The following is a 144,179-nucleotide window of genomic DNA, read 5'->3' on the forward strand; positions in this document are numbered from 1 at the left end:
GCCTTACTTCTAGTGGAGTAACCAAGAAATATGCCTTCATCACTTTTTGCATCAAATTTTCCATTTCTAGCATCTTTAAGGATAAAGCATTTGCAACCAAACAATTTAAAATGTTTTACATTGGGTGAATGACCATACCATAATTCAAAAGGTGTTGTATTTGTACCTTTCTTGACTTGTACTTGGTTCAGTGTATGAACAGCTACACTTACAGCTTCTCTCTAGTATTTTAAAGCAACAGTCTTTTCCATCATTAATGTTCTGGCACACTCAATCACAAATCTATTTCTTCTTTCAGCAATTCCATTCTGTGGGGGAGTTCTAGGAGTTGTCATTTGTCTTTTGATTCCTTTATCATTACAGAATATTTCAAATTCATTTGATGTGAATTCACCACCTCTATCTGATCTTAGGCATTTCAAGCTTTTTCCTGTTTCCTTTTCAACTCTAGCCACATACCACTTAAATGTTTGAAAAGCAACAGATTTTTGTTTTAAGAACATAACAGTCATCATCCTGGAATAGTCATCAACAAACAACATTATGTATTTATCTCCTCTATAGCTTTGTACTTTCATTGGACCACATAAGTCAGTATGAACTAACTCAAGTATCTCTTTAGATGTAGAGCTTTTGCTCTTGAAACTTGACTTTGTCATCTTTCCTAGTTGACATTATTTGCACATGATATTATCAGGCTTCTTCAATTTTGGTAAACCTCTGACTTTCTTCATTTTACTGATGTTGACCAAATTGTCAAAGTTGGCATGACATAATCTTCTATGCCACAACCATTCATCATCAAATTTTGCAATAAAAAAAGAAACATCATCCATATCAAGGTAAAACATATTACTCCTTGTTTGATCTCCTTTTCCTATCAATTTACCATCAGTATCATAGATTTTTGCAGTTTTGTTTCCAAATTCTACTTTGCATCCTATATTGCCTAATTGTGAGACACTTAGCAAATTGTAGTTTAATCCTTCAACATAGTATGCATTATCACATGAAATTTGTTCTGTGAGCTTAATGGAACCTTTTCCTTTGATTTGACATGGAGCATCATTACCAAATCTAACACTGTTTCCATCATGCTAAGTAAAGTTAACAAACTTACTTTTGTCTCCTATCATGTGATGTGAGCATCCACTATCTATGATCCACCTATCATTCTTGTTCATACATGTTACTAGTGTTGTGGGCTCTTCTTCATCAGATTAATCATTCATGGCTACATAAACAACTTCATCATCATTTTCATCAAAATTTTCTTCAACAATATAACACTTCTTACCTTTTTCTTTGTAATCTCTCTTGTCATCATCTCTTCTGAATTTTCTTTTGTTGCCTTCCTTGTAATCCTTTTCCTATGTACACCTGGCAGCAATATGACCTACTTCATTGCAATTGAAACAAATGATAGGCATCTTACCTTTGAATTTTTCTTTACCTCTATGAAATCTTCTAGCAAGCAATGCTTCCAATTGTTCCACATCTTCCTCATCAGTGCTACTGTCACTGGATACATACTTCATTTTTCTTCCTTTCTTTGATTTCACCTGTTCAGCATCTTTTAGTGATAACTTGGCCTTAAAAGTAGATTTAGCATTCTCTGGTCTGTAGTTGTCAAAATCAGATAACTCAAATGTAGTGAGTCTACCTATTATACCTTCAAAACATAGATTATTTCCTGGTATACATCATAGCTCTTGTATTGCTGATACTCTAATAGCATAGATAGGGAGCAAGGTTCTTAAGAACTTACTATTAATAGTATCTTCATCTAGTTGACCACTTAAGCATCTTATTGCACTTACCACTTCTTTTATTCTTGCACCATACTGAGCAGGATTCTCATTTTCCTCCATTTTCATATCATCAAACTTTCCTCTAAGACTTTCTCTTTTTGCTCTTTGTACATTCTAATCTCCTCCATAGATGTCTGATAGGGCTTTGTACATTTTGAATGCAGTATCACATCCTTTGATATCATCAAATTCAGCATAGTTGAGTGCAGAGGCAATTTCCAACATTGTCTGATTATGTTCCTACTTGTTTTTCATGTCTTCTACAATAAGAGTACCTGTTGGATCTACATGTTTAGTGACAATTGAATTTTGGGCATAATCTCCTATGGATCCAAGATGTAGCTTCATCAAGCTTTGACATGCAACAAAGTTGTCTTTGTTGAGCTTGGGGACTTCTATCTTAGGCATTTTGATCTTTTCCTCTTATAGTCCCTTTAAACTGAATCAACAATCTCACTCTGATACCAATTGTTAGAATTCTTTTAGAATAACTAAGAGGGCCCGGGGTGGGGGGTGAATCAGTTATTCAAGGTCCAATTGCCTTAATAATACTTTTTCACTACTTTTAATGAATCCATACACTTTTCATCCTTTCAAACTTTAAATCAACCATATTAGCAAGTTACAGTAAATCAACATGCAAAGATAAAACATGCAAGATCAACACATGACACAATGATTTACGTGGAAACCTAATTTTGGAAAAACCACCAGTAACATGCTACTTGATTCTCACTCTTCTAAAGTGATGCCCTTTTAAAAGCATGCCCTGTTAAAGACTTACAACACACTATTAAATGTGACCTTGTTAGAGGATTTCACCAAACTGTTAGGAATGGGCCTAGTTAAAGGACTTTAGAACATTCACTTGGAATGTCACCCTGTTAAAGGATTTATCTCATGGCTATCAAACCAACCTAAGTCCATAGGATTTAAACTAACTATTAAAATTGCTAGAAAGTAACGATAATGGCCTTTTGATCTGATATAACTTACAACATACTTTGCAGATTTCAGATCACACTTTCAGTTCAATCCTTATGCTTGGCTTCAATCACTTCAGCTCTGATTGCTTGTCTTATTATCAAGCTTTGTCTCCTTGAGTCTTCTTACTCATCATGCCAATGCATCCATATCTGGGGTCTTCTTATTGAAACAAAGTAACTATGCTCTCTTTCCTCCTTAGCACCTCCTTTAGCATTTTATGCTTTCATGCTTGATTGCCTCTCTCTCTCTTTTCTTCATGAACTTACGACTCCTTAAATAGAAATCTGATTTTACCTTTGCTGCTTAATTTTCCTTCTCCAATTTTAGTGTTTCAAAATGGATTAGGTAGGATACAATGTATCTACCTCATATCTTGTTCTCATCTAGAAACTTTGTCAATTGTATCCTTAAAAATGTTTTACATGGTGTTCTGTGGCACCAGCTCATCATTCTTATCTTCCATTTAATTTACAAACTTCTAGATAACAACCTTGTTGGCTTAGATCTGGTGAATCTTCGATTTTCAAAATAATGCAGAAACTCGGCATTATTGATTTTACTGATGCTCGACACCTTTGTGTTACTCGACACTTATATCTGCTCGACATTTGTATTTGCTCAACACTTGATATCACTCGGCACTTGTATTTGCTTGGAACTTGATATCACTCGACACTTGTATTTGCTCGGCACTTGATATCACTCGGCACTTGTATTTGCTCGGCATTTACTAGCTTGCTCGGCTCCTTCTCTCTAATGAACTTTAATTAGGCTTTATAGATGTCTTAGCTAAAACCTTACATCTTTGATATGTTTTAGTGTGCCCATTCTCTGTGTCTTATAGTATGTCATCAAATACACTTTTTCATCAATGGCTTAGCTGATCCTTGTACTTCATTACAACATCATAACTTCAACATTTCTCTAGGTGTACTAGTTACATGTTATTGATTGCCTCCTCCTTGTCAATCAACTAATTGATAGTATTTGGATCACTAAAGCAATTGTCATTCCTACAAGTAGCAAGTTTGACATCAATGACAAAACAATGATTGAGAACATTCTTTACAATTTCCATATATCATTCCAACAACTTTCCTCATGATCTTTTCAATCATTTCCAACAATTATTTGATACTTATATATATAATCACAAAGCGCTTATTACATGGGTATAATAATTCTTAGTGAATAAACATAACACAAGCATTGAAATATACAAAAAGGAAAAATTAAACTATAAGTCACGACTTTATAGATGTGACTCCCAAAAGGTATATAAATACCCATTATTAGGGTTAGGTCGAAAATAGCTAGTAGTGGAATACAATATATCAACCAAGTTATTAAGCAAGGGAAATAGTAATTGCACCACATATAATTCTTTGCTCGACGTATGAATACTTTCTCCCACCACTGATCACGCAACACTGTACCATGGACTGTCCATTGCCTACAAATTCATCATCAGGTACATCACCAGATTTTGATTACAATCTTTATTGGTTAAAAGAAAACATGGGTATCGAATATATTATTGTGAATATTGGTAATAGCCTCACGCATTATGATTTGGAGGCTTACATAAGGTTTAAGTATATATATAAGTTCCTTTCATATATCAATCTAAATCGATATACATAACATGATATTAGATCAATACAAATATTTAACATACATTATATATAGATATATGTATGTATGTATTTATGTATGTATGTTTACATATGCAATGATGAATATTTCATATAATAATGTGTGAACAACTATGATAATAAAGAAATATGGTTACATTATAATTAACAATAATCTTAAAGATGACCATTAAAAATATAGCTCAAGAAACCTTTTTCTCATCTAAACTATGACATCTTCAGATAGGGGGTGGGTGGAGGGAGAGGCAGAGTAAATTCAAGCACTTGACGGTGTCCTCTAAGGAGCCACTTGTAGCTTGTTTCATGCACCCTTTGCACCGTCAATCTACCGTCTCTAGATAGTCATAATCTTGAGAGAATAGCTTGCCTAGTGCTATAGAGTGAAACTTTATAAATCAATTAAATTAATTAATTATATTCCTCAATCTCTCCATTTTTTATAATAATAAGGATCTAAGGCATGTTAACTAGAATGACTTCCTAAAATAATACTAAATTGTGAAATATAGGTCAAAGAATTAAAAAGGGGTCATTACAATTGGTATCAGAGCCTGATCTTGCCATCCTGAAAAAATAGTAAATGACAAGAGGAAAAAAGATGAGTGAGCAATTATCAAATGAAATTATAAATTTCATGGAACAAAAAAACCAAACCTTAGCAAAACAAATAGAAAGATCAAATCAAGCACTTCTTCAAGCCTTGCAAAATATGGAAAATTCCATAAACAATCTCAAAAACCATAATTCTAGTGGAAGAGACGTAAGCTCAAACCATTCAGAAAATAACAAAGCTTCACCATCTCAAGTACCCAAACCCCCTTTTTTATCAAGGGAAGGCCCTCCCAGGGAAGAAGAAGGTCAGGCAACCAATACTGCTATTGAAAATGCTAGAGCTTATGACAACCTTAAACCAAAAATTAGAGAGTTAATATCATTCAGAGAATTTTGTGAAGCCAACAGACATGAAACACATAAGAGAGACAGAAGCCTTCAAAACCAAGACTTTAGAAGTAAAGTAAATAAATTAACACTTCCAAATTTTGATGGGATAGAAAAATTCACTGCACGTGCCTGGTTACAAAAATTAAATACCTATTTGACCCTTAGTTCAATGACAGAAGAAGATGCACTCTAATTTGCAATCCTCCACCTAGAAGGAATAGCACATGATTGGTGGCACGACGGTCTTATTACTCAAGGGCACCAAAATATTACCTCCTATGAAGAATTCTCTCAAAAACTCATTAAGAGATTTGATAGAAAGCATCCTCAAGAATTCTTTAAGAAATTAACTCAAATAAGATAGCAAGGAACAGTAGAGGATTATATTAAGGAATTCCAAAAGATCTCGGTCCAAGTCACAGGAGTAGATGATGAATGCTCTACTTTCTTGTTCATAGAAGGATTGAGAGATTCACTAAAAGGTCTAGTAAGTGCCTTGAAACCTTCATCTCTAGATGATGCCTTTGAAATAGCACTCAGATTGGAAGTTTCAAATACAAATAACAAATCATGGAATAAGCCCACTATTAAAAATCACAAAAAAGATAAATCCTACAAAAATTTCATTCCGTCTAAGGAACAAGATGAATTAAAGAAAAAGAATTTATGCTTTAAATGCCAAGAACCATGGGAGCCAGGCCATAGCTGCAAAAAGAACACTTGTAGAAATTATGGAATAGACTAGGTGCCCGAACACAGATGTGGGAAGAAAGGCCGCATCCAAAGAATGGAAGAGGATGATGAGGAAGAAAGGGTGAGAAAAAAGAAAAATGTGACAAAGTCAATGAGGAAGAAGTAGAGGGGGAAGAATACAGAGTAATAGCCACTATGACTCAACCCTCAAAAAATAGGGTCTTAAGAATTAGATGCACCCTTAATGGACAGAAAGTCATTGCATTGGTGGATAGTGGAGCATTCCATAACTACATTAATGAAAGATTGGTTAAAAAAATGAAATTAAAAACTGAGAAGTTCAAGGGTTTTACTATTGTTCAAGCCACAGGATCATTGGCGCATTGCACAAAAGTGATTCCACAACAAGAAATCACCTTAGGAAGAAAGCACACCATCCGAGAAGACCTACATGTGGTTCCACTAGACTTAGATATAATTTTGGGCAGCCCATGGATATTTTCTCTAGGATATTTTAGGTTTGACCTTCTAAACCTAAAAATCCATTTTGAGCACAATGGGGAAGAAATAACATTGGAAGGAATACCTGATGATTCCGTGAAATTGGTTTCTTGCAAAAGAATAGAAAGAATACTATGCCATGATTAGGGAGAATGGATTGCACAATTTTTAGTATTAAATAAATCAACTCCACAAGAATCTTTCATCCATAATGACATTGAACCTATCATTAAGAAACATCAGAGAGTGTTTGAAGAGATTCCCCCAGGATTACCTCCCAAAAGAGGATTTGAACACATTATAGAATTGGAAAAGGATGCTAAACCAGTGATCACCACCCCTTACCGACATCCTCAAAAGTATAAGGATGAAATTGAAAAGGCCATTTAAGAAATCTTAGCAATGGGACACATTCAACCCAACTCCAGTCCCTTTGCATCACTAGTACTACTTGTAAAAAAGAAAGATGGGACAATGAGGATGTGTATAGATTATCAAGCCCTAAATAAGAAGATTATAAAAAATTGCTATCCCATTTCTAGGGTGGATGAACTCATAGATAAACTTCATGGAGTAGTATATTTCTCAAAAATTGATTTACATTCAGGATACCATCAAATCAGAATGAGGAAGGAGGATGTTCCCAAGATGGCATTTAGATGTCATTACGGGCATTTTGAGTTTCTAGTTCTACCCTTTGGCCTAACTAATGCTCCAAAAATCTTCCAATCATGTATGAATCATATATTCTAAAAAAAACTCAGGAAATTATCTTCTTATTTTCTTTGATGAACTCCTTATCTATAGCAAAACTTGGGCAGAACATCTCCAACACATTGATGAAGTCCTGAGTATATTGGAATCTGAATCTCTATTTACAAAAGCATCAAAGTGTGAATTTGGATTAGAAGAAATTCTATATCTCGGTCATAAAATTAGTGCCAAAGGTGTAAGCATGGATGAGGAAAAGATTAAAGCAATAAGAAAATGGCCAAAACCCAAAACTCTAACTCAACTCAGAGGGTTCTTGGGCCTATGCAGCTACTATAGACAGTTTGTGAAGAATTTTTCAAAATTAGCATTTCCTTTGACAAACCTGACCAAAAAGGGAAATTTTGGATGGAATGAAGCGGCACAAGAAGCTTTTGAAAAGTTAAAAGAAACAATGAGTTTGTGCCCAGTCTTAGCTATCCCAGATTTTACACAACCTTTTGAATTACAATGTGATGCTTCTGGTGAAGGAATTGGGGCTATTCTTATGCAAAAAAAATACCCTATTTCTTTCAAAAGCCAAAAAATTTCTAAGATAGGAAGACACTACTCAATTTATGATAAGGAAATGTTGGCTATAATGCATGCATTGGCAAAATTCAGGCAATAGCTAGTGTGTGGAAGATTCAATATTAAAATAGACCACAATAGGCTAAGATTCTTCATGGGTGAAAAGGATCTTAATGATCGCCACCAAAAATGGATAAGTAAAATCCAAGCTTATAATTTCAATATTTAGTATATCAAAGGAACCCATAACGTGGTAGCTGATGCTTTATCCAGGCAATGACAATTGAATACCCTTACTAGCATCACAAATAATTGGAAAAATGAAATTGTTGTAGAATATGCTAAAGATCCAAGAACCAATGAGATCATGGAAGGAAACATAACCAATGATGAAATCAAAATTGTGGAGGACCTCATACTATTTAAAGGAAGAATATTGCTAGCAGCCAATTCCAGAGTTAAAAGAAAAATTATGAAGGAGTATCATGACAACCCTCTAGCTGGTCATAATGGATTTTACAAAACTTACAAGAAGATAAGAGAAAGATACTCCTAGAAAGGTCTGAAGAAGGACATCATTAAGCATGTCCAGGAATGTATAACATGTCAGAAAAATAAATCTAAATAGAATTACCTGGTTGGTTTATTACAACCATCACCTATTCCAAATAAAAAATGGGAGATCATTTCTATGGATTTCATTATAGGTTTACCTGAGGTGCAAGAAAAGGACTCCATCCTGGTAGTAGTGGATAGGCTAACAAAATATGCACATTTCTTTCCCATATCCATACATTACAAAGCACCCCAGATAGCAGAATTATTCTTCAAAGAGATTTTTAAGCTACACGAATTGCCAAGCAATATTATAAGTGATAGGGATAGCAAATTCCTTAGCCTATTCTGGAAAGAACTCTTTAGGTTAGCAAGGACTAAATTAAACCCCAACACTAGTTATCATCCCCAAACAGATGGACAAACCGAAATTGTCAATAAGTGGATAGAAGGTTACCTCAGAAATTATGTGACAAGACAAAAAAATACATGGGTCAAATGGTTGTACTTGGGAGAATATTGTTATAATAATACCCATCATATGTCAATAGGGATGAGTCCATTCAAGGAATTATATGGATATGAAGCTACTACATTTGGAGATTTAATTATCCAAGAAAGCAAGGTACTAGGAGCTAAGGACTTCATTCAACAAAGCACTGATATTATGGAAGTTCTCAAAGATAATCTTCACCATGCTCAAAACCAATAGAAGATTTATGCTGACCAGAGATGAGTGGAAAGGTCATTCCAAGTTGGAGATCTAGTATTCCTAAGATTGCAACCCTACAAACAAAGCTCACTCAAGATCAGTGGAGTAGAGAAATTAAAACCCCATTTCTATGGGCCATACCAAATCCTAAGAAGGATAGGAGAAGTGGCATATGAGATAGAGCTACCTAAAAATAGTAAAATTGACAACACATTCCATGTATCCAGGTTGAAAAGGGTTCTCAAAAAGAATATAAACCCCTGTGTTGATCTACCACCACTAGACAATGAAGGAAAGCTTGTTCTAGAGCCTGAGACTATTCTTGAAAAGTGAGATAGGAGATTAAGGAGTAGGACTATTCCAAAATACTTGGTAAAATGGAAAAATCTTCCCAAAGAGGATGCTTCCTAGGTTGGAGAAGGAGTCCTGTCTAATATAGCATTGCTTGGGGACAAGCAAAATCAGGAAGGGGGGATTGTAATAGACCTGGATTAATGTGTTTTGTTTTATCAAAAATATTATGTACCAAATTCAAATATTTATTTAATCAATTTTACTTCTATGATAGCACTACTTTGATTTGTTTCAATCCAAATAACATACTAGTTGTGATAAATATTAACTTCACATTTTCCAAGTCCCATGCAAACATTCACATTATAAATATATAATATGAACATTTATATTAAAGTATACTATTACATATTTAACTCTTAATATATAGGTCTGTTATTACAAATATTATCTATGTTTAATCAATATAATTATTATTAACATTCTTTGAAAAGAAAAAGAAAACCCTAATCAACTAAGTGTTATTATTTGATACTTATATATATAATCATAAAGCGCTTATTACATGGGTATAATAATTTTTAGTGAATAAACATAACACAAGCATTGAAATATACAAAAAGGAAAAATTAAACTATAAGTCACAACTTTACAGACGTGACTCCCAAAAGGTATATAAATACGCATTATTAGGGTTAGGTCAAAAATAAGTAGCAGCGGAATACAATATATCAACCAAGTTATTAAGCAAGGGAAATAGTAATTGCACCACATATAATTTTGTGCTTGACGTACGAATACTTTCTCCCTACACTGATCACGCAGCACTGTACTGTGGACTGTCCACCGCCTGCAAATTCATCATTAGGTACATCGCCGAATTTTGATTACAATCTTTATTGGTTAAAAGAAAACATGAGTATCAAATATATTATTGTGAATATTGTTAATAGCCTCATGCATTACGAGTTGTAGGCTTACATAAGGCTTAAGTATATATTTAAGTTCCTTCCATATATCCATCTAAATCGATATACATAACATGATATTAGATCAATACAAATATTTAACATACATTATATATATATATATATATATATACATATATATATGTATATATATATATACATATATATATGTATATATATATACATATATTTATGTAAATATATATACATATATTTATGTATATATATATATATACATAAATATATGTATATATATATATACATAAATATATGTATATATATATATATATACATAAATATATGTATATATATATATACATAAATATATGTATATATATATATATACATAAATATATGTATATATATATACATAAATATATGTATATATATATACATATATATACATATATGTAGATATATATATGTATAATATATATACATATATAGATGTATATGTATATGTATATATATGTATATACACATATATACATATATACATGTACATATATATATGTACATGTATATATGTATATATATGTATATACATATATATACATATACATAAACATCTATATATGTATATATGTGTATATACATATATATACATATACATATACATCTATATATGTATATATATATACATATGTACATATATACATATCTACATATATACATATATAGATGTATATGTATATGTATATATATGTATATACATATATATACATATACATATACATATATATGTTGTAGTGCCTACCCTCGTTCGCATTTTTTTTTCTGGACATATTGTTGCTATCATTATCAAACTATGATAGACTAGCTTTATGTTGATGGATTAGTGGTTTCAGACTATCTGACATTATGGCATGGATTCAGTTGATATATGATGAGATCATTTAGACTTTACATTTCATGTATGTATGATGATCATTACATTATTTTCAGTTATTAATGATGATTAGTTAGATGGTTTATTATCTCATGTGTTTTATTATGGTTACTTACCCCATACTTGCATGTGTATGGTGTGCGTATTTTCTTATTGTATGGAATTTCTGATATGGTTAAGGAAGGGAGTCGTAGTCACCTGCTTAGTTGAGATCTACATGATGCACCACTTCCTGCCATTGCCTGTTTAGCTTAGCACTATATATATATTGGATGTACATGCATGGATTTTTTGTAGGTTGCAAGTTCTAGGTATCGACTTCCCTAAATTTCCAGGATGAGCGTACCCTATTATACTATCTCAATGATAAGAGAAGGGAGATAAATTCTCAAGTCCAAATCCCAAACCCTAAAACCATTTTTCCTAGTGAGTTAGGAAAAGTATCAGAGTTGAGTACCCACCGAATGTGTCGGATGACATAATTCGTGATTTTTAACCCTTTAGACTGATTTTGTATGATTTGTTCTATGATGGGTTTTCATATTTTATCTTGGAGGTCTATGGTGAATTTTCTATTAATTAAGTCTTAATAAATAAATTTAATTAATAAATTAATTATTTTGGAGAAAACTAATAAAATCTCATGATCTTTGATATTTTGATTATAATTAATTAAATGAGAATTAATTGAGAGAAAAGAATTAAACAAAAGAAAATTAGAAATTAAAATTAATAATAATTATAAAATAATAATAAAGTAATAAATAAATAATAATAATAATAAAAGTTATAAAAATTAAAATAAAAGTTATAAAAATTTAAATAGAAATTATATAAAAAGTAAATTGGAGTTATAAGCTTGCATGGGAATTAATGCACTTTCCTATTTCTCATGTGTCAACAACACGGGGGTTAGTGCATTAATTAAGCACATGGTGTCTACAACCCTATGGCTCATCAAAAAGGTTGGAAAAGACCCATGCTTAGTTGGTGACACCTTCTATCTGTTTCTAGAAACATTCTAGAGGTTTCCTGAGAGCTCTTTATATTCAGGCATCCCTAGAAGCTTAGAGATAGCATTTGGAGTGTAATTGGAGCATTGGAGGATTCGAGAATTCTGAAGAAGGGAGCTTGCTCTGCGGGTTTTCTGAGAAAGAGCGAATTAGCATCAGAATCCAGGTAGATTCTTGTGATTTTACTTATGCTATTTCCGCATCTTGCATTCCCTGTCTTCTTTGTGTCTTCCATATGTCTTCTGAGGAATTTCATATTTTTATTGTATGCATTCTCAATATGGGCAATTGAATTTATTTGGGAATCTTTATATGCATAGATCTGAAAGAAAACAGGGCTAGGGTTTAAAATTCATAGCCAAACCCATTAGATTATTTATTGGATAAATTTGAAGATCAAAGGTTTAAAGGAAAATTTTGAAAATTAGAATTTCTATGTAAACTGTGTATATTCTTGAATCTGCATACACATATACGTATATATCATTATATAAATATATATGTATGTGTTGTGATGGTGATAAACTCTGCATGTATACACACACACACACACACATATATATATACATATATATACTCATATATATATATATATACATACATATGTATATATATACATATATATATATATTTATTTATTTAATAATCAAATGTCAAATCGTGATAGAGTTTCATGTTAATAGTATTTCATATCGCATGGGAATGTTTTTATAAAAAAATGTTATTGAAAATCGCATTGAATATATATATATATATATATATATATATATATATATATATATATATATATATATGATGTTGGGCAGGTATTATATACCCCACCCACCGCAGGCCTGCGAGATCGCAGGGTACCTACGATCGCAGTGTACCTGTGGTGCGGATGTATTGGGCTGCGCAATTTTAAATCGCATTGTGATTTGAGTTGGTTTTAAATTATATAAAGTTTTATTTGCAATGTTATTTCATATGAGATTTGGATATGAATCTCGATTTTTTTGCAATGTCATTAATTATTATATATATATATATATACATATATATACATATATATATATATATATATATTTATATATTTATGTATGTATACATATATATATATATATATATATATATATATATATATATATATATATATATATATATATATATATATATATATATATATATATATATATATATATATATATATATATATATATATATATATATATATATATATATATATATATATTATGTATGTATATAAGTATATATGTATATATAATTAATTATAAATGAATATTATAAAGTTCTAAATTAATGGATCACTCTTTTAATGATTTAAAATATTGATATTGAGCTTGTCAATTATGAAGAGATATCAATAATTAATTTAATTAAACCCAGTTTAATTAAAATTAGTTATTAGAATATATAATCAAAGTTTTGATTCATTGAGAATGTCAATTTTCAAACAATGTTATATAAACAAAATATTATTAGATCAATTAGAAAATTGAGTCTATTAGTTTTGGGGAGAAACTTTTATCTATCAAACAAATACATGGGTTAGGAAAAACATGAAAATTTCTCCACTTGATATTAATTTGGAAAAACATAAACTAAGACTTTTACATTCAATTTGTGAACTTAGCAAAACCAAAAACATGTGTTTACATTGTGTATTCTTTATGCTATTGTTTTGAGTTTTGGGTTGACTAGTGTTGACCAGTTGTAGGGCATCTACCAGAGGCTTGGGAGTTATGTGATTGTGATGTCATGATGATGTTTTAATCTTGATCTTTATAACCCAACCATGGTTATGTGATGGAATTCTCTATGTATTGGTTGTAATTACTGATTGTTATAGTTGAGATTCTTATGTATGAGATACTTGACTTAACCATTATTTTTGTTCATCGATCAGTTATCCTTGGTTATTTTCTAGTCGCCATGATGGGACTGAGATGTGGATTTATTCTTAATGATGTCATGTTGTGACATGTTTGACTCAACCATTTTGGAGTCTTCGATCAGTATGATTTGAGATATATTTTGGTAATTAAGAACCATTGGGTACTTTGATTATCAATGATACTTCAGTTGCCAATAGAGAGCTGTTGTGTTCATGATTTTCTATGGATGCTTGCTCATGGAGATTTGATGCTTTTATGCATATTTGATGATTTTATTATGGATTATTTTTTTGATTTTGAGATTTATGATTCCATGAGCATTAGGGTAGGATATCTACATGTAGTGTCAAGAAGTGGCTTGCAATGGGGGCCGGGGCCCTAAGAGGCTGCCAGGGTAACTCATTGTAAGTTGGATTAATAAGTGATAACATTCACACCTAATACGAACTAAATGAACCTAAAAAGATAAGTGTTTTGTTCTCGCCCATGCCTTGAGTGCTTGTATAGGCTAGGATGGGAGTAGTGAGAATGCATGGTTGCGACCTTGCATTCCATAGTATGCCTTGTCAGTATGAGAGGATACTAGTGGCTACATGAGATCAGTATGGACCCGTGGAGTTTAGCTAACTGCCAGGGTAACTTGTACGTGATAAATGTGATGACACTTTCCCGCTTGCATAGTAGGTTCCTACATGTCATTGTGTGCCTCTGGGAAGTAGATGTCAGTTTTGTGATTGGACCACTTTGGTACCACGCGGTCGGGTGGTAGTGTATTTTCCACTCTTATCATTTGAGATTCATTGAGACATCGTGGCTAATGCGTCCTTCGTGATGGTGGATATGTATCCTTTCATTGATGATTAGCATATGTTAGATGATGTTATCTTATGCTTATATTTGCATGTTAGATTACTTTCTACATATGATGTTGTATATGTTAGGAGTGACATTCCTACTATGTTAATACCGATGATCTCTTCGGTGATTTGGGATGTTACGCACGGAGGGATGGCTAGGATCCACGATGGTCTAATGATGCTATTAACAGTTGGGAGGAACCATGCACTTAGTTTATTATGTTTGATTTTTATGATGGATGTATATCTTCTATGATGATGTATCATGTGATTGTCTTTACTTTGATGTATCATGGATTAGAATAGGATGATGTACCTTATTTCACATATGTATATTCTTTTAAGCCTTCATACCCTGTGACATGTACAATGGATGATTGTGCATTCTGGAATGTAATTCAGAAAGGACATTTATATATTGGATGTATCATTATTATTTCATGTGGATGTTGTATTAGATGGATTCATGTATGTTAGTTGACTTAGATGTAATTCACATTAAGGGATCCTTAAAGAATGTAATCTGTTATGTATGTTATGTTTACTTTCAGATGGACATTGCTATTGCTTTGGTTATTGTGCATAAGTTATATGTGGTATTTACTTTCATGAAAAAAAAAAAAATCTATCAAACTTAGTGAAATTCTAGGTTAATTCTTTGGATCCCTTGGTGGGGAATTACATATGTGTATATATACACATATATATACATATATATGTATATATATATGTACATATATACATACATATATATATGTATGTATATGTATATATATGTACATATATACATATATATATATGTATATATGTAAATATTTACATATATATATATGTATATATGTAAATATATACATATGTATATATGTACATTTATACATATATATATACATATATGTATATATACATACATATATACATATACATACATACATATATACATATACATACATACATATATACATATACATATATACATACATATATATATATATATATATATATATATATATATATATATATATATATATATATATATATATATATATATATGTATGTATGTATGTTTACATATACAATGATGAATATTTCATATAATAATAATGTGTGAACAACTATGATAATAAAGAAATATGGTTACATTATAATTAACAATAAGCTTAAAGATGACCATTAAAAATATATTTCAAACTATAGCTCAGGAAACCTTGTTCTCATCTGAACTATGACATCTTCAAATAGTGAGTGGGTGGAGGGAGAGACGGAGTACATTCGAGCACCTGATGGTGTCTTCTAGGGAGCCGTTTGTAGCTTTTTTCACGCGCCCTTTGCACCGTCAATCTATCGTCACTAGATAATCATAATCCTGAGAGAATAGCTTGCCTGGTGCTATAGAGTTAAACTTTATAAATCAATTAAATTAATTAATTATATTGCTCAATCCCTCCATTTCGAATAATAATAAGGATCTAAGGCATGTTAACTTGAATGGCTTCCTAAAATTATACTAAATTGTGAAGTACAAGTCGAAGAATTAAAAAGGGGTCATTACATAACCACTTGATTGTTGTTTGTCCTTTTAAGCTTTTTTATGTTGTATATTGGGTTCTTACTAAAAGTACTCTAGTACACTTCTAATTCTTTTTCAATGTAATCTTGATGTCAAAAGAGTCCCTTCTTGATAGTTGATCAAAGATTAATTAATTTTGGACAACAACATCTAGGTGATAGCTTTTGGCCGTTCATAAGCAATGTTAGAGGCTATATTATAAGTGTAGATTTAACTAGGTCTAGTGCCTCCTTTCTTATTAGATCCATGTTTTTTTACAAACATCTATAATTAATCTAAGTACTTTAGGATTGGAACCCCTTATACAATTTTTTTATTATTGTAGTTTTTTTTCTTTTGTTATATAGATGTTGTCTCGTACCTATTTGTAGAGTGGTTGTGCTTATTTCTAACTTTTCACAGGTTTATAGGATTCCTCTTACTTGTATTATTTCCACCCATTTATTGAGACTTTTGAATATTTTAGTATTCTAGAAATCACGTTACCTAGGTAGTGTATCATGGCTTTCCTCCAAGGTAAACTTTAAGAAAGCCACCTCCAAAAAATATATATAAAATATTGGCGAATCTTTCATTATTTTGAAAAAATGAAATTATTTCTTTTGGCAAATCTCTCAAATTTTTATTCTAAATATGATAAATATTGGTGATTATTTTCCAATCATAAATTTTCTATATAAAATATTAATGAATCTCAGTAATAATAGGAAGTTCATTAACCACCATGGAATATTACAAATCAAAATTGAACATTTTTTTACCTCGTAGAATATTATAAGGATTGTTACATATACTTTACAGCAATAGTGAAACCTAAATATTGGTAATATATCCTTAAGTAACTAATAACTATGATAATTATTAGTTAGTTCAATTTAATTTTTCCAATAATTTATAATATTTAGGTGACTCAAATATAATCATGTATCGAATATTGTGGCAAATATTTGAGTTAAAAAATTTCAATAAAAAATGTTATTAAGTGATTTTGAATATTCTAGAACTAAATTTTATAAAAATATGGTAATTTAGGTTGTATGAAATCTTAAATTATTAGCCAAAAAATTCTAAAATTAGCCAATTTGTGAATATTAGCCAATAAAAAATAGCTTGCTTTCCTCATGCTTGCAGTCCTTATAGTGTCATTGCATTAGGCACTAGCATTTTAGGTCTGAATATAGTCACACACTTCTCACACTTCTTAAGCTATAAGGGTAACCCATGAACCTCAATTATTTTCCAGTTACTATTTTATGTGCTTCCTGTCCTTTAGCATTAAGTATTCACCATCCATTAATCCTAATTTAAGGATTGACTTTCCTTTAAGTCTCAACATTTCCATGTTTTAGATTTTTTCTTACTTGCTTCCCTTTTTCTACTTCTCTTATTACTTCATCTTTTTTGAATTTGGAATTGGAGGATTAGTTATAACATCATAGTTTGAAGTTATAATGTACTTAATAAAAGTAATAAATAATATTTGAATATTCTTCTAACTTATTTCCATTGATCTTTTTCTTCTACGATTAGGCATCCCACATTATTTATGCCTAATCCATTTCTCTTAAGTCAAAGAATTTTAGTGTTTGATATTTTCCTTTATCCAATTCTATACTCCTAATCCATAATCCATTGGCTTTAACTTTTTTTTCAATATTATTTAGTGGCCTGATATTTCTCCAAACCCTAATCTTACTCTTCCTTCTTTAGTATTGATTTATTTCATTATTATTGTGTATTAAATATACTATTATTATAACAATAATTCTTTTCATGTCATGTCTTCTTACAATGCACACTTAGTATGCTTCCCCTTTTAAATGGTTTCTCGTCGAGGGATTTTTTTCCTTCTAGGTAATAATCTATGTGGTTTGTGTGCTCTTAGGCTTGATATTTTTCTTATCTTTATCACTAGAAAACTTATAGTCCTTTGCAACAATGTCATGGGATTTTAAAGACTTTAAAAAAACAATTACAATAAGCTTATCTTATTCCCAAGCGAGTTACTTAGAGAAATCCTGAAAGGAAGGGATATCAAACTTACCCCCAAAGGCACATTTGTACCATATAAAATAGAGACAAACACTAAATGTTATGTCCTAGATTTGAAATAATATGCAATTTTATTGTGTGTAGATTAATTTTTCAATTATAAACTCCTTCAATTGTGTCCTAGTGACTCGAATTTGGTGATGATGTTTTATATGCTATCAAATTTTTATGGATTGAGACTGACAAGGTTTTCATTTATATTTCAAGTGTGTATATTTTTTAGAGTTTTGAGAGTTTTTTTATACTCAGGGATTTATTATATATATTCTCTTTCTCTAAATATCCCACTTCATTTATTTTCGTCAAACTCTAGACCTATCTCTCTGTATCACTCTTCCTCTACCCTCTTTATCTTTGAGAGAGAGAGAGAGGGAGTAGTTTTATGTTTTTATGTTTTTATATTTTTATAATCATAAACCTAAGCCATATACCCTATATCCTATACTTAGATGGGTAGAGAGTGAGAATATAGATTGAGTGAGATAGAGAGGTGGTGCAAGAGAGAGGGAAGATCAAGATGATGCGAGAGAAAGGTGACAAACTAGACAATGGAGAGAGCAATAAAGAGTAAGTGGTTAAGGGAGAAAGATGAGGGTAAGGAGGGAAGGGGTGATATATAAAGAGAGAGGTGGGTAATTAGATATAGATGGAGATCCCAATGAGGATAAATCTAGAAAGGGAAAAGAGAGAGAGAGAGTGGGAGGAAAATGTAATGACCTTGAAAATGGAGGTAGATAATGAGAGTTGGTGGAAAGGGTAGAGAGGGGGGGGAGAGAGAGAGAGAGAGGGAGAAGTTAAAGAGGTGAGAAAAGATAGAAGATGATATTCTTAAATGGGTAGAAAAAATCTACATGAACCCATAAGTAACCCACTAAACAAAAAATATAAACAACATATAAGATCACATAAAATAATTTTCTTTTACATGTAGAGAATCATGATTCCTTTAGGTACACTAACATACATGCACACTTAGCTCCCTGAATATACAAAAAATCCCAATCTTGATCTCTTCTTATTCATATAAAAATACTACACATACACAACCATTAGACTTCACGCATTACATGCAACTTCCATTGGCATATTTCCTACACACATATAGATATCGTCTTGATATTGGAGTATTTTAGTAACATATCCTAAGAGAATATTATAAAAGTAAGGAATAAAAAATAGTTAAAGGGGAATATGCTAAATGGTGGTAAGGAATTATAAATAAATATTTTAAAAAGAAAAGGAGAGGATATTATTATGATATGTTTCATAGAGAACTAGATCTACTAACTACAATATATTAGAAATTTTGGAAGAATAAGAAGATAAAGTTCATGGGTTGGATAGGATGAAGTTGGATAGTTTGGTTATTGGAAAGAAACTCATAAAAAAATAAATTAAGGGTTCTTCTCACTTGATCCAATTAGGTTAAGCTTGTGAACAACAAGAGATAATAATTTTAGATAAGGATGAAAGTTAATACAGTTTCAATTAGTTTACAAAATTACGAGAAAGTTATTGTTGGTCTTTTAATTCTTAGAATTATTCTTTTCTTGAGAAGAGGATACATGACTATATTAGTAGAGGCATTACATCTCAATAAGGAGATGACCTTAGATTTATCTATCACCTTTGCATTATTATATAAGTTGTACAAAGTGATAAAAGTGGGATAATTATATGAGATTTTATAATTGTGAAGAACTGGAGGAAAATACCTAATAAATACCTTCTCAATATTAGATTCAAGAAGAAGATAGGAGATATATGAAATAATTCATTAATAATAGAATATAAAATAAATTGTATAAATGCTACTATTGGTCACTCAAATTATATATTATAACATCCATTCAACTCCTTACAGTCATTGGTCACCCATATAATATCATTTTTTAGAACATAATGAAGATATTGATCACTAGACACAAATTTCAACAAGTAATTCAACCTATATAAAGGTAGTAAATTTTGTAAAATATTAATAACTATTGAACTCTAAATGCATAAAAATTCCCATAGGTCTAACATAATATGCATAATGAATTATTTTGATTTGACAAAATATTGCATCTTAGAACTCACAATCATCAAATCTTAGCATCCAATAAACTAATCCAAGAACACAAGCATCCAATCCAATGTCATAACAGAAACTCAAAGTTATTTCCATGAGGTATAAGCTTAACATGATTGAGAACAACATCCAACGCATGTGCCAATACATCCAAACATTTGTATCTTTAAGGTCAATAATATCAGTAAATACATACCAATATTATTCAACAATGTCTAATAATGCAATACATCAATAATCTGAAACATCAACTGTATGTCGAATAATGTCATACATGAAATATATGTTGAATATGTTATATATCAAATATACATCAACTTATGTATGTCCTATATATTTTTAAAATAACATACATCAAAAACAATATACAAAATGTAAGTCCAATAATGGCATATAGGTGTAAAATTTGCATCCCTGTATATCTTGCTCCTTCTTGCTAGGGGAAGGAAAAAAATCCCTAGTTGTCTTTGATCATTGTGAAGAGGGAGATGTAGCAGATAAGGAGATCTTCCTAATACGTTGGCTAGTAAATCAGTCTAGAATCTTCTATAACTCAACCTATTACAATCCAAATATATGTGAATCGATAACTATTATACCTCAAAAATAAAATATACATGTATACATAAAACATAATATTTTCTTACCACTACTTGACAATCCCTCTCTACATCCACCTTAGGGGCACATGGACGATCAAGAGTAATAAGAGCCTACAACAATGATCAAAACTATCACTCTATAATACATATGAATATCATATCTAATTTTAATACTAACTAAATTGTAAACAACAAATAAAATTGTGCAAACTCTTTCATACTCTATTAGTGGCTTAGAATTAGCAATGACATAAACGACTCCCTGATCAATAGGCTGACGAAGATGTGGAAGAGTCACTGATGTGAATAGTTGAAAATCATAAAACACGATAATCAAATCTGATTATGAAGAATACATATTTTATTATACCACATCATCAATAAATTGATTTGGGTAACTCTGTAAATGTAGCACTATGTCCTTCATTGTGTGGTGTCAATGCCAAAGGTGCAACATTTACCTTTTGCACATATATGTAAATCTATTATAAATCACAATCTCATGAAAAATAATCTACTATAGACATAAAAATTAAGATAAATTAGTACATGTATATACCTATGGGGAAATGAAGGCATCTAATAGCCAGGTGACCTCAAATTAACATTACCATGACAACTCTGACTTTGCATATGATCATGTAATAAGCCAAACTAGTTAATTATTCATTCATTTCTTAAATAAATATATTTTGTTGAATACAATTAGCATGCAAACAAATATACCTCTAGATGAGTGGTATCAGACCCATGCACAGAGTCCAATTTGAAAGTCAATGGTTCGCCATAGAACTAATGCATGTGGATACATTTTTTGAGTCGATCTTTCATATGATTACATTATAAATAGATGTATTATTTTAATGAATACATTGGTACATGTATATATGGAGTCATCGACATGGCATAAAATTGGACTGGGGGATTAGTACTAGTGACAACAACACTCTGGCCCTAAATTTTGAACCTCGTGAAGACATACTAATTTATTAGTCATTCATATACATATGAGATATGAGAAAAATAGTTTAAAATATAATTATTAATATTTATCTTTGTATCAATGCCAAATGTGGCATTGAGGAAGTCATCTGTCGTCATCCCATTATCATCATCCTCTCTGTCAGAAGTGCCAAATGTGTACAAAGATCCACATGATGAATATATATGACTAGTAGACTAATGAGGCTCATCTACAATCAAAGTAGTGTCACACTAAATGAGGCTCTGAGTCAAAGCTCTAATAATGTGTACTGTGTCAGCCCTTACATGTTCCTTCACAATAGATGGAACAATAATATGCTCGCCCTGTGGCTTGCCAATAGGTTCCCTAACAACATTAGGGTCATGAAGTTCCCCTAAGATATCGAATGATGATCCTCTAGCTCTACCCTAAGAAAGAATAATGTCAAAATAATTGGGGATCTCCCCAAGGACAAACCCACAATACAATTTCATCAACATGACCAACTCATAATACAATTTCATCAACAAATACCTTGGAACATGCTGATTGTTATGAGGGGCATCAAACACCATCCACCATTTGTCCCAAAATTTTGAAGTGTTAATGAAAGAATGAAGAGGAAGAAAAATGCATGGATATGTTCATATGAGGGTTCCTATAAAAGATAAGTATGAGGAAATATTAGTGAAATCGTATAAAAAAATAAGAACATAAATGATTTACTCCTCTATACCATAATAGTGTTAAAGGTAATAGTGTAGTAAATGGACATTAAATTAATTGTAATAAATTCTATATGTTGTGACTACAACAATGTTTATGTTTACTCAAAAATGTAATTTTGTTGAATGTGATCAAATTAAAAAAAAATTGAAGTAAAATTAATTAATTGTAGATATTATAATGAAATCTCGTTGGTTAGAAAGAAAAAATAATTTTAAGGATGAAGAAATGAATAAATAATGAAGTTTAAGATTCATATCAAGCTCACTATAAGTATAGGCAACTTACATAATTAAAAGTAGAAATTTATATTCCAAACATTTATTTTGAGATTCAATTGGTGATGCATCATAAATGGGTTTACATAAGATATCACAAACTAATTAGATTGTTTAATTTGTCTTAAGAAATTTTTTTAATCTAAATAAAATTTAATTAGAAAATGATATCAAAATAAAAAATAATTTATTGATAAACAATTAAATTTAGAAATAACAATATTATTTGAAGAGATTTAAAAGACAATAAGAATGAAAAATCAAACCTTGGTAAACTAATAAATGGAAAATAATTGAAAGAATACATTGAATACATTGTAATAAGGTCTATTGGAGCAGTTGCAATTACAAGAAATGACCAAATTGCTTTCACGGTTGTTGAAAAGGTGTTCCAAAACCTCCATTTTGCTGGCAAACATTGCAAACTCTAGCTATATATGGGGTGATTGTATTTTTCTTGAAATATCCCAAGGCCTTTCTAACAAATCAATTTTATCAATAATCTACAATCCAGGCATTCCATTAGCAAATGGTTCATCAAGAGAAAACTTTAAACTGTTCACATGCCTGGTCCATGCTTCCACTCTGTGCATATCATTGCGTTCCATGAAATAAAATCTATAAAATCTCTTTAAGGCATTCTGTGAAATAGTCAAAGACTTTTCTTGTGCTTCCACATTTTGCAAGCAAAAATACGAGATCGTTTTCAACTATAAAATCTAAAGGGAAAACAACCCCATTCTACAAAGCTTTAGTGGATGCCACACTCATATCAAGATCTATTGTGCTGATGGTGGAAGTGAAGGTGCTGGCAAAAATTGTAGAATATGGCTTTACACCTATCAATAGCATTTGCTAGAAAAAACTTGAAGCTATTTCAAGAAATCTATTTTGTTGTGTTTGACCTAATTGATCACAATGCCATTATTAGAAGCTCCAAACTGATACAGTTGTAAACCTATTCATTGCATATGTTGAAATAGTGAGAGTGCACCTTGTAAAGTAATATGGAGCGGGAAAAGTAGATGCATTTCAATTTGATTTATCTATGTGCGGTAAAAGGACTACTCACGAAAACGTAAAATAGAGACAATCGTAGAAAATTGAATGGATCCCACAAGATCCACGTAAGCAATCAAATGTGTTGAAATAAATTAATTATCTTAGATATGGTCAGCATAGACCAGCTGCCCAATATAGACCATAGACAATTTTATGCACACATTCAATCCTCTACCATCCACTCTAACCACCTTTCATTAATATTCCAGCTAACTCCTACTACATTGTAAATGGTATTTAATGTGTATTTCTCTATAAATATAATAAATTGGCCTGTGATCAGCGGAGCCCATTTTTTGGGTTTCTCCATGGCTTTTCCTCTCAATGGTTTTTTTTTTCTCTTGTTTGCTTAATTCTAATTTTCTACATGGTATCAGAGCCAATGGGAGCGAATTCTCTACAGGCTGTTTGAAGCATAGATTAAGAAGGTTTAAATGGTTCAATGAAGTGGTGAGATTGCTGGAGATTGTTGATAAATAGCAGAAACTATTAATGTGTGGAGCAGAGAGGCAAAAGAGTGTTGAAGTGTGGAGTTGTGAAATGCTGCTGTTATTTGAGGAAGTTTTTGTGATCGTGACTAAGGACTGTTGTATCCTATTTGGTAGAGTGAGCTAAATGTGACAGTAATATGCATGTTGTTTATCAAATCAGCAAATGAAGAATGGTGATTTGAATGGTGATCTTTAAGTCAAGTAGTGATGAATGTTGCAGTGAACATAATACAATTATACTGGTGTGAAAAGTGGTCTAAGCTGAAGTACTCTTCAGAGAGGTTGTTGCTAGAGAGATGCCCAATATAAAGGAGAAGACATGATAGCTAATTATTTTTTGAGAAAAGAAATTTCTATGAAGCAGATTGACAAAGATGAAATTGTTGTGTGGTTTATGAAAGGAGTTGTTTCTGAAGAAAGAAGAAAATTTGCAGTAAGTTAAAGATCTTGTATGCTAAGTTCACTAGTAGTCACTAGAAGAGTTCATATTGCTGTTGAGATCAAAGAAGGTCATTTGGCTTGTGATGTGTGCAACATGGACATCTATTGTGATGTTGAAATGTTTAGGCAAATGTAGAGCATTGTATGAAGATGGCAATCAAAGATTAGTAGTTTGTGGAGCAACTTTGTGCAAGCGGGAGAGCCAAAGATTGCATACATATTTCTAATGTGAAAAGAAAATATCAAGGGAGTGCTATGAGAAAGAGAGAAGCCATGAAAAGAAGGAAGCTAAAATTGAAGGTGAAAGCTAATTTTGTTATTACTAATAGTACTTTATTTTGAAATATGTGTGGAGTATTATAAATCAGTTGTAGGAGTTAGCATTCATTAGGAAAAGAGATGGCATGCTAGAGTTTGTTGTCATGGTGCAAAGGTCTATGTGTGTGCTGATTGGATAAAAGTGTTGAGATTGGAAGTGAGAATTTGTCTTTCTAATTATGAAAGATACGATGTTCTTGATAGTGGTCGTGTAACATAATTTGGTTGCATTGATATCCCCCAATCAAGTGATGAAAATTGAATTAGTAATGATTGTTAATGGGCTATGTGAATGTATGGGGTGCATTTTCGGTTGTGCCTGACACCCCAAAAATTTTTGGTTTGACATATTGATGAACCATGTATGTGAAAAGGATTCCTATAGAACTAGGGAGTATAGCGGCTAGGCATCCATGTATCTCGGTAGATGGATTTCTTTTTATATGGACTCAATAATCAGTTTGATGCGAGTACAAAAGAGAAAGGCCCAAAGTGATGATAGTTTCCCCATAGTGATGATTCGTGGTCATTAGAACCAGTGAATGCTTGGTTTGTAAACCATTTGAATGCAATGTTTATGGTGATCTTGAAACCATTTGTGCAATGTTTGAGAAGTTTGTGGTGAACTTAAAACCACTTTGATATTGCATCGGTTATGGGTAATCTGTACAAAACCTAGAGTGATTATGATCGGAGAAACAAGAAGAGTGAAAGCATTTGATAATTGATTGTAAATGGGTACCTAACAAGCCTTAAGGCCAGGACCCATTGTTTCTAGATTATGGGAGGATACTTGAAACCTTTTGATAATTAATCTAGGGGGGATGTTGAAATAAATAAATAATCTTAGATATGGTCGGCATAGACTAGCTGCCCAACATAGACCATAGACAATTTTATGCACACGTTCAATCCTCTACCATCCACTCTAACCACCTTTCATTAATATTCCAGCTAACTCCTACTACAGTGTAAATGGCATTTAATGTGTATTTCTCTATAAATATAATAAACTGGCCTATGATCAGCAGAGCCCATTTTTTGGGTTTCTCCATGGCTTCTCCTCTCAATGGTTTTGTTTTTTCTCTTGTTTGCTTAATTCTAATTTTCTACAAAATGCTTAGTGTGTGATCTTTAAGCTAGGCCTACTCTGGACACAGTGAAATTGACAAAAACTTTTCCTTTATACTAAGGTCGTTAGAATATTACTTATTAAAATGAATTTTTGAAATTCTATTTCTCTTTTTCATTGGTGCATGCAATTTTTCTCAGTAGTATTTTACATTTCCTCACTCAAAAAATTAGCCTGGAAAAAGTGTTGTTAACGTGTCTATGGCAAAATTCTAGTGACACTATGCATGTTGGACATGTGTTTTTTGTTTATTGTGTGTTGTGCGGTTCCACAACTATTCCATTCTCAATAAGCTCCATTCCAAAGTTGTAATTTTTTAGCCGATTAGACTACTTCTCTGGGGATCCTTGTCGGGAAGTGTCCAGTTCAGGCCGGAAAACGGTTCAATCTAGGTCGGCAAAATCAACAAAGCTTTTAATCTAGAGAGTAAGAGGGACTCAGTTACTTGCTAAGACAATAAAAAAGGAGTAAATGTGGACACCGAACAGTTTTTGTGGCAGGCTTATTAGAGCTTTAGATGAACAATTGAATCTAGAAATCACGATTGCACAACCGGCTACTGCATGTATTCTTAACGGAAACAGGAGATTGACCATCGGTGATGATGGGGATTAAATGATTTCCCAACAACTTGAAACTACTCATGATCTTGTCCCATGTCGAGCCTTTCAAATTTACTTTTGTACCTCTCCTAGCCAAGCAATCTCACAGTGCTTGTAGAATGTCCACTCCATGATTCAGTCCTCCTGTATTTCTCGTGGCTCTTGTGATTAACAACAACTTTGTAAATGTAAGGAAACTAATTAATAATTTCAGTTTTCCACAATCTATAATCATGACTATTGTGTTTAGTTTATACTTTACGCTATCTAAAATTTTAATGGAAAAAACATTTTCACAAATGAAACAATCCATATCTTTGAAATGCTGACATACACTGTCCATAATTCATGTTTTTACAAACATGTCTACAGTGCAAAGCCGATGCAAAATCAGAGCATTGTCGCCATCTCATTCCCTTTATTTATGAAGTGACCTAGATTGTGCAGTTTATTTTTTATTCTTTTAAAAATTATTTTCGATATTATGGTTGCTGGCCAATTGTCTACAGGTTAATTTTTTCAATTATATGTCAACAAAGCTATTTGAATATGAGTACAATATCTCTTAAAGATACCAATTTTTTTAATCATAGCCAGGTCTTAATCACAATCTTGAAATAGATATGATGAATTTGGAAGCTTGTTACTCGTCACATTATATCCTGTTTGTGCAAATGGTTAGATTTTATAATTAATCTTGAAATAGATATGATGGATTTAGAAGCTTGTTAATAATTGCATTATATTTTTCTAATCATCACATTATATCTTGTTTGAGCACATGGTTAGATTTTCTAATTATAAAGTAACATATAATGTGTAGTGTTTTTATCTTTTTGTTTTAGATTATTTTTTAAATTATCTGTTACCTTGAGTATCATGACTGTTATCCAATTTTTACTAACTTTGTTTCAATTATGTTTGTAAAAAGCAATAGTGAATATAGATGTGCACATGAAAGTAACATCCCTCAACACTTGAACTATGAATACAAATTTCCATGAACCAACAAAATACTAAGAACATTTTGTCTAATTCATTTACTCGATTTAAGTCATTTTTTCTATTTAGTAAGAAGGGAATCAAACTATTAAGAAAATTTCCTTTTAACTACTTATTTCTTTAAAAACTTTTTGAACAAATTCTTCAGATTTCCCATATGCATGCAATATATGATAGAAGTTCTATATTTGAAAAATACTTTTAGGGAGGATTCAAAGAGTAGAATGAGTCAATGAAATTTTGTTCACATGGAGAAAGTTTACACTTAAAAAACTTGTGTGTAAACAACCAGTAATGTTACTACAATAAGCCCACACTTTGTTGAAGACCTTTGTGGCTCTCATAAATAATTTACTAGCAGTTATAACACGGTTAACCGAGCTATTGAAAATGATTTATACAAATATTTATATGGATAAACAAAGCAGATATGAAATTACATGGAGAAGAGACATGGAAATTGGGTACAATTTTCTACATACCCATCTAGTTGTAATCTTACTTTCTTTCATCTTTTTAACACCTATCTTGGATTATTGCCCTACCTAATTGACAAGATGTGAAAAAAACTACATTGTGAAATAGAAAATATAGTGACTTTGTTTCATTCCTTGTGAGTTGTTTCAAGGTAGATCTAGCGTTTGGGATTAATGGAATCACATAGTGTGGTTGTCGGAGGCTCAATGCATAAGCGTTGAGGTTGTGGAGATTGGATTTTGCAAAGTGGGCAATCCAAGAAGTCATCTTCTCTATGAAGAAGCCCTTTTACTGGTACACATTGTTTAGCTTATTCTTGTAGGGTTCAATATCTTTATTTGCCTAGTTATAGAATTTTATAAAATTACTTTTACTAAACTTAAAGAATGTAATCGGCTAACCTTTGGACCTATCATGTACAAGTGCTAGTGTTTAATAGAATTGCAGAATGGTGCAACCTTAGCTTTCTATTTCAGATCTATTATTTGTTGGTTGAACTATCCAAAGATTAAAGTTTGTTACAGATATGTACCTCATACGTAAATTCTTTTATTTTAAATGTAAGGTGTGAAATGAATATAGTAGATGAAGAATGAAGGGCTTCCAAGTGCACTTCTAGAAGCTCTCCTCTAGCTTTTTGCTATGGCAATGGTCACAATATTTATTTTGTCTCTCTTCTTATTTGTTTCTATATGATGAGTTGGTTTTAGCATGTAATTATATTATACTAAATTCATAATTTGGTACACAGTGTATCTTGATCTGATATTTCTCATTTTGTTTGTTTTAACCCTATTTGTGTCTCTCAATTATTACATTGACTTGAATTACTATTTTCATACCTTTAATAACCAATTTTTATACTCTATGGCAATTCACTGATTAAGAAATGTGCCCTAATTTAAGGAAAGAACATTCACCGAATCATAAGACATGAATTTTTTTAGATGTCATTTTTAAAGAGACAAAATGGTACAAGTCAAAAGAAAGCACTACACAGAAACAAAATAATTGTGATAATAATAAGTGAATCATTCCTACATTCTATAGGGATGACGTAGAGACTGAAATTAAAATAGTAATAAAATCAAATAGGTAGTTGCACAATTTTTCATTGAGAAGACAAAACATGAATATCTAATAGCATAAAAGTATATTTATTTTGGGACTCGTGCTTTAATGTAAACATAATGCAAATCGATTGAAAAGGTAAAGACATTTGTCAAGAATAATGATGGTGTATTTGGCCAAGTATTATGGTTGAAACATGCTCGTACATAAGCAAGTAAAATATTGGAGCATAGACAATGCATATGATATGTTAGACAAATTACTTCAAAGATATATTTCATCTCATGTAATGCACTGACTATCCAAATATCCAATATTTGGATTAATATGCGGACATAGGGATTTCTTTTATTATTTGAATTCATAAATTAAAAATATATATATCGATAGCAATTTTTATTGGTACCAACCAGTCTCTATAAAGAAAATTCTAGATTGAAACTATATTAGCTGAATATTTTCAATATTGACATTGTTTTATTGTTTTATCTAGTGTTAAATAGTTTTGGGATCATTGACGTAGAACATTTAAAATCCCATCTGTGGGTGGAGCATTTTACATTCTCATCTAAATCTAATATCTCAACATAAGATTTATCGTAATATGATTATTTAGAACTACTAAAAATTACTTGGACTAATTTGAAATTCTATTTTTATTTTAATATACTATTTTTCAAAATTATATTAGATTCAAATCTTCAAAGTAATATTTAATATATGACAAACATTTTGATCAAGCTATATATTTTAAATTATTAATACAAATAATTAATATACATATTTTAACATTGATTTTATAATTTTGGTCTTCCTTCATACCTATTAAACTTCAATACATATGGATACTAAGGTAACATATTATATGGAAATTAAAAAAAAGAAAGATCATTTGTTTTCTATTAAGATATCATTTGATTTTGTATAGCAATTTATGAAGAATGAAGTCAGATTTAATAGTTTGGTTGAATCACTTAGTCTTATTATAATAAATTGAAATATATTTCTTAGTATTAATAGTTTTATAAATGTAAATGTAAATTTATAGTTTTCTACTCTATAAAGTATTATTTGATTGATTTGGTAGATGTCATAATGGATGTCATAATAAAGATTTTAACATTTGTCTTATTGTATTCGCTAGAGGCACATACTATTGCAATCACTTGTGCATAACGAGTGATATATTTTTTCTACTCCAACCAATGAAATGTAAGTATTTTTATAAATAATTTAATCCTTTGATTTTTTTCTCATGTTTATATGTCAAATCTTAATTTCTAAAATAATGAAAAATACTTAACTTTAGTTTGATTGGCTTATATTATTTGAGTCTTATAGGAGCGGATTTCCAAGAACCAATACCCCTATATTTAAGGATGAAATATATATAAAATATGAAACACATAAGACAAAAATATAAATTCAAAAATATTTTCATGTTAGAAATATATGTAGTTAGAATGATAATTATTTCTAATCTTAATAATTTAAAGAGAATACGTGAATTCTAACATTACAATTATATGATAATTTTTTTAGAAATTATTATTCTTCAAATATTTAAATATGTATGAAGATAGTTTTTTTTTTAATATTAAACAAATATTGATTAGATTATATTAAATTAACATCACTACAAGTGGCTATTAAATTTGTATTCTTAAACTATTATAACTCATCTCAACTCACAATTTTCTAACTATTAAATTTTTAATCTTAAACTACTACAAATTTTGGAAAATACAAGCCAAGATTATCAATTTCCAATCTTAAACTAAGATTTTGATATACTAAAAGTTTTAAACATCATATACTAAGATTTTGATATACTAAAAGTTTTAGATAGTCAAGATTGGTTTAGTTTTCCAATCTTAATTTCTTCCTCATGTGCAATGTTTTAGAGTGGCCGTTTGACTTGATTATATATTCTATATAAAGTTTGACTATATTAGTTACTTGCATAGACTATAGAACTATAGGCAACTAGTGTGTTTTAGCTTGTTATTAATAAATATTTTTGAAACTAATTAGATGCTAAAATCTATTTGAAATTTTTCGTACTATAAAAGCATTTAGCCTATCTAAAGTAGATATGTAATTTATTTGAAAAATATATTAAAAAATAATAATAATTTCATTAGCTAATAAATTTTTAGATAAGAGATATTTTAGAGAAGAAACAAGAAAGCAATGTATATATTTTTCACAAAAGAAATCATTGGCTAAAAGTTTGTGCTTGCAATTTTTACCCAAATCTTTCTTATTTCAGGTTGTTCTTATTATTTTTTCTAGTTTATTGAATTCAAGCTAGCTATCTATGGAGACTCCTTTGTTTTTAGCACTATGTTCAATGGCCAAGTTGTGTGCTTATGTGGATTTTTGTTCTCATTCTTGTGGACTACGTTTTCAACATGCTAAGAAATTGCTCACAAATCAAGCTTATCATACTTTGTTATTCTTTGAAATTGTGAAATGAAAATTAGAAGGTATAAAAGGCTTGTGATCAAAATAATTAATAGTTCACAAGACCTCATACTATTAGTGTTAAATAGGTGATCCTAATAATTTTCAGTTTAAAGTAAGATCATTTAAATTGTAGAAATAGTTAAGGTCAAAATATTCTAATTTAACTATATATTCTCAAAAAAATTAATAACTTTTCAAATTATTATGAATACTAGTAAAGGTCATCATCAATGTTGACGAAGTGGATTTCTCCCTCCAAATTTAGGGACCTGTCTATCAAATTCAACCCCCCCACCTTCCCCCCCACCCCAAACCCAAAAAACAAAAAAAAAAAAAAAATTCAAGAGGCCTTCTTGTGACTGACATTTCATTCTACCTTTTTCTATTGCTCGTACATTTTACTCTATCCACAAGCTCGATTTATGGTGTCCAAATCCATAAGAAATGGCCAGAGTAAGGTGGTGGTCTTTGAGGGTCTAGGTTCGAGAGTCTCTAGGGAAATCACCACTATGAATTCTGCCTTGATTAAGGGTGTTCCAAAATCTACCATTCATTCTAGGTTTTATTTTGATGAAAGCCAAATTGCAGAGGTAAGGAACAACTGAAGATTTTGGATATTTCCTCCAATGGACCTTCGGCTTCATTAAGGTCATTTAAAAAAGAATCTTTTCAGGAGAAATTTATGCCAGATAGAGAATAATTCCTTCTCAACTACATCAAGGTCATTAACAATCAAACCCAAGGAATAGTTAGATGTAAGGTTCCCACTCTCCTAGAGTTGGTTATTAAACCTAATACCCAATTCCTAAGGTGGAAGAGAAGACTGGGCTTATAGATTATGCAATATTCTTTTCTATTCAAGGTGTTTCTGAAATACCTTCAAGGATTTTCTTAAATGATTGGTTATACGGAGTTTGGGAGAAAAAAAATTGTTTAAACATTACCCATTTTCATTTCTTTGAAAACCCAATTTCATTAGAGGAGATTGTTAATTAAATATTTTAAAATATTTGTTCCTCTATTATTTTTGTGATCCCTTGGTTAATAGAAGAAACCCAAAGCTAGATTCTCACGTTGTCTTATCCTCAATTGTTAACTATTGGTGTGTGTCACTAATAACAAACTTGACTGATATATCAATAGTGGCTATATATTCAACCTCTGTAGTAGAAAGTGTAGTAGATTCTTTCTTCTTACTATGCCAACACACTAGCCTGCTACCCAAGAAAAATGATGCTCCTAAAGTAATTTTTCTTTCATCTTGATAACCTACCCAATTTGAGTTAGTATAAGCAACAAATCTGAAATTATCATGTTTAGGATACCAAATCCCATAATCCAAAGTACCTTGAATATATCTAAAAATTCTTTTAACTACCATAACATGAGACTCTTTAGGTGAATATTGAAATCTAACAACCAAGCATACAACATGCATGATATCAGGCCTTGAAGCTACGAGATATAGTAAATTACCAATAATGGATCTATAAGTAGTTTGATCAACATTAGGAGAATCGTCATTTTTAGTAAGTTTACATCCTATTATCATTGGTGTTCCCATAGGCTTACAATCTTCCATATGAAATTTCTTTAACATTTCTTTTGCATACTTAGTTTGGGATAAGAATATACCATTTTCCAACTGAGAATTTTGCAACCCAAGAAAATAAGATAGTTCCCCAAGCATGGACATTTCAAATTTAGATTGAATAAGCTTTGAAAAACCTTGACTTAATGCATCATCATTGGATCCAAATAGTACATCATCAACATAAACAATAGCATTGAGAACATCATCACATGTACCATATATGTACAAATTTCTAGTAACACCACCTCTTCTAAAGCCATTTTTGATAAGATACTAATCCAACCTAGAATACCAAGCCCTCAAAGCTTGTTTCAAACCATAAAGAGCCCTTTTTTAACCTATAGAAATGATTAGGATAGTCTTTGTTTTCAAATCCTTTAGGTTGATCCATATAAGCCTCTTCATCAAGATAACCATTAAAAAATCTTGACATCGGTCAAGTTTATTATTAGTGACACACACTTATTTAAATTATATATAGCTACTAAGCTTATTGTACTGCTAATAATGTTTGCCAAGTATTTCAGTTGCTGTCAAGTTCTATAGTTGCTACTAAGTCCTTTGGACAAATCCTAGTTTTACTTTCTATTTGGAAGGTTTCTAGGTCACCAAATCTTTATGTCACAGTATTATGAATACTTTCATGTTTTTAGTTTCTTATGCATGCAATTAGATCGAATTATATGTGATGGATTAAATGCTAATTGGATTGTTGAATTAAGAGTTGAAATTGTAAAAGTTTTAGAAGTTACTGATTCACCTCTCCCCTCTTAGTAACTTAGCATAATCTATAATATTTCCAAAAATTGGTATCAGAGCTTTGTAGTTCTCAGGAGAAAGTTTAAGAACCTAAGCAAAGATCAAGGCCATGGAGATATTCAGACTTGACAAAGCTATTGACAATGAAAAGCTAGATTTGGAAATGGCTATTGCGCAACTCAAGAAAGCAAAGGAGCAACTCTCTCAATCCCTGAAAAGAAGAAAAGAACTTTCAATTCAAATGAATGATCATTTCTACATTGAAGAAAGAATTGAAGACCTTCATTCAAGAAATTCAAATGAAGCCAATGAAGCAATCAAAGAAATCCTAGAAAAGAATGGTTCCCTACAAGAAGTAAGGAAATTAAGAAGAGAACAAGAAATTCAGTTAGTAAGGCTATGTGAAGTCATGGAGCAGAAGAACAAGATAAAAGAGGAGACGGATGCAAGGAACAATGAAATTCAGAAACAATCCCTTCAAAAAGCTAACCTTATTGATCAGCTCTCCAATGCAAATGAGGAAATCATGAGTCTAAGATTTGACAATGAAAGAATAATAAATTATCTAAATTCTAAAAGGAAAATCAATGAAAGATTATAGAATGATCTAAACTCTAAAAGACAAATCAATGAAAGAATGATGAAATCCCAAGTAGACATAAATCAATTGAATGAGAAAAATATCTATAGACAAAAAGGAAAAGTAGTAAATGGATATAAAAAAGAAGGAGAATCATCCAAGAAAGGAGCTCAAAAGAATCAAAAACCTACTTGCAATCACTATGGTAAGATAAGTCATACTTTAAACAAATAATGGAGCAATGAAAAAAAATTCAATGAAAAGTGCTACAATTGCAATCAGCATAGTCATAAGGCTAATGAATGCAAAGAGAAATAAAAATTTGAAGGAAAATGTCACAAATATAAGAAACATGGACACAAGTCATCAGAATGCAAAACCAAGATATTGAATCTAGCAGAGAAAATTGTGAAAGCAATACTTGGTTGGGACTATAACACCTGGTGCAGATGTCATTATTGTGGAGAATTTGGACACATTGGTATGAACTATATACAACATCATTTGAGAAAAAGAGATACTACTAAAAGATGTTTTATTTGTATAGAACTTGGTCATCTTGCCAAGAACTGCATGAATACTGGTAAATTGAAGATGAGAAAAAGGAAAACATTGATAACATCTAAAATAAGATGAGGTAGCAATGGGTTCCAAAGTCTATTGAGGATACAAGTCCAAGTAATGATGAATGAGTCACTCAAGAATTGGGTGACTCCACCATTTCTACTTAAGCTCTCAGGAGAGAACTAGAACTAGGCTATCAAAGAAGATGTTCAAAACAGCTCTAGATTTTATTTTCTTAAATGATGCAAATCTATATTCAAGATACAAAGGGATTAGTGTCTACTAAGTTACCTTCTCTACTGAGTGAGGTTGGGTCACAGACTTTACTGAGCAAGGTTGGGAGTAATGCAGATGCATATGGTTACCAAGTCACAAAGACTTTGCCGAGTGTTCAATGCAAAGTAGTGAATGACAGTCTGTTAACATGATGTTAGTCAATCTACCTTTCATACTGAGAATTTATGGAAAATTTTTGATAAAGTGCATGGAATCAAAGTCATTTTTACCATGAAAATTCTTAGAGCTATTGCAAAGTGGGATCTTTAGAGCATCCAAGCGATTTGAGTGAATTGATAGCAAAAGTTTTTGAATTCTCTCAAACCCTACCAAGTGAAGATGACATCTAGCAATAGCAAGGTTAACTAAGGATCTTTCATGTTGGTTCATGGAGTGGAATGGAAAGAATTGGATTTCAAGGTCACTCCTATGATCACTAAAACCCTAGATCTAAGTGGAGCACGGTCAAAAATCCCTCCAAAGGTACTTTTGATCAATGAAATTCAAACTCATTTCAAATGTGTTGTTCAAGAGATTGGTACATTAGAAATGGATGATGCCCTAGATAAGCTATGTGTGAATAGAGTTTTAAAACTTGAGCACCAACACCTGGAAATTATAGGGTTAACTCACATCCCTCACATGCCCCACAAATTACAAGCTAAATAGATTAGGTTTATCCTCAGTCAAGTGTATAATGGACAATTGTGGTTGGAGCAACCAATATTGATCACAAAGAAGATGATTCATCGAATCACTGGTCTCCCAATGCTAGCCAAAGCCAAAATAACAAAAACCCTAAGTCAGGAAAAACTTGAAAAGAAAACCCTAACAAAATGGGATGAAAGAGGAATGAAGATTAGCAGTGTTTCAGATATGGAGTTGAAATTCGGTGTCCACATTATTGCACATAAGATTTATAGCTCTACCAAGTTGAAGAATGTGTCATGTGAAGCTATGGACTTGGCATACAATGTAGTAAAGAACAACTTATCTTTTGACCTTGTCGAGTTACTATTGAGATAGTTCAATAAGAATATGGAAAGCATAAGGACATCCAAGAATAACTTTTTTAAGTTTGGTTCCCAATTAACCTATCTATTCTTTTATGTTCAAAAATTCTTCCCTTCAAAAGGCACTATTGTTTGGAGAAAAGATGTGCCTATGCTATATCAGATAAATTAGTAAATTGCTAAAATGGGTGAAAACTATAATAGCATTATGGACAACTATTTTGATGTTTTCAAGGAGAAAATGAACAATAGATATTGAATCCCCAAGAAAATTGTTGAAGATTATAAGGATGATGTATGTTTCATGGTGCATAGTGACAAAGTTTACATTTAGGTAGTAAAGCCTAGAATTGCATGGGTAAAACCTCTTGGATAAGAGGTTAACATTGATGAAACCAAAGATATCATTGAAGAACTTGTCAATGAGCCAGTTGATCCTAAGGCTACGTATTTTGGAACATATGATAAAGTAAAAGCCAGGATTTAACTTGAAATAAAGCTCACTTAGGTGATTAACAAAGGAAAGAAAAGAATTGCAAAATTGAAAACTAGTTCAACCCTTTTGTTGACCAAAGGAAAAGGTGAGGATGAGGAAGAAAAGGATGCAAAAGAATCTGAGGAAGAAGAGCCATTAAGGAAGAAGGGAAAGCTGATTATCACCAAGCCACAGAAGACATCCACTGCAGTATTCACCAGAAGATCTTCTAGGAAGAAATCTAACAAGGAAGGAGGAGACATTATATTCAGAAAACATCCACCCACCTTCCAAGATAGATTGAAAGATCTGGAAGTAGGAGCTGGTATAACAAACTTCAAATCATTAAAGTATGAAATTAGGATAGTAGAGGAGCAGAAGTAGATTGAAGATTTGTTGATGGACAAGATGGGAAAATAGCAATACTCACCAAACTAGATTTCTTCTCAAATTCCTAATGATTTACTAGAAAAAATCAAGCCAAGATGGGAATTTGCCATGAAAACTATCAAAGACATATATGGGCAAACTTTGAGGCAATTAATATCAAGCATATTAGATGTAGAGGTAAAAGAGTCACTGAAGAAAAATAAAGAAAATTTGATTCTAAAATTTAATACTTGCCTAATTTTGATGAAAGATATTGAACATGTTGTAAGGAATGCAAAAAATACTTGGAAAAATATCTATCTATTACATACACCATGTGATTTTTCATTTGATGTTAAAGATGATGATGATGAGGATAAGGAGAAAGATGAAGAGGAAAATGTTGAAGAAGCAACTCATTTTGACAACAAGGAAGATGTAGATGAACAAGGACAAGAGGCTACCAAGGAAGAAAAACAAGATGATGAGGAAACTAATCAATTTAAGATAGCTACAATAGTCATTGCCTCACTTCCTCACTCTCCAAGAAAACTAGTAACAACATCAACCATGGAGACAACCCTAACAAGTTTTATTGTGACCACTAGTGCTAATATAAATGTCCAATCTATCTTTGATCCTACTCAACTTAGCACATCATTTACAGAAGTGACCTCCACTTCATCTACTAGACTGCAAAACCTTCCCTCTTCAACCAAGTTGCCTACTTCAATTTTGAGCACATCAATTTTGGATTCTTCAGTTATTTCTATTAATATTCCTTTGGTAAGTGTAGTATCAATTTTTACTGCAAGTCCTAGCATGTCTACTATTATTTCTATTCTAGGTAAAAAAGAAATAAGTGTAAGGATAGTTGAGCCCAAGGTTCAACTGAGCACAAAATTTTTGGGTAAAGGAAAAGAGATGGAGGAACAAATTGATTTAGATGAGGAAATTGCAATCCCTAATTGGGACATTTCCAAGCTTACTCTAGACCAAATGTAGCCATTTGGTAAACTCCTCTAGAAGAAGGATAAACAAAAAAGACTAAGAGAGGAGAGAGATAAGGAATTCAAGATTATAGAGGATGCAAAGAACATTTTGGCAGAGGCCATAGGCATTGAGGTTGATTCTTCACAACCAATTTTGCATCAACTAGCAGAGGCAGTACAAAAGTTTAATGAAGATACTAATGGATAGGATAAGCTTGTACAAAAGGTAGAAAAGAAGTTTGATAATAAAGTTCTAGAGCACATTGCTCAACAAATAGCTATATATCAAGTAGAACTTTCTACAATTTTGGGTTCTTTGGAAGCATCTTGTACAAATGTATCATCAATTTTTGGAAAGATATGTAATGTTTCTAAGTTTACCAAGGAAATAAAGGACAAATTATCCAAAATAGATGAAGATCTAAAGTCAAGTGCTCAGTAGTTGCAACTTGACCCTAGTTCAATAAGCCTTGCACACTTCCAAAAGATAAGATTTTTGATAGATATGCAAGTAGAATTTCTTAAAGAAGAAGCAAGGATATACAAAATATGATTCTTCCCAACAAGGATGCACTATAAAAACATATTACACATTCAGAAACTCTCATCCATGATAATAACTTTTCCATTGCAGACCATTTGATAGAATTGTTAGCAAAAGTCCAAATTGCACTTCACACATGTAAGGTCCTGCAAGACAATTGGGATAAAACTTTGGAAATCATTCTAAAGGTAAATTTAGATTTTTTATCTCATTTTGGCATTACTATGTAAATACAATAAATTTTTGGATTTAATGTCAAAAAGGGGGAGAAAGATATAAGTTATGGGGGAGAAAATGTAATAAGTTGTAAAATCAATGGGGGAGAAAGATATGTATAGAGGTTTATGTTGCACATAGAAAGAAGATGTATAGTATACTATATGAAAGAACTCTACCATGTATAGATATATATTTTACAAAATCAATTTTGAAAAATCTCAAAAATAGTATACTCTACCGAGCTAGTATCACAAGGTGATGGATAAAATGTATTCAAGAAACCTTTTGAATCAAGTTTTGGCTGATAAGTATTTTTGAAACTAATGCCAAAGGGGGATATTTTTGACATATTAGTTATGTTTTTTATTAGTGACACACACTTATTCATATTATATATAGCTACTAAGCTTATTGTACAAGTAACAGTGTTTGCGAAGTATTATAGTTGTTATCGAGTTCTACAGTTGCTACTGAGTCCTTTGGACAAATCCCAATTTTACTTTCTATTTGGAAGGTTTCTAGGTCACCAAATCTTTGTGTCATAGTGTTACAAATGCTTTCATATTTTTAGTTTCTTATGCATGCAATTAGATCAGATTATATTTGATTGATTAAATGCTAATTAGATTGTTGGATTAAGAGTTGAAATTGTAAAAGTTTTAGAAGTTACTTATTCACCACTCCCTCTCAATAACTTAGCATAGTATAGAATATTTCCAACAAGAAATTTCATTTTAACATACATTTGGTACATTCTAAAGCCCTTGAAAGCTAAATATGCAAGATAGATTCTAATTGCTTCAATTCTAGCCATTGGTGAAAAACTTTCATCAAAGTCCACACCTTCTATTTGTGCATAACCCTTACAAACCAATCTAGCCTTGTTCCCTAATATCTTTCCATTTTCATCAAGTTTATTTCTAAATACCCATTTAGCACCTATTACATTTTAATCTTTAGGTCTAGGCACTAATTCCCAAGTTTTATTTTTTTCAATTTGACTAAGTTCCTCTTTCATAGCATTAACCCAAAACTCATCCATACTAGCTTCTTTATAAGATTTAGTTCAATTTGAGATAAAAAATAGAGATTAGCACATTCACTAGATGTATTTCATGTTCTCATTTGAATACTTGCATGTTTATCCCCTATAATCTATTCTTGAGGATGATACTTCTTCAGTATTGTTCTTATAGCCTTTGTACCTGTGGGTTTTGGTGTTTCTATTTGATCTTTTATCTCTCATTTAGCTTCAACAACTGTATTATCTACTTCTTTCTAGTCTTTATCATTATCTTGTAGGAAAGTATTATCCATTCTTATTTATTTTTATCTTGCACAACTTCATCCACTTTCACATGTATAGTTTCAACAAGTTTATTCAACCTTTTATTAAAAAATTTGTAAGCTTTACTTTGAGAAGAATATCCTAAAAAGATTCCTTCATTCTCATCTTGAATCAAAGCTTCCTATTTTATCATCAAAATTCTTAATGGAGCATCCACTTCCAAAAATTATAACATTCTTAACCGATGTAGGATGTCCATACCATAACTCATGAGTGTACTTAGTTTTTACCCTTAGTCGTTCCCTATTTAAAATATATACTACTGTTTGAACTATTTCTTTCTAGTACCTATTTGGTACTTTAGATTCATCTAACATAGTCTTTGTCATTTCTTTCATTGTTCGGTTCTTTCTCTCATCAACTCTATTTTGTCGAGGTGTCCTAGATGTTGCATATTATCTTTTTAGGCCATGTTTTTCATAATAATCAACAAATTCATTTGAAGTAAACTCACCACCTTTATTTGATCATAAGCATTTAATCTTCATGTTTGACTCATTTTCAACCATTTTCCTAAAAATATTAAACTTGTTAAATGCCTCTGGTTTATGTTTTAAGAATGTTACCCATGTCATTCTTGTATAATCATCTATAAAAAGCATGAAATACTTCTCACCATTTAATGACATTGTCCTTGTAGGACCACATAAATCAGTATGTACTAATTGCAATGGTTTAGAAGAAAAATATTATTTTGAAGGAAAAGATGCCTTTATTTGTTTACCATGTTGACACCCTTCACAAATAACATTCTCTAGCTTACTTATACATGGCATACCTCTTACTTTCTAATGCTTACTAACTTTTACCAAGTTGTCGAAATTCAAGTGCCCAAGCCTTTTGTGCCATAACCAAATTTCATTCACCTATCCCATAAGACAAACATCTTCATGATTGTTAGTATTTGTGATATCTTTTAAATTGTATACATTCCCTTTAGATCTTTAACCTAATGCAACCAACTATCCAAATTTTAATTTAATTTGGCAACCATGGTCATTAAAAACAACTTCATATGCATGATCACAAATTTGACTAACACTTCAAAGATTGTATCTTAATCCATCAACACAATACACATCATGAATGGACATTTTGTCACTAAGCATCAAAGAACCCAAACCTTTAATTTTCCTTGAAGAATCATCCCCAAAACTAACATTGCCACCTTTGTAGTTAATCAATTTGTCAAACTTTGTTCTATCTCCTATCATGTGTCTAGAACAACCATTATCAATTATCCAAAAGACCTTTTCTTTAGAATTTAGATCCATTTAAACAAACATAGACTTATTAATCTTAGGCCTCGATATCTTAGTCACTTTTATCAAATTCTTTATCAACTTGTAGACTAGCATAAGATTGATCATTCTAAATTGACTTAGTTTTGTAATTACTCATAACATGAGTAAACATATTATATTTGTAACATCTTAGACTATTCATTTTAGGAAAGGAATAACCAAAAGGAAACTTTGAATACCTTCTTGACATGTATCTACAATTACTTATTCTATGTCCATGTTCATGACACATGAAGAAATACCCATCAAAGAAAGAAGTGAACCTATTTGAGTATCTTTTACCCATGAATGAAATGCTTGATATTACCTATTATTTATCATTAGAAATCTGATTAAAATCTGCATTTTTACCTTCATTTGAATTGGTAGCATTCTGATTTGTATCTTTACTTTCAGATTTAAATATCTCGAATAAAAATTTATCTTTCTTGTCACTAGAACATTGTCCAAGTTCAAAACCAATTCTTGTTAGATCATTAGTTCTTCTTTGTTTCCTTAACATATCATCCAAAGTAGTGTTCTTGTATTTTTCTATCTTTCTTCTATATGATACTACTTCGTTCATTAGCCTTGTACATTCCTAATCTTTAGAACTTAACAAAGACAATTCTCTTTTGTTCCTCAACTTGTAATTTAAATTCTATAACTTGTTGATTTAAGTCATTAGTTTCTTTTTCAAAGTTCTCTTTTTCTTTTGAGAATTGATTTTCTTGAACACTTAAATTCCTTTTTAATTCCTTGATCTTTTTAAGTGCATAAAGAAATTCACATTCTAAATCAACCTCAACAAGTTCAACATCATCATCACTATCTGATTCTTGACAAGTAGTTTCTATAGCCATGAATGAAACTTCATTTTCATCACATTCAAAACTAGTAGAGTCACTATTTGATACATCAAAAATCAAACTCTTCTTCTTCTTAAAGAACTTTTTGTTATAGAATTTCTTTTTTCTTGATTTCTCTTTCTCATCATCTATTCATCATGACTATTATAAGGACATTTACATGCAAAGTGTCCCATTTTACAACAATTAAAGTATTTGAAAGGAAGTTTACCTTTGTATTTACCTTCTCCTTTATTTAATTTCCTTGATAAATGTGCTTCAATAACATCAAGATCTTCTAATTTTGAAGAGACTTGATTCACTTTCTTTTCCACCTTGAATGCTACTTCTTTGCTTGTGGATTCTTGTTTGCCAAACTTTCTCATTTCATAAGCTACAAGTGCACCATGAATATATTCCACTGTATACTTATTAATATCTCTAATTTCTTCTATAGAACATATCTAAGAATCAAATTGATTAGGAAGAGATCTCAAAACTTTCTTTACAAAATCAATATTATCAATTTTTTTCACCAAGTCCTCTTATGTGATTTACAGTTTCATCTATCTTAAGGAGATAGTCTTCTACCTTTTCATCATTACCCATCTTAAAGTCTTCAAATATTGATTTCAAATGTTTTATCTTGGCTTATTTAATTCTATGATTGCCATGATATGTGTTTTTCAATTTGTCCCATACTTGTTTAGAAGAACTGCAATGCATTACCTTAACAAAAACATCTTTAGATAAACTGTTAATTATAGCAAATTTAGCTTTCATATCAGTTTCATACTTCCACTTTTCATCAGGATCTATAGGTAAAGTATTAAGAAATTTATAACCATTAAAAAATGAAGCCCAAACATCAACATTAATAGATAACAAATATGTTTGCATCATTACTTCCCAAAAAGCATAATTTGATCCATCAAAAATAGGGATCTTTGAAGAACTATCTTGAGCCATAAAAGATAAGTATTCCACTCAACCAAAATCTAACCAAAGTTGTTAAACTTGATATAGGGAAACTTTCTTTGATACCACTTGTTGGAATACAAACACCACTGGGGGGTGAATTATTGGCTTAAGATACTTTTAAAAACTTGAAACAATTACAAGTTATAAAAATCTAACACATGACAAAGAAAGATTTTCTTTTTTGATTGGTAAATGACCAAAGCATAGATTAATTATTATTTGTTGAAATAAATTATTATTATATGTTAAACAAAGGTAAATTTGAACCTAAGACCTCCTACATGAGGGGCTGACAAGTTACTGTTGCATTGTAGGCTTTTACCTACATGAGAAAGATAGTTAATTAATAACAAATTAACACAATATTTTAACATGGAAAATCCCTTAGGGTAAAAAACCACTTTGAATCTGAAACTTTATTGGCCTCTTAGGAAAATCTTTTAGAACTACAACTTTGAGAAGCACCAACACCCAGTTTTAGAAACATCGATTTCAAGAAACACCAATCCCTTACACTTGAAGCACCAAATTCAAAAATGAACAAGTGAGATATAAAATTAGAGGATCATCTTTGTTACAATACAAATCATGAATCACTAGTTTCAACTTCTTGTTGAAAACACAATGCAAGATTTAATTCTATTCTCCTCAAAACATCCAATATCCAAATATATTTTTTTTCTCCATTAAAAGATCTGATCAAATACTAATATGAATGAATGAAGAAGAAATATATAAACCTTATTCTACCTTTTATAAAAAATTTCAATGAAAATCAAATCGCAAATATGAAATAAGAAACATAAAGCATTACCCTCTTCATTGTTGTTAAAAATTTACTAGCAAACTATTCAGTCTACAATGAATTCCACATCAATTCTACAACTTTTATCAAAACCACCTATTGAATGTTTTAGAGGAATGTATCCTCTACTTATAAACCAAGAAATTTTAAATTTTGGAGGCAAGTATATACCACAAAATTTCATTAGACCAAAACCACTCAAAACTGCTAAAGCTGTCATAACAATTTGGTAACTATTTCTAATAAATAGACTTTTTCTCTTTCCATACATCTTTTTATTCAAAAATTAAGAAATGTATATTTTAGCTAACTCTGAGACCTTTCCAAAAATATATGATAGTTGGGTTCTATCTAATAAAAAATCTTGTCAACTTTCTAATAGACCAAAACTATTTTTTTATCCATTTTCAAAACCAATGTGAACATTAAGTGTTAATTGTATAACACTTAAGTATTTGTAAGTATTTTTTCTTGAATATGTTTTGAACAATATTGAAGGACATCAACTAAGATAATTATATGATGATAGCCATACCACATGCTCATTATTGTTATCAATGACAATAATCAAAGACCAAATACCAAGGGTTCAACAAAAAGAAATGATGAGAACAGGTATGCTCAGGATGATCAATGCAAGAGTAAACTAAGAAAGGTGAGATAAAGAGTGTTATATGAATCAAGAACTAGGTGGAAGAGATCAACTACCTTAATGAAGATTGGGAGAACACCAATCGAGCCTAGCTCCTCTTTTCTATTATTTTGGCACTTTTTTAGTTCTTTGGTGGTTACTTGTTTAATTTGTGTTTTTTAAATTATGTTACTATATCCTCGATGCTGTTGAGTTGGTTTCTCATCATTGATAACTCTAATAATCCCCATTATTATTGGGGTAGTAAGACTTTTTTTTTGGTTAGAAACTTTAGTAGTTTAAAGTTTAGACTTATGTTAGTTTTAGGTATGGATGGTTTAAACTATTCAAAGAACAAGGTGCATTTTGATTATTTTGATGTTCTATAAGTTCTACTCTAACCACTAGGGTTAGAGTTTTCTATCTGGGTTCATAACTGTCTTCCTTCCTTTTTTAATCAAAACTCTTAGCTTCTTGGTTTATGGAAAATGATTCACTAGGTATATCTCATGAGATGGTTAAAACCCAAGGAGCGATGGGTACCAAGTCTTTCAAAGAGGTCATGATGGATACAAAAATAATACCTAAAGGTAGCAAGTTCATGGTAGCTCAATAGGCACATGCAAATTTTTGTGTAGAAGATGGAGGAAGAGAAGGAAAGTCCCTATTTGATCCATCATTCATTATCAAACCTAATTTTCAAATGAAAAATTCTGTTGTAGTAAACAAATAGACATAAACAAATTGTCACTTTTCTTGTTTCTCAACACCATAGCAAAATCCCCTCACAATAATTTATGAACAACTAATTGTGCAGGGAAAGAAAATGGATTTCCCTTTTTCCTTTAATAGATTGGTCCAAAAGTGTTTGTTAATTATTATTTTCAATATCCCTTCAAGAGTTAAAATGAGGAGATTAGTTTTATTTTTGATATGCACACTATAGAAGGTAAATAGATAGAAATGTAGGTGGTGTGCTAAATGCTAGGGTTTTGGGGTGTGTACTTCTTTTCTAAAGTAATCTTTGCATATCCATGTGTCATAATACTCCAATTATAGGGTTGAAAGAGGTTTTTATTATGGCTCTATCCAACTTGTGCCCAACAGTTATTTCTAGTGTTGGAATTCTTGCCATGGATGCTCATGACACCTTCCCCAAATAAACACCCTTACAAGTTTGTGCCAAAAGTGTTTCATAAGGTATGCCCTCCATTAATGTTGTTCTTAATGTCCCTGATTTTGATAATGCTTGTGATTGAATTAAAAAAATGCTTAAATAGGATTTTTTTGGATGTCTCTCCTTCTAAAAGCATGATAAAAGAAAGGGTAGCAAAGGATTGGACTCTTTAAGAGTTTAGCTTTCTAGTGTTCAAAACCTTACCAAGGGATTTTTAAACACCAATACCTTATGCAAGTGGTTATTCAAAGCTAAATAATTAAGATATTTGGAGAAAGTCATGAATAACATTGGAGAAGATCTTCCCATTTCCAGACCATGTCACTATGATTTTCTCCTTGATATGTTGGTTAATTTGTCCCACTTTATCCTATCCTCTCTACTATGGACCTAATAAGATTGTTAGAATGACTCCCCATTTTAAAAAAAAAAAGAAAGAAAGAAATTTCTATGTAACTTCCTACATGTATGTATTCCATTACATGGTGACTTGATTGATAGATTTGTCACATTAGATAGAGTAGATTCTTGGGAAAGTGAATCAGTAGTTAACTTGGATGTCTTGGGCCCCTCAATCAAGGGAAAATAAAGATGAATATGAACCTCTATCCCCTCATTTTATGCAAGTGGACTAATGTCAATCCCTATAGTATTACTGAGTTTTAATACTAATGATGTGAATCTCTCATGAGAATGAATGGAACACTTAGCACTCATTGGATCTAGGTGATGCTCATAGAGGTGAAGCACTATGAATTCCTAAAAGGTCACCAATCCAAGTACTACTCTAGCTTGATCTTGTAGGAAAAAAAACCATGAGGCTTACTTAACTAAAAAAATCTTTTCCAAATTTATATTCTTGGTATGAATAGAACATATAGTCTAGACGAGTAGGAGCTTTAGTAGGAAAAGAAGACTAAAAGAAGTCAAGAGTAGCACAATGTTGACATATAGAAGGATGATAAAGACTATGAATGATCATCTTAATCTCACCATCATAAGGAAATCTAATACACTGATGAAAAGGAGAAAAATTATCTTGTATGTTAGTTAACCAAGGTAAGTCAAGCTTCACTTGATACTGATTAGAAGTGGGAATGACCACAAAGGTTTTATTCACCACTTTACCATAGAGCTCAATAGGAAAATGCAAAGAACCTTCAGGAGGATATAAGAAACCATTACAAGTTTGAATCCAAGTATCAATTAAGTCATAAAAGTCACATTGTTTCCCTCTATTACAAAGATGTTCCTTTGTGATGATGCTAACCATAGATGTAGGATCAACACAAAACCCATAAGAAGGTTTTATCAATCTAAGTAGCAATATAGAGAGGACCATCTAGAGCCTTAAACTTGTTATCATTGGTGAATTACATTTCTATTTAGGCTGATCATTAGATAAAGAGGGAATTTCTTCTTTAGGTAGAGGTGAAGGTTGAATGAAACATTCCACAATATTAATAGTATTATCATTTTGTTATCCTAAAGTATTATAAGAAACATTCACTTTAGGAGGAATAGAAGAAGAAGAATGTTGAACAATATTTTTTGTAATATTCCAAGGTAAAGGATTTGTATAAATCTAAATTTTTTGATTAGGAGGTGCCATAGATTTATTCCCACTATCTTGATCCTTCATAGATAAAGCATTAATATCAATCAAATCCTAACTATTATGTTTCAAGATTAATGTAAGCTTTAGTATCATGTCTAGGCTAGTGATGAAATTGACAAAAAAACTCAAGGATTGAAATGTGGACTTGATTTATTAGAAAGAAGTGGTTTAACAGGAGGAAGCGTAATCATATAAGCACTAAGCAACCTAGTCATAATGGAATTTAGAGACTTAGGGAGAGGAATAAACTTATGGTAATCTAAAAAATAGAGGAAGAAGTATTGGTACTCAAAGAGGAAGAAACTACATGATCATCTACTATATTTATGGTTTTCACAATCTTGACAAAGTTGTTAGGCTTGTTGAATTTTTTAGGATTAGGTGCGACATCACTCTTATCAATGAGTACAACTTTTCTAGATATTCAACAAAATAATATTCTTTCTTCATACATCCAAAAAAATTTCATGCAAAGCATCTATCATTGAACTCTATTGTAGGTTTCTCAATTTTATTAACTACTTTCTTGTCATGATCTGACATTTAAGTAGGTGCTTGAGAAAGTGAATAAGTAATAAACTTGGAACTCCTAGACCCCTCCACCTTGAGGTTTGAACTAGGGGAAAATCAAGATGAAGATGAATCGTGTCCCCTCATTTCATTATACTTGACTGATGTCAATCCCTCTAGTATTATTTAGTACTAATATTGAAGATCTAATTAATTCAACATTTTTCTTTATAGAGAAGATCTAGAACCAATTTATGTTTCTTTTATATGTACATCTTGGTTCTTACTCCCATATTGATTTTATAAGGGGAAAAATTTATGATGAATGTTCTCAATGTTTTTATGGGATGGGAGATAGATGGATATTTTCTTATGAATAATTAATGTGGTGTGACAAAATTATGTGTTAACCTTCTAATGTAGAAAAAAATATTATATAACAACTCATACATAACATTCTTTATCCATCTATGGTTTAACTCCTCATTATTTGATTTTGTGACTTATCTCTAACAAATAGCTTGGAAATAAATTTGTTATAGCTCATGTGTAGATTTACTAGAATACATTAGGTTGTAAGCTCAAGGATATATATGCTCCATGTGAAAATATGAATGACATTTGAAGTCTTCTCTTTCAATGGTTATAATATCTTTGGATTACAATTATTTATATTGAATGCATGTAGAATACTTTCTCATGGGATGGGGACTTCCCCTACTTGAGAAAAAAAAATTTTAAAAAATTCATAAATTTATCAAAGGACTTAGTCATTTATTCATCAAAAAAATGTTAGCTACAATTGTTTATAATTCCTTTTAATTGATAAACACTGATACAATAAAAATAGCATTCCATAAGGAATGACAAATAGAGAAAGAAAAGAAATTACATAATACAAAAATATATAATGAATCTATGCAACCTTACATATTCTTAGATATACATAACATAATATATATGTCACAACTTTGCAACCTTGAAACATCAAGTAGTAGTAGCAAAAAGAATTAAGTTGTTACATTTTTTAAATGAACTTCAAGAACTTGTACAACTATCTTGAGCATAACATATCCCCTACTTTCAATGTGATTTTGACCAACTAGTTGTTATAGGCAACCAATTTTCCATCTAAGAGCACATAAATATAAATTATAACATGACATCATAGTAAAACTAGGACATTTCTACTCCCTAGGGAGGTATATGGCTAGAAACAAATAGCTAGACATCAACCTTTCTAGCTATTGAACAAAAACATCTTCTTTCTTCATGTGTCCAAATTTGTTACATACAAAACATTTTCCATTGAACTATCTTCTAGATTTGTCAATTTTATTAACTACTTACTTGTCTTGATGTGATTTTTGAGTAGTTTGTTATTCCATTTCACACTTAATTGTGATATTTGATTTCTTTGATGGTTCTCCTTCAATGTAACCAGTCCTTATCATATCTCCTACAACCTTTTGTGCCATAATTTTTTCATCAAGTTTCTTTTTAATTGTGTACAACTTCTCAAGATTTTTCTTTGTTTGTACAAGTTCTCCTTTTACTCTGCATTTATACTTCTCAAGTTCAACATATTACAATTTAGAATTCTCAAGATAAGATGTTACCTTTTATAACTATGATATTAGATTTACATTCTTTGTCCTTAGATATGCTTGTTCTTTTTTATCACCTGATATCAAACTTATCTTTGGCCTTGTGATCTCAAGTTCCTACTTGAATAAATCATTTTCCTTTTTAAGTTCAATAACTGATTCCAAGTCTTTGGTCTAGTCAACCAGTTCCTTTCTCTTGTATCTTGTGTTCTATATCTAGTCTTTCAATTTCTAAATAAAATCATGTTCATCTCCAAGTTTTATTTTTATCCTTTCTCTTTCTCCATCAGCCCAATCTAGTTCTTCAAGAGATGATTCAAGGTTCTTCTATAAATGTACAATATCCATAGAAATCTCTCTCAAGCTATTAGGCTCCTCCTGAGAAATAATGCTCTAATACCAATTGTTAGAAATAGGGAATACTAAGGGGCTGAATTAGTATTCCACAACTTTTTTCCAAAATATGAATATCAAATAATAACCTTAAACTTGCATGGATAATTGAAATGAAAAGAAATAATAATCATACCACAAGAAAACTCCTAACAACATATTTTGTTAGCTAGGGAAATGACCAAGGGAAAACCCTAGTGGGGATGGTACCCACAAAACGATCCATTAATCAAAAGTATCTTGCAAAATGTGCCATGTTAGGATTCTATTACATACATATAGCATTTATGTCCTTGTTAGAGGACCAGACCTTGTTAGAGGTCTCAACCCTATTAGTAGTTGGATTACAAAAATGGGTGATCTCACTGCTCTTTACAATCATATAAAACTTTACAAGTAGTATAGACAAATAAAAAAAACTTGATTGTGCAATTATCTTCAATCTCTAATCAATATTTTTTAGTTCCTTGCATTGAATCATACATACAAGATCTTTCTCTTCCTCAAATATTGGATTTGAATCCAACCAACATAAATTAAGTGCACATATAACAATCATAACATTTCTATACAATTGGTAACTTTTCTAAACATAATCCCTTTCTTTGTGTTGATTTCTTTAATTCGATGACCTTGCACTTAACCCTATGTATTAACCAAAACTAAATATATTATTCTTCTAGTTGAGAGTTAACATCTAGTATTTTGTGTCTACCTTGTCAAGTTCTTGATTTGACAAGTCAAATCAATTCCTTAACCAATCTACCAATACTCTTCTATATACTCAATTTTTGTGATATCAAAAATGACCTTAGCATTTTCTTTCAAAACTTATGCAAATAAAGTCTTGTTAAGTGGCCTTAACCATGACATCTACATTATCAATACTATCTTCTCTCCAAATTTTAGCCTTCTATCTACTCCCTTTCAAGCTTACTGAAACAAATTATCAGCTTGTGCATTGTTATCATGCTTAGTACTTAGACAATTTTCTTGAACATTAAATATCAAACTAAACTTTTTTTTTTAGAGGCTTTATCCTACATAATGTTTCCATTAATGATAACTCCCATAAACTTTCGACAACCAAATTTCCAATAGTAGGTCCAAATTATTTTATTCTTCTGCAATAGGTCATGCATTGACACTTCCATTTGTGTTTATCAGGTCTACATTAGGAGGTGAATCTTGGTTTTACCCCTTCATTTAAACGTAGGGTGGTTGATTCCATTTCCCCCTACACACATTGGTCATTTTTCATTTTTTCATAAGTATAAAATATAAAAAAATGGTATCATCATTAATTTTTCTTAGCTTTATAGAATTCTCATTGAGTTAGAATAGGCTTCCCTACGAATAGAATTATTAGTCTTCAATTGAGTTATCTAGGTGGTTGAAAAATAACGTAAATGAACCTTGGATACAATTCTACTATCCTTTCAAGAGAGGAATTTATACCAAATTCATGTCATTTTCATTGTGTAATAACGATTCTCAATAATATGTCAAATAAATTGCCAAATCCTTACAAGGACATGAAGCCTAAAAAATTCTTATCAAGAATTATATCAATACTAAGTGTCTTTGGTAAGTCAACCTAGAAAGAGAGATTTAAGAACTCTCTTCACCATGTGAAAACTTATCTATATTTAAACTATTTTCACTATCAAAATTATATTGAAATCTTATGAATCTATTAAGGCTTCAATTTTTTGTATAGAAAATATTTTTTATATTGACTTCTCTATCTTTCCACATTCTATTTATTCATCTCTAATTTCCTCTCTTATCTTGAGATCATCCTGTAGCTAGGTACTTTAGATTGATGCCGTGCCATTCTTAATATTGACATTAAGGTGTTTATGTACTTCAATCATTATGCTCCCAAATATTTATTTCTCCATGTCAAATTTCAAAATAAAATGCAAGCTCGTTAATTGAGATTAGTAAACTTTTTAGAGTATTGTTGATGTCATCCATGTGATGATTTATAAAATTTCCCATTAAGATCTTTTAATCCATGGTAAAGGGATTAGAAATGGTATCTTAATGTACCATTTTTATATTACAAACCTTGTAAAGGCTATATGTGGCTTTGATATCATTTTCTTAAGGTTAATCAATAGCATCATTGTTGGAAATTTAATCAATAATTCTAATGCTTCATGGTAGTGTCATTTCTAGCATTTTGTATAAATTCTTCTTAATATATGTTGGATCATTTTTCTCGTGCGTTCTTTATTAAGGTCTCCATATTGGTACCCATTTAGCCATGTTAGTTGTTCTCAATCCTTGTTATCCATTCGGCAATTCAAGAATCTCAAAAGTCTTTCTAATTTATTTTTCTAGAGCTCAAGAGGAGTGGCATTGGATACATTCTTCTTTTCAAGCTTTTTCAATCTACTTTATTTTCCTGGAAGATGGATTTACATGGAGATTGACTGCGTCTTCTATTTAAGTATACCTAAATACAGCATGCTTTTAGGGAGAAGATTTTTAAGCATTTAATATGATTGAAATGTAGCTATTATTATAGGTTGTTCCATAGACCACTATTTTTCTTTGTGTAATAAGGCTTTGATATGTTATGGTATTCACATATATAGGTTTAGATTTAAAATTATTAAAATACTCTCAAAGTTGCAAATCTTTAAGAATTGATGGATCATTAATGAAAAATTCCTTAAATTATTGCTACAGTCCTTAACCCTTCATTTCATTGAGGGCATATGCATTGCTATAGCCAATCCTCTTAATGTTGTAGAGAAATCTAGTCTTGCCAGTCTCAATGCTTGGATTATAGAGACACTACAACCCATGGAGGATGATATTAGTCTTCTTCAAAACCTTCTTCCTCTTCTTTTAAATATAGTACTAAATGGATTATATCTATCAAGGTTCCTCACCTTAATCTATCTATCTTCCTAATTCATATGTAGCTAGAAGATTGCCATGAAGAAGAGATTGTTGTCATTAATTGGAAGCTTAATGATATTTTGTCAATATAGTTATCTCCCTATAATAGTAAGATTATTTTAGTTATTTAATATTGTCTAGACTTGACCTTCATTATTTGTTTATCCTATTTCTTTTTAACTCTAATCCATTTAAATATTAAGAAAATATTTTTTCATTGACCATCATTTTTTTACGTAGATATTTTTATCTTTTACAATTAATAAACCATTATATAATTTGTTTCATCTTTTAATGGGGGAAAAACAATAATAAATATAAATCTTATTTAAAAACTATTAAATACAATAAAAAAGCTTCACTATTACTATTCAAGGAATGCATACTATTTCTAGAATTGGAATATCTCATGTAAGCCTAAAAGAGTGCTCTAAAAATATCAAAGAATGAGACATGATGATTTAATCCTCCCATGTTAAATATAAATCTCCAAGTGTTAGTGATGGGGCAAGAATCTATGATTCATATAAAGAAATAAATATGAAGTTGACTAAAGCGAATCTTAAAAGAAACAGTTTTTTACTTACACAGTTAGACGAGTTGCATGCTGACAGGTCTATTGAAAATCATTCCAAGAATAAAATAATACATGTTTTTAAGAACTTTTTTCTACAAGAATATTATAAGAATGCAAAATAATGATAAGACCATCTTTAACTACAAAAAAAAGTGCTAAATTCAGAAGATTCATTTTACCTTAACTTTTTTATTTATACCTTAATTTAACAAGAGTAATTTCAAATAAACCTCTCCCAAATAAAATCCTTCCCTCTTTAGAAATTTGAAGATTGAATAAGTATCACAATTTGTTAACATACAAATTTTTATTTATAAATTAATAAACTTAAATATTTTTTAATCATATGATCAAGTATCAGTTGATTAGAGATAAAAATTCAATACAATAGCTTCAATGAAATAGAGATCTATGATACTTGTTATAGCTAAAAATTAAAAGATCACATGCATAATCATCTAAAAACCTAAAATCAAATAATGTATTTTTTCTAAACAAATGTTGTTCTCATGTAGAAAAAATCATACAACTAAACACATGCAAAATGGGGAGAAATTAATTATTCCAACAAAATCTATATACATTGGCATGTTTAAGAACATGCTACTTAAAGTAAAACCTAGCAACAACATCTAGACATATTCCAAAAAGGGAGTTATAGGCCACTCAATAGTGAGTGGTGATATGAGATTTAGTTTCATCAAACCCATTTGTGATTGCCTTGTTATCCATGCATGTATGACAAGCTGAATAACCAATTTCTTCTTTATATTAATAAATAATTCTATTTCTGGAGTTTTAGTATGGTGACCATTGAAAGAAACCTACTTCTTTGATGAAAAATATTAGTACATACATAAACTAGATGTCATTCTTCATCATATCCAAGTTTTCTATCTAGATTCTGGATCTTTCACTAAAAGTTGAGAACATGATGGAAAATTTACCCCATTTCAAAGTAATAAAGTTGATCTTTACCAAACATTAACAATGAAACTACCAGATGGCTTAAACACCACACACTAAGGCTTGATTCCTAAGTGTTAAACATTCAAAGTTGACTTATTTTTCCAAGCACTGAAAAATTTAACATCTAACATGTAGTGTATCACATATGTATATAAGTTGTTGTACATGCAACCAAAGAGCATAAACAAAAAAAATATTTGCCCCGCTTTCCTCTAGATGTAGTCAAATTGGTGAACCATATGAATTTAGTATTCTATGTGTTTATTAATTATTATATCTTACATATGATAATTCTAACATCTTAATTATTTTAGTACTCTTTACCATCAACATTTCATGGGCCAATTGGTTTCAACAATGGTGATATTTGAAGTAATGCATCTATCCCCTAAATCTCATGCCATGCAACTTTGTAAGTACCAATATAAAAAAAACATGTTTGAAACAACATTCATACAATTTTTCTTTGTACATACAGATAAAAGTAGCTTAGAACAGATGTTCAAAGTGAAATTAGCATGTCTTCTTCTCTTTTTTTCTCTTTTGTAATCATAAAAGATGGTTCAATTAAGTTGAAAGAAAATTTCTTTTGTTCCAAGGATATCTCTACTAATGAAGAAGATAGTAATTGCTTAGCCCAAGGAAAAAGATGAAATGGCCAAACAAATATAAAGGTGGATATTTTTGTCGTATGCTTGTTGCATGTTGTGTTTCTTTTAATTATATCATTTTTTATATTTAATGTTTAAGATTAATGCATGTATTTTTATTTATTATATGTTAGTCACATATTGTGTTTCTATAATTCTATTTTCTTCATTTTTTGAAATTAATTTCTACTCTAAAAAATTATTAAAATATTTTCAAATTCTTTTTTTAACTATAAAGAATTGTATTTTTAAGTTAAAAATATGGACTTCAAAAATCGAAAAATGATTTTTTTCTTAACAAATTTTTCTTTCAATTAGATTTTACTTTAAAAAAAATTAAATTCTGTTTAATTTTCTTATATATTCTAGTCATAAATAATTTTTATTTTATTTTAATAAACATATGGTTTTAAAAAAAAAAATTATTTAATATTACAAAAATATTATACAAATAGAATAATTATGTGATTATATTTTTAAATAAAAATGATTATTAAATATAAATTTATTAGAATATCAATATTTTTTAAAAAAAAATTATATCTAATTAATTTGTTGCAAGTCTAATGATTTATGAAATTCTTATTTTGGAATAATTATGTCATTAAATAATACTAATAATCATTAAATAAAAGTTTATTTACAAATTTTCTTTATAAAAAATATATACAATGATTCATTTCTAAAATAACTTTATAGGATACCCAAGAGATCATGACATTAACTATTGGCTTCTCACTCTATGAGAAATGAGTCATTGGGTATATCTCATGAGATTGTTGAAACCTATTGAAACACAAGGAGAAATGGATAACAATCTTTCAAGGAGGTCATGGTGGATACAAATAATAGCTAAAGATACCAAGTTTCTGGCAGTTCAATAAGCACATGCAAAATTTTGTGTAGAGGATAGAGGAAGAGAAGGTAAGTCCCCATTTGATCCATCATTCATTATGAAACCTAATTTTCAAACAAAAAATTCTACTGTAGTAAAAAAATAGACTTAAAAAACATTACCACTTTTCTTGCTGCTCAGCACCCTAGCAAAATCCTATCACACAACTTTATGAACAACTAGTTACAAATTATGTAGGGAAAAAAATGGATTTCACTTTTTCTTTTGTAGATTGGTCCAAAAGGGTTTGTGAGTCAAAAGGAGGAGGTTAATTTTTTGGTTTTGAAATGCCTACTGTAGAAGGCAAAGAGATAGAAATGCAAGTGTTGTGCTTTGCTAAGGTTTTGGGTTGTGTACTACTTTTTTGAAATACTATTTGTATATTTGTGTGTCATATCACATCTATTAGTATTGTAGGATTAGAAGGGTTTTTTAATATAATTTTGACTAGCTTTGGTACAATAGTTGTTGTTGCTAGTGCTAGAGTTATTGCAATGGATGCTCATGACACCTTCCCTAATGTTGTGCTTAATGTCCAGGATTTTGATAATGCTTGTGATTGACTTGAAAAAAATATTTTGATATGATATATTGTAGTTAGGACTTCTCAAAGCATGATAAAAGAATGGGCATCCATGGCCTAGACTCCTCAAGGACTTTAATTTGACGGCATTCAACACCTTACCAAAGAAGTTTTTAAGCACTAATACATTATGCAGAAAACTATTTAGAGCTAAATAAAGAGGATTTGGAGGTCATGGCTAACATTAGAGAGGATCTTTCCATTTCCAAACCATGTCACTATGATTTTCTTCAATATGGTAGTCAATTTGTCTTGCTTTAGTTTATCATCTCTGCTATGGACCCAATAAGGTTGTTAGAATGTATCCCCATCATTCAAAGAAATGTTAACTTCATGTTTAACATCTTGTACATGTATGTATTCCATTACATGGCAACCAAATTGATAGACATGTCATAGAAAATAAAGTAGGTGCTTGGAAAAGTCAATCAGTAATTAACTTGGAAGTCTTAGTCACCTCCACCTCTAGTGTTGAACGAGGGAAAAATCACAATGAAGATGAACCATTATCCCCTCATTTCATGCAAGTGGAATAATTTCAATCCCTATGGTATTATTTCATATTAATACTAAAGATCTAATGAAATCAACCTTTTTCTTAATACAGAAGATCTAACCAATTTTTGTTTTCTTTAAATGTACTTCTTGTATCTTATTCCCATATTGATATAATACAAAGGGAAAAATTTATAATTAATACTTTCAATGTTTTTACAGGTTGGAAGATAGATGAATTTTTATTATGAATCATTAATGTAGTGTGGTAAAATTATATGTTAACCTTCTAATGTAGACAAGAATATAATGTAATGAATCATATATGACATTATTTATCCATCCATGGTTTGACTCCTCATTGTTGTATTTTATGAGTTATCTCTAAAAAATAGCTTGCAAATCAATTTTTTATAGCTCATGTGTAGATTCAATAGAACATATAAGGTTGTAAGTCAAGGAAACAGATTCTCATTGTGAAAGTATGAAGGATATTTGAAGTCTTCTCTTTCATTGCTTATATATCTTTGGATTAGAATTGTTTATAGAACACATGTATGACACTTTCTCATAGGATAGGGAATTACCCTACCAAAGAAAAAAAAAGTTGTGTCAATTATTTTCATGAATCTATTAACGGATTTAGTCTTTTATTTACCAAAAAAAAATGTAGAAAATTAATGACTAGTTATAAACAATGACTAGTTGTAGATATGTCTCTCATATTTAGTTAGAAGTCAAGTCCATGTGTGTGTTTTCAATCATCAAGTAGCTTGTTTTCAATCTATTTAGCAGTAATTTAGGAATATTTGTGATTCAATTTATTGTATAAATATGCATCTATTATTCAAGAATAACGAGTTGTCTAGAATAGGATATTATTTCTTTGTTCTACCTTCTTTGATTATGTTGTTCTATTTTTCTAATATGGTATCAGAGACAAGTCTAAGATTCATTTAGTGGTGTTTTCAAAATTCTTTGGAGTGCCAAAGATGCAATAGTTTTGCAAAAGAAGGATTTTTTGCAAGTTATATCAGCTAGTGTGTTAATATCATTGAAGTTATTTGGGAAGAGTACTCATTGTGATAGTAATCTAAAGTGTAAGAAATTGTTTTAAAAATTCTTGTTAGTTTTCTCTTATTTTGTGATGGAAAATCTTGTAGATTCTTATCTAACTAAATCATATAAGTTAGATGGTATCAATTATGTTAATTTGAAGTTAAAGATGAAGACTCTAATGGAGGGGCATAATGTTTGGGCCACTATAAATGAAAAAGAGGCCAAGCCTACATAACCTAAAATACCATCAACTCTTGTATAAGATTGGGAGAAAAGAGAATCGAAAGCCAAGATTCTCTTGCACATGTTAGTAAAAGACTTAGATATCCTACATAAGAGACATTACTACTTTTAGTAGTATAGGGTCAACTTTGAAAGGTTTGTGTGAGATTATAGGATGGGGTATGTATAACAACCAAATAAACAAAGAATAGAAAAGGTATCATGACGGGGAAGCATTGAAATCAAATGTAAATAAAAATAAAAATTATAATTATTGTGGAGAACTTGGTCATTATGCATATGAATGTTAAAAAAAGAATAATAATGACTCAAAAAAATAACAATTATGAGGGTAATTTTTTGAATAGTGATAACCTGTATGATTTAAAGTTTGCCCTTGGTTATGCTCTTTCAACTAAATCAAGTGATTGTAATGATTGGTTTGTAGATTTAGGGGCATCAATCCATATGCAATGTCATAGAAATTGGTTTAAGAATTTTCAAGACAAAGATGATGGTAGAAAGATCTATTTAAGAGATAATAGGTCACATGATGTAAAGAATGTGGTGATATAAGTCTACAACTACCTAATGGTCATGTAAAGAAACTTTCTAATGTTATGCATGTCCCAAGAATTAAGAATAATTTAATTTCAATTTCAGTAACTATTGATTAGGGTCTAGAAGTTGAATTCTTGAAGATGGGTTGTCAAATTAAAGATATGGAAAATTAGAATAATGTGATTTTTGAAGGAATCGGGAAGGGAAGTTTGTGTAAAATTGATGTCAAAATGGATTTCATCATGTATAGTCTGCTACATGTGTATCTACTAAAGAGTTATGGCATAAGAGGTATGCTCATTTAAATTTAAAAGATTTGAATTCTCTACAAATAAAAGAGATGGTACAACTATGTATTTGTTAACTAGAAAAACTACCATGTATCTTCCAAATAAAACTCCTTATCAAGCTCTTCTTGGAATATAACCAGTTGTTAGGCATTTGAGAATTTTTGGAAGTAAGGCATATTGTCATATTCCAAAAAGGAATAGAAGAAAACTTGATGCAACGTTATTCAAATGTATATTTTTTTGTTATTGTGTTGATTGCAAGGCCTAGAAGATGAATAATCCTACTGCTCATAAGGTATTTTCTAGTAGAGATGTTGTATTTCATGAATTTGCAAATGATGTTCAAGAAGAAGAAAAGGTGGAAAAAAATATTTCATTGAAACTACTTGAAGAATAAAATGTAATTTTAGATATTTTAGATCAACAAACACATGATCAAAGTGGGCATGAGACAAGTCAAGTTAGGGCCAATCCATCCAATAATGAAGTAGTAAGAATATCTACAAGGAAAATCAAGGCACTAACCAAGTATAATGATTATGGTTTAATGACTCAAGTAATGAGTGTAGATGAACCTCAAAATATTGAAGAAGCTAAGAATCATAAAGAATGGATGAATGCAATGCATAATGAAACTTGGAAATTAACTGAACTATGAGCAAGTAAAACTACAATATGTTGTAAATCGTTGTTCAAAATAGAGTTTAATCTTGATGGTACTATTGATAAATTTGAAGCTAGATTAGTAGCAAAAGGGTACTCACAAAAGGAAGGAATTGATTATGAAGATACTTTTGCACCAATAGCTAAAATAAATACTATTCGACTAATGATTGCTCTTTCTGCTAAATTTGATTGGGTTCTTCATAAAATGGATGTTAAATTAGAATTTTTAAATGGTAATTTAAGAAAAGACAAAATCTTTTTCAACCTGTAGGTTTTGTAAAATAGGGAAAAGAGCATTTGGTATATAAGTTTAAAAAAGAATTATATGGTCTCAAAAAAGCACCAAGATCATGGTATAAGAAAATTGATAGATCCTTCTTTCAACAAGGATATATCAAGGGTGAAAATTATCCAAATTTGTACATAAAAAATGATGAAAATGGAAATCTTATTAACAAAAAGCTCTATAGAATTGATTTATGTAATCAAGGCAACTCTATCACATGTATTTGAAATGAAGGATTTTAAAAAAATGCATTATTGATTAGGTATTGAAGTATGGAAACAAAATGTTAGGACTTTGATTAATAAAGTAAGTATGCAAAGATGTTAATCCAAAAGTTTAATATGAAATATTATAAAGCAACATGTACCCCATTGGAACAAAATTTCAAGTTCTCTTGTGATAGTAATTGATGCAAAGTTAAAACTCAGCGGAAGAAAAAACAAAGGAACCAGCACCATAAAGAGATAGATAATAGTATTCTTCTAATTAATTCATCAAATGAATAGTATATATACTAGCTCTCTTATAGATTTCTTCTTCCCGTAATTTCATATCCAAAAACTTGACCTAAACCTAAACCTAAAAACTCTATTTATACTTGTTAGGATGGTCTATGGAATATTCTAGATTATTACAAAATAGGAAGAATGACTTACAAAATAATCTATATCAATATAGAATAGGGAGAAGAATGACCCCACAATAGTTTGAACAAATTCGACGAAAAGATCTTATCCTAATTATGAAATTGGGATAAATTCCTCAAGTCGGCTCGTATAGAAATCACGTCCAAAATATTTTATGTAAGTGCTCCTGCACCATACTCCTAGGGACAATAGAATCCAAGTCCCTTGGATTGGCCTTCCTCTTTCATGCCTTCTAATTCTTTGGTATTTTCTATTTGTACTATTGACTAGTATCCAAATCAATTATCATATGTGCATAAAATTTTTGTCATATTTAGATAGAACTCCTACAAACCTACAATGAATAGATTAGATGGAACCTCATTAAATATGACTTCACCAATTTGGGTTATTGTAGGTACTACTACATCCTTCGTTATGATGTCTTTCTGCTACAATATATCCATGCTTGGAAACAAATTCATCACTATTGGAGTCTCCTCTATCCTCTTAGCTTCATCACAAGTCTTCTTTCTTACTATCCTTTTAATAGGCTAGAACACCTTCTTTCTTAACTTCAAATTCCATTTCTTGGTTGCATTAAGGACCATCACATCCAACTCTTTATGAACAATTTCATCCCAATGCTCATCAACCATTTCAACCTCTTTTCTATCTTCAAGAACTTCTATATCATAAGTTTCATCAAAAACATGTTGTTGCTCACCTTGTATATCTACATCACTATGTTCATTTGGTATGTCAGCATCGATCTATTCATCTAGTATATATCAGCATCAATGTGATCAAGTTGTTCTTTCAACTGACAACTCTTCTCTTCCAATGTCTTAGTATAGGCTTCTGTAATCTAAATTGGTTGATGCTCTAGATCTGTATTTTCTTTTTCCATATTTTTCTACAATTCCTCTTTTAGTTGCACTAAATTTTCTTCATGCTTTCTTAGTTCATGTATTAGGAATTCCATTTGTTCTTTTATCTCTTGATCTATTATGGCTTCCTCTTCTCTTTTCTTCCTTTTCTCTTATGCTCTTTTCCTTGCTTCTTCCTTCTTCTTTTTGTGAAAATCTCAATATGAAACCCATGCATCAAATAGTATCTTCTGATCATGAGAGAAATCTCCTCTTCTGACCATTGTTTCTTAGCTAGGTTCTCCCCACTCAACCTAGTCTTTTGGCCACACTTACAAGTTCTTTTCTCAACTTGTTACAAAATCCAATTCACCTTAGAAGCTAAAAGCTTTCCCCAAGCTTTTCCCAAACTTTTCCCAAGTGCCTTAGGAGCTTTCCCCAAGCTCTAATACCAAAATTGATGTAGAAATAAACTCAATGGAAGCAAAACCAAAAGGAACTAGCACCAAAAAAAGATAGATAATAATATTCTTCTAATTAATTCATCAAATGAATAGTATATACACTTTCTCTCTTACAGATTTCTTCTTCTTTTAATTTCATATCCAAAAACTTGACCTAAACCTAAACCTAAAAAATTTATTTATACTTGCTAGGATAGTCGATGGAATATTCTAGATTATTACAAAATAGGAAGAACAACTTACAGAATACTCTAGATCAATATAGAATAGGGAGAAGAATGACCCCACAATGGTCTAAATGAATCCCAAGAAAAGATCTTATCCTGATGATGAAATCAAGATAAATTCTTCAAGTTGGCTCATGTAGAAATCATGTCCAAAATATTTTATGTGGGTGCTCCTGTACTAGTAATACTTCAGAAGTCAATGGAACAATGTATAGGCAAATGGTGGGAAGTCTAAACTACTTGACCACTACAAGACCTAATATTTCATATTCTATTAGTATACTTAGCCAATTCATTGATAATCCTCTTGAGGTTCATTGGAATGTGGAAAAAATAGTCATTCAATATCTACAAGGAAACATATCTTTTGGCATTGAATATACTAACTATTTGAATGTTGAGTTGATAGGTTATTTTGATTTTGATTGGGTAGGAGATCTAGATGATAATAAATCAACAATTGGTTATGCATTCAACATAGGATCATGTGTTGTCTCTTAGAGCATCAAGAAACAACCAACTATTTCTCTTTCATATACTAAAGATGAGTAAAAAGAATTATGCATTGCTACCTATGAAATAATTTGATTGAGTATTCTTGAAGATTTGAGAAAAAAGTAAGAAGGGCATACTTCAATCAAGTGTGAAAATAAAAGTACAATCAAACTTTCAATTAATCTTATTTATAATGCAAGATAAAAGCATATTGAAACACAAGATCATTTTGTTAGAGAGAAAATTTAGTCTCAAGAGATAGAAATGAGCTATTGTAATACTAATGACAATGTAGCTGATATATATGCTAAGTCCTTAGGTAAAATAAATTTTTTAATCTTTAGAGATATGTTAGGAGTAAAAGGAAATCATATTATTCCTTAAGGGGGAGTGTTATAATAATGAATAATCTCAATTGCATATATGGAAACTCAAGTTTGAGTCATTGGCAAAAAGAGTCCAGTTTAATTGTAATGGTATCATAGAGTTCTAGTTTGAATAAATGACTAATTGTAGATATATCCCTTAGATCCAATTAGCTTTCTATAGTAGTCCACTTGTCTATTACTCTTCTTGTGTTGTCAAATCCTCTTACTATGTTGTCAAACTCTTAACAGTTTGTTGTCAATCTCTTTTGCAATATTTTAGCAATGTAGGTTGTTCATTTAGCTATATAAATAGGTTCCCATTGATATCAAGTTTCTTATTCTTCTTCTCTTATCTATGTTCTTCTTGTATATTACAAATCTATTTTCAGTATGGTATTAGAGCCACATTCCTGTTAAATTGTATGTTTTAGAGAAGAAGCTATGAAGAAGATGAGGCTTAGTGAAGAACCACTAGATTTTGATTATGATTTCATTGAAGAGGAAGAACTTATTTTATTTTGAAGAGAGAAATGCTCTGAAAATAGGAAAGAATGTAGTAGAGGCTAGATAGATGCTCAACATTATGAGTTGTTAAAGGATAATAGAAACTATACCTCATAGCGGTTATGAGATACACATGTGTGAATTGGTGTCCAATAGTTCAAGGAGATCTAAAAATATGGAATCTTGGCATCATACCTTTATGAGGTTTATGAGCTATTTCATGTGCAAATGTTGTCCAATGGTGTTTTGAAGCTGGATGCTAGTTGCGTGATTATATCAGTAGTTGGGATCAACTTGAGGAAGTCTTACTAGTCTATTAACCATCTTTCAAAGAATAAGTTGCTACATAATTTTTTTTTAATTGTCACATTAAGTGGGGGTGTTGGAGTTAATTTTCTACCTGTAGTGATTAAATCACATCTGATTATGTGTGTTGCATATGTGGCAAAGAGTTTGAGTTGTAAATAGTGACTAGTTGTAGATGTGTCTCTCATATTTAGTTAGGTGTCAAGTCCATGTGTGTGCTGTCAATCATGAAGTATCTTGTTGTCAATCTATTCTATAAATATGCATCTATTATTTAAGAATAAAAACTTGTCCAAAATAGCATATTATTTCTTTGCTTCTATTCTTCAATTTTATTATATAAATTAAAGAAATTATTTACACACATACATAGATATGTGTATATATACATATTTATTTATATATTTATATATACATATATATGTTTGTATATACACACACAAATATATATGTTTATATATAGATATGTATATGTTTACACACACACACACACATATATATCATTTGTAAAACTTTTAGCTAGATACTTTTTAATCATAAAACAATATCTTAACTTTTAATTATAATATCAGAAAATTGAAAAACCTATCCAAATTTAATATAAATCTTCTTTAAAAAATGTAAAATATATATTTAATTTATGCAAAAGATTATTTTGGATTTAGATCTCCAAATTCCAAATAATTTTTTTATGCAATAATCTAATTGTTCTATAAATTCTACTATTTTTTTGATGTAAGAATTTTAGTCACAAAATCCTATTTCATATAGGAGCACCAATCAACTTAACTTATAGCCTATTGAGATCAATATACAAAACTATTCTTGCTCTAAACTAAAAAGGCAGTGGAACAATTGTTATCATAGAAGTCTGAGTCAAACTCCAATTATGTTGTCACCACCATATTTTAGACTCCTATTTTTCAGCATGATTTATCAACATTATTTGACGCCTTTGACTTTGTCAAATGTCTTCTAAATCAAGTCATTGTGGTTAGTTAGTACACACATACACATACACACACATACAGACATATATGTATCTATGTATATATATGTATATATACATATACATATATATAGATATATGCACATATATACATATATACATATGTACACATATATACATATACATATATGTTTGTATGTGTGTGTATATATATATGTGTCTGTGTGTGTGTGTATGTGTGTGTGTGTGTGTGTGTGTGTGTGTGTGTGTGTGTGTGTGTGTGTGTGTGTGTGTGTGTGTGTGTGTGTGTGTGTGTGTGTGTGTATAGTTGGAAATATTATAGAAAACTAAGTTACTGAGAGGGGAGGGGTGGATCAGTAAATTATAAAACTTTTATCCCAATTAGCAATTAATCCTTTATATGAATTCTGAACTAACTTCACGCATGAGAAATTGAAAAACATGAAAGCATACATAGCACTTTAACACAAGATTTGGTGACCTAGAAACCTTCCAAATAGATGGTAAAACTGGGGTGGGGATGATAACCACAAGCTTTAGTACTGTAGTATAAAGTTGGCCTATTAAGGTTTACAATGATCACTTCTAATGATCTACCTTGATAGGAGAAATAAGGACTGCTAGGTCCACCTTGTGAAAGGATTTACAAACATACAATGAAATGTGCACTTAGTAAAGAGATTTACATAAGAGTGTTAGGTCTACCTTGTTAAAGGATTTGACTGATCCACCTGTTAGGATGAAATAGTAGGTGATCTCTGATCTACAACTTGGTTTGCTAAATGAGATTCCTCTGAGTGTACAAATCACCTTGCTATGATAGATGAATAATTTCTACTCCTTATACTGCTATAGCCTTTGTAATTTTCTCTTATGCTCTTATATGATGATTACTTTACTTCCTTATCTAATTCCATACATTTATTGGATGTGATACAATATAATACATATATATCAATCCAATTACATAATTATAAATTTGGCCATAATACAAGTTTACACAAATATTGCAAAGTTAGCCAAAGTGTAGAAACTTGGGCTTTGAAGATTGATTCAGTGAGGTTCTGATACTCAACATCCACTATCAATGTTCGACATTGTCATGCACTATGTAGACATAGAAGCTTGGTCTATAATAATCACTTCCAAGTAGTCTTGAACTCGGTCTACACTGGTGACTCAGCAAATACTATGAGACTTGGCATATAAACTAAATCACTTGTTTCACACTGCATACCTTAGTAAACACTATCATCTTGAGCTCAATATAAATTGAGTCTCTTGGTTAACTTTACGTAGCTCGGTCAACACTGGACTCACATCACATCAATTGCAAACTCATTAAATGTTGCACAGCTTAGTATACATTGGTAAAATTGGCATACACTAAAATGCTTGGTTTACATTGTTGATCTTCAACTCTATAGTAACTGCTTAGTTCAAACTGAAATCTATTCATAGGACTTGATAGCAACTATAGAACTCTGCAGCAACTATAATGCTATTAACTCTACAATATGCTCAGTATGAACTCACAATCTAAATAAGTGTATGTCACTAATAAAAAACATGACTAGAATGTCAAAAATCTCCCCCTTTGGCATTAGTGACAAAAACAATTATTAGTCAAAACTGAATTATCCATCACCTTATATCTCCAACTCGCTAGAGTATATTGTTTTTGATATTTTTCAAAGTTTATTTTGTAAAGGATATATTTTTTTACATGGTTATACTTCCTCCAAAGTATATAGTATATTATACATACAATATACATTTTCTCCCCCTATTTTTTTACATCTTTCTCCTTATGACTTCTAGAGTTTCTTCTCCTTTATATCATCTTATATCTTATATCTTCTTTCCCTTTTTGACATTAATGCCAAAGAGTTATACTATATGTATTTACATAGTAATGCCAAAATGAGACAAGAAGTCTAAATGTACCTTTACTATGATTGCCAAAGTCTTGTCCCAGTTCTCTTGCAAGACCTTGCATGTGTGCAATGCCACCTACACTTATGTTAATAGTTCAATCATATGGTCTGCAATAGAGAAATTATTATCATGGATGATAGTTTTTGAATAAGCAATATGATTTTTTAGTGCATCCATGTTAGGGAGTATCATGTTTTGAATATCTACCAATGTAGATCTGATTCTGGCTTCTTCTTTGAGCAATTCTACCTGTATATCTATCAAAAATCTGATCCTTTTGAAATGGGCAAAGCTTGAACTTGGGTCAAGCTACAATTATTAAGCACTCTCCTCAAGGTCTTCATCAATCTTAAACTATTTATCTTTTATTTCCTTTGTAAAACTTGGAATATCACATAATTTACCAAAAAGTAAAGTTACATTACTACAAGAAGTTTCAAGAGAACCCAAAATAGTAGATAACTCTACTTGGTAAATGGAAAACTTTTGAGCAATAAGTTCTAAGACCTTATTCTCAAAAAATTTCTTTGCTTTCTATAATAATTTATCTTGTCCATCTAGATCTTCATTATACTTGTGGACTACTTCTACCAACTAATAAAAAAATGGTCAAGAAGAATCAACCTCTATACCTATAGCCTCTACCAAAATATTATTGTCATCCTTAATGATTTTAAATTCTTTATCTCTTTTGTTTAGCCTCTGCTGCTTGGCTTTCTTTTGGAGTAATTCACTAAAGGTTTGCATTTGATTAGGATTGAGTTTTGAAAAATCCCAATTAGGAATCACAATTTCCTTATCAAGATCTACATCCTCCTCCTTTTCTTTTCCTTTGCCCAAAAATTTTGTGCTTGGTTGACACTTGGTCTCAACTTTCCTTGCACTTATTGCTTGTGAACTTGGAATGGAAACAATAGTTGAAATAGTGGGGCTTGCTACAAAAATTTATACTATAGTTATTGTAGAAATATTAGTAGAAGTACCCGTTGAAGCAAAAATTGATGTATCCAAAACTTCTAAAGATGGAAGAGTTTGTAGCTTGGTAGATAAAGTAGTTGGTACTTCAGTCAATGATGTGTTGAGTTGTACTGATGCAAAGATTGATTAGATGCTTGTACTTGTAGTGCTAGTCACAATTGATCCTACTAAGGCTATCTCCATGCTTGATGTTGTTGCTATTTTACTTGGAGAGTGATGAATTGAGGCAATAAATATTGTAGCAATCTTAACTAGGTTAGTTTCCTCAACCTCTTGAGTTCCTTCCTCAGTAGCCTCTTGCTCTTGTTCCTCTTCATCATCAACATTATCAAAATGTCTTACTTCTTCATCATCTCTTTCTTCATCCTTTTCTTGCTCATCTTCATCATCTTTCTCACTTATGCTAACTGGAAAATCACTTGGTTTGTGAAGAAGATAGATATTCCTCCATGTATTTGTTGCATTCTTCAAAACATGCTTTATTTCTTTTAACAAAATTGGACAAGTATTGAATCTTAAAGTCAATTTTTCTTTCTTTTTTTTTAAAGATTCTTCAATTTCCTTGTCAATTAGATTTGGCATTAGTTGCCGCGGGGTTTTCTCATGAATTTCCTTTGTAGTTTGCATTGTATGTTCCCATCTTGGCTTGATTTTATTCATTAAAGCATCTAGAATTTGTTGAGTGAGCTAGTCAGGTGAGTATTTCCATTTTTCCATTTTAGATATCAAAATATCTTCAATCTATTTTTTCTCATTAGTTGTTCTAGTTTCATATTATAATGCTTTGAAATTTGTTATTGTAGAATCTGATTCCAATTCCTTCATCCTCTCTTCAAATGTGGGTGGAGACCTCTTGAAAATTATATCTCTACCTTCTTTATCTATTTTCTTCCTAGAGGATCTCCTTGTGAACACTATAATGGATATCTTGGAAGGATTAGTAATGATTACCTTTCCCTTTTTCTTTAGTGGTTCCTCTTCCTCTAATTATTCATCCTCTGCTTCTTCATCTTCACCTTTTCCATCGGTTAATAGGAGATTAGATTTTTTTTTCAACTTGGCAATCCTTTTCTTGCCTTTGTTAATTGCATGAGCAAGCTTGATCTCCAATTCTATCTGAGCCTTAGCCTCATCACATGTTCCAAAATATGCAGCCTTGGGGTCAACTAGCTCATTTATCAATGCCTCAATAATATCTTTTGTTTCATAAATATTTACCTCATATCCTAGGGGTTTCACCCATGCAATTATAGGCCTAACTGCCTAAATGTATATCTTATCACTATCCACCATAAAACATACATCATCCTTATAATCTTCAACTAGTTTCGTGGGGATTCAAAATCTATTATTCATTTTCTCCTTGAATGTATCAAAATAGTTATCCATAATACTAGTGTAATTTTCTCCCATCTTAGCAATATACATACATACATACGTATGTATGTATGTATGTATGTATGTATATAGATGTATATATATGTGTGTGTGTGTGTGTGTGTGTGTGTGTGTGTGTGTGTGTGTGTATGTATTATATGTATATATATGTATATATACATATATATACATACATCTATATACATACATATATATACATATACATACATATATACATATACATATATATACATATATGTATATATATGTATATATATGTATATATGTATGTATATGTATATATGTATGTGTATATAGATGTATGTATGTGTGTGTGTGTATATATATATATATATATATATATACACATACATATATATATATATACACATACATATATATATATATACACACATACATATATATATATATATATATATATATATATATATATATATATGATAGAGTATTGGCACATCTTTCCTCCAAACAATAGTGCCTTTTAATAGAAAGAATTTCTAAACATAAAAGAGTAAACATGTCAATAGAGAGCCAAACTTACATGGGTTATTCTATGATGTCCTAATGCTATCCATGTTCTTGTTGAATTGATTCAACTGTAGCTTGACAAGGTCAAGAGGAAGGTTGTTCCTGACTACTTTTTATGCCAGGTCAACTACTTCACATGACACACTATTCAACTTTCTCAAACTATAGATTTTGTGTGCAATGACATGAATGCTAAACTTCAACTCAATGTCAATGACATTGCTAATCTTCATTCCCCTACCATCCCACATAGCTAGGATTTTCTTCTCTAGTTTGACCCAACCTAGGGTTTTAGTCATTTTCACTTTGGCCAACATAGGGATACTAGTGATCATGTGGATCATCTTCTTGGTAATCAAAATAGGTTGTTCCAACCATAACTATCCATTGTCCACATGGTTGAGAATATATCTAATCCATTTTATTTGGAAATCACGAGGCATGTGAGGAATATGGGTTAAACCTTTGGCTTTGAGATTTTGGTGCTCAAGTTTCAAAACACCATCAACATATAACTCTTTTAAACATTCATCCATTTCTAGGGTGCCAATATCTTGAATCACACATTTAAAATGAAAATGAATGTAATTTATTAACAGTACGTTATGAGGGATTTGTGATTGTGCTCCACTCGAATCTAGGGTTTTAGTGACTATAGTAGTGAGCTTAAAATTTGGTGCCTTCCATTCTACATCACGAACTAACATGTCTGGCCCTCACTTTGCTTTGCTTCTAGTAGCTACCATCTTCACTTGGTAGGGTTTGAGAGAATTAAAAAAATTTAATAACAATTCACTCAAATCGCTTGATTTCTCCTGAAGATCACTCTACACAATTTGCTCTCAAACATTCACAAAAAAATGGCTTTTATTTCTTTCCTTTTATCAAAATTTTCCATAAATGCATGGTACAAAAGTTAGATGAATTTGATAGGTTGTTAACCACTTTGCTCGCATTGATTACTCGATAGAGTCTTCTATCATTCAGTAGCCACATAAGATTTAGTTACTCCCAACCTCGCTTGGTAGAGTCTATGACCTTAAGGAAGGTAACTTGGTAGTAACTGGTACCTTTTACTTAATGAGCCCTTTTCATCTTGAATGCCAATATGGATCTTTTGTCATGTCAACTAGAACTTATTTAGATGTCTTCTTTGGTAGCCTAGTTCCAATTCTCCTTTGAGAAATCAAATTTAAATGGTGGAGTCACCCAATTCTTGAGTGACTTGATCATCATTGGTTGGACATTCATTCTCGGTAGACTTTGGAACCCATTTTTGTCTCATTTTTTTCTAATGTTATTAGCTTTTGCCTTCTTTTCATCTTCTATTCTTCTAGTATTCATACAGTTCTTGGAAAGGTGACCAAGTTCTATACTGATAAAACATCTTTTGGTAGTATCTCTCTTCCTCATGTGATGTTTTACACAATTTATTCTAATGTGTCCAAATTCTCCATAGTAATGACATCTATGCTAGGTGTTATAGTCCCAACCAAATATAGCTTTCACCATTTGTTATGCTGGATTCAATATCTTGGTTTTGCATTCTGATGACTTATGCCCATGCTTCTTACATTTGTGACATTTTCCTTCAAATCTTGGTTTCTCTTTGCATTCATTTGCTCTATGACCATGTTGATTGCAATTGTAGCATTTTCCATTGAATTTCACTTTCCCATTGCTCCAACATTTGTTTGAAGAATGACCTATCTTACCATAGTGACTGCAAGTGGGCTTGGATGATTCTTATTCTTCTTTATATCAAATTCTTGCTTTTCCTTTTTGTCTAAAGTGATTCTACTCATTCAACAGATTCATGTCTGCTTGGGATTTCAACATTCTGTCATTGGTTTTTCTTTCAATGTTTAAATCATTCTACAATCTTTCATTCTCTAATCTCAAGTTCATGATTTCTTCATTTACATTAGTGAGTTGATCAATGAAGTCTACCTGCTAAAGGGATAGGTGTTGAATTTCATTATTCTTTTCTTCTATCTCTTCTCTTATTTTATTTTCTCTTCCATGACTTCACACAATCTCACTGACTAAATTTATTGCTCTCTTCTTAGCTTTCTTACTTCTTGAAGAGTATTATTCTTTTCTAGTAGTTCTTTGATTGCTTCATCAACTTCATCTGAATTTCTTGAATGGATGTCTTCAATTCTTTCTTCAATGTAGAGTGAATCATTCATCTAGATTACAAGATCTTTTCTTCTTTTCAAGGATTGGGAGAGTTGCTCTTTTTCTTTCTTGAGTTGTCCAATGGCCAATTCCAAACCTAGCTTTTCATTTTCAATAGCTTTTTCAAGTCTGAATACCTCCATTTACTTTGATCTTTGCTCAAGTTATTAAAATTTCCACTGAGAACCATAATGCTCTGATACCAATTTTTAGAAATATTATGACAAGCTAAATTACTGAGAGGTGAGGGGTGAATCAGTAACTTCTAAAAAAATTATCCCAATTAGCAATCAATCCATTATATCAATTTTGATCTAACTTCATGTATGAGAAACTGAAAAAAATGAAAGCATGCATAACACTATAACACAAGATTTGGTGGTTCAAAAATCTTCCAAATAGAAAGTAAAACTAAGGTGGGGATGATATCCACAAGCTTTAGTACTATAGTATAAAGTTGGCCTGTTAAGGCTTATAATGATTGCTTATGATGATCTTCCCTATTAGGAGACATAAGGACTACTAGGTCCACCTTGTGAAAGGATTTGCAAACATACAATGAAGTATGCACTCAATAAATAGATTTACATAAGACTATTAGGTCTACCTTGTTAAAAGATTTGACTGATCCACCTGTTAGGATGAAATAGTAGCTGATCTCTAATCTACAACTTGGTTTGTTGAATGAGATTTCTCTGAGTGTACAAATCACCTTGTTGTGATAGATAAATATTTGTTGTTCCTTATACTATTGTAGCCTTTGTAATTTTCTCTTCTACTCTTCTATGATGATTGCATTAATTCCTTATTTGATTCCATACATTTATTGGATGTGATACAATACATTACATATATATCAATCCAACTACATAATTACAAAGTCAACCATAATACAAGTTTACACAAATATTACAAAGTCGACCAATGTGTAGAAACTCAGGCTCTGAAGACTGAATCAATGAGGTTTTGATACTCAGCAACCACTATCAATGTTCAACATTGTCATACACTTGGTAGATAGAGAAGGTCAGTCCATACTGATCACTTCCAAGTAATCTTGAACTTTGTCTACACTGGTGACTCAATCAATACTATGAAACTTGGCATATAAACTAAATCATTTGATTCACACTGCATAGCTTGGTAAACACTATTAGCTTGAGCTTAGTATAAACTAAGTCTCTTGATTAATACTAAGTAGCTTGGTTAACACTAGACTCGCATCACATCAATTGTGAACTTGGTAAACATTTCACAACTTAGTTTACACTAGTAAACTTGGCATACACTGAAATGCTCAGTTTACACTATTGATCTTCAACTCTGTAGTAACTACTTAGTCCAAATTGAAATCTGTTCATAGGACTTGGTAGCAACTATAGAACTCAGTAGCATTTGAAATGCTTGGTTAACACTATTAACTATACAATATGATCGGTATGAACTCACAATCTAAATAAGTGTATGTCACTAATAACAAACATGACTAGAATATCAAATATATATATATATATATGTGAGAAAATATCATGTGTAAAATAGATAGGATGTTAATATATATGTTCCATTATTTTAGATATGAATTGAAAAGAAAATGAAAGATATTTAATTTAGAAATCGATGTCTTTTCAATTAGATTATGGTTTTTTGATTACTAACCCACTGATGACAAATTGAGTTTTTTTGAAATAACAAATAGGAATATGAAGATGGGGTGTGATTGAGGTAGGGATGGGATTGGAATTATATGATCATGCACACACCACAAATATTACTTATGATTGCATATAATCTGTCAATTTGGAAATTATTATGATTATGATTGCAATAAGTGTAAATGTTAGAAAACCTAAGAGAATTGTTTAATTTTTACTCCAATTATCTTTAACTTATTTTAGCCAATGAATGTTTTCCAAAGATAGTTTACTTAGTTAAGTTAGATGCATTTTAATTATGAAATACAATAGGCAATTTAATGAGTACATTCTATGTTTAATAAAATGACTAGGTTAAAATAGAAATAATGTTGATCAATACAAATAAATAGTTAAAAATATTATTAATAATAAAATAAAAACATGCAATGACATTCTTATTTACATTATTTTTAAAAATAATAATATATTAAACATCAGATGCATTGAATACTAGTGGAAAATATCTTTAAGAGGGAGATTCATATTGAACTGCATAAAGAAAGGCAGTTAAACTATGAAAGTGGGGAATTAACAACAAAAAATTAAATTTATGATTTGTGACTTTGCATCCTAGAATTATAGCAAGAAACTCTAAATCTGTGGTTACAAGGAGGGATTAAGAAAAAAATTATGATACAAGCTAAACAGGGGAGAAATCAAAATTATGAAAAGGGAAGGAAAAGACTATTTTATATTTAAGCCAATAGGCTAATTATTGTGAAACTTGTTGTCGAAATGTTATGTACTCCGGCGGTGTCAGACGCCATTTATTCAAATATGACCACCAATGATCCTAGCCTTGCCTCACACTAATATTTCTTTTTTGGTTTACAATGTGATAGGGTGATTTAGTTTTTTTTTGTTTCAATGGAACATTTTATTGTTTCTCATTTATTGAAACCTATTTCTATTCTAAGACAGTGCATTTAACCAATATTTCACATTATTAAAGTGAGCACCAACCTTACAAATTGCTTGTAATGATGACTATTGTTAATAGTTCTAATTATTTAGAATTTATAAATCTCTACAACATTGATAGTGAAAAGATGAAACTAAATTATTATCTTATTTTATGTTAGCCTTGCCTCACACTCATATTTACCAAACTTGTTCACTGGTTTGGTTTTTTCGAATGGAACATTTTATTGTTTCTCATTTATAGAAATCTATATATTGTCTAAGGCTATGTGTTCCACCAATTTGGAAAACAAAGAAAATCTGCACTCATTAGTATTATATCACAACATAACAAATTCAACGAACATATTAGGATTTTATTATTAAAAAAATATAGAAAAAAAATTCTCTGGTAAAAGCATATCATTCAGCAGCATAGCTATCCAAGCTTTATATAAGGCAAAAATAATAATAATAATTAAACATTATTACCAACAAAACCTTATCACCAGCATGTTATTTTTACTCAAACTAGATTGGGCTGAACCAACATCAAATGAGAAAATGAGAACAATTAATTTCCCCCCATGGGGAGCAACTTAATAATACTATTTAACTTTAATGAGCAACCATCATAACATATGTGGCATTTTAGAATTGAATTCTAGCTTAAGTGTCTTTTTTCTTACTCATCAATTGATAAGTAGGAGATGATATTCACATCACAATTTTTTCTTACTATTTATTTTCTTCCCTTAAGCATATGTTGATTGTTTTTTAGAAATTTATATTATGTAACATTTCTTTTATTTTAATAGAGAATTTGTTTCCAGTTGTTCTTTTTTATGTTTTAGTGTTCAAATACATATCTAAATAATTATTAGTTAGAGAATTAAAGTGATTTTTTTTAATTGATGAATTTTAATTAACATGGTAAAGAAAAATGTTAATATATTTAAAATTAATATAAATAAAATAATCTATTAATAATTGAACAAATTTTAATTTTAATAAAATAAGAACGATAAAAGAAAATTTTAAAATATTATATATTATTTACAAATAAGATTATTTATAATTAATTTTGGAGTGATAGGAATGGATAAGAGAAGACAAGCTGGGGGAATTGAAAATTTTCATATTCATAAGAAGCAAAAATTAGCAAGAGAAGGTGTGCATTTATGAGGGAGATAAACAATATAGAAAAAGGAAAAGGAGAGAGGAGAGCAGAAAGATGGAGAGATAGAGAAACAAAAGTATAAAATATAGATAGTGAGAAGTGAGTTGTAAAGAAAGGGGTAATATAAGTTAAAGGGGAGTGTATGTGTGTAAGAAATATGTAAAAAGAAAGGATATGGAGTTAGATAGGGAGAATGTGCAAATTACATAGAGACATGTGGATATAAAAATAGATAAATAAATAAATATATAGTAAAATGGAGAGAAAATGATAGAGATGATGATATAGAAAATATAAATAGGTTGTCCATTTTATATAGGAATTATCAGAGAAATAGATAATTATAATAAGAAATAAGAAGAGAAGTGAGGGGGGTGGAGGGAAAGTGAGTAACATGAATAATGTAATGAAAAAAGAGAGGTGGATAGGTAAGAAGATTGGTAAAGATAAAAATAGATAGGGAAGCATACAAAGAGTCGATGTATATATAAATAGATAAATTAAAATAAAATATCAAAGTGGAGAATAGCTATAAAGAGAGAGACAAAGAGAAGGGGAGTGGGAGGGAGAGTAATAAAGAGAGAGAATGATATAGATATATGAGGTGACATATGTATAGTGGGTAGATAGACAGTTAAAGTACATACATGGAATGAATCAAAGAAAAAAGAAAAAAGAAAATATATGTAGATACATAAAGAATGAATAGTAAAGAGGATAAGATAAAATAGAGATAGGGATGGGGATAGGATTTTCCATGTGTGAACAAGAGAAATATAAAGGTTGGGGTAAGGAAGTGGGCAGAGAGAGTTTATTAATAACTATTCAAGAACATCATCAAAAGTATATAAAACTTATTAATAACTATTCAAGAACAAAAGTATAGAAGACTATCGGCTTAACCCTTGCACCCTTCAAAGATGCAAGTGCTAATGTTATTACTTTGCTCTTATTTTGAGAATCCATGCTATCTTGCTATAAATCCAATCTATTTCTTTTCTGGAAAGCTATAATATGCAAGGGAAATAGTTTTGTGTTGGAAATTTTGATTGTGTTTTTTATCTATGGAAGAATAAAAAGTTTATTTTTGTTATATTGATGAGTACTTCTCAGTAAACAACTACACTTTAAGAAGCCCTTTTTAGTGACTTGATTATGGGATAACCAATTATTAATACTCTAGTGCCTCTCTATTAGGACTAATAATTTAGTAAATGGAATTCCTAATTGAATTCTCTTTACAACTATTTAATAAATTTCAAAATTATAATATTAGATCAAAGTCAAAAATTTCATGAAATTCTATGGAGTTTGGTAACTTCAACTCATTGAAATTTTAATTTTGTAACTCTTTAGATGAATCTTCAGTCCGAAGAGATATTTTATCAACTGAAGTTGTCTAGTTTATGCTTGACCACACCTAGTTAGAAATGTGTAGTCAAAATAATTTCTTTCTATAATTAATAAACTTAAATACAAACATTCAAGCTTTAACTTGAGATCTACTTCTTTTGAGTGTATGCCTATTTGGGAAAGAAAAACAAATAGAAATACAAAGTCCTTATTTTTCTTATTATTAATTATATTTATGTCTCTTTATGAACCCCCAATTTTCTTTTTCCACTCTTAAACAAGCACTTAAGTTAGATCCTCTTATGGGCTGCTATAGCTATTCTGTAATTAAACAATAGGATTGAAAAAAAAATTTAAATAGATTTAATTTGACTCTAGATCATCACAACTGGACTCTCTAGAAATTTGATATGTCATTGGAATGTTTAAAAATACAATAACTTTGTATGGATTTATGGACATAAGTGATTTTCTTATTTAATTGCTAACAAGCTAATATCTATTAAGTGCAGTGCTGTTTATGTTAAAACACTAAGAAGAATTTAGTAGGGACTTATAACATAATGACTTAGGCTCTATGGTTTTTCTTAAAGTAAAAACAAAACATTCTTTATGGTATTAGAATAAAATTATCTCTTTGCTTATTTTATTGCTGGGAAAAATTTCACATCATAGTGGGAAAAAAAAAAAATCTTTTAATTCAATTTATGGCTGAAATTTTATTGAGAATTTCTATTATTGAGAATTTCCGTAGTTTTTTTCTACATTATGAATTTAAGTTTCTAAAAATGAGGGTTAAGGATAAATAAATCTTGTAATTCAATTTATGGCTGATATTTTATTGATAACTTCCATAGTTTTTTTCTACATTATGAATTTAAGTTTAGAAAAATTAGTGTTAGGGATACACTTAAGTATTTTCTTGTGAATTTTCTTTTCAAGAGTATATAGATAAATATTTAATATAAAAAAAATGAGTTAGTACATGTGCTTATTTTGAAAAGAATTGGGTATAATGTGGAAGACAAAGAAGGGTAAATAGGATAAATATATTTACCTACTAGTTAAAAACTTTGAAATTTAAGATTCTTTGGCCAAAGATTAATTTGCATATGGTTGTTTAAATATGCTAGGTTATATGTGTGTATTCTCTTTGCCACCCTGTGTATATGATTTATGCTTAGATTAAAGAATGTTTAGTAGATAGGTGCATAGTTTCACCATGTTCTTCCAACTCATCAATGCCAAGTTTCTAGGCTTCTTGAGCAAGGGTCAGTGCACTTTTCATTTTAGGAAGAGCCCTAGGGGAGCTAACCACTATGTGGCTAGGTGGTAAAAGTGTCTGGGTCACACTCTCATCTCAAGATTTGGAGGTGGACGTAACATTTGGAGGATTAGGAGATAGGGTTGAAGTTTCAATGTGGTGCCTAGATGACTAGACTAGGTCTTATTTGGATGTATTTTGATTATACATGAAATATTGAGTTCTTATGTATTAAACCATTGGATGTATTATATGTTCAACAAATAGTGGACATTTTCTTTTTTTAGATTTATCATTGTGTATATTTTGTTAATTTGACTCATACTCACATGTATATATTGAAAAACTTGATATGTAAACTTGGAACATTCTTATTTTGGCAATCTATGGTCTAAATTTTGTACTTTTCAAATTATTATGTGAAAATTTAACTTTGACTAGACTTGGGTCTATCGACTATGTTTACATGTCTTTGACTTACAATATTTTTACTACATTGATGAAATGGGAAGGGTTTTAGGAAAATTGGTCTTTACATGTGGTATTAGAGTTGTGTTAAAACATTAGGACCGTGGTCTACTTTTGCTAAGTTGCATAATTTTGTTGGTATAGGAAACACTTTTCAAGTATGAATATTAGAAATAGTAATGAAGTTGGAACATGCAATAATGATGACCCTAACATGAATCCAAGGTTAGAGAAAATTTTGACACTCCTGACTCAATAGGGAAATCTATTTCAGCAACAAGGTGAATGCATGGATCACATTGAATAGGATCTGAGGGGTAGCCAAAATCAAGAACAAGAAGATGAGGCTCAAAGGAAAGTTGTAGAGGACATTAATGATGAAGCTTAGTGAAAATAGGAATAGGATCAGAGGCTAGAAGCTCTTTGGAAGGATGAAGAGGATAGGAGAAATGAGAAACAACTAAAAAGGAATGTTGATGTCAATATTGGAGATCTCAATAATGAGTAGATAGCAAAAGAGTTGAGTAGATAACTCAAAAAGGTTGTACCACCTAACTTTGATGGTAAGACTATAGGAGATGATGCGGATGCATGGGTTATCTCAATGGAGAAGTATTTTCATGTCCATAACCTATCTAGATAATCTAGAGCTTTATAAGGAGCATTTCAGCTGATTAGTGAAGTAGCCACATATAATAATGAGATGGCTAAGAGGAAGCTGCAAACAAGACAAATTACATGGAAAGACTTCTTAACTATTTTTAGGAAGCGATGGTTTCCTCAACTATTCTATGATAGGAAAACATCCAATTTTTAGAACCTGATTTAGGGGGTAATGACTATAACCAAGTATCATGAGTGATTTTTCCACTTGGTGAAATATGTTCCACAGTATCTACAGGATGAGTGTTTCAAAATACATAATTTTATATTGGGACTTCAACTTGAGATTGGATCTGAGGTGGAGATGTATGAACCAGAGACTATGGAATTTTCTAAGAGAGGAGAAGTCAGGCATCATAAAAGAAGAGGATGTTATCATGGGTGAGAAAAGCCAATAGAGAGAATTCATAGTAGAGTCTTTGCATGCAATTATCATTCAAACATTGCAAAGAGACTTTGTTCCATTCAACTTCAACACCTTATCCATAATCAAATGTCTGGTAAATAGTTTTGATGACACCACAACCCAAAGCATCTTTATAATGACCACACATGTAACTTAGATTCATTTCCTCAAATGCCTCACTCTTCCCTTCACTGCTATCATTTTTTACACTCCCCATGTCTTCTTTTCTTTTTTCACTCTTTTGTAATAAAAAAAGATGGTTTAATTAACCCAAAATAAAATTTCTTTTGTTCCAAGAGCATAGTAATTTGTTGAGCTTGAGGGAAAAAAATGATATGGTTAACCAAATATAAATCCATGTACTTTTGTCATATTCTTGTTGCATGTTGTGTTTATTGTAATTATATCTTTTTATTTTTAATGTTTAAGCATGTATTTTTGGTGTACTATCATTGCACGTTGTGTTTCCTGTAAATATATATTTTTAATTTTCTATTATTAATTTTTCTAATTAAAATTAAAATAGTTTCAATTTATTTCTTTATTTTTTTAATTATAAATAATTATATTATTTAACAAAAAAAATTGATTCTTAAATTTCTAAAATAATTTTTAATTAAAAATATAAGTATTTTTAAAATTATTTTCTATTAATTATTACTACATATGCACAATACAATGATAAATTGCAAGCATCTTATCTAGGAGGTCTTGCGTTCGAGTCTAGTGGCTAGTACTTGTATATTATATTAGAGATAATACAATTATAAATAACATATTAATATTTAATTTTAATTTTTAAATATAAATAGTTAAATATATTTGAGTAATAATTATATTTTTATTGATAAAAAAAATTAATTAAAGTATTAATTTTATATGTAAATCTAATTATAACACTGATAAAATATTAACTATTATTTTCTTTTGATCTTATTATAAAATTTTGTTAAATATAATTTAATTAATTATAAAATAAATAACTATATTTTTACAATTTATAATTACAATAAAATAGCAAAATAAAAAAATTTATATGTGATTTATTTTAAGACACACTTCTTACATATTTGTGTGTGTGTGTGTGTGTGTGTGTGTGTGTGTGTGTGTGTGTGTGTGTGTGTGTGTGTGTGTGTGTGTGTGTGTGTGTGTGTGTGTGTGTGTGTGTGTGATCAATGATATCATATACCTTATAACATAATAACTTTTATATTATATAAATTATAATTATCATATAATAAATATTTTTAAATATATCACAATATAAATATAATATTTTAAAAATCTATAAAGAAAATTTCATACAAAAATTTAATTTAAAATAATTGTTAGAAATGTTTAGATCTAAAGAGTGGATACCATCAAATTTGCATCATAGAAGGTGATGAGTGGAATACTTCTTTCTAGACAAGGGAATGATTGTATGAGTGATTAGTCGTGTCTTTTGGGCTAACCAATGCACCAAGCACTTTCATGTGGCTCATAAATGAGGTACAAAAGGACTTTCTAGGTAAGTTTGGCATTGTTTACCTAGATGATATTGTGATCTTTAGTAACATGTTAGAGGAGAATTTGATGCATATTTGAAAGGTGTTTGATAAGTTGAAGGAAGAAAAGTTGCTGATAAACCTAAAGAATTGCATTTTTGTAAAACTTGGTGTACCCAGGATTTGTAGTTTTAGTAAAAGGTTTGAAAATGCACCTATAGAAAGTGAAGGTTATGCTTGAATGACATACTCCAAAGAGTGTTATAGAGGTGAGATCTTTCAATTGACTAGATAGTTTTAACAAAAAGTTCACAATAGGTTTTAGTAGTATTTGTGGACCCTTGGTTGAAACAATGAGAGGGAATAGAAAATAATTTAAGTGGATTGTAGGAGTACATAATAGTTTTCATCTGCTCAAACAAAAAGTTATAGAGCAACCTATTTAGCAATTCTAGATTTTACAAAGGTGTTTCAAGTAGATTGTGATGCTAGTGGTATTGCAATAGGGGCTATTTTGAGGCAAGAAGGTAGAATTGTTTCTAATTTTACTGAGAAGTTGAATGATGCCAAAAGAAAATATTTTTTTTATGATGAGGAATATTATGCTATAGTTTAGGCATTAAAGAAGTGGAGACACTATCTTCTTCTTAAGAAATTTGATTTGTATATAGATTATCAAGCTTTGCAATATTTGAATGGTCAAGGAAAATTAAACAAAAGACATTTGAAGTGGGTTGAGTTTTTTTTGAGTTATACATTTTTTTGAAGTACAAGTGCAGGAAGTCTAACAAAGTTACATATGCTCTTAGTAGAAGACAACTTTTGCTAAAAGAGATGCAGATTGAGTTGGTTGGCTTCAAGGAATTGAGTAATTTATCTCTAGAGGATCCTAATTTTGGTGAAGCATAGAAGGCTTTGATAGAACTTGTTACACTAACATGAAAAGGTGGTTGGATTTTATAATCTGATGCCATGATATTTTAAGGAAGTCAATTTTTCATTCTCAAAAGTTCTATGAGAGAGAACCTCATCAAGGACAAGCATTGTGGAGGATTGGTTGGACATTTTGGAAGAGATAAGACCTTTGCTTTGGTTGTTGAGAATTATTATTGTCCATAGTTGCAACATGATGTGAAGAATTTTTTGTAGAGTATGTCTAATGGAAAAAGGAGTGAAGCAAAATATGAGGTTGTATCAGCCATTACCTTTACCAAAGAAGTCATGGGAGGATGTCAGCATAGATTTTTTTTTTGGATTATCAAGGACTCATTGAGGGCATAATTCTATTTTTTTGGTGGTTGATAGGTTTTCAAATATGGCATATCTCATTCCCTGTAAGAAGGATATTGATGATGTTCATGTGGTAGAGTTATTTTTTAGAGAAGTGGTGAGACTATGTATGGTTTGCCAAAGAGTATAATTTTAGATTGAGATACCAAATTTACTGGGTATTTCTAGCATACATCATGGAAGAAATTGAAATTATATTTTAAGTTCAGTTCATCACATCATCCATAGAATAATGGAGAAACAAAGGTGGTGAATAACAGTTTGGGAAATTTTCTTAGATGTTTGGTTGGAGACAAGCCAAAGGGCTAGGGTCTAATTTTACGACAGGAAAAATTTTCATATAATAACTCTTTCAATGGAAGTACTAGTAAATCACCATTCCAAATTATATATTGGAGGAGTCCTAAAAATAATTTTGAATTGACATAATTGGATAAAGGAGAAATACATAGTGTTGAAGTAGAATAATTTTTTAAACATTTGCAGAATATCCATGAAGGGGTGAGGAAGCACATTATTAAGATGAATGCATAGAATAAACCTAAGGTAGATGTGAGAAGGAGGTATAAGGAATTCCATATTGGAGATGAAGTCATGGTTCATTTGAGAAAGGAGTAGTTTCCAATGGGTACATATAATAAGATGAAAATGAAGAAGTTTGGACTGTGAAAGATAGTGAAAAGGCATGATTCTAGAAATGCCTATGAAGTGGAGTTTCCTACTGAATTCAATATTTCACTAGTCTTTGACATTTTAGATTTGAGAGAGTATTATGAAGGAGGTGATGGAGATGAAGTTGCAGAAGCACAATGGAGTACTCCAACAAGTAGTTCTGCTACAAAGGAGATTGAGGAAATACTGGATAACCATGTTGGAAAAAGTACAAGGAAGATAACTTATGAAGAATACCTAGTCAAATGGAAAGAGAGGCTAGTATAAAATTCATCATGGCTAGCAAGGGAGGAGGCTAATTGTCTTGGTTTTCCTCTGAACAACTAAGACATGATAAGGTCACTTCTCAAATTACCCCAAGTGTCTGATGTAGGAGCATCTTGGGTGTAAGAGAAATCTTGCATCACCCAAAAATATTTCATTTTTTTTTTCTTGAATAAGGATTGTCTCAATGTAGATTTGTTGTTTTTGGAGGCTTTCTACTCAGTAAGTTAGTCATACAAGCTCAAAATGTCCTAATTTAGAGGTGGATACTCATCTTGGATATTTAAGCCTGCCATTTGAGGTTGAATACCATTTCTTGAGTATTCATAGATTTATTGTAGATTGGTGTGAAATTTTTGTATAGAAACTTTAGGCTCACCATTGAAAGCCTAAATGTACCCGAATGAGATCTAAAAACTTTACAGATGGGTGCTTGTGATAATCCTAGCTTGTAGATCAAAAGCTAAGGATTCTAAAAAGTGTTATAATATCCAATTAGAGAAATGGTTTGAAAGTTATGAATTTTTGAAGTTGGACTAACCAAAAATTCCAAAATAAATGTCAAAAATGTATTTGGCCAACTTTACATATATTTTTTAGGGTTTTTCGGTCCTAGGTATTAATTAAGTTTGAGTGTCTAAAACCTTCCTAGGTGGCATAAAATTGCCTATTTATGAAATTCTTGTACATTTTCTAGGATAGCTTGGAGTGATAGCTTGCAACTTTATCTTGCAAATTACTATAATGAATGTGTCCATGTCTATTAGAACATTGTAATTTTGAATTTTGTAATTCCACATTTGCAGTGATAATAAGAAGCCTATATTTTTGTTCTCAGAACATTGTAATTTTGAATTTTGTAATTCCACATTTGCAGTGATAATAAGAAGCCTATATTTTTGTTCTCACAAATTGTCATTGTTTCTTTATTTCTATTATGTGTTTATGGTATTAACGAGAGAACCCTTCATCATCAGTGGTCTTTCCCCTAAAGCTTTTAGGATAGTAGGTCCTTTGGCCTTCTACAACTCCTAATAGGGTTGGTACAACTCCTATCAGGCTTGGAATCTCCTAACAAGGATTCATGGTCTCCTAATAGGGACTAATACGTACTAAATGTATTTCATTGGCTCCTAATAGAGTCCATCCTCTTACAAGGAACTTTTATATTAGTAGATCATTTTGTGGGTACCATCCCCACCAAGGTTTTCCCTCTGATCAAGGGTTTTCCTAGTTAACATATCTAGTTTTATTATGTATAAGTATCTTCTTATGGTTACCAACATAATACCCCAAAATTGGTTCATTACCATCTCAACCAATTCTAGCCTATTTTGGTCAACCCTAAAGTCATATTTCATTAGGCAATTCTCATTCTAATTTTTGCTACTTGACTTAATTGTCAAATGTAGAAAACTCTAATCTGCATTAATCATGCTATTTATTTAATTCCTAAAGTATTGACTTGGTGTAGCTACATTAAACCTATTGATTGAGATTTGATTTAATTTGAAGTGTTTATACTTTAATTAAATTAAATTATCTCCTAAGGCTAATGTACTAAGGAATTAAATTTATTTATTTTAATAATGCTCTCATTTTAATTATTGAATGTAATTATTCAATTAATGGGTATATGCATGTATGAGGTCATATCTCATTTTTTTAAAATTAAATAACCTTCCAATTTCATCTTTGAAGTTCAAGAATGGGAATTCCAAGTGATCTACCTCTTGAATTGGAATTGGCTTAATCCATTTATCCTCACACTTGGGTGAATTCTAGTTATCATTTTATTACACTTAGGATCTGAGTTAGTTAACCTCACCTACACTGGGAATTTTCCATCCTTATTGGACCTCTGCTTCAATCCTGACCATTGATTGGAGTTGATTTCAACCATTGATTGATTTTAGGAATTCTATTTAAGAGGCTTCTAATTCCTCGTTTGAGGGGTCAGAATTTGAATTTCATTCAATTTTTGTCAAAGTGATTACTCATTTAAGTTCTAGCTTTCATACTTGGCTTAGCATTTGATATCATTTTAGATTAAAAATGCATCCATCTAGTTTAATTCTCTTTTACTTGTTATTAGATTAAAATTGCACATCATCTAGCTTAAATACACTTTCATATTGTTGCATAAAATCCTTCATTCTAGAAAGATCTGGTTGCTTGCTTCTTGTTCTCAGAGAAAATTAGAAAAATTCTTCCAGTTAGAAGGCAATAGGTCACTCTGTTAGACCTCTTGGATAAACAACTCAATGTTTATTCTAGGATGATTCCATAAGCAAGGACCGTGTTGAAGTGTATGTGAAGATTCGAGGTCACATTTTTGCATATACATTTATGGTCTTGTTTAAAACCAAATGTTGTGTAACAACTTGAAAGCAAACCTTTCTATCTATTTGAAATCTGCTGAATCAACCAACAATTTGTCCAGAATACTTCGAAACCTTCAAAGTTTCTTCATAATCTAGTTTTTGTTGTTCACCTAGCCTCTATTTCTATGCCCAATTTTTCAAAATTTGGTGTAAGAATATTTTTGTTCCGCACTTCCTCACATAGCTTTGCACAAGTCTTTGCATGAACCCACAAGACTTCATGTGAGATATTGCTAACCTTTTCCTTTTACATCCTATCATTATAGCATTTCCTTGCATGATCCTATACAGGTCTTCACATGAGAACTCTAGTCCAAACTTGTTTTAAATATTCGCCTAGCCTTTTACACTTTCTCATGCTTGTCTCTAAGAATCTTCGCATGGCATCTTACACCCAAACTATCAAAATTATCTATTTGAACTACCTACACCCTCAATCTAGTCTATTCCCTACAACAATTTACCTCTTTCCTAGCTACAAATAGTCTACAATAGTGGCATCCTACTTAGTTGATGACTTGTGATCCATGTTTCAACTATTCTTGTCTCTCAATTATCTTGTTCTTGTCCTTTAGTTTCGGTTGTTATTTGTGTCATTATAGTCATAATATTTGGCTATTATAGCCCTTACTTAGACTACTCACACCTTAGTATACTGCACTCTTATCTCACCTTTTTGAGACTACATTCTAATGTGGTCCTTGTCTAGGTTTTTGCTTGTTCTCCTTGTCTATGACTATGGAAACAAGAAGTGGAAATGTGTTTTATCCCCTTAGACTTAGAAGAGGTAGAGCTAGGTGTCATAATCATATCAAAGGTCACATTCTAGTTTTTACATGGTCTATGCCTGGCTTGTCCAACAGGGAGTCTTCATGATCTCCATCACTTGTTAGATTACCTTGCATCTAGAAAACATTCTCTATAAACTTACAAAAAATGAGGAACCCCTTGTATCAAGAGGATCTTGAAACTAGAAAAGGTCCTACATCCACAAAAAACACAGCTGAATTCTTACTCAGAGGACCTATCCAATCGAAACATACTAAAACCATTCACATTCCTACAATGGCTGATCATGAACTTGAACATGGTGAACACAACTTAAACCAAGACAATCCTAGGAATGACAAAGAAAAGGACCATTACACTAATGAGGAGTAAGAAGAGGTGGAAATACTTCCTCAACACATAGCAAAGTGTCAAAAAGATAAAAACTTTCAAAAGGTCATGGAAATATTTCTCAATGAAGAGAAAGAAAAATACTTTCTCAAACTTTCCCAAGAGGGAGCTACCCCATCATTTCAATGTGGAAACTATCATCATGCCTGAAGAGTAAACTAAAACTTCAAAAATCCAAAAACAACTAAAAATATGCAAGACCAACTAGCTCAGATGATGTGTGATAAAGACAAATGCATGAAAACATATACCTTAGATGCTCTTTGTCCATTTCCATTTGACAAAAGCATAGACATGCCTCCTTTTCCAAGAGAAGTAGAGTTACCTAAGTATGATAAATACTTTGGAACTACTGATCCCCAAGATCATTTGTAGGAATTTAGTGCCTTGTTTATGGAATTTATGCATAATCAGACATATCTCATGCATTTATTCCCAAGAAGTCTAGGTGGTTAGGCTATGGAGTGGTTTTCACACTTGCCTCTTGGTATCAAAACATTTGATGAAATTTCCAACTCATTTTGTCCAACAATATTCTCATAACATTCAACACCCTGTTAACATCTAAGATTTGTGTAATCTTAAATAGAAGGTTGGGGAATGTTTCCTCACATTCCTTCAGAGGTGGAGACAAATTTATACTAAATATTCATGCAAGATTCCTGAAATGGAAAATCTTGACATCTTCACTAATAATCTCCTACCCAATTTTGGGTATAGAGTCCAACTACAAGGTCCACACACCTTTGAGGACATGGTCACACAAGCTATCCACATAGAGGAATTCATGGTCAAGAAGGGTGAACTTACCCTTTAGAAGGACATAAAAAAAGGATCCACCTCTAACAAGGACAAACCCAAGTATGTCAACAAGAACTGAGAAATTATACATGATGGGGTTGTTGACAACATCACTCCTAAATAGCCTTTAATCTCACAGATAGTCTAAATGTAGTCAAGAATGTTGAGAAACCTCCTCCTGACAACAAGACATCTAGAAATAAACCAAGAAACTCATGGGCTAGCCCTAAATGAGAGTATACACCTCTAGGTGAACCTTTGCACGTGTTGTACAAGACCTTGCTACAAAACAAGCTCTTTCACCATTGGACAACTCTTGCCCTTATGACCCAAAACCATGCCCACCATGGTGGAACAAAACCACATTCTGCAAGTACCACCAAAATAAAGGACACAAAACTAGCAACTACATAAACTTACATCACAAAGTCTTGGACATGATTAATGATGGTGACAATGTGGTAGACAGACATAACAAGAACTTGAATTGCAAGGCTTTCAAGGAGCCCTTCCCATCTTATGAAAAAGGAGAGAGCTCAAAACCAAAATCTAACAACAAGGTCAACTATACATACTCTAATGAAAACAATGTGATCAACATTAGTGAACCTATAGATTTTGAGTACTGTGACGTTATTACCATCAAGGGCAAACAAGATAACAATAAATGCAAGACACCATTTGTCTTGAGGGGCCCTACTTCTTGCACAACTGAAAATAAATCTTTGCAATACTATGCTAATGTTGTTGCACATTCTCACACCAAGTTGGTACTCAAAAGCCCTATTCTTTCTACTCCTGATCTTGAATAGGCCAAAGATAAAACCCTTGTTGGTCCATCTGGCGAAGGTGCAAAACTTGTAACAAATTTAGCAACCACTAGCTACAATGTTCTTGATCAATTAAAATGAACTAATACTCAAATCACAATCTTTGAGCTACTTAAAATTTCACCTACCCATAGGCAAATTCTTGACAAAGGCCTCACCGAGGAAAATGTTCCACAAGATTTGGATCTTGAGCAATTTCAATCTATGGTAGGTCATTTGACCTCGCCTTATTATATGTCCTTCTCTAAGGAGGATGATAATTCATTCAGTCACCCAAACAATCAACCTCTACACATTGTGGTCATGATACATCAAACATGTGTCCATCAAGTACTCATTGATAATGGAGTTTGGTTTAACATTGTCTCCACTACTTTGCTTAGAGAATTAGACTATTCTAAGGACTCTATTGACCCTAATCATAAGATCACTATCAAAGCATATGACAAAGTTGAGCAAAAGTCCCTAGGTCTTGTGGTGTTGCCCCTCCATGCCATTGCTATAGAAAGGGATGTCTCTTGTCAGGTCCTAAATATTCCCTTGGCTTACAATATTATGCTAAGAAGGCCATGGATACATGAGATGCACATTGTGCCATCCACATACCATCAATGCATAAAATTCCCATTTCATGGCTTTGAAGTCACTATCCTTGCATGTACTAGTTATACCTACAATATGCTAAAAGTTGTTAAGAATTGTGTACCCACTAATAGGGAATCTATTGATTATCATGATAACAAGCTAAAGAAAATTGAGCAGTCATTCAAGCTGAAAGAAGCTAGCATGGGTGAATACCACATCAAACTAATGCTATCATTAACATCTCTTCCTAAATCTCCCCATCATTATGGGAGACCATCTGAGGCAAAGAAGCCATTTGTGTTGACACCTCAAACCAAGTATAATGGTACTTTTATCAAGGCTACAATCCCCTTATAGGATGAAAGTAAAAGCAGAGCCATTGCTATGTGGCTTTATAAAGAGGAGACTCTAGTTGACCTCATAGAACAAGCTCATGAGATCACTCCTAAGAAATATGGCCCTAGTCTTAGACTCATGAAACACTTTAGCTATAATGGAACTAGTCCTATTGGATGCAACAACAATGGTCTTATCAATCCTATTAAAGCAATAGCTTGAAGAAATAGAGATGCTTCTAGTCTAGTTTTCAAGAAAGTTCCCTTCCATTTAGCGATTAACAAATTCATACTAGAACCTGAGAGTTCATCTGGAAATGAGTCACAAGCTAGGTTTGATACTCAAGAAGATAATATTGATGATGAGGATCCTTATCTTATCCTATTCCTCATGATCTAGCTAAATTCTTTGTTGAACTTGATGACTTTGTGTCATGTGTTAGCACTATGGATGGTACTAGTGATTCTTCTAAGGACAATACTAATCCATACCATGCCCATTCAAAATAGGGAGAGTCTATTTAGGCATTACACATTGAGTACCTATGCAAAAATCTAGATGATGAAGGAGAGTATGTCCCTATCACTATTAAGGAATTCTATAGTCTATTACCAAGTAGCACTGATTCTAAGGAATATGAATTTGACTTCCTCTCAGAAGCAACAATAGATAAAGACATTGACCAAGTTCATGTCTTTGAAAACCAACTCAAAGTAGGTGAAGCATCTAGGGTTAGGTCAAACAAGTCTTATCCAACTAGTGTCCTTAAGTCTTGGTTGATGGTCTTTGTACTCAAAGGCATTCAAACAGTCTTGTGGACAATGCTACTCTAGGTCTTGAATTGCTGGTCCAAACATTTAATGATTATACTATGAATGCAATCAAACCTACCACTACTCTTTCACTCACATATCCCAAGCTTGTATACTAGAATTCTAATACATCTAGTGAAGTCCTCACAATTTAGAATGACTATGCTCTTGTCTGCTACTTAAACATTGTCAAACAAGTAATGTCTTCCACCAGCAAACAAAGTATCAACATGACTAAAGCTAACATCAAATATCTCAATCATACAATACAAAATAGAAAAAATAGAAGGTCCAATGGTGAAAACTACATTGTAGTAGTGTCAAAACCTAAGAAGGTAAAAATAAAAGACTTATCCAAGGGTGAAAACATCTCTAAAGTGCCTATGGATGAGATATTTGATGCACTTCCTAGTTATTTTCAAGAAAGATCATCAGTGTTGATAGAGCTAACACAACCAATCAACTTGGGCATAGAAAAGCATCCTCACATGATACATCTGGCACAATCACTATCCTCAAAAGAAAAAGAGGAATTTGTTGCCTTCTTCCAAGAGAAGAAGATAAAATTTGCGTGGACATATTATGACATGCTAGGACTAGATCATGATCTCATTATGCATCATTTGACCATCACACCAAGCATTAAACCCATTAAACAAAAACTTCAAAAAATGCATCCCCACGTTGCATTTCTAGTCAAAGCTAAATTGGAGATGCTTCTGAAAGCTGGTTTCATCTATGCTATTGATTACATTGAATGGATATCCAACATTTTCCAATCTCCAAGCACAAAAAATCTATTATAGTTTGTAGTGACTTCTATGATCTCATCTTAGCATGTCATAAGAATGATTTTCCACTTCCCAACATTGATATGATAGTGGACATGATAGCAAGATATGATATGTGCTCACTCATGGACAGATTTTTTGGTTATAATCAAATCAAAATTATACAAGAACATTAGGAAAAGACTACTTTTACATGTGCATGGGGAAACTTCTATTGGAATGTGATGCCATTTAGCTTGAAATTAAAATGCTGGTGCTACATATCAGAGAGAAGTCACCACAAATTTCCATGATATGATGCATAAGACCATGGAGGTCTATGTACATGATACCTTGGTCAAGAGCACAAAACATAATACTCATCTACAAGATTTGGGACCTATCCTCGATCGCATGGAAAAATTTAGTCTCAGGCTTGATCCTAAGAAATGTGCATTTGGCATCACACCAAGGAAACTACTAGGATACATTGTGTCTGCAAAGGGAATTGAGGTGGATCCAAAGAAAGTCTAAGAAATTATGGATATGCCACCACCCCGTAATATCAGTTAGATGAGAGGCTTACAAGGAAGACTTCAATCTATTTGTAGATTCATCTCACAGCTGGCAAATAGATCACAACCTTTTACTAAGACTCTACATAAAGGTGTGAAATATAATTGGAGTCAAGATTGTGAGAAAAACTTGACACAGATAAAACAATATATTGTTAATCCACCGATCTTGATGCCTCCTATCTATGGGAAGCCTTTGATTTTGTATATCTCAGCAATAGAGACATCTCTAGGTATCTTATTAGCTCAAGAAGACCATAATAACAAGTAAAGGGCTATCTACTCTCAAATCCATACATTAATCTCTTATGAGATGAATTACAGTATCATTGAGAAAGCTTTCTTGGTAGTTGTATTTGCTTCCAAAAAGTTGAGACACTACATGCTTGCTCACACTACATGGCTGGTTGCTAAAATTGATCCACTGAAGTACTTACTCAATAAGGCAGATCTAATAGGGAGATTAGCTAAGTGGGTCATGATACTAAGTGAGTTTGACATTCAATATGTTGAACAAAAATCAATCAAGGGACAAGTGATTGTAGATAAGCTAGCAGATGCACCTATTCAGAGTATTCTCCCGATGAACATTGGTTTTCCTAATGAATCAATTCTGACACTCACACACCAAATGTGGGTGATGTTCTTCAATGGGTCCTTCACAAAATAGGGTTCTAGTGTAGGGTTACTCTTCATAACACCACAAAGGTATTTTCTCCCAAAGGTGTATAAGATTATGTTTCCTTGTACAAACAAAATTGTAGAGTAGGAGGCTCTAATTAATGGAATGAAGATTGTAGCTGAATGGAGAGTGGATCAGTTGAACATCTTTGGGGACTCTTAGCTCATAATCAACCAAGTTAATGATGTGTATTAGAAAAAGGATAAGAAATTAATCCCTTACAAATGCATGGTTGATGATATGAAGAAATACTTTGCTCATATCACTTTTCAACAAATTCCTCGAGTAGACAACAAAGTGGCTGACACCATGGCTACTTTGGCTTCCTTGCTAAAAATGCCAAAAATGATCTCCGGCATGAGTTCCTAGTGGAAAAATTACTCTACCCTTCCTATGATACCTTTAAATCTAGGATGATCTATTCAATTGTATCACAAGACTCATCTCACTACCACCACATCTACTCCTATCTCCATGACCAAACTATTCCAGATAATCTAACCTAGAATGAAAAATGTCACCTTATCCATAATGCTTCACAATATGTCATTATTACTGATGATTTTTTTAGGAGAGGTCTTGATGCAACACTCCTTAGGTTTCTAGAACCTAAAGAGTCCAAGCATGCATTAATTGATGTTCACGAGGGCATTTGTAGGTCTTACTCAAATAGCTTGACACTAGCTTGTAAACTTATTAGAGCTAGTTACTACTGGTCGAATATGGAGCAACAGGCAATCAAGTATGCCAAGTAGTGACAACTCCATAGAATCTAATTCATGCTCTAGCTAGGATGTTGATTTCATCTACCACACTATGGTCATTTCAACAATGGGCCTTTGATCTTGTGGGTTAGATTCACCCATCTTCTTCTAACGGACATAAGTTCATCAATATGGCTACAAACTACTTCACAAAATGGGTAGAGGTAGTACCTCTCACAATAGAAAATGGAAAAATTGTAGCTCTTTTAATCACAAACTAAATCATATGAAGGTATAGTGTACTATCCTTCATTATTATTGACAATGGAGGACAGTTTAAAAATAAAGACCTCAAGGAGTTATGCAAAAAGTTTAGAATAATGCAACACTAGTCTTCTATCTATTACCCCCAAGGTAATGGTCAAGTAGAGGCATCCAAAAAGATGATACTCATGATGTTGCATCACACAGTTAGTAAATCTAGGAGAGATCGGCACCTCCAAATTAACCTAGCCTTATGGGCATACAAAATAAGTATCAGGACTCCAACAGGTACAATGCCCTTTGCTTTAGTCTATGGAGTAGATGTTGTGCTTCCAATTGAGGTTGAGATCCCCATTTTGAGAATCTCTATGAAGGGCCTCATTACTGATGAATATTATAGAATATCTCAACTTCAAGAGCTAGTGTTACTAGATGAAAGTTAGCAAGTGGCATACAATCATCTTTGAGCTTATCAACAGCATATGTCTAGAAGTTACAATAAGAAAGTTAAGCCACGTGACTTCTAGTTGGGTGATCTTGTTTTGAGAGAAAATGGTGCAGGAGCATGTCTGCAATAGGAAGACAACCTAAAATATAACTAAAATGCAGGGCACAAAGAAAATATCAAAAAAATTTGAGTTTAAAATCTGAAATTTGAAATATTTGTGTGTGAGTTTAGAGTTTTATGTTTTAAAATAAATGTCCTTTTTTTTGTGGTGGAAATGTTTAGGTGGCATTCTTATAAGCCTACCCAACATTATCCACTTAGGAATTAGTATGAGTTTATTTTAGATTATTTTGGGTGTGTTAAAGGTTTCTAATTTTTGAAAATATTTATGGGAAAAATCAAAAGGAAGAAAATGATGAATATTCCTAAAGCACCATGTGTAGGCATTCAAAATGTAACCGCTCCAAGAAAGCTATGATGGATTTTTGGGAGTTACATTAGAAGGTGAATATTCCTAAAGCACCATGTGTAGGCATTCAAAATGTAACTGCCACAAGAAATCTATGATGGATTTTTGGGAGTTACATTAGAAGGTTTTTCAAAAAGAGAAAGAGTGCATATTGGAGGAGATTTTTTTTGAAGAGAGATTTTTGAAGAGAGATTTTTGGAGAGAGATTTTTTTTGAGAGAAAGTGAATAGAATGAAGTTCTTGAGTTTTCATGTAATTTTTTTAAGTTTCTAGTGTTGTACAGATGTGATTGTGTAGTATTCTACATACATTTTTCTATTTGTATTTAGATCAACATCTTGGAAGAAATCTGAAAATCAGATCTTAATAGTTTAATATTTTCTTATTTTTCATTTCCTATCAGCCAGATCTCTTTGTTGTTTTGAGAGTGGTCTTTGCATGGTGATTTTCTAAAGGTTTTGAAATCCCTCTGCATCATTTTTGGTATCAGAGCCCAGAAAAAGATCTAGATAGGGAAAGGTGATTTGGTATTTGATTTTGAAGTTATATGGGGTTCCATGGAGGAAAGAATCAAATCACATATTTGTTTATGAATGCTGAAGGAGAAGGGATCCAAAGTATTTTTGGATTGATTTTTTATTAAATCACTTGGATGAATCAAAGGAAGTTAATCACTATCATTTGAAAGAGAAATATCTGAAGTTGAAACTATTGCATGCATGTCAAGATTCCTTAAATCTGAAGCTTCCTGATTTCGGGCAGTGTGGTGGAAATATTTTCCTTATTTTTTCATGAAGTATTTCTTTGTTATGCATGATATATTATTGGAAATATTATTGAATATACTCTCATCTGGTTCAAGTTTGGTTCATTTTCATTTAGAAATGAGCAAGTTATGCACAATTCTGTGAAGCTGGTCTGTTCAGATTTTAGATTTATAGTCCAAAGAAAAATTTATAGCAGTCACGTATGGTTTCATAGAGACCAGAAAATTGATTGTGAAGGTTTCCAAATTGATGAGTGTGAGCCTTTAAAGCAACCCTTCGAGTTGAGTATATCCACGAAAGGTTTCCATAGTGTAGCTCTGCATCATAATGGAAGAAGAAGAAGCAAAAAGACAAAGCTATAGCCAAAGACATTCTATATTCCAAACAAAGTGCAAGTGCAAGAATAAGGTATGCAAAGTTATAGTTGACAGTGGTTCCTTTGAAAATATAATCTCAATAGAAATGGTTGAAAAACTGAATCTTCCAAGAGTACCTCATGATTTACCTTACAGAGCTTATGGGTTAGGAGATGAACAATGGATTGATGTGTTTGAAAAGTCATATGTTTCTTTTAATATTGGACCATATTTTGATACCATTGAATGTGATATTATGCCTTTAAAAGATTGTCACTTGATTTTGGGAAGAGCATGGCAATATGACAGGTCAACCATATATGATTGTAGAGAAAACACATATATCGTCAACAAGAATGGGAAGAAGATGCTTTTATTTCCATTGAAGGATGATACAACATGGAAAGAATCAAGAAGTATAGGTATTATTGATAGGATAGCATTTCCAATGCATGATGAAGTGAAAGAGGAAGTGAAAGAAGTTTTGGTAGAGGCAAATGAAACTACAGAGAAGGCAGCCATAAAGAGTGCAGATGTATGTGAAGTTGGTACAGAAATCTCAACAATGATAGATGTAAGTTGTCCTTTGGAAGGGAAACAACATGAAGAGCAGAAAGAAGATAAATTGCAGCAAGAAGCAGTGCAGCAAGTAAATGTTGATGAGAAGAATAAAGAGGAAAGTCCTATGGGATTTGAGTGTGATAAAGTTATGGTTGGAACAATAATGTGTCCTTTGAAAATAGAGATGAGTACAATGCTGAAAGGTACTCCTATGAAAGAGAGTTTGGAGGAAAATAATGAAGCCTTCAAAATGCATGGTGTAGTGAAATGTCAAGAGCAATGGCATGAGGATGGAGATAAAGATTGTGTAGCAGCAAGTTCTGAAGAAGAATCTGATTTATGGGAAGAGTTTACAGCCATCATGGGAGAATGGCAAAGGAATGGTGGTAGTATGGAGACTCAGCATGAAGAAATTTCCAAAGAAGAGGTATTAGATGATGTTATGGACAAAGATGAGGTTGAATATATTCATGATAGGGCAAAAAATTATTTTTGGGACATAAAATTCAGAATAAAAATTCAAGTGTACGCAGCAATAATAAAAATACAGAATGTGATGAAGTTACAAGTGTATGTAGCAGCCATACAAATTCAGAATATGATGAAGTGGATGCATAGTGAGCAGCAAATAATTTTTATCTTACCAATGGAAAACAAACCAAAGGTAAAGATGAAGGAGAAAGAGAAAATTCAAATGATACAAGTTCAAGAAAGGCGAAGTTTTCTAATGGAGGAAAAGTACAAACCAAAAGTCAAGATGAAGGGATCCATATGTTTTTCTAATGCTTTGTTTTGCAGGTGTTTCCAAGGGACTTGGAAACTTTTAAAATTTGGGAGTATGGTGCAGGAACACGTCTGCAACAGGAAGACAACCTACAATATGACTAAAATGCAGGGCACAAAGAAAATATCAAAAAGTTTTGAGTTTAAAATCTGAAATTTGAAATGTTTATGTGTGAGTTTAGAGTTTTATGTTTTAAAATAAATGTCCTTTTTTTTTGTGGTGGAAATGTTTAGGTGGCATTCTTATAAGCCTACCCAACATTATCCACTTAGGACTTAGTATGAGTTTATTTTAGATTATTTTGGGTGTGTTAAAGGTTTCTAATTTTTGAAAATATTTATGGGAAAAATCAAAAGGAAGAAAATGATGAATATTCCTAAAGCACCATGTGTAGGCATTCAAAATGTAACCGCTACAAGAAATCTATGATGGATTTTTGGGAGTTACATTAGAAGGTGAATATTCCTAAAGCACCATGTGTAGGCATTCAAAATGTAACCACCACAAGAAAGCTATGATGGATTTTTGGGAGTTACATTAGAAGGTTTTTCAAAAAGAGAAAGAGTGCATATTAGAGGAGATTTTTTTTGAAGAGAGATTTTTGAAGAGAGATTTTTGGAGAGAGATTTTTTTTGAGAGAAAGTGAATAGAATGAAGTTCTTGAGTTTTCATGTAATTTTCTTAAGTTTCTAGTGTTGTACAAATGTGATTGTGTAGTATTCTACATACAATTTTCTATTTGTATTTAGATCAACATCTTGGAAGAAATCTGAAAATCAGATCTTAATAGTTTAATATTTTCTTATTTTTCATTTCCTATTAGTCGAATCTCTCTGTTGTTTTGAGAGTGGTCTTTGCATGGTGATTTTCTAAAGGTTTTGAAATCCCTCTGCATCAAAAAACCCTAAGAATCAACAAAAAAGGGTCCAAAAAGGGAAGTTTGAACCTAACTAGCTTGGTCCTTACATAATCACTATAGTGTATGGATCTAGTGCTTACCAACTTTCTATAGCCAAGGGAGAGGTGCTCAAGGAACCCATCAACACTCTCCACCTGAAGTGGTTCTATAGCTGATTTGATCTTAGAGGCTCTCTATATATTCTTAAATGCCTTAAAAAAATTCTAAAAATTGCAAAAAGTCCTGAAAAAAATCATTTCCTTGGTGAAAACCTAGCAATATGCACCTTGGTAAAATCAAAAACATTTGAAATACTCAGAAAATACAAAAAAAATTAAAAAGAGAAAAATACAAAAAAATTGAAAACCTAGAAACAGGCTTCATGGTAGCAAAAAAAAAATTGAATCTCTGCCAAGAAGGTGAAAACCTAGTCAACAGGCACCTCTTGTTCCCAATGCTCCATCTTATAGCACATCTTTTGGCTTCTTGTATAGCTACTTTCCTGGTTTAGTTTCCTACTTTTCACTCATGTATCCATGGATTGAATCTTGTTATAACTTAGGGGCACCACCCTACAGTATCATGGAGTCTCTCTCGTGATAGTCACTAGTGGTTCTCACTGTATCTACCTACTATCGTTCATGTCAATTTTTGAGATTCCTCTCATGGAGTCTCTCTCGTAATAGTCACTAGTGGTTCTCACTACATCTACCTACTATTGTTCAAGTCATTTTTTGAGATTTCTCTCATGGAGTCTCTCTCACGATAGTCACCAGTAGTTCTCACTACGTCTGCCTACTATCATTCGTGTCACTTTTCAAGATTCCTCTCATGGAGTCTCTCTCATGATAGTCACTAGTGGTTCTCACTATTTCTACCTACTATTGTTCATTTCACTTTTTGAGATTCCTCTCATGGAGTCTCTCTCATGATAGTCACCAGTGGTTCTCACTACATCTTCCTACTATCATTCATATCACTTTTCAAGATACCTCTCATGAAGTCTCTCTCATGACAGTCACTAGTGGTTCTCACTATATATGCCTACTATTGTTAGTGTCACTTCTAAGATTCCCCTTTATGGAAGATCTCTCTTACATCAATCACTAGTCATCCTGACTGCATCTATCTACTATCACTTAGTTCCAAATAAGGTTCCTCGTCATGAAGATTCCTTTTTTATTTCAATCACTAGTTGTCCTGACTATGTCTATCTACTGTCATCACCCTACTAAAGATATTTCTTTCATCCATGTTCTAGACATTCACCCTTGACATCAAAAACAACTCATAATGATATACTTGTTTGGATATGCTAAGCTTTTTATTTGTTTGTTTTGCTTGCGCTTCATCATGTCTCCTTGAGCAACTTGATGATGTCATTTTTTACTAGAGAAGTAATGACTAAGGGCATGATCCTTTCTTTTCTTTCTATTTTTGGTTTACTTTTAATAATTTGAAGCATCCATATAAGAGGGGTGTCCACTATAAGAGCCTCCATCTCGTATTGGATGGCCATGTGTACCTCGACTTCTTTTATATGGATACATCAATAATGTTGGTTCTTCTCCTTGCTTGTTGGAGTGAACTCTTCATGCTATAATACATATTGATACTTGTCCTACAAAGTAAATGTGTGGGTCACTATGATTATATCTAGGACACTTTGTCTTAGGTTATGAATGCAAGGGCCATTGTGGATAGAATGCTTACTAATTACTTAGCATAAGAGGGATCTCTTATGTGTCTAGTGTGTCTTCATGCAAGAAACATTCTATTCATCCTAGAATTTATGCTTTGATGCTTATGTTAGCTTGCTACATTAAAAGGGACAAATGTTCTAGTCATTCTAGCTTCTTGTGCCTTGATTGCTTACATGTCATCCCAAAAAAACTAGAACACATGTCCTATTCATATTACCATGATTGTAATGTCAGTGGGAATTGAATGGCATATAGGGTTTTTCTATATGCATAATGATGAAAATTTATGAGGCTTGGTAACCAAACCTAGGGTTGAATCTACCATAGGTTTGCATTGCATACTTCACTTGGCTACATACATGATTTGATTACAAATCTACTTCCATCCTTTGTGATGCAATATTGTTAGTCTCTTCAAAGTATCATGTTTCTTCATGGTTTTACAAGCATTTGGTTGTTTGGTTCATCCTCTCACTCCTCAATGGGATACTTGTCACTATCAAGAAAAAACATAAAGCACTACATGAGATGTTAGCTCAATCACATTTGTATTTCATCAATAATTTCATAATTCATCTCATCTACACTACATTTACAAATCAAATCAAATATGCATTCATACATCATATCATGTTTGCATCTCATAATCACAGCATAAACATCTCATATACAAAGATAGACAATGCCATGTACAAAGGATACTCAACTTGACATCTCATATATATATAAGTATCAAAGAATGTGTTAGTACAAAAATGGGCACTAATCAAGCACCATCAATCAAAAATGATACAAAATGGTGTTGGCACACCAATTGATACATAGCTAGATCAAAAACTTGGAGACAAAAAAAAATCAAGTCTAGCTCTATCTGGCACCCTCACCTCCTAAAGGAGGAGGAGAAGGAGGAGGCAAAGGCATATTTGGCCTGGCTGGTGGTCATGCACCTCTTGACTCTTGAGCATACTACAAATATCGAGGTACCTATTGAGCCTCATCAAGCACAACTAAGGAATAAGCTACAAAATAATAGGCTAGTCAGGTCACCTATACTCAGACCTCATCCTATAGCTACTCTAGCCTCTGCTTAGCTACCTATAATTGCTCTCCCAGTCTAAGGATCTCATGATCCCACTTAACTATCTAAGTGTCTTTCATAGCCACCTGAATCTATAGCTCTCCTAGCTATCGAAAGTCTTTTTGTATCCACTCTTTGGCCCTCATCAATGCATCCTGAGGCCCAACAGTAGGTTGGTCATACATCTCCTCATCTAGCTACTTAGCCTACTACTCAATTGCCTGCTGCTCCTTAGTGTGTGGTCTCTATTGTTGACCCTATTCTATCCCACTACCACTAGCACCTAGATCTAACCCCATCTATCACGGGTGAATCTGTACCTATCTCACCCAATGTCTCACCTATTGTGGTGGTCCCTATGGTATCTGCTATGGTGGTCCCTGTGGTGGTACCTTCTGAGGTATCAATGGTACCAGAGCCACCATCTCTAATGGATCTAAAAACCATGGGAAGGGATGGCTAACAAAATATGCCTGATAGGTAGTTGTCATCCTCATATCTACTATAGCTAGTAGATAGTCCCACTATGTTTCAACTAGGTTGCACACATTGATCATCAACCTCCCTAGGTCTAGCCTCATTGACCACCCCCACTCTAGATCTTTGGCTAACCAGGCATATGAATAGTACTCCTAAGAAATTTCCTATGGCTACCCATACTACTGCAATATGCATGTGATGGGGAATCTCTCAATGGTCTATGTCAAGCAACCTATCCATGGCCATGATGCATACATATGGCTTAGCTCTTGAGGAGTGTCATCCCAATCCTTAGTCTCTCTCTAGGGCCACCATATGATGGATACTAGGTCATCAAGATGGGCCCTCTATTCCTTAGTCTTCCCTAGACCTATCTCAATCAACTAGCCCCTGTACCTAAAAATGTATAGCTCTATGGGCTCTTGTGCATCATCAAAAATGGGCCTCATGATTGGCAAGTGCTCCCATGCCCAAATATGAAAAACATAGACTCTAGTGGCCATACTCTTGTGCTCATGGTAGACAATCTCATGCATCTCATGGAACATGTGTGCAAGCATGCACTATCCCCACCCAAATCTCTCAAGACCATCTAACATCCTCTAGAACATCTACCCACAACCACACTCCAACCCATGTTGCCCTCTATCTAGCACCAAGAAACAACTGATGAAAATAGCTAGGAATGACGCTAATTTGTGCATAGGGTCATATGTATGGACAAGCTCATCCCATGTGATGGCTCACCCTATAGCCAAGGCTCACTGGAATATGGCTTGGAGTGCCTCTATACCTACTCTTGGTACTATATCATATACTACCCTCAGCTCATGGAAGGATATGCATAAAATCCTATAGATGTCCTCTGGTGTGATGATCATCTCTCCCTGTGATAGGTGGAAAGTGTTCATCTCCGAATGGAAATGCTCCACCAATGTGATCAATAAGCCATGATTCACTAGCATTGTTGGGATCTGGCATAAGTGGGATAATCCAAGACAGTCTATGCAAGCCATGTCAGCATCATCTAGACTCTGCAACAAAGCTCCATAGGGTAGGACGTGGAACCTAAATCCAACATCATCAAAGACAACTTGCACATACAACCAATCACAACAAGAAAATGGTCAGTTACTACTCAAAAAAAAAACCTCATGAAATGACAAAATTTGAATTTAAAATGCTAAAAATAACACCATTTTTTTGTGCGAGAAAACACTTTCTCGCACGTGATTTCACATCTTCACATGAGAAAACATGTTCTCATGCGAGAAATGATGAAATGTTGAGTGAAATGTGCTCAATATCCTGTGCATCTCATATAAGAGATGAGTATCTCTTGGGAGAGATTCCTCACCAACACACGTGAAGAAACACCGGTCTGGTGTGTCTTCACATAAAGAAAGACTGAGTCCACATGAGGAACAAAATCCTTGTGTGAGGACTGACAGACTTAGAATTTAAAAATGCTAAAAATGTGCTAAAATGCCTAGAAAATCATGAAAAACTTAATGTAAAGTGGCATTATCGACTACTCACTGGAGGTCCATAGTCCACCGGCCAGTTATGTCATCAGGAGCACTCAAATCGATGCATACTTATGGGAACCATCATTTTTCCCTTAGAGCTCTCTTCTTCACTAAAGACAAAAGCACAAATGATTTGAAAATGACCCCTTGGGCCCTTATATAGGTTTTGACCTAATTTTTCAAAGTGCTTTGATTTGCACAAAAATCAACTCCTGGGTAATTTGACTACTCTAAATCCATTTTTTGTGATTGATTCCAAAATCTGACACACTTAAGTAGCTCAAAATCGCATTTTAAATTTTTGGGACTGATGCGATCGAATACTTGTGCAATCCAAATTTTTTTGATACTTTGTGGATCTTGGAATCTTTTCAACTCAAAATTTTTTCAAAGTTTTCTAAAAATTTTGGAAAAAGTCACCTCAAGTCAACTATGGTCAAATCTACTCAACTTTTGGTCAAACTTGGCCTTTTGGACCTCAAATCACTCTGAATTGACTCCAAATTTTCTTCTGATCATTTTGATCTCTTCTATAACCTTTTCAATCGCAGATTTCTTCCATATCTCTTAAAATATTGCTTTACATCATATTACTCATATGTCATCTTTTTTTTTTTGCTCCTGAGGGGTAGGATGATTACATCATTGGACTTGAATTTTAAATCAATCTAAATCTTCATTGCTTAGGGCACCTTGTTCCCATCTTATGTCCTCATCACTTAGGGCATCTCATCACTATGGGAATCTTGTCCCCATTCTATCTAACATCTATGTCATCTATTTCATCTTTTCATTAGTTGATCACATCTTATAAGAATCTTTATCAGAGTTTGATGGATAGGTATTGGGATAGTCTAAACCCTAACTCCTAAGGATCAAGCCTTGTTCTAGGGATGACTCTACAACTCATGGTGGGATCTTATTATCTTTTATCAACTTCAAGTATCTAGGTGTTTTATCTGGATCCCTTAAGTTTAAGCTCCATTCTAGAGATAATCTTTAAAAGCTTTTCAATTGGTCTCTGTTAATCAATTTTGGAACCAATCTTATTAATCTAGGCATCTAGGTGTTCTATCTAGATCCCTTAGGGTTAAGCACTATTCTAGAGATTATCTTTAAAAGCTTATCAATTGGTCTTTATTAATCAATTTCAAAACCAATCTTATCAATCTAGGCATCTAGATGTTCTATCTAGATCCCTTAAGGTTAAGCTCTGTTCTAGAGATAATCTTTAAAAGCCTATCAATCTAGGTATCTAAGTGCTCTATTTGGATCCCTTAAGGTTAAGCTTCATTATGGAGATAATCTTTAAAAGCTTATCAACTTCAAGTATCTAGGTTTTCTATCTAGATCCCTTAAGGTTAAACTTTGTTTTGGAGATAACCTTTAAAAGCTTATATCAATTGGTCTCTGTTAATCAATTTCAGAACCAATCTTATCAATCTAGGGATCTAGGTGTTCTATCTAGATCCCTTAAGGTTAAGCTCCATTCTGGAGATAATCTTTAAAACCTTATCAATTGGTTTCTATATCATCAACCGTAAGAATCAATCTCATTTCTTGATCTGTGCATGATGCTTTTTGATTTTCTTTGAATAGAATGTGTTGCTAACACATTCATTCAAAGATGGGATTCATTCAAAGATGGGCAAAATGTAATACCTCAAAATTGGCTCATTGCCATCTCAACCAATTCTAGTCTATTTTTGTCAACCCTAAAGTCCTATTTCATTAGCCAATTCTCATTCTAATTTTTTCTACTTAACATAATTGTCAAATGCAAAAAACCCTAATTTGCATTAATCATGCTATTTATTTAATTCCTATAGTATTGACTCAAATTAGCTACATTAAACCTATTGATTAAGATTTGATTTAATTTCAAGTGTTTATACTTTAAATTAAATTATCTCCTAAGGCTAATGTACTAAGGAATTAAATTTATTTATTTTAATAATGCTCTCATTTTAATTATTGAATTTAATTATTCAATTAATGGGAATATGCATTTATGAGGTCATATCTCATTTTTATTAAATTAAATAGCCTTCCAATTTCATCCTTGCAGTTCAAGAAGGGGAATTCCAAGTGATCTACCTCTTGAATTGGAATTGGCTTAATCTACTTATTCTCACACTTGGATGAATTCTAGTTAACATTTCATTACACTTAGAATCTAAGTTAGTTAACCTCACCTAAATTGGGAATTTTCCATACTTATTGGACCCCTCTTCAATCCTGACCATCGATTGGAGTTGATCTCAACCATTGATTGATTTCAAGATTTCTATTTAAGAGGCTTCTAATTCCTCACTTAAGGGGTTGGAATTTGAATTATATTGAATTGTTTTCAAAGTGATTACTCATTTAAGTTCTATCTTTCATACTTGTCTTAGCATTTGATATCATTTTAGATTAAATATGCATCCATCTAGTTTAATTTTCTTTTACTTGTTATTAGATTAAAATTGCACATCATCTAGCTTAAATGAATTTTCATAATATTGCATAAAATCCTTCATTCTAGAAAGGTTTTTTTGCCTACTTCTTAATCTGAGAATAAATAGGCAAAAGCCTTCTAGTTAGAAGGCAATAGGTTGCTCTATTGGACCTCTTGGATAAACAACTCAATGTTTATTCCAGGATGATTCTACAAGTAAGGACCATATTGAAGTGTATGTGAAGATCTAAGGTCACATTTATGCATATACAACTGATTATATTGCTCATTTGGTTTGTTGGTCTTAAAATAGTTTTGATGTTTGAGTGTCAACACACTTAACCACTTTCTACATTGAAGTCGAGTACACTATCTATGCCAAGCTACAATTGTGCTGAGTCAGATTTCCAATAAGTGCCGAGTGACTTTAGGTGCCGAGCAATATATAAGTGCCATGTGATATATATAGGTGTTGAGTCACAATTAATGCTAAGAAATCAAGAACTATACATGTGCTAAGCAATCCAGCAAGCCAAGATAGTATATGTGTCGAGAACCAATAGTCTAGTATGTGCCAAGTATCATAGAAATAGCATATGAGTTTGTGCCCTCACATACTTAGATGTAAACCATTTTTGGAGCTGACATAGAAGGATTTTGAAGGAGAAAAAGGATAAGGATGAATATTTTACATTTCCTATGCAATTAGCATGCAGCCAATCAAAAAAATGGAGAAGGCATGCAACCAATGAGGAAAATGCAAGGAATGAACGAGAACTCAAGATTCAATTTGGATCGTAGATCCATACCTAACCCTAAGTCTTTAGAATATTTAAAAGGAGGATGAAAACACCATTGCATGTGTGGAAGAGAGTAGTGTATAGGTAAACTATAGTAAAATTCAATGTGAAGAGAGAAAGAATTAGAGGAACAGAGAAGCAATTACATATCCAGTTGATTAGAGTAGTATAAGGGACACAATCAAATATCAGATCTTAGAGGATCAAGATTAGAAGGAGTAGATCAAGTGCCTAAAATTAACAATTGAAGATTGTAAGCAATCAGGTCAAAGATTCCTAATACTTTCTAACCATTGTATTAGATAAGTGAAAATCCTATGTTGATAGGTTATCTTAACAACTACTTTGTAGATCCTTTGGAGACATGACTAAATCCTTTAACAGGGTGACACTTCATGTAAAAGTGTTTGTAAATCCTCTAACCAGGTCACTATTGACATAGTGTAAAGCCTTTAACACAGCAGGCCTTTCAAAGGGTAGGCCATCAAAAGTGGTCAAACATTTATTGCTATAGTAATTTTTGTGGGTATCATCCCCACCCCAATTTTACCTTCTTATTCCTGGAGGGTTTCTAAGTTACCAAATCTAGTGTCATGTGTGTTATTGCATGTGTTTACTTTATGTTCATTTATATGTTTACATGCATGCAGTTTACTTTTCAATTATTTAATTTAAAGGATTGAAAAGGTTAAAAGTGTGATACTTCTAATTCACTCTCCCCCTCTCTTAGAAGTACTCTTCCCATTTTGAACATTCCAACAACTGGTATCAGAGTGAAGGTTCTCACAAGGAGAAGCCTAACAACTTAGAGAAAAGGTCTGAAGATGGAAGTCTTCAAACTTGGGAAGATCATAGACAATTAAGTGATTGATGTGCACCTTGCTCTACCCAAATTGGAAGAAGCTAGAGAAGAATTGAGAAAGTCCTTAAAAAGAAGGAAGGATATAGCTATAGCTGAAAAGACATACACTACAAGGAGATTGATACCACACAAGTGTTTTCTAATGAAGATTCCAAGGAATTTGATGTAGTGATAGCAAAATTGATGGAGAAAAATATAGCACAAGCTAAGGAAATCAGATTACTCAAGCTAGAACAAGAATCACAAGCCATAATGCTTTGTGAAGTGACTAAACAAAAGAAGAGAGTCATTGAAGATAAGGCCATGATAGAAGATGACAAGAGAAATCTTACCAATAGACCAGAAGAGAAGATAATTGAGTTTGAAAAGATCTCAAACATGTAGCTAGACACCTTAAGTCAAATGATGAATTCTCATCATGAGCTAAACATGAAGGACATTGAGATTTCCACTCTAAGAATGTAGAATGAACAATTATAGAATGAATTGAAGAGAGAAAAGGAGATAGCAGAAAGCTTCAACAAATCCAATGAGGCTATCAAGTACTTTGAGCAACTACTAAAATCACCAAGGGCTAGTAATGATACTTTAGGACTTGGTTACACTAGCACTAAACAAAGAGAATCATCCAAGACTGTAGAAGAAAGGAGTAACAAAGGTAAGAACACTAAACCTACTTTTCATTTCTATGGTAAAAAGGGACATACCTGTAATGTATGTAGGAGCAAGAACAATCATCAGCGTGATAAGCCTACAAATGCAAGCTTTTGTCACAAGTGTAAAAAGAAAGAACATCAACCACATGAATGTAGAACCAAGACTATGAGGAAACCAATATTGGAAGGTCACTACTACAACTACAAAAAAATATGGACATAGAGCATTTGAATGTAGATCAAAGCCTATGTGGACACCTAATCAAGCTACAAGAGGAAACAACCATGATCATCACTACAACTGGGATTACAACACCAGGTATAGCTATCACTATTGTCAAGAATGTGGACACATTCCTAAAAAATGCATAAGGACACATTTTGGAGGGAATTACAGTACATGGTTAAGTCAAACTACATGTTTTAGTTGCTTGAAGATTGGTTATATCAGCAAAAATTGCCCAACAAATTCAAGAGCATCCAAGATAGAAGTCAACAGAGGAAAAGAGAAGGTTGATGTTGAACAAATAAGAGGCCAAATGAACAAGACTTGGAAGAAGAAAGATGAGTGTAGCACATCAAATGGAGAGATCACTTCACTCAAGAGGTCAAGTAATTACACTTCATCCAACTAAGAAAAAGAAAGGTGTATGGAATTGATATACAAAGATATATCATACATCAGTTCCAAAACAAAGAAGTAATGCAAGGAAGAAATCTACATGAGCAAAGATGCTAGGTCAAAATTTTAAGTTTTTTCCAAATACTACCGAACTATCCTTAGATGTTGAGTAAAGCTCCAATGGATGTTGAGTTGATAATAGAAGCTGAGTGAGGTGGTGAATTAGTGTAAGCTAAGTAAATGAAATGCAATGGGAGCTGAGTCATGGTGAAACCTTCAAGTGTTGAGTTTACAATTGTATGCACTAAGCATTTAATGCTAGGTTTTGATAGGTATAAGGTTAAATTTCACTCATTTTCATGCCATTCAAACATAGGGCAAAGACAAGAAGAGTGAAGAAGCAATCAAGCAACAACCTAACAGCCATTTGCACATATTTCAATAGCAATTCAGTACAAATTCATCGATTCAAAGGTATGTATCAAGTGTCGAGCTACGTAGAAGTTAAAGTTTTAATATATTTAAACCCTAGTTCAGTAAAATGGCCTCTAGTTCAAGAAACCCCAAATGAAAAGAGATTCATGAGGTTTACTTAGTTAGAAATGCAGTAAAGCAACCCTAATTTAGGTCATTCCTTGAAGTTTCCTACAGAAATGACCCAGCTGGTGCATTATCCATTATCCCACCTGAAGTTGTCATGGTGCAACATGTAAGAAAATGCTATAATTGCAAAATTGGCACCATAGGTGATATAGAGATATTCCAAGCTTATGATAACTATGTGAAAATAATATTCTAAAAAATGAATTTAAGATAGTTGAGAAAAAGGGTTTGACAAATGCCCTAGTCTTTCCCACAGTGTTTAAGACTGAATGGATTCTGATTATTTTAAGCAGAATTCACAATGGATGTTTATGGCTAGAAACAAGACCGCTAAAGATCTCTAAAAGGATAGTGCATAAGTTTATGGGTTTCCCAACCCTAGATTGGCCTAAGACCTTATGCAATGATTCCAAAGAGATCATTGAAAAGAATACTGGTGCAAAATGGAATAAGAGGGGTATAACTATTGACACTGTCACTGATCCTCTTCTAGATTTTGTTGTGAGAATAATATCCCAAAAATTCTATCAATCCAGTGGATTGAATAGTGTGTCATGCATAGTTGTTGATGTAGCCTACAAACTGGTGAAGAAAGATCACACATATACTCTGTCAAAACTTATGTTGCAGCAAATTAATGAAAACCTAGGAGCAATAAGGAGATCAAAAGGTGCCCAATGCAAATTTGGTTCAGTTCTTATGTGTATATTCTTTTATGTTATGGAAGTGTTTCCTTCTATAGGAAAGGTGAATTGAAACCCCAACAAAACTACAATTACACAAATCAATGAGTTCATTGATCAGATGGGTGACAGTTTTAAGGCACAAATGACAAGTTATTTTGAATATTTTAAGAAATCTATGAACAAAGGGTTAGAATACCAATTCCATTGTTAGAGCAACATGTCAATGACATATGCTTCTTGGTTGACATTCACAACACCTACATCCAGGCACCAATACCAAGAGTAATATGGCTAAGCCATTGGGATATGAGCTTGATGTAGATGAAGTCTCAGTAGCAATCACAACATTGCTTGTAGAAGAGATAGACAAGAAGGCTCCTCACTTTGGAACATATGATGTTGTCAAGTCCAAAGTTGAGACTAAATTAAAGACAACCACTATTATCAAGAAGAAAGATAAGTTGGTAAAGAAGATAAAGAAGCAATTTTTTGCAAGCATTGAAGGTGAAGCAGGTGAAGAAGAAGAAGAAGAAGTAGTAGGAGAAAGTGAAGAAGAAGAGAAAGGGAAAGATCTAATAGAGTTGACCCAAGGTTTAGGAGAAGAAAAGGAGGAAGGTGCCAAGGAAGCACCTATACCTACTGAGCAAAAGAAAAGAAAGGCAAAAACACAACCTACAACTCAACCCAAGCCTAAGAAGGTCACTAAGCCAACTCTAGCAACAAGGGCCACTACCAAGGCATCCACTCAAAAGGCCAAAGGGGAAACAAAAGAGAAAAAGAAAGCCACTAAACAACCTGTTGAAGAGCCAAAGAAGAGAAGGAAGTATGTGGCTTAGCCAAATACTCATGATGAAGAAAGAACAAAATCAGAGGATATCAACCAATTTAGAGTAGTAAGTCATCCTCTTAAATTTTCCTTAGACAAAATTTGTGAAAAGATTAGAAGTGCAAATTTAAATGATTTAAAGACTCTTGATTTTAATAAGCTCAGTAGAGAAGAGCAAAATAAAGTAGAGGAATATGTGTATGCCATGATGGTAGAATTTAAAAACACACCTCTAGGACTTGACAATACTATGCACAAGGAACGGTATGAGATAATTGACAATAAATGGCATTATTGTCTAAAAATGGAAAAGGAGATTAGAGAATCTACCTTGGCTCAAGTAAAGCCTGACATGACAAAGGGTCAAATAACAAAAGCAAATAAGAAACATGGTGGCAAGTTTGCACCAAAGTATGTAGTGAATAAATCCACACAATTGTGGAAAAAAATTTATAAGATAATTGATGACATGGTAGAGGAAACAAATAAGGTAGAAACTAGTGCCAAGGAAAAGATAGAGGAAAAGAAAATAGAGGAGAAGGTGGAGGAAAAAGAAAGAAAGAAGAAAGAAGAAGAAAAGAAAGAGGAGGAAAAGAAAGGTGAGGAAGAAAAAGGTGAGGAAGAAAAAGGAGAGGAAGAGAATAAGGAGAAAAAATAGGAGCAATCAACTAAGGGAGAAGACATGGAAATAGCTAAACAACAAGAGCAACAAGAGGAATAGAGTGTGCAAGACACACAAATGCCACCTCCTAGCCCTCCTCACACAACCATTACACCTGTAGACACAATAATCATTAAGGATGTTCCTAACAAGTCAACTCAGAATATCAATCCCCTCACTACAGAGGATCTCTCCAAGATCCTTCACCAATCTACTTTATAGGCATAGTTATGCACAAGCCCTATATTGGTGAGCATAGATGAACTAAAAAAGGTAGTAGTAGACCCACAAAGAGAAAAGGTAAAACCACAAGAACCACCTTTAACTTATACAACTACTTATACTAAAATTATGATGTTTCCACCACTTACAACAGTAGGTGATTACACATAGAAGCCAATCATAGAAGAAGGGAAATTAGATGAGAAGGAGGATACATCAAAAGAAAAGGAGCAAGCCACCATATAGACATTGGTAGAACTACCAAAGACTATCACTTTTACAAAGACCCTTCAAAAGCCGAGCACTGAAGCCATTCCTTTGAAATTCTCAACTCTAGGCTTGAGCTCAACCAGAGTGGCCAAGGTACTTCACTATGGAGATCTTGAATTAGATGAAGATATTGTAATACCCTCCTATGATTCCAAGACCATCAAAATGGCACAAATCAATGAAATGAAAACTACATTAGATAGAATGATGAGGCAGGAAATACCCAAGAATGAGTTCAAACACAAGAAAGCACTACATGAGATTAAGGACATCTTTATGGATGCCTTCAACTTGCAGTCACTAGATGAAGCAAAACCCATAATAGAGCAACTATCAAATATAGTTGACCAAGTGACCAATGAAGACTAGGATACTAATGTTAAACTCATGGAATGGTCAAAGAGAAAATTTCAAGGAAAAGTAAATAAGAAGATATCAAGTGGAATAGCACTTGAACAGGTAGAGTTGGCCAAGAAAATAAACAAGGTCAAAGTTGTACTTGAGAACATTTTCTCATTGTACAGGAAGCAGTGTGATTTTTCCAATTTTACACAAGAAACAAATTAGAGAATAATGAGCTTGGAAAGAAATTTAAAAATTTCTAGCATGCAACTACCAAAGGATCTAGCTCAAAGTGAGAACCATTTTGCACAATCACTTCACACTTAAAGGGAGTTAGTTGTACTTACAGTAGAGGAAGCCAATATTAAGGCTAAATTGATGCAAATTCAATCCTCTATCACCCCACATTTGGAAGTCCTCCACAAGGAGCAAGTATATGCTAAAACAATTCTAAAGAAAGATCCTAATCTTTCTACACTTGATGGACTTGTGCACCTTGCTGTAGAGATTGTCATCTAGCACAAGTCACTTGACATTGCTTTGGATAATTGGGATGTAGTTCTAAAAATAATAATGGAGGTAAATAGTAACTTTTTAGCTAAGTATGGTATTACTCCTTAGAGCCCTTTGTCATAAGTGTCAAAAAGGGAGAGAAAAAATAATAAGGAAGATAGGATAGGGGGATAAATAATAGTAAGGAAGATATATCTAAGGGAGAGAATAGTATAAATTTTGATTACATTCTTTCATGGGGAGAGATAATGTTTTGAGGAAGATATGAATAAACTAGCACATAGGTATAGATTATAGAAATAGGGCAAAGGCACATAGAATTTTGGTTGCAAGAATGACAAGGCACAATCAACTCAGGGGGAGTTACAAGGTATTTTGAACAAATTTTGAAAAAAAATTGACATTTTGTGAATAAGGTACTCATAAGGATAAATTAGTGATGTTTAGTTAAGTGTTTTTGACACTCATGTCAAAGGAGGAGATTGTTGGTCTTAAAATAGTTTTGACATTTGAGTGTCAACACACTTAACCACTTTTTACATTGAAGCTGAGTACACTATGTATGTTGAGCCATAGTGTGTGCCAAGTCAGATTTCCAATAAGTGCTAAGCAATATATAAGTGTCTAGTGATATATAGGTGTTGAGTCATAGTTAATGCCAAGCAATCCAGAACTATACATGTGTTGACCAATCTAGGATCTTACATGTATCGAGCAAGATAGAATGAAATAGGTGTTGAGCAAGCCAAGATAGTATATGTGTCGAGCACCAGTAGTCCAGTATGTGCTGAGTAACACAAGAAAAACATATGAGTCTGTGCCCTCACAAACTCAGATGTAAACCATTTTTGGAGCCAACATAGAAGGATTTCGAGGGAGAAAAAGGATAAGGATGAATATTTTACATTTCTTATGCAATCAGCATGTAGCCAATCAAAAAAAATGGAGAAGGCATGCAACCAATGAGGAAAATACAAGGAATGAGCGAGAACTCAAGATTCAATATGGATCGTAGATTCAATATGGATCGTAGATCCATACCTAACCCTAAGTCTTCACAATCTTTAAAAGGAGGATGAAAACCCCATTGCATGTGTGGAAGAGAGTAGTGTATGGGTAAACTAAAGTGAAATTCAATGTGAAGAAAGAGAGAGAGACTTAGAGGAACAAAGCAGAAATTACATATCTAGTTGATCATAACAGTACAAGGGACATGATCAAATATCAAATCTTACAGAATCAAGACCAAAAGGAGTAGATCAAGTGCCTAAAATTAGCAATTGAAGATTTAAGCAATTAGGTCAAAGATTCCTAATACTTTCTAACCATTTTATTAGATAAGTGAAAATCCTATGTTGATAGGTTAGCTTAATAGCTACTTTGTAGATCCTTTGAAGAGGTGACTAAATTCTTTAACAGGGTGACACTTCATGTAAAGTGTTTGTAAATCCTCTAACTAGGTCACTATTGACATAGTGTAAAGCTCTTAATAGGGAAGGCCTTTCACAAGGTAGACCATTAGAAGTGGTCAAACATTTATTGTTGTAGTGATTTTTGTGGGTATCATCCCCACCCAAGTTTTACCTTCTTATTCCTAGAGGATTTCTGGGTTACCAAATCTGGTGTTATGTGTTTTATTGTATGTTTTTACTTTATGTTCATTTATATGTTTACATGCATGTAGTTTACTTTTCAGTTATTTGACTTAAAGGATTGAAAAAGTTTAAAAGTGTGATACTTCTAATTCACTCCCCCCTCTCTCAGAAGTACTCTTCCCATTTTGAATATTCCAACATGGTTAAGGATTAAAAAGGTTGATAAATTTTTTAATAGTCAAAAAACTGATTCACCCCCCTGCCCCCTTAGTTATCTTGGTGGACTTTACTTTCTAACAATACATTTTCTTCTTTATCCTTCAAAGGCTTCAACTTATGTCTCACTCAATCTTTGATTAGAGTGTAGGTATTCATACAACCATCATGTACAACATGCCTATCAAAATGCCATGGTCTACCCAAAAACATATGATATATGTCCATAAGTATGACATGACAAAGTACCTCATCCTAGTAGCTTCCAATTTTGAATTTCGCTAGGAACTATTTAGTGATCATGACCTTGTGGTCATCCTACACCCAAGCAATGGAGTATGGAAGTGGATGTTTCTACCTCTTGAGTTTTAACTTCTAATATACCATCTTTTTGAATTATAGAAAAATAGTTATGCTCACACCTCATACCCTCCAAGAACTTCCTTCTAGCAAAAAAACATACTTGGGAAGTGATACATACCTTCTCTTCTTTATCCATCAAAGGCTTCATCTTATTTTTCACTCAATCCATGATCAGAGTGTAGGTATTCACACAACTATCATGTATAACATACCTATCAAACTACCATGGTCTACCTAGAAACATATGATATATGTTCATAGGTATTGCATTACAAAGTGCCTCATCCTGGTAGCTTTCATTCTTTATCTTCACTAGGAAATATTTAGTAACCATGACCTTGTTGTTGTACTACACCCAAGTAGTGTAATATGGACATGGGCATTTCTACCTCTTGAGCTTTAACTTTATGAACATCTCATCTGACACCAAATTGTTAGTGTTTCACCATTAATTCTTGCATCATAATGCTTATCTTCAAACTTGCACCTAGTGAAAAACAAGCTCCTCATTTGATCAGGTTCATTCTCATCACTCAACATGAATCTTTTGTTAACCAAGATTTTTGGCATCTTTATCCACATGTGCATCTCTGGCCTTTCCTTCAATTCTTCTATCTACTGTTCTTTGGTAGTGAGGACATTCAAATACTCTATGACCTTCTTCTCCATTGTTAAAACATGTTTCATAGAAACCCCCTCTTCTCAATCCTTGCCCTCTTCCTCTTCCTCTTTTTCTTTGATCTCTATTAATATGATCATTGAAAAAATAAAAAATATTTCCCATCTTATTTTGACTGTTGTTGCTAGCCTCATCTTTCTTCTTCTGATCTTCATTTTTGCCTCCATAAGACCATCCTCTAGATCTCCCACCACAATCTCTTCCATTTTTCTTATTACCAAATTTCTTATTTAGATTTTCTTCAGCTCTTAGGGAAAATTGGTATGCCTCTTCAAAAATATTCATCCTAACTAGACTCAATTCCTCCTAAATGGTTGGCCTCAACCTATTAAGGAAATCATAACCTTTCTTCTTGTGAGCTTTTGCATGGCTTATTATGATGACCACATGGTAGAAATAATCTATATAATACTAAACAAATATTCCTACTTTCTTCAACCCTTGCATTTTCTTTAGTAGATCAAGCTCATAATCCACAAGAATAAATTATCACTTCAATTTATTTATGATTTGATCATGTCTTATAATTTTCTCCTTCCCTCTTCTTTTTCTCTCTAATTGAATCTCATGAACATAATATTTGTATGACCCTTCAATTTGGCTTTCACAAACTTTACCCTATCAAGATCCTCAATACCTTCCTACTCAAAATATTCTTCTTACTCATGGATCCAATCAATCAATTCCTCTAGGTTAGGATTTCCTAAAAAAGTGGGAACCTTAAAATTGAGGTCTTTTTCTAATCTTGGAGATGGCACTAAAAAAAAATTCCTCTTTTGGGTTCAAAGCTTCATCTCCTCCTCCTTGATCAATGTTTCCTTCTTCTTCTCTTTTGTCCTCACTTACATCTCTTACAACAAAGTTTATCCCTTTGCACACTTGTTCTTGTAATGCTTGTAGTTGGCTCTAGAGGGCTCTAAAACCCTTAAGTGTAAATAACACCTTTGGATCTTCCACCATGTTCCCTTTGTGGAGGCATTTTTACACTTTTACTAACACCCTAGTGCAAACTACCTCACAATCAGTGATTTGTCTACATGCTCTACACAAATTATGGTCTTGGTGCAATCTTCCCTAGAGTCAATGATCCATATTATATACATTCAAGAAATCTTTGATCTAATATCACTTGATAAAGGGTGCCTACCTTAATACCAAAAAAACATAATAGAAATGAAAAACAAAAACAATTTATGAGAAAAAATAAAGGCCTTTTATTATCTTCACAAATAAAAATTACAAATTTTAAAATACAATATGAAAATCCATATGGGCTTCTTGCTTACAATAATTTACAAGAGAGAGTTGTGAACTATTTTATGGACTAAAAATTGACATTTCCCTTCAAGATTTGTGATGTGGATTAACCTCCTCCTATGTTCTATCAGTTGTGTGGTTGTATCACATTTTAACAAGTTGATCTTTTGACATATCAAAAAATACTATGGCTTTCAAGTTTCTAATAATTGATATCAAAGCTTCATCACAAGTTCTTCTCTCCTTGGATAATGTTGAGGGGGGAATTGTTGGACTAACAATTGATGTTTCCCTTTGATATTTATGTCATGGATTAAACTCCTCATGTGTTCTATAAGTCATGTGGTTGTATCACACATTAATAGGTCAATTTTTGACATAGAAAAAAACACAATGGCTCTAAAGTTCCTAACACTATCACCCAGAGTCATCCTAGAAAACTTGTATGCATTCCTTATATAGGCATATTTACACTACCTAGGAAGGTCCTAGACATCAAACCTCACTCTTGAGGTTGACCAATCCTAAAATTACATATAGAGTTAGTTCAGAATAATTGTGAATTTTATTTTGGAATTTTTGGGTGGCCTAACTTTAGAAGACCATAACTTGTGAACTATTGAGACAATTAGCTACTATGGCCCCATTCTAAAATCCTTAGCTTCTGACCTATAGGGTCTAACTTGTGCAAGCTCCATTTGTCCAAGTTTTAGAGCCCATCCAAAGTATCTAAGGCCTTCAAAACCAATCCTGAAGTTCTTTTACCAAACTTTTACAGCAAAAAATCTATAATAACTTCACAAATACTCGTGATATGGAAGTGAACCTCAATTGGCGAGTTGATATATTAAAATGAACCCCCACCCATAAAATTAGGACATTCCAAGCTCATAGGAGCCACTTACTAAGTAGAAAGCTTCCAATATTGGGAAATACCTTATTCAAGAGACATTAATGAAATTTTTTTGGTGATGCAACATTTCTCTTACACTTAGGATGCTCCAACATCATTTTGGAAATGTAGAGAAATAAATTAACTAACTAAATTTTTAAAAAGTCTATATTTTTTAAAGGGGGATAGTAATAGAGGTAAAAATATTAAATTATTTATTCTTCTTGGGATAGGCTCTAGGAAAACATGGTTTAAATTAGTGAAACAATAAAATATAAATCTAACTAATATAAGTGATGGAAAATTAGACAAAATAGGGTTAAAGTGACCAAATGTGAATGTCCAATTTGATGTGTTTAAATTTTTCCCATGTTTGAAGTGATGTTGTGAAGTACCATCATTTAAAAGAATATTGAAATATGATACTTACAACAAGATGACTAGATAAGGAAAGATGCCCCAATTATTCCTTTCATGTTGATAGTTTCATGTGCATTTAATTGTAAATTCTAACAACTTTACAACTCTTGTAAGAACATATTTTCTTTTGATGCTCATGTGAACCATACTTCACTCATTCTAGGGTAAGTGCAAGATCATGGTCAACCAAACTATGACCTTAAGTAGTAGTAAAAAAATAATAATCAAGGATATGTCAACTTGACCCATTATTTCAATGTAGTTATGAACTTTCTATCAAAAAGTAATAAAAAAGAATGAGTAGGAAAATGAATGTAGTTTGTAAAATGTTAGGCCTTATCTAAAAAAAAATCATTTAATTGACAAAAAATCTAGATTTTAATGCAATACTATGAAACTTTCAAGGCAAAAATAAAAAGTAGTTATATGTCTAACCTCCTTATTCAAAATAAAATGATAATATTTTTTAATAAAATTATAGATATGAGAAATAGACTCATGTCTTGATGTGATGCATATTTTTTAGTATTTTTATTCAAAATAAAAAAATAATTATGAATTTTCTACTATAACATTTTCAGAATTAAACAAACTTTTATTTTATGCCATCTTAACTAATTGAAAACTTTACAAAATTATTTTTTTTTTTTTTTTCTTATAGTAGCTGAAACATAAAATGTGACACAACTTTTTGATTTCAAAAATGTTATACTATTTGAAATTCATAACTATTTTTCAATTAGTGTGTCCATCAATACATAATAGACATTTTCATTGGAAATTAACTAATAAATACTTATTGAACTTATAATTTGAAAACAATTATATTGATGAAATCTTGAGAGTGTTCTCAAGAAACCCTTTTTATTGAACATTGAATTTGGATGAAAAGAGTCATCAAATGGTCAATTGAAGTCTACACATGTCAAGTAAACATGTCTCAAACACATTTTTTGAGTTGACCAAATAGGGTTGGTAAATACCAAGCCTAATTGGGTACTTGAAATAGGATGGGGTACCCAATCTAGTTTTAGGTACCCAAAAATTGGTGGAAAAATTCAAATTTGAGATATGTTTTACATTTTAGGGACCATATTGTTTTACATTTGAATATATGTGTTACATTTACAAACATATCTAAATATGTTTTACATTTAAGATATAATAAAAAATGAACATTATTTTTTCTTATCTTATTATTATATATTATATAAAAAATATTACTATTATAATATAAGATAAATTATTACATATGTTGGTTAACAGTTTGTCTTCCTTAGATTTTGGTTTATAACCTGACTCTTAATGTGCCCAATGTGGTGAAAGACAAAGTATTTAGCAATAGAATGGGTCAATGTAGGTGATCTATCAAGGACCCCTGAGTTTAAAGGTACAACTCCCTAGTGTGCAAAGATTTGCAATGAATATTGGTTTTAGTAGACCAACAATATCCAAGAGTATGCTCTTATCCACAGAGAAGAAGAGGTATGACTATATTGCCCAACACTTCAAGCAATCCAACTAGATTTTAGATGATGACTCCCAACCTCCACAACTATGAATGCATATGAGCCACTTTTAAGCTCTTTCAACATCTAAATGTAGCCTATTTAATCTACTGAATGCAAAATGCACTAATGCATGACTGCCTAAAAATGCATACTGTATAAGGAGAGGATGTTTGACTAACTAAGAAATTCTAGATTGCTCAAGTCACTTTGAATTCACAACAATTATTTGCTTCCTACTCAGTAGCTTACATCAACCAAATCTAGAATTTCTCACACAATAATGAAAATGCACATGCACTAACTTGTATAGAATAGAGGAAATGAGTTAGTACTGCAAATAAAGGAAATAAAGCTTAAAACCATTCAAAAAGAAAGAAACAAAACCCAATTTATTTGCAATCCCATAGTTTTCATTGATAGCACATTTCATTTCAAGCACCATATAAGAACTAAAACTAAACTAACATGAATGAGAGAATTAAAATATGGGCGCAGATTCTCACATAGAAGTCTCAACTATAGGAGTTTTCCCAAATCCAAATTGTGTTGATCTTATTCAATTCTCAAAAAGTTACATTTATAGGCCCTTTAGAACTGGCCAATTACATTTCATGATTACCAAATAGAGCATACATGTATTCTAAAAATAGGAATGACTAACCAGTCATATGTTACAAAGCCTTAGGCTATGAGGAGAATGCCAAATATGGCCAAAATATTAGAAAAATAGAGAGGAAGAAGAGGTGACACTTGTCACATCTTGTAGGGAGAATATAACAATTTTGACATTAGAGCATCAGTTCTTCTTTGGAGTTCTGAATTTATCTTTGTAGGCCTTCATTGCATCAGTTAAATTCTTTAGCTCCATGACACATCGAATGAGGATATTGTCAACTCTGCTTGATAGACTAGAACCAACCCCCTTGCAATGAGAAAGAAGAGAAAGATATATAAGAATGAGGAATCCCAAATCTGATCTATACATGACAAGTGTCCATTTGAAATCTCATCCTTCTGCTATTGCAAAGCATCTCTCATATTTCCTTTTTTGACTAATATACAATACTTATATATTTTAATCAAAATCAAGTCCTTTCCAAGCTTATTCAAACCCTAGTTGAATCTTCTTTACATGTGGCCTTCTATGATTGGACACCTAATCCCTACCACTAGCTTTGTCATATTACACCTGGGTGCTTTTTCATGTCATTTCCACATGGACTCATCTCGCTACATCTCACCTTTGACAACTTTGGCTTGCAGTTGCACAAGATTTTGATACCTGGATCCTTGGTCATATTTCAGATGAATTTTCAAGTCAATTTCGATCTTTTTAATTTTTTGGCCTAAAATGGATTTGAGTGTTGACATGTGTCATTATTCTAGAGACTTTCTCAAGAACTTTTTTCCTTCAACGTTTAGGCCCAAAACAAGACTAAGGTCATTCAATCCTTTTTTATTAAATTATGTGTAACACTTGTTAAGGATGTCAATACTGTAATTGATTTTACATCAAGTATTTCACACATCCTCTTTCTGGAAAATATGTGAATACAAGATGACTATTGCCCAAAATTGGCTTTAAATTCATTTGGAGTCATTGATTTAAGTTGATCAAATAGTGGTTGACTTGATCCCATGTCTATGCTTAACTATCAGGCATAACTCCGCAACTTCCTCTTTGATTGCATAACAAGTGTTAACATTAACTTCTCCAAAAAAATCCTTTAACATTTAGGCCCAAAATGGATTTGATTGTGGATAAGTGTCACTATTCTAGAGACTTTCTCCAAAACATTTTTTCCTTCAACATTTAGGCCCAAAACATGACTAGGGCCATTCTATCTTAGCTTTGTTGGATGATCAGGATGAATTGATGACCTAGGCCTGCAACTTACTAGGTGGAATGAGATCTACAGCTCCCACTATTTCATGAAGATTAAAGAGTTTTCATCTAGCTAAAGCAATAAAGTGAGGGCCCTTAGATTTAATGGATTATTAACCACTCCACTAGGCTCGCTATGAGTTCGTTGTCATGTGGATTTTTATGACTAAAGATTTGACTCTTCAATTATTAGTCACATAAATCCTTACTTATATGATATTTGAATTTTCTTCCTCCTGACATGGTTGATCATGATTTGATCTGGACTGTTTCTTTGATCACATCAGGGTAAAAGTACCAACCTATGTCACGCTTTTACAAAGGAAAAGGCTAACAAAAGAATAACTATTCAACTTCAATGACATGAATCTTATATTATTATTTTGAATTAGAAAATGAAGTAAACTAATGAAATGTGTAGAAATGTATGAAGTTTAGGATTATAATTTTTAATAATTATTTGCAAAAAGAAATGATAGATTTTCCTATTTTTTAAAGATAAATTTTTAGTTGCTGAAAAATGTTTGAAATTAGGGATCTAGTTCCCACCACAAAACTACAATGAAATTAACTTATTTCCTTTTGATCTTAGATTATGCTATAGATAATATATGTAGCTAGAACAATCAAAAACAAAAATTGACTTTAGACCTATATTTTCTCTTTTATAATGATTCAATAGTCAACTTATTCAAATTAATAGTTTTCATCTCCCACCACATTTTTAAAAATAAATCTATTCAAACCAAAAGATAAATTATAGATTCTTAAAGAGGACTCTCTGCTCTAGTATGTCATATAATTTTTAATTTTTTCTAATATGATTTACTACTTAATTCTTTCTCCAAATCGACAACTTCTTGAGCGTTAAAATGCATAATTGTAGAATTTTTTTGTTACAATTTTTTTTTTTTTTGAGCTCTATAAAATGGTGTTTATATGTTTTAAAAAAAAATCATAAAAAATAGTAAGAGTTATTGTAACGTCAGTTTTCTAAAATAATTGAACTTCTTTGGTAATTTGATACTAACTACTATAAAACATGAATTTAATAGACATTTCCAATTGGAAAAGTGTGAGACCATATATAACCTAGCTAGAATAAATTTAACAAGATCATATGTTTGAAAAAATTTTATTTTTAGATAGAAATACTCAAATTCAATCGTTCTAATTAGTCAACCTAAAAGGTGACACAACTTTGTACTTTCACCCATCAACAACCCAAAACACATCGCCAAATTATGTCTATGCTTTTCAGGATCTCTTTGTTCAACTAGCTGCTTATTTAGCTCTCTGGTTCTAGATCTTCATGGAATCTTTTCCTCTAATGTACACAGAACTAGTTCTTTACTTCAAGTAGGCTCTGACCATGGAAAGATGTATCTATAGAGTCCATTTAGATTTCTTCTCATCTTAGGAAAGTATGAAAAAAAAATTGATTCACTTGCATAATTTTTAAAGGACCTTTCAAAAGAGAATCAAATTTATGGTGTATACCTTTGGATTCACATCTCTTATCCCTCAGTAAGACTAGATCATCTTTCATGAATTTTCTTGGCCTTTCTATTTTGTCAAAGAATCTCTTCATGCTCTTTAGATTCTTTTTGATGTGGTCAACCAAATTTTCACACTCCTCTTCTAGCTTTGTCAGGTACATTATTCTCTTTTCTAGACCACTTTGAAATACAAGGTCTTCAATTGTCTACTACAACTTGTAGACTGATAGATCCAATGGAAAGGGAAGACTAGCCTCAACTCCATATACTAGCTTGAATGGGGAAATACCAATGGTCCTCTTAGGTGTTACCCTATATGCCCAAAGAGATTCACATAGCTTCTTGTGCCAATTCCTCTAGTTGTCAAAGATAATCTTTCTCATGATATTGACTAAATTCTTGTTGCTTGATTCTTCTTGACCATTTCCCTTAGGGAGATAGTTTTAAGAGTGACTAAGGTGGATACTATTAACATAGAAGAACTCAACAATTTTTTCTAAAGAAAAATATGTAGTGTTTTCCATGATCAACTTTAGTGGGACATCAAATCTTACAAGAATATTTTCTTTCATGAATTCACAGACAACTTGGAGGTGGTTCTCTTAGTAGGCTTTTCTTCCACCCACTTAGTAAAGTAGTATGTAGCAATAATAATATATGAATGTCTAGCAGAAGAGGAGGGATTAATTTGGGCCAATAAAATCAATTCCCCACTACTGAAAGGGGCCTTCTATGACTACTTGTCTTAGGGCCAAGGCAACCAACTGAGTTTTTCCATTGGGCTACCCATTTGTAGGAATCTTTAAATGGGTATGTGTAGGATCATGGTCAACCAAACTATACCCTTAAGTGGCAATGAAATTTCAATAAATCAGGGTTATGTAAACTTGATGTGCAATTTTCAAATTGTTATGAACTTTCTATCAAAGAGTTGATATAAAATAATCTCTAGGAAATTGAATTTAGTTTCTAAACTACTATGCCTTATCTGGAAAAAAATAAAAAATTGATTGGTCAAAATTTTTAATTTTAATGCAATAGTACAAAAATGTTAGGACAAAAATAAGAAGTAGACGTACGTCTAACCACCTTAAGGAAAACCCAATGATAATTTTTTTTTAATAAGATTCTAGATATAAGAATTAGACTTATTCATGGATATAACACATATTTTGGGTATTTTTATTCTAAATAAATAATTAATTATTAATTTTCTACTATAATATATTTTAAATGAAAATACTCTTGTGTCTAACCACCTTAACTAATTCAAAACCCTGCAAAATTTTAATTTTCTTTTTCTTTTCCTTATAGTTGAAGAAGTGTACAATGTGGTGCGTCTTTTAGATTTTAAAAATGTTGTACCATTTGAAAGTCATAGTTATTTTTAAAGTAGTGTGTCTACCAACACTCTATACGTAACTCCATTAAAAAATAAGTAATATTTACTTACTAAACTCATAATTTGACAGACATTGCATGTATGGAAAGCTAAGAACATTCTTAATAAACCTTTTCATTTTATCAAATTTGGGTGAAAAAAAGTTGTCAGCTACATGTTTGAAGTAAAAAAACACACAAGAATAGGCCAAAAACATGTTTTTAGGATATTTTTTAAGTTGACTATGTAGGGTTTCTCTCCAAAGATATAATAGGCCTTATTAAGGTATTAGTTTTTGGGTTTGGTATCAAGATGGGTGAGAAAAAATTTGGAATAGATTTTGAAATGTGTTGAGGCATTTCAAAACTATATAATTTTTCAGGTTGCCACTTTTTGGCACACCATGATCCTCCACATACCCTTGTGTAGACCAACACTTTCTAGAATCATCTAATCATTTATTTTTGTTGGGTGTCCTCTTTTCTAATAGTGTTGGTATTGATGGTTTTAGAAACAAGGTTAGTTGATAAGAAGGAGATATTTTTCAACAAAAAATCAAATTGTTATATTTCTATCAAGATTTAACAGTATAGTTTTTGATTCAAACTCATTGACCCATATTTCATGAGAAGTGATTCACACAAATCCATTTCTCATGAGAATAAATAGAAAACTTAACACTCATTGGATCTAGGTGATGCTCATAGAGGTGAAGCATCGGGACTTCCCAAGAGGTCACTAATCCCAATACTACTCTAGCTTGAGCACACTTAACTATAGAGTTTCCACTATGGTTAAACCCACTCTTCTTGCAACCCCATTTGTAAGCATGCTCAATTTGGAGTAAAATTGGGATGAGTGACCTTCAATAAGTCTTTCTTTTTTACCTCTATGAGCTTCACCTAGATAAATGAGTGCTAAGTGTTCCATGTATTCTCATGAGAGATCAATTTTTGTGAATAACTACTCATAAAATATGGGTTAATGAGTTTGACTCAAAACTACATAGTTAAATCTTGATAGAAATATCACAACTAGGTTGGTATTCACCACTTTTTTATTGTTTACTATTACATTTCCAAAGTTGTCCTTTTTTCCTTGGTCATCTATGTGTGCACTTTGGAATATTTGGTTGGAAAGGAGTTATAGGATTTTCAAGAAACAATCTTTTGATTCATCTAAACTTCTTGATCATATTGAGAAAAATATTTTTTAAGTCTCTCTTAGTTATCCTCATAAGACTATTGGTACTAAGAGGGTTGCAAAACATTAGGCTTAAGGGGAATCTTATAGTAAATTTATCTTTTTTCTTCAAGTTCAAGCTTGATCTTTTTGTTTCCAATAGGGATAATGGTGTGAGATCAATCTAGTTTAATTTCACCTACCATATCCCTACAAAATCTCCTACTTAGTATCATGCCATAACTAGCAAGGATATCAGCCATAAGGATAGTTAATTTCATTTTATTTTTTGGGTGTAAAACTCAGGCTACTTCAACATTCTTTACTTGACCTATTAGGGGAACCTGTTTTGCATCCATATAATAACAATGCCCAAAGGCATTAGTTAAGGGAAAGCCTAAGGAATGAGTAACAGTAGAAGACATGAAATTATGTGATGCACCTGATTCAATTATGCAATTACTCATTTTATAACCATTGACATACAAGGATTCATAAAAAGGATTGGGTTTTTGGCCATGGGAGGTAGCTAGGAATGAAGATTCTTCCTCATTAAACAACATACGTAGGATTGGTTCTTCATCAAGAGGGGAAAATGTACCAGTACTAATCTTATTATCACTAATGGAAGCATTGACATTTGAATGACTCCTATTACTAATTTCTCCTTTGCAATAGTTGACTAGCTTTTGCAATTCAATAGGATTAGACTTTAAGTACTCTAGAGGAGAAACTTGAATATGACCTTCTTTACAATATTGAATAATGTCAAATGAGGAATCAGGCTTACCACTTGGCTCTTCTTTTGATATTTCTCTCCTTGAAGTTGTTGGGTTAGAGGTACTAGCCATGACTGATGAAGTAGGAGTGTTGTTTCTTATAGGGACTGAGCTTGTCAGACATTTGTTCTTCTGGCTTCTTGTTGTTATAATCATTTGTAATCCATATAGAGTGGCAAAATAGTCACCTCCTCTTTTTGAAGCTAATTCATACTATAAATAAAATGTTCCAAAGTTTCCAGGGGGAGTAGAATCATCTTCAATTTCAAGATATTCCACTGTTAACTCATTACTTGCATTCATATTCTTGTATCTATTTATTTGAGGGAAATAGTCACCATCATGATCTACTCTCAAGTGGAATATGCACATTCTCTATCTCTTAGGATCTACCTCAATGATAAGATTTTTTTGAGAAGGTGTTAGTTGTAAGGCCTTTCATTCATGTTGTCTTTTAGACATATCGTGATAAGGTTTTTGAAATGAGGAAGTTGGCTTACCCATTTTCTTTTTCATGGTAATCATCTCATTTGACAATTTTTGAAGCATTGCTTCCTTGTTGTTGGTAGTGCCATTATTAGTACTTGTGAAAGCCCCACTCTAAATGTCTCTCTTCCATTTCCTAGTTGCAATAAAATCATCTTCTAATTCTATGGGTAGATTCTGAGTAGATTCAAGATTTTCCACATGTCCTCTTTTGCTTGAAAAATAATATCTAGAGGAATAGAACTTATGAAGAACATTTTTTGGTTATTTGTAGTTGGCCTACTTGCAGTAGGAATTAAGTTAACCAATTTGTTGAACCTTGTAATAAAATCTCTCATGGGACTACTCGACTCCTTCTTGATCCAAGTGAGTTGAGATATCAATGTATGGTCATCTTCTATTCTTTTATAGTGGGCTTCAAATTGATTTTGGATATCATCCCAAGTTTTTATGCATCCAACAAATAGATGTTGGAACCAATTAGCCTTTTTTTGACTAGTGTTTCAACAAACATCCACATGGCTACATCTTCATGCTGAGGGGAGACAACACTAAAAACTACAAAGAAAGAAGAAATATGTTCATCTATAGAAACCTTCCCATTACCATTAAACTTGGGAAACTTCTTCTAGGAGGCTCTAGGTAAATCATTGTTAGCAACAAGGCATAGAGGACCAATAACATTACCCTAGGGTACAACTATTGATGCAAGAAGAATAACTTATACTAGTTGGAAAGTAACAATAGTTGGGGCTAGAACTCTATGTAAGGTGAGAGCATTATACAATGATGGAGTTTGTGTTTGAAAAATAGGAGGGAAACAGGACTGACTACATCTTCAAGATGTAGGATGGGGTGGTGGAAACAGAGCCCCATGGATACCTTGAAACACTAGGTCACTTGAGTAAGATCTTCCTCCTCTAAGGGGGTCTTCTAATATGGGAAAATTAGGTTTCCTGAGCTCTTCAAACACTAGATCAATTTGACCATGATCAAGAACACTCCTAGTATGTCTAGGATCCAAGATAAACTAGCTTGTTCACAAATAGGTGCTTTTAGGCTTGCCTCAACCTTCTCTACTAAAGCACACCTTCCCAATACTCAACATTGGATTCTTCTCATTCTAATACAAAGTTGGATCATCTATACTAATTTATGGATTTTTGGCTCCTCCAAGTGATTGTATTTAACTGGTTAATTATGTCTTCTTATTCTTCTTGGAAGCGAAGGTTGGGCTAAATTACTAGGATTTTGGCTTCACGAGGTAGTACCATTTTTCCTTATAGATCAAATACATGAGTCAACAAATGGTATGACTACCAAGTTTAGAGTTATTTTAGTGAAGCCATAGATAGGCTTATTGAGAATACTTATGCAATGAATAATCGACACAAGAATTTATCTTTCATCTAATTTTCAATACCGAGAAACATGAAATTCAAATATTCTGGGAGTTCCCCAGTAGAGTCACAAAAAATTGTTGGTTAATAGTTTGTCTTCCTTGGATTTTGGTTTATACCCTAACTCTTAGTGTGCCCAATGTAGTGAAAGACAAAGTAGTTAACAACAGAATGGTTCAATGCAGGTGTTCTATCAAGGACCCTTGAATTGAAAGGTACGACTCCTTGTCTGCAAAGATTTGCAATGAATATTTATTTTAGTAGATCAAAAATATCTAAGGGTATGATCTTAACCAAAGAGTAGAAGAGGTATGACCAGATTACTCGACACTTCAAGCAATCCAATTGGATTTCAGATGATGACTCACAACCTCCACATCTATCAATGCACATGAGCCACTTTTGAGCTCTTTCGACACCTAAACGCAACCTATTTAATCTACTAAATGAAAAATGTACTAATGCATGACCATCTAACAATGTATATTGTATAAGGAGAGGATGTTTGACTAACTAAGCACTACCAATTTTCCCAAGTCACTAATATTTCACAACAGCCATTTGCTTGCTACTCAGTAGCTTACATCAAGCGAATCCAAAAAATTTCATACAGAAATTAAAATGCACATGCACTAACTTGTACAGAACAAAATTAATGATTTAGTACTATAAATGAAGGAAATAAAGCTTACAACCACTGAAAAAAAAGAAACAAAACCCAGTTTATTTGCAATCCCACAGTTTTCATCGATAGAACATTTCATTTCAAGAACCATACAAGAACTAAAACTAAACTAACATAAAAAAAAAAATTAAAATATGGAGCAATGTCTCACATAGTAGTCCTAGTTTCAGGGGTTTTCCCAAATCCAAATTTTTCTAATCTTATTCACTTCTCAAAAAGTTACATTTATAGGCCCTTTAGAATGGACCAGTTACATTTCATGATTATCACATAGGGCATATATGTGTTTTGAAAATAGGATTGACTAATTAGTCATCCATTACAAGGTCTTAGCCTATGAGGAGAACACCAAATATGGTCAAAGTATTAGAAAAAGAGAGAGGAAGAAGGAGCGACACTTGTCATATCTTATAGGGAGAATGTAACACTTTTGAGAGAGCATCAATTCTTCTTTGGAGTTAAGAATTTAGCTCTACAGGCCTTCATTGCATTAGTTGTATTCTTTAGCTACATGACACCTAGAATGAGGATATTGTCAACTCTTCTCAATAGACTAGAATCAACCCCTTACAATGAGAAATAAGAGAAAGATGTAGAAGAATAAGGAATCTTGGATCTAATATGTACATGAAAAATTCCCACTTGAAATCTCATCGTGTTGCTACTAAAAAGGATCTTGCATCTTTCCTTTTTTTGTTGATATACAATACTTATATATTTGAATCAAAATCAAGCCCTTTCCAAGCTTAGTTAAACCTTGGTTGACTCTTCTTGACATGTGGCCTTCTATGATTGGTTGCCTTATCCCTATCACCAACTTGATCATATTACACCTTGGTTCTTTTCCATGTCATTTCCACATAGCCTCATCTCGTTGTTTCTCATCTTTGATAACTTTGGCGTGTGGTTGTGCAAGATCTTGACACATGGAGCCTTAGTCCTATCTTTGGATGAATTTCCATGTCAATTTTGATTGTTTTAATTTTTTGGCCCAAAACATGACTAGGGACATTCAATATTTGTTGATTGAATGGTGTATAACACTTGTTAAGGATGTCAATGCCATAATATATGCTATGTCAAGTATGCCACCTATCCTCTTTCTAGAGAATGTGTGAATACAAGATGTTTGTTTCCCAAAATCTACCCAAAATTCATTTGGAGTCATTGGTCCAAGTTGATCAAATGGTGGTCAACTTGATGCCCTATTTATGCTTAACCATTAGGTGTAAGATCACAACTTCCTCTTTGACTAAATAGAAAGTGTTAATATTAACTATTAGCAATAATGCTAATGGTATTCCTTTGGGGGAGTATTCTAAAAATTGGTAAGATTGTGATAGTAATGACATGTTGCATTGGTGACTATGTTTTTCATTAATGTCAACATATTAGTAAGTCTATGAAGACTAGTAGAGTATAAGATAGAGATCAAGGTCATATGGCTAGAGTTTTGATTGTTAGGTGATGTGCAAGTAAGGACATGTTCCACATTGTATTTTGATGATAAGGTTTAATGTGCATAAAGTAAGTCAAAAATGTATAGAAATATGCCTAATTTACAATGAGCGGCACAAAAACAAAGTACTTGAGAAGTAGTTTCTATTGATTGCATTATATCTTCTAATAGAGATATAAGCTATAGATGTGTATTTAGTCAGTAACAAAAGATAGTCTAACGGTGATGTCAATGAGTGCACCAGTCCTAGTGTCACACATGTGAGAAGTTGTATAGACTATGAGTTGAGAGTGCTATTATAATTAATAATTAATCAATTATCTTATTATAATTAATTGGGAAAGCCTCAAGGCTCACTCAAGGAATTTTTTTGAAGATATGGTATAAAGGAAATATGTTTTCTTTGTTTGTATGTGTGTCATCAAGTATTGAATGTGAAGTAATCAAGGAAGTGGGAAAAGGAGCAGAGTGTTTGGTGAATGTGAGTAAGTGATCCAAGGGATTATTAGATGTGAAGTTTATGATTTGATATTAAGATCACAAGGAATAGAGGTATAGTTGATAGGATAGAGAAAGAGGAAGGATTTGTACAGTACAATTCTATTATTTTACAAGGAATAATATAAAGATCATTTTCATAGTAGGTTTATTGGTCTTTCCCCTAAAGCTATTTGGACATTGGATCCATCTACTTTTCACAACTCCTAACAAGGTTGGCACAACTCCTCTTAGGGTTGGCATCTCCTAACAGGGATTCAAAGTCTCCTAATAGGGACTAATATATATTGAATGTTGTTATAGACTCCTAACATGGTCCATCCTTTAAAAAGGAATATGTATATTAATACATCATCTTGTGGGTACCATCCCCATTGGGGTTTTCCCTCTGATCAAGGGTTTCCCTAGTTAACATATCTAGTGTTATTGTGTATGAGTATCTTGTTATGGTTTCTGATTATATTGTTCACATGCTTAAGTTTAATTGAGATTGATAATTATGACAATAGTTGGATAAATGATTCACAAACACCCCCCCCCTCGCCCTTCACTCTTAGTTATATTGGTGGACTATAGTTTCTAATAACTGGTATTAGAGAGTCCAATACTTAAAGAGAAAGCTTAACAACTTTAGGAGATCAATGGCTAGTCATTTTAGAAAGGATAGTCCTAAGTTTGATAGAGTTAACTATTATAGCTTGAAAGAAAAGATGAAGACTCATCTAGTGCATATTGATCCAAGATACTAGATTTTTACAAAAGATTTAAAAACAATAGTGGAGGAAGAAAAACTTAAAGAATGCAGTGAAGTAGAAAAAGATCTATTCATGTGCAATGTGAGAACCAGAGAATATCTGCTAACATCTCCTCTTAAGAATGCACATAGTCAGGTAAATTCAATTCAAACATCCCATCTAATTTGGAAATCATTAGAATCTATATTTCAAGGAAATACACATACAAAAAGGAGAAGATTATAGAATTGAAAGTAATCATTTCAAGATGCTAAAATGATGGAGATGAATCTATAAGAAGCTATGTTGGTAGGATATTTGAGATTTTTGTAGGAATCAAGTCATATGGTGGAACCAAGGAAGAAGATGAGGTTGTGTGGAAGATATTAAAAAAATTGACACCAACATTCAAGGTGTTGGCTCCTAATTTAAGAGTTTTGGAAATAACCAAGAAACCAGACCAATACATCCAAGGTTAGCGAATTCCTATGGTGGATGCACTTGACTACAATCTTGGGCCAACTATAAGGATAAATCCTTCTTCTTCTTCAAGCTCTATTAGACCTAGGTGGGTGGACCTTAGACTCTTTATATGGTACCAGTGTAAAGGCATACTACTGAATCTGGAAAAATAGATAAAATCCCTTAATCTTCTATGTTTATGCAAGCCTTGATGGGTGCAATGGCTAATAACAGAGCACATGAACCTGATAAACCAAGTGAGGGAAAACTCTTTTAATTCTCAAACACAAAAGGAAAGATATTCGATTAATATTTGTATCTCAACATCATCCAAGTATGCAATAATAGAGAACATGTATCCTTCAAGCTAACCAGTCCTTTATCCATTGGGCATCGACTAAACCTTAACATGCAGATGGATACCTAAATTATACTCATATATTCAGGCATATGATCTATCTATTTGACTTGCAAATAGACATCAATCTTCATAACAACTCTCCTACTTATGATGAAATCCTCCTGGTGTAACCTACGACCCTATCAGGATAAACAAGCATTTACTTGGCTTCTTTGTTCCAACAACAAGTTTATCCTAACATACAACCTTTTAGGACTGCAAATGAATTCAAGCTCTTCATTCTTAAACACAAAACATTGCAAGTAATAGAAGTAGGAGATGAGAATCAAAATGAAACTAAGAAAGGCGAAGCTCTTGCATTAATTTCCTTGGAACCAATACATCATCTGTATGTTAACACTCAAAAAATACACAAAGAATGACTATGTAATATGAAATGCTTCAAAAGATATACAATATACTATTCAAAATAGAAGAACATTGAAAAAATGGTATCACAACTATGAGAAAATCTCAAGAAATTGGAACCAGACTGATCTAACAATCTTCTGAAAATCTTCAAAGAATTGGAACCCTTACAAACAAAAACCATAATGATGCACAAATATCTGATGTATCTCACCTAAATAATTTGCAAATATCTCATGGAGAAAATATCAGGAATTCATCACAAATTGTATTGAAGCTCCAAAATCTGATATTTTCTTGTCACATCTTCTTTCCCAGGCAATTCAACTTGTGTTGTTGCCAAAAACATAATTGCTTCAACCACCTTCAAAACATTCAATTCATCCTTCACATTGTTGGAGAAGTCAAATCAAATGAAATTATGTCTATATGTTATTTCAATTTCATCTACAACATTAAATTTGTACATTTCACAAAGAAGCCCCCGAAATTAGAAAACCTCCTATAGATGCTTTCGGTTGATACCTACTCAAAATCTAACTACAAAAACAAAAAATTCACTCCTTCCTAGTTCTGATGGTATATTACATTGTACATTTTGAATAAAAAAATGCCCCTTGACACCATTTCAAAAATCTGCCTTTGGACTGAACAGATCAATTAAAATTGAAAATTTTAAAAATTTATATAGTATAAACTATATAAACTTTAAAAATAATTCAAATATTTCAATTTTAATATCTGAGTATTGAAATCATTTGCAATTTTGATTTTTAAATCAAAATTCTTCCCTTTATATCTCCAAGTCCACATGTCGATTTTTCATTGAACTATGATACCTGACGGACCCCACTTTATATTTCCACTTGAAAAGTATGTAATTTTGAATATATTATAGGTCTATGATATTATGATGAAATTGTAACATTGTAGCCCATTCACTTGGAATTCCCAATCATACAATGATTGTATTAATTTTCACCTTTGTATTACAAATTCATATATTTGAAATCATCTCTTATTAATATATGATTAATATATTAATTCTTTAAACTCCCCTTTATCCCCATCATAGCATCGCGGGCTCAAATTCAACCCCCTCTGACCATATGACAAGGGAAAACTTGTAGCATCGTGCCTTCTCATTCCTGCACCTCCAATCACATGATGGAGTCGTAGCATCATGAAGCTTCAAAAATCATGCCCCAATCTTATGATTGTCATAAGATCGGGGACCTTTGTTTTTCCATTTATGATTTCTTGACATTTTCATAATATCGCACAAGTTCATACTTCATTTCTTGATCACATGGTGTGGTCAAAACTTCGTTGACCAATGTACCCGTTGGCTAGATGGGGGACCCTCTATGTGCGGTCAGTCTCAAAAGAGACATGTGCTTAAGACATCTCACTATTTGAGTGAGTGGGCATAAAAACAAATATAAAATACCCCACACTACTCATGTGGGATCAAAGCCCATACTATGTTTTCCACACTACCCATGTGGTCTATGGAATTGATGCTACCCCCTAATCTCTTAGGCATGGAGATCCTTTATTTTTTGCTATGGGCCTTCCTTGCTGCAGCCTACTCCTATTCTGCCCTATCTTTTTGCCCTTCCAAGTGGGTGAACTTCATCAAAACATAGGTTGTTATTTTTTCATGCCCCCATGTCCAAATGTGGAGATGTTGTGCTCAAATGTGTGAGCTTCCCTTGTTGCATCTTCATCTACAAACTATGGCTTGGTTTCTTTTTAAAAACATGGATTGCTCTAATCTCTTTCGTGGAGCTGGAAATGTGTGTGATGACTACAGTTTTTTCAAATCTTGGATGCCAATTTTCTATCTACCAATGATGTGGAAATCACCCTCATTTTTGTGGCTTGCATTTGAAATCATAATACCCTCACATTTGATGTGGAATAAACCTTTAGCACATATCCTTTTCAAATGCAGACCTCTAAATAACATATGCAGCTGAAGCTATCAACCACACAAGCTCTGTCCCTTGGCATCCCCTGCCTCTCATTGGTGACTACTTCCACAGATCTTTCACAAAGTTTGGGTTCTCATGGAGAAGTAGATCAAGCAGATCTAGAGCCTTCTCTTTAAAGATCATGGTGACATCTTCTAGAGAAGGTACATTCACAAGTTCATTATTCAATATACCACCCCAAAAGCTTCCATCAGCAACATTAACTAGAAACATATTCAAGTCTCACCAAGCCTGAACTCTGTCATGATTAGCAATAAATGTAGACTCCCCTACCAAAGAAGGGAAAACATAGAATGACTTGTAGGTTCTTGGGTTATCTATAAAGTCTAGTGTGATATGTGACTTATCACTTGCTGAGCCATAGGCCTGATCAAGACGCAAAATTTGTGAATTTACTTTACTTGAAATGCCATCAGCTCCAACTAGAAAATCAAATTCAACTTCAATATCTTGCATATGAACTTTACCTTGATTGTTAGTTTCAGTATCCCTACTATACATGTGATTGCAGGAAAATTTGGCTAAGCTCTTTTTCTCATCTATTGAAGAAAGCTCCCATCCAAAATAAAGAGTGAGATTTTTAGAAAATATTTGAAGAAGACTTTGCTGTAGAAAAGCCACTAATTTATTGTGACTTGCTACATAACTTTGTATTCCAGGTCCATTGTAATAATCCATTTTCATCTTTTTCCCATTTGGTAGGTGGGAACAATTACTAACTTGTGGTTTCAAAATGGAGGAAGGCAACTCCAAACCAACTACTTCAATCACTTTAATGCCTCTTCTTAACAACATAATAGGAAAAGAGCATGGATTGCCTCTGAGTCTGGCTTCATCATTGGTCAGTGTTCAAAAAAAAGAACATGAAATCCCCTATGAAGTAAATTAAGTTCCATTACACAACTTGCTAGCCCACCTCCAACCACCACAGCTTTGCCAGAGCTTCCCTATACCATCGAGAAACTACGTGTTCAATCAAAAAGTTTGAGATGCATCCAACTATAGTACACTAATCATATTCTCTACTCCATTCATGCTCCCAATTAGAAAATTTTATAACTTTTATAAGTATTTACTAATCTAATGAAATTAGTCGGGCCCCAAATTGGGCTCGACTAAAAAAAATTCATTTTCAAACAACTGATATACAAACTGATCCACTAAACATCTACAATTGACTGAATTCAAAATCAAGCATTGAATCATCATTTAAAACTCATTTTAAATTATTTTCACACCACTATAAAATTTGTATCAAGAGTCATGTTGCCTGGCTTTAAAAACTAACATAAACACACCTGGTCAAGCTTTGAAACTCAGGATATATCATCCCTTTGACAAATTCAACAAGCTTGCAAAATCTTGTCACATGATGACATCTAGGTCCAAAGATATCGACCTCTAAATATGCCTACTTAAAATTACCTATGAATAAACATGTCAGAAAACTAAAATATTCCATTTGGAATTGACTTCAAAAATTGAGCAAATGGGCACTTGAGGTTCCGAAAATTGCGGCACTAGTTCTTTGTCATGAGGAGAATTTAATTCTATAATTTGGACTCATGAAAAATCACGAGACACATTTTGTGAAGGTCTGAAGTTGGCTACCTAGATTTTTAGGACAATGAACATCAATAAAATAGTATTTTTTGTGAATGAAACGGCCCTAGAAAAGTGTGCAGGCGGATTTCTCAAGACTTGAAAACTAGCACACTTGTAGTATTTTTAGAGTAGAATATAGGGGAATGAACCATTTGATCCAAGAAATCATGAACTTAAAGTTATGACATCCCAAATAGGGCTCCCAATCAATCTGCACTTATGATTAACAGCAAAACTCTAAAAATTACAAATGGAATCGCATTTGAAAATTGATTAAACGGATTCATCATAAGCTCAAATCTAGAGCATAGAAAGTCTCTAACCCCTAGAATGTGATGAAAAATTAATTTTCTTATTTAGGTCAATTGGTCAAAATTTATAGCTTGTCAAACAGGGCTACCCATAATTATGAACAACATGCAAATTTATAACAGAGGTAACTGACCAACTTTGAGGGGTTCAAACCTAGTCAAACGAATTTGAAATGACTTGAAACTTGGAACATAGGGTCTCTATTATACATACTAAACATCCTCAAAGTGGTGGGTCATGAAACATAACTAGGTAAAAGATATTCAAAGGAAAATTAGGCCCTCTGTCACTATTTGACACTTAGCCAGAAAATGCAGGACTAAAAACAACTCAAAATGGGACTTTGCAGAATGGTTCAAAATGTTAGTTTATCATTAAGGAACATATGGATAGTCTGGATGAAGGGTGTTAGAAACATAAAACACCACTTTGGCATTAATTCAATAGCCAGGTACATATGCATGAAAAGCGTTTATAGGGGCTCAAAGTTTGGAATAAGCACTCAAAATGGGAATGCAAGAAGTTAGACGTGAATGCAATTTTGAGTGCCATTAGTGGCTCTATCTGGGGATGCATGCCCATTGTAGGCATGGCAAGAAGTCAGATCTCTAGATGAAGAAGACCACTCAAAAACTTTCTTCGAACAAAATTTTGAAAACAAGGAAACTATTCTATTTGTACAAGATAGTGACCTCGAGCCACCAAAACTTCTTCAAACCTCTTACCTCTATCAAACACTTGATTCTAATTATGTCTCTCTAAGGTAAACTAAAAATTTGATTATCCTTCATTTCACCCAACACATAAAAATGCTCAATTGGCTTAGCTGGTAAAACAAAGTAACTTTCTTGACTTTCATAGTGCATACTAGGGACTTTCTTAACATAATGCTCACTATGAAAATAGGGATCAGCATGATTAAATATACTAGGATCAAACTGATAACTATCTTTAACAAATGAATTGTGCATGCAATCAAATTCGAGAAAGATACTAGACACACCTTGAAAACATGAATCTCCATGTGCAGCCGGTTGACATTCAAATGAGTATACAAACTTATACTCACCAATGTCTTCCTTGTCAATGACTAAAAATAATCTAGGGCTCTCCACTGATTCTTCTTAATTAGCAAATGGAACAGTCATATTAAAATATTCCTCACAAAGTGCAGGCAGATTTTCAATAATGATTTCATCTAACACCTCACCATCATCATCACAACTGAAAAGTTGATTAGTACTTACCTCATATGAATCATTATAAAACTTACTATCAAGTCTTGGCTTATTTTCAAATACAACCCCATCAAGAACCTTATCCTTGAGCTCACAAAATGTAGTATCATTAGAATTTTCATTGTCATTAATGGAAGAAGAACAATCTAATTTGTTACAGCAATATGATAGTGCGTTACCATTAAACTCATCCTCTACTAGATCTAAAATCTCCATGTCCTCTTCAAACAATGGACTGATCACTCCATGAAGGGATCCCTTTTGAACAATATGACAAAGGATGGGCTGGTCATCATCCAAGTCCTTATCATATAAAGCATTAGTATAAACCTTAAAACCATTTTTGGCATCATTGTCATGAGAACTTTCAGCATGTGAAGAGGAAAAATCAGAATCATCATCATCATTACTCGAAGACATAACATCCATTGCCTCAACTAAACAAGCGGAATATAAATCAATATTACTCACATCACCTTCACTAGGATGATTCAAATGACTTACCCACCAATCATCTCTCATTTTATCACAAGGTGCTATTGCAGTAACTATAGAAGTATTTATACACTAATGATTACAATTACACACAACCTGATGGCATTCATCTACACAACTAGGTAATTGATCTTTGTAAATAATGTCTTTGTACTCACATTGTGTAAATAATTCCTCTTTAAAACTTTCAACTACATGCTGGTTTATACAACTCAAAGATGAATCTTCACTTTTATTTTCAGATCTAGAGAAAAAAAGATACACTTTCACTTGGATAAGGACACTTACTTTCCCCATTGTTCTCTTCCTCCCAATCAGCATCAGACTCATATGAAGAAGAACATGTAGTATCATTTTTCTCACCTTGATTAGAGTAACCACTATTATCATCTTCTTCATATGATGCCTCTTGATCATATACCAGATCAGCAACATTGTTGACATCACTTGAAACACAACTTTCAGCTTCTTCACCCACATAAAACTGAGATGAATGCCTTGCAACATCATGATTAGTTACATTCTCAACACAAAGAAAATCATCAATTGGAGAAGCAACAACTGAAATTAAATCTTCTACATATAACTTATCAAGTCGATCAACCTTAACATCTACTGCTAAAGTACCACAAACATATGCACTCTATTTGGCAAGAACAATATCATTTCTTCCCTAAAACAAAGAGACTTCAACTTCAACATCACATATTTTTTATTTTGAATGTTCAATAAGATTATCTACAATAGCAGGTGAACGTAAACACTGATCTATGTTTGAATACTCAACATGATACTGCCCTTTATTTTTGTCTTCATTATGCAAGCAAGCAGCCTTAGAGAAATGACTCCTAGTAAGTCCATACTTCAAATTATTCTCAATATCCATAGTAGTTATAAAGGCTTGATATAAAGTTTGAGGTTCTTTATCCCTTAATCGGTAACTCATTTTCTTGTCAAATGCACCAAGGTAAACTATTAGGCATACTTGGTCCTCTGGTCTACATTTCTCAGGGATCTCATTCAAGGTTCTTACAAATTTGATATTAAATTGAGGAATAAGCTCACCATCCTCAATATGAATCCTTAAAAATTTATTATATGAATCAGATATGCTCATCCTCTCACCAAATTGCTCCATGAAGGCTGAATGTAACTCACTCCAAGATGAAATAGAACACACTGGTAACAATGAAAACCAGTCTCTAGCATCACCTTCTAAAGTTTGAACAAATAATTTCATGTGTACATCCTCATAAGCAATCTCATAGTCACCCATCAAATCACTGAAAACTTGAACATGTTGACTAGCTAAAACAATATGGTTCCCACTGAATTTAGGCAAATGTTTTCTAATGTCATAAGGAATGACATTTGGGAAACCAGAGATACCATTGAAACATAATGGTGTGTATCTCTTGGTAGAAATAGATCTATGATTTTGGTCAATGGACTACATACATGGTGAAAAGAAATTTTCCATCTCTTGCAAACTTACAACTCACCAAATTGGACATCTGAGGTAAAATCTAGAGCCATTTGATTTTTTGAGGCACGACGGCGGTGATTTAGAAAAAATAATAGTAGAGGTAATTTTCAAACAGCAATATCTCCCTCATATGGACTCTTTTTTGCGAGAAATCTTTTTTTGTTTTGAGGTAGGATTTCAGGATCTACACATTGGTGCAAGAAGTTTGACATCTCTAGTCCTAAATTTTTCTACAACTCACAAATCTTGAATTTTGCCACTTCAAATGCTCTGTACAGGTTCATTTGGACACATAATTAGGTTCCATTTTTTTTAAAGTGCATATTTTTTTGTCTACTTTCTAGATATGCAATCAGATTATAGGTTCTATGGATAGAAATACTACTTTCAAAAATAGGCCCTAAATTGGCATGTGGCTATCGCACTAAGTGCCAAATCATACATAAGGGGGGGTTCTTTCATTTTTCTTGCATCTTTGGGGGTTACATTGATTAGTCCATCATGGAAGAGGAAGATTTGATTATCTTGACATCAGAAAACTATCAGGAATGGAGTTAATTGGCTATCAAATATCTTAGCCAGCACAATGCACTACCATATGCGAGAGGACTTACATATGATATTGAAACTTTTTCCTTCATTAGTAGTTTTCTCTTTCTACATATAGATATAGAGATTTTGGATTCACTTATTGACCTTAAGGCAACTGATCCATATGTTCATTGGATGCATCTTTGTGAGACGTATGGAGATCCACACATTCCTCCATTTCCCAAAGATCTTCTACCTCCAGTTGTAGTTGCATCATCTCCAAATGAGTTCACACCTCTAGATGCTCCTGTTGCTCCTATTGATCCTATTCCAGCCACAAATGCTTTGGATTCAGTGCAGCGGGATACTTCATGTCTTCCTACTTTACCTTCATGTGATGAGTTCCTTCCAAACATTGCAATGCTATTTATGGAGTCTCACATTGAAGATGTGGGGGACATCCTTGATGATATTTGTCTTCTTTTTTAGGTGAATTCTTCATCTATTTCCACAGTGACCAATTCATGTACTTCACCACAACAAGGTACACTTTGTCTTCTAGTTCCAACCTCAAGTGATGACTTCTTGACTAACATTTCAAGTTTTTTCGTAGAGTCACACACAATAGATTTGGAGGACTTCTTTGATGATATCTCGCTTCTCTTTTATGGGTACAATCATTCTCCAATTGTTGCAAGGGCTCACTTTGACCCTCATGTCCATTCTCTACATGATCAATTTTTGTAGGCTGATATGATTGTGGATCCTTATGAATAGTAATTATCAAAGGTCTCTTTATCATTTGAGGAGATTGTTGGTTCTTTAAAATAGATTCTATAGGAATCCTTGCTAGATCTATACTTCTTCTCAATAGTTTTAGAAGGAGCCACCATTAATATCAACATAGGGACATGTGAACAAGTCTCAAAGACACCGTTCATCATTGAGATTCTTTCCACACCAAGGGAAAGCATCTCACCAATACCCTTGCATTTGTTTCTTCCAAAGGGGAGGAACATCATTCAGTGGTCATGGATCAACTTCTACATTGGAGCATTTCTCACTAGAAAACACACTACCTTTGGGGGGGGGGGGGGGGGGGGGGGGGGTGGCTAACTAACTTCTCTCCTTCTTCTCCTTTTTGGGGGGGGACTTCTTCCTCTTAGGGGGTTTTTCCCTTCTCCCATTTCTCTCTTGTATATACTTGACGTATGTCATAATGGGGGGGTCTTGATTACTCCATCCATCCATGCATCTTGTCTTTTCATCTCTCTTTTTGGGGGAGGGTTTTTCCCATGCGGTTTTCCCTCTTTCTCTACTTTATCAGAGATTGCATTGCATTTTCTTTATGTAAATGGGTACCTAATATGGCCTAGTAGCTAGGACCCATTATGCATTTCATCCTAGTTTTTATAATCTTAAGGGCATTCCCCTAAGTTGCACTTAAGGGGGGGTGTTGGTGTAAATAATTATTCACTATTTACACTTACTTAAGTTTACTTAGGTTAATGCATTATTTTAATATTTATTTATTTATTAGTCACCTAGGAGTATGCATACTCTTGTGAGTTGTCTTGTTGAAAACACAAGATTTTGCATCTCTTTTAAGCACATGGTGTCTACAACATCTCTACTTGAGATACACCTTGTCATTCTTATCCTCTCATCTAGAATGATGGATAAGACATGTGCTTAGTTGTAAAGCTTATCTCTTGGCACCTTCTAAAGACATTCTAGATGCATATTAGAGGCCTTTATATACAGGAATTCCTAATGTGTACACTAATCTAAATAAATTTATGTATGAGGACACACTTTTGATATATTGATCATACTTTTTTGGTCTACAATTGTACTTGTGTTCGAGTTCTTCAATCTTGAGTGAATTTTCTCTAAGACATTTTCTTACATGGTATTAGAGCTATACCAAATTATTACAAAAAAATCTATTTCACATAGTTAGCTCGACAAACTATCAAATTCAATAGGTCAACTAAATCCAACAACCAAGATGGACCATGTGGGCCAATAATCTTATTTCCTTTTGCCACCCTGCAAAGTCTCTACATGGTTTGACCATTTTACTTTTAACTAACTACACCACCCTCAAACTTAATTGTGGTGGTTAATAAAAATATCAACCCAACTACCAATGCTAACTATAGTGTTTACCTCCTTGAGCTCACAAAGAAAAATTTCCTTTGGGTGCTTCCCCACAATGTCTAAAGTTCTCACAATTCCATGATGTGGGAAAGCACTGATCATTGATCTACAAAAGATCAATGATTGATGCAAATCTTTGTCATCACTACACCTACCATATTATCTTTCAAGCACATAGATGAAATGTCCCTTTCTCTGATCTTATATGATATTTCAAGCCTCTAATCAGATCTTTAAAATCAAACAACCAATATTTCAAAGATCCACCAATTTCTCAATAAACCCCAAATTGGGTATGCCCTAAATAGTGCCAAAAACTTCACAGCTTCACAAATTATTAATGAATTTGAAAGTGGAAATTTTTATAGAAATTTCAGCAGCATAACAGCCTAAAAAATGACATTTCTAGATCTATATAACATTTACACAACAGCTCCCAAACGGAGGATAAAAACAATGCTCATCAGGCTCCCAAAAACAATACAGAATAGCCCAGAAACACCACAAAAACACTAATAATATATCACAAAATTATAATCATGACCAAATAAATATATGTAGCTCTATTTTAACATCTTAATGTCTAATATACAGCAGCAACCCAAACTAATATGAAATACTCAACTGAAAACACCAAACTTTTACAAAAAACACACCCGAAAACTCACAAATCTGCATTGTTCAGCACAATGGAAAACTCTGCATGAGCATGCACATGGAATGGTTTCAAACTCCCATCTTTAGCCTTCCTAGAAACTTGAAAACTCCCATTCTTGGGTCTCCTTCTCCATAGGTTTGGCAGCCTCTAAAGAATAACAAATAAATGAGCAAAAATCAAGTTCTGAAAATGAGCCCAAAATGCCTCCAAACCCCTTAAAAGAGGGCATAACCCTAACTCACGTCCAAGAGGGGTTAATAAAACATATTTTAATAATAATTTTCATTTATTAGTCCAACGGTTTCCAAAGATTAACCCCCTTTTTCTAAAACTTCACCTTCTTGGTCCTGCCTGCCTTGGTAAAAATTATTATTTTTAATTATTTGAAAAGGGACATGACAAGTCCTCCCCT

The 144,179-nt window shown here is 32.2% G+C and overlaps 1 pseudogene; it reads right to left on the reverse strand.

Moving 5' to 3' along the window:
- Nucleotides 1-135,318: 135,318 nt before the first annotated feature.
- Nucleotides 135,319-140,067, reverse strand: LOC149540332 (uncharacterized; annotated as a pseudogene).
- Nucleotides 140,068-144,179: the final 4,112 nt, after the last annotated feature.

This window comes from Cupressus sempervirens, chromosome 9 (genome assembly GCF_028749045.1).
Source record: "Cupressus sempervirens isolate cs-2001-9-10 chromosome 9, ASM2874904v1, whole genome shotgun sequence".
Classification (NCBI taxonomy): domain Eukaryota; kingdom Viridiplantae; phylum Streptophyta; class Pinopsida; order Cupressales; family Cupressaceae; genus Cupressus; species Cupressus sempervirens.